The 144,179-nt window shown below is 38.7% G+C and overlaps 6 protein-coding genes and 5 long non-coding RNA genes across 28 annotated transcripts in view; 3 read left to right on the forward strand and 8 right to left on the reverse strand.

Moving 5' to 3' along the window:
• Positions 1–22,665: 22,665 nt before the first annotated feature.
• On the forward strand, positions 22,666–48,294 carry camk1da (calcium/calmodulin-dependent protein kinase 1Da). The gene is made up of 10 exons (XM_084407556.1): positions 22,666–22,797; positions 27,489–27,563; positions 35,630–35,768; positions 35,848–35,974; positions 41,727–41,802; positions 44,135–44,247; positions 44,636–44,714; positions 45,651–45,738; positions 45,943–46,201; positions 46,981–48,294. Exons 1-10 carry the CDS (start codon positions 22,715–22,717, stop codon positions 47,112–47,114), a joined length of 1,173 nt encoding a protein of 390 aa, XP_084263682.1. The 5' UTR covers positions 22,666–22,714; the 3' UTR covers positions 47,115–48,294.
• Positions 48,295–55,920: 7,626 nt separating this feature from the next.
• On the reverse strand, positions 55,921–63,193 carry ccdc3a (coiled-coil domain containing 3a). The gene is made up of 3 exons (XM_084407557.1): positions 62,692–63,193; positions 61,745–61,919; positions 55,921–56,325 (listed from the first exon to the last, which is right to left on the reverse strand). The coding sequence occupies exons 1-3, from the start codon at positions 63,057–63,059 to the stop codon at positions 56,038–56,040; spliced, it is 831 nt and encodes a 276-aa protein (XP_084263683.1). The 5' UTR covers positions 63,060–63,193; the 3' UTR covers positions 55,921–56,037.
• A 1,582-nt stretch (positions 63,194–64,775) lies between these two features.
• On the forward strand, positions 64,776–72,069 carry optn (optineurin). 2 transcript variants are annotated; one of them, XM_084407554.1, is made up of 14 exons: positions 64,776–65,044; positions 65,853–66,013; positions 66,303–66,496; positions 66,572–66,718; positions 66,801–66,865; positions 67,844–67,954; positions 68,044–68,122; positions 68,297–68,412; positions 68,866–69,015; positions 69,116–69,200; positions 69,524–69,679; positions 70,780–70,922; positions 70,999–71,087; positions 71,178–72,069. In XM_084407554.1, exons 2-14 carry the CDS (start codon positions 65,881–65,883, stop codon positions 71,282–71,284), a joined length of 1,575 nt encoding a protein of 524 aa, XP_084263680.1. In that variant the 5' UTR covers positions 64,776–65,044; positions 65,853–65,880; the 3' UTR covers positions 71,285–72,069. The 2 variants fall into 2 exon arrangements, with proteins under 2 accessions (XP_084263680.1, XP_084263681.1); XM_084407555.1 differs by having other exon boundaries at positions 64,912–65,044; positions 65,863–66,013.
• A 2,422-nt stretch (positions 72,070–74,491) lies between these two features.
• Positions 74,492–76,439, forward strand: LOC311289486 (optineurin-like). 2 transcript variants are annotated; one of them, XM_084407558.1, is made up of 4 exons: positions 74,492–74,587; positions 74,690–74,778; positions 75,105–75,260; positions 76,312–76,439. In XM_084407558.1, the coding sequence occupies exons 1-4, from the start codon at positions 74,536–74,538 to the stop codon at positions 76,405–76,407; spliced, it is 393 nt and encodes a 130-aa protein (XP_084263684.1). In that variant the 5' UTR covers positions 74,492–74,535; the 3' UTR covers positions 76,408–76,439. The 2 variants fall into 2 exon arrangements, with proteins under 2 accessions (XP_084263684.1, XP_084263685.1); XM_084407559.1 differs by lacking the exon at positions 76,312–76,439 and adding an exon at positions 75,359–75,555.
• Positions 76,440–78,958: 2,519 nt separating this feature from the next.
• On the reverse strand, positions 78,959–79,599 carry LOC311289488. The gene is made up of 2 exons (XR_014627126.1): positions 79,534–79,599; positions 78,959–79,426 (listed from the first exon to the last, which is right to left on the reverse strand). It is a non-coding gene; the product is annotated as an uncharacterized lncRNA (long non-coding RNA).
• Positions 79,600–83,890: 4,291 nt separating this feature from the next.
• Positions 83,891–84,558, reverse strand: LOC311289528. The gene is made up of 2 exons (XR_014627138.1): positions 84,496–84,558; positions 83,891–84,370 (listed from the first exon to the last, which is right to left on the reverse strand). It is a non-coding gene; the product is annotated as an uncharacterized lncRNA (long non-coding RNA).
• A 6,362-nt stretch (positions 84,559–90,920) lies between these two features.
• LOC311290112 lies at positions 90,921–91,692 on the reverse strand. 2 transcript variants are annotated; one of them, XR_014627326.1, is made up of 2 exons: positions 91,561–91,692; positions 90,921–91,438 (listed from the first exon to the last, which is right to left on the reverse strand). It is a non-coding gene; the product is annotated as an uncharacterized lncRNA (long non-coding RNA). The 2 variants fall into 2 exon arrangements; XR_014627327.1 differs by having other exon boundaries at positions 90,921–91,442.
• Positions 91,693–113,466: 21,774 nt separating this feature from the next.
• Positions 113,467–123,234, reverse strand: LOC311290109 (uncharacterized protein). Its single transcript, XM_084408412.1, has 8 exons — positions 123,171–123,234; positions 122,673–123,049; positions 122,356–122,391; positions 119,432–119,495; positions 117,539–117,915; positions 117,158–117,257; positions 114,439–114,496; positions 113,467–114,317 (listed from the first exon to the last, which is right to left on the reverse strand). The coding sequence occupies exons 4-6, from the start codon at positions 119,463–119,465 to the stop codon at positions 117,246–117,248; spliced, it is 423 nt and encodes a 140-aa protein (XP_084264538.1). The 5' UTR covers positions 119,466–119,495; positions 122,356–122,391; positions 122,673–123,049; positions 123,171–123,234; the 3' UTR covers positions 113,467–114,317; positions 114,439–114,496; positions 117,158–117,245.
• Positions 123,235–128,637: 5,403 nt separating this feature from the next.
• On the reverse strand, positions 128,638–129,889 carry LOC311290111. The gene is made up of 2 exons (XR_014627325.1): positions 129,606–129,889; positions 128,638–129,495 (listed from the first exon to the last, which is right to left on the reverse strand). It is a non-coding gene; the product is annotated as an uncharacterized lncRNA (long non-coding RNA).
• A 2,318-nt stretch (positions 129,890–132,207) lies between these two features.
• Positions 132,208–134,888, reverse strand: LOC311290110. 6 transcript variants are annotated; one of them, XR_014627319.1, is made up of 7 exons: positions 134,666–134,888; positions 134,387–134,544; positions 134,167–134,311; positions 133,850–133,885; positions 133,493–133,522; positions 132,903–132,960; positions 132,208–132,781 (listed from the first exon to the last, which is right to left on the reverse strand). It is a non-coding gene; the product is annotated as an uncharacterized lncRNA (long non-coding RNA). The 6 variants fall into 6 exon arrangements; XR_014627320.1 differs by having other exon boundaries at positions 132,903–133,041; positions 133,230–133,522; XR_014627323.1 differs by adding an exon at positions 133,230–133,328 and having other exon boundaries at positions 132,903–133,041; positions 134,167–134,544.
• A 5,667-nt stretch (positions 134,889–140,555) lies between these two features.
• The window catches only part of wnk1b (WNK lysine deficient protein kinase 1b), a 79,361-nt gene continuing 75,737 nt past the window's right edge, over positions 140,556–144,179 (reverse strand). For all 10 annotated transcript variants that reach the window (XM_084408297.1, XM_084408302.1, XM_084408299.1 and 7 more), the window contains one exon: positions 140,556–144,179. This exon is cut by the window's right edge and continues 384 nt beyond it. The gene's annotated coding sequence lies outside the window, so the exon portion shown is untranslated.

Genomic DNA, 144,179 nt, shown 5'->3' on the forward strand with positions numbered 1-144,179 from the left:
AAAAATATTAAGTACACTCTTAAGTTTCTCCTTGGTATGTCTTTTTACAAAGGGCTCTTTGTGACATTTACTAACATTTGTGTTGGCCTCTGCAAGTATTTCAGTTGTGTGAATAATAAATGCCGTTTAATAGGTAAAAAAATTATAATTATGGCTTGGAACATTTCTTTTAGCCGTTGCTTTGAATTTTTTTTTTTTTTTTTGAAACAATTTCAGAACAGAAAAACTTTGAAAAGTTTGAATTTTGAATATCTTTTTATAGTGTGGGTGTTTACTGCAAAAAATATTCTTTTTCTTTGTGCAAACATCCTTTAAATAAGATACATTTACTGATTTTAAGATACTTTTTGCAAAACGGAAAAAAAAAATCAACTCAATTTCTTCTGTAAATTCTGTAACGAGTTTTCAGCAGCCATTACTCCAGTCTTCAAAAATCCTTCTAATATGCTTATTTGCTGCTCAAAAAACATTTATTGTTATTATTAACAATACTGTTATTGTTATTTCTTCCAAAAACAAAAAAAAATTCTGACCCCAAACCTTTAAACAGTTGTGTACATCTACAGTAGTCAACATTTGAAGTGGATCAAAACCTTTCATCAAAGGTTTAAAGATGAACTTTTTTGATCCATTTCAAATGTTGACTACTGTAGATTCAAGGATGTTGAGATACTTATCCTGAAAAAACAAGAAAAAAACACAGAGAAGTAATAATTAGTTTGCTGTGGCGAGAGGTTTTGTATTGCGATAGAGAGTGTCTTCATGTGTTAGCGAGTGTTCAGTGATGTGGGAAGCTTGAGATCCTGAGTCAGCTGTCCGAGGTGTAATCTTTAGCTTTTACGCCGTCTGCGTTCAGACACAGGTGAAAGTTACGCTTACTCTGACAGAAAATATCACAAATCGCTTAAAGGTGAAGTGTGTAATTTTTTCATTCGTAATTACGTTCCCCAATCCTAGTTTCCAGAGAGATGTGCCATAAATAAAAGTGCAGATATTGCACTTTTAACCTTTAACAGCCCATTTGGGAAAATTCAAACTGTTCAGAAAAAGTGTGTTGAATCAATGAATGAGGCATTTATATAGCGCTTTCATATGTACTACTGTACACCCAAAGCGCTTTACAATCATATCAGGGAATCTGATATGAAACCACCAGTGGTGTGGTTGTTGAGTTCGAGTCTGAAGGAGTTGACAGCTTTGCAAGAAATCCTTTTAGAAATGACTATTGGTCTTTTTTCTTTATGTAAATATTCTTTAAACATGATACATTTACTGATTTGAAGATACTATTTGAAAAACGGATTTGAAAAATCGACTAATTTTATAGGGCAAATCTGATTTTTTTTTTAAAAGGTTTTTTATTTAGGTATGATTTGTTTTTAATGTGTTGGTTTCGTGATGATAGATTTCTCTGAAAACACTTTATGTAAGTACTGTACACTAGCCTACCATTTAAAAGTTTGGGGTCGGTAGGGTTGCAAAGGGGCGGAAAATTTCCGGTAAATTTCCGGAAAGTTTCTGGTAAATTTCCATGGGAAGTTAAGTTGGGGAATTTTGGAAATATTCATTACCACGGCAACCGCTTGAAAGTAACTGTACACATAAAAGACGGATAGATACATTATTTAAGGTTATTTCTATTCGTTAGAATATTGATATATGAACTTGTTGTCAAGTAAGCCCCGTTGCGAGCATGTGCGTCTCTCTAAACTTTCAGTGTGCTGCACTGCTCTATTTGACTTCTGCGCCTTCCCCCCAAAAAATATCGCGTTAATTTTGAAAACGTAATTCCTTTTGTGGATCCTCTTGGTCATTCTTCATGTTTCTTTGACAAATATCAGTGTCTCAGTCTCACGCAAGCTGCACGTGAGTTAACCACGCCTACTTATTTACATGTTGCGGTATACACGGAATAAAAAAATCTGTTACGGTTGACATTTTCTTCTGCGGTAACGATATATACCATCATACCGCCCAGCCCTACTTATGTGGTAAATAAAGTTATGCTAGCTTATTTAGCATCTAACTTATCAGCTTGCTATCTACTAGATGAATACATTTGTATGTGATATTTGCAATTTAAACATTTAAAAAATATATTTCCCCATAATATCATCAAAACTTACTTCACTTTGTTTAGTCCACAGGCTCAAATGTGTGCCTTCAATAGTCTTGTGCTTTGGGCTTCTGTACATGTGATGGGGGCATGCAAAGTGCCAGTAGGGGGGTGTGGTCTCAATAGCCATGCAGTAAGCAGTGTGCTATGTGCATGTGATTGAGGAATGGCATGGATATTCAAGTGTATTTGAATGGCATCTGTTTGTTTTAGTCAAGATTATGCTAAAATATACTTTCCTCAACTGTATTTAAGTTCCCTATGAAGAGCCAACCCTCAACTTTGAAAATTCCCAGTTTATTCCCGTTTATTCCCATAAATTCCTGTTAATTCCCTTAAATTCCCATTAATTCCCATGGAAAGTTTCCATCTTTGAAAATTCCCAGAATTTTGCAACCCTAGGGGTCGGTAATATTTTTAAATGTTTTTTAAAGAAATCTCTTACGCTCACCAAACAAAAGTACATTAAAACCAGTAATATTGTGAAATATTGTAAAATTTAAAATAGCAATACATTTTTTTTTTTAAATAATATATTGTAAAATGTGGAGATTTACCATTAATAGAAGTATAGATATTACACTCTTAACCTTAAAAGGCCCATTCACACCAAGGACGATAACTATAACGAAGAAGATATAGTTCTAAATATAAAAGAATAGCAGAGTCCACACCACAACTATAACAATAACGCCACAGTTGATGAACGATAAAAACACTGACAGCCAATCAGAATCCGTCCTGCTTTAAAGAGCTTGAGCATTTAAAGCTGCAGACGACAAAACTGCAGCACGCGCTTATAATAAACAGAACGATATCGTCCGCTGGTGTGAACGCTATATTGTTATTATCCTTATAGTCAACGGTTCATGGTGCGAACAGGCCTTTAACCTTTAACCCATTTTGGTAATCAAACTGTTTAGAAAAGTGAGTTGAGTTCAAGTCTGAAGAAGTTGCCAGCTTTTCAAGAAATCACTTTAAAAGTCTCTTCTCTCTTAACTGAGCCCCTGTGGCACAATCTGTTTTTGAGAACAAAAGCACGCAGTTTCGCAAGTTTCCTCTGATGCAAACATCTTGTGATTGCTCTAATAGATCCCCCCATGTGTGCCGCTCACACAACCATCTGCTGCGCCGTCGACGTGCGCGACAAAGCCACCGCCAGGTATTAAAGGGTTAGTTCCCCCAAAAATTCTGTCAGTAATTACTCACTCTCATGTTGTTCCAACCCTGTAAGACTTTCAGAACACAAATTTAGAAATTTTTGTTGAAATCTGAGAGCTGACTCACTCCTCCATAGGCTTTTATGTTATCGATATCTGCCATCCCAGAAAAGTTAGTAAAGACATCGTTAAAATAGTCCAAGTGACTACTGAAAGTGACTTTCAAAAACATTACAAAATATTACCGACCCCAAACTTTTAAATGGTAGTGTACAGTATGTACTTACATAAAGTGTTTTCAGAGAAATCTATCATCACGAAACCAACACATTAAAAACCTAAATAAAAAACTTGGACTATTTTAACAATGTCTTTACTAACTTTTTTGGGATGTCAGATATCGATTACATAGAAGCCTATGAAGGAGTGAGTCAGCTCTCAGAGTTCATCAAAAATATCTTAATTTGTGTTCTGAAGATGAACGAAAGTCTTACGGGGTCGGAACAACATGAGGGTGAGTAATTACTGACAGAATTTTCATTTTTGGGGTGAACTATCCCTTTAACACAGAGAAACTACATGATAGGTTCTTGTAAGATCCCCATGAAAGTCCAATACATGTTGACAGGTTGGTTTGCAGGGAGTTACACAGTAACTGAATTTGTTGTTTGGCTTTGGGGTCATGTGCCGGATTAATCTGCCCTGATCAAAGCAAACGGCTTCACAGTGGAGGAAACCCGTCTGGAGATTATCCTCTCCCTTCCATCTCTCCTCAAGCTCTGCTGTCTTTGGCTCACTCGCTCACTCGCTCTTCTGTTCATCCGAGTGTACGGTCTGGTTCCTGCCATCGCTTTCAGCCAAGGGGACGACCGTCTGTACTCGTGTCACCAATGTTTATCAGCAAAGCTTGTTCACTTAACAAGAGCGGGCAGAATCTGAATGAGATTATGCCCAAATCCCATCTGTTGCTGACAACATGTGCACCACAACACGCCACCCACAAACAGTCTTATGTGTTTTTACAGACTTCAACTTGTCTTTGTTGCATTTGATGTACTTCCGTTGTATTATAATGCAACTGTGCTACAAATACTCATTATCAGCCACTTTAATGATCTGGGTTGTGCAATTTTTCAACATATAAAGAAGCTTCTGTCATCATTGACTGCATGTACACCGATAATGTGATTATTTCCAATAACATGCGTTACATGACACGCACAAACCTTTTCACTCCTGTTTACATGCAATTTTCATTATTCTGATTATTCTCTAAGAAGTGTGGTTATTTATACCGCCATTATAACGTAGGCTACCCCAAAGCACAGCACAAACGATGAACTCACACACAGACAGTATGAAATGGTCTGGCCTCGGTCATTTTTCTGTGACGCGCCTAAAATTACTGCATTATATCAATGTCCCGCAACGTTAAATGTCAACGTGAACTCAGTTTCATCAGCAAACCAAAACTGCACATTCCCACTTTGCAATTGATGCGATTAAAGTGTTCACATGCCTGTTTATTGCAATTAAAATCAGCATACACCACGTTTACTACAATTATAGTTGCTGTGATTTTATGAGCTCAATTTGATCAAAGTATTGCATTTAAATGAGGTATAGTTTAATCACATTATTGCCTGAATCTCATTATAATCGCATTATGAGGGTGCACCATCCTTTTGTTTGTTCTTCTGTGGAACACAAAAGAAGATATTTGAAGAATATTTTTTAAAGTCAATGGGGTCCAAAACAGCATTGGGCCCCATTGACTTCCATTGTATGAAACGGAAAAACAAAATGGAAAATCTCTTCTTTTTTGTTCCACGGAAGAAAAAACATCATACAGGTTTGGAATGACATGAGAGTGAGTAAATAATGGCAATGTAATGTTAATGTTCAGTATATGACAACTGGACTCTACCTGCTGAAGTAAGCATGCAACATGTTAAATGAAACCGCAAGAATATTTCTGCCCACTAAAATACAGACTATAACTGGCATTTAGAGGTTTAGTACCTTAAATGACCTTCTTATGAAAAACCCCACACTACTATTTGGGACATCCCCACACTAACATTTTGTGCCCACAAGGAAAGCAAAACCTGCCCACACACACAGCGCATCACACCGCTAATTTCAAGTAGGATTAGACTCACTAACACTCCTTTCAAGTCCATTAGGGAGGAAAGCATTTGCCTAGCAATGCTTTTATTGACACTTTGCAGCCCCTTTAAACATATGTGAGTCATTATTATACCCTGCTTGTTGTGTAGCAGGTATAATATGGCTGTGATTAGTGGGTTTGTATTACATCTCAGCTTGGGTTTTACTTGAAGTCTTCATAAAGACCTGTATTTCAGCATGGCTCACTAATCGTGGATTGAGAGTCCAATTAATAGCCGTTGTGGCCATTGGTGAAATTGTGAAGTAATGCGGTAGATTGATATATGCATTCAGAGTGTGGTTTCCAACAATGTACTGAACTTGTGAAGATGCATTCACATGCACGTTGTTTCAACTAGTGCAGTTAGTGTCTTAATACAGGGACGAAAGTGTAAAGCTGTAATTGCAGGCTAAATGAATGTCACTGTGTACCTTCACCAACCAAAAATAAAACGACATGTTAAATCGGTTTCCTCTTCAGGGACTATTTGTCCCCATCTGGTTCAACTTTAATAAGACAGCATGGGCAAGTCTGTCTCTTTAGACTGCCATTCTTCTTATTTATATTGTATATTATTATCAGTTTTATAGTTATGCAAATTAGCCTATCTTGTGTTTTGACTACTATACTACTCATTTCTGCACTGTGCACAATGCAAATCTCTTTGTGTGTATGAAAATCCACTACATTTTACTAAACACGCACGCTGCATGAGATAATGTATCCCACAATGCAGTGCACTCAACATTTCTAGGGATGCAAGATACATCGGCCACCATATCGGTATTGGCCGATATATGTTCATTTTTAATGTATTTGTTATCGGGCCGATGATAAAATTTGACTGATATATTAAAGGAACACGCCGACTTTTTGGGACTTTAACTTATTCACCGTATCCCCCAGAGTTAGATAAGTCCATACATTCCCTTCTCATCTCCATGCGTGCCGTAACTCTGTCTGACGCACCCACCGCTAGCCTAGCTTAGCACAAAGACTGGAGGTAAACGGCTCCAGCTAGCATACTGCTCCCAATAAGTGACAAAATAACTCCAACATTTTCCTATTTACATGTTGTGATTTGTATAGTCACAGCGTGTACGAATAACAAGGTTACACGAGACACAGCCATCTTCTAACCGTATACATACTGGGAACTATATTCTCAGAAGGCGAAGCACTGCTACTTGGGCGGAGCCGTATTAATACACTTCAGATGCGCACTGTTCGCCATGATGGTTTGGAATTGCTTGAAAAATGATTGAAATCACTTCAAGAAAGAAAAAACATGCATCGCAAGTCTGTCATATAGGCTACATAAAATTATAATTAGAACATTCTGTTTGTGTGCTTGGGACTTGCATTTTAATAGTGAGATTTTTGCTTTTGTAATCAGGCTCTAAAAAATTATATAAAAATGTTGATTTATCTGCCAATATATTGGTTATAGGATTTCAAATATAAAGAATTATCCATTATTGGTATCGGCAAAATTTTCATATCGGTGCATCCCTAAACATTTCCTTTTATTCCCCACTGTTTCTTCTTCTTCTTTGAATTGCCATAAGTGTTTTTTGTTTTTTTTTTACATAAAATTAATAAAAATGCTAAATAAATCACATTTATTTTCAAGATGATAACTGGACTGAATTAAGCATGCAAAGTGAGGTCATGTGATGTCATGTGAAATGTTTGCACAGTGCACACTATATCACATACTATTTTCAATAAAATAGTTGGTAGTATTCAGTAAGCAGCATGACATTTTAAACAGAGCCACAGACATATTTAATGTCCAGTTACTTGACCTGTCTGTCCTCTAATGTAATTTGTTCTACTGATTATTCAGTGCTTTCAAATTAATATTTTAATCAATAGATTTCCAAATGAAAGAATTTTTGTGTAAAAGTACAGTTCGCCAAATTATACAGTAACATTCACTACTTGATTTATTAAAGTGTGAATGGTGAGTTTTTGTTTTATTTGCATCTGTTTGGCCTTGCATGGTGCGCATAAGTGTGTATAGCGCATAGCAGTTATTGTTGCTTCCACGCTTGTGAATGAGTTCTTGTACCGTGCGGCTCCTCCTCCCATTTCGAGGTGTCTCTTTCAGAAAACTTGATGCCAAAAATAGAGAATGAAGATTATTTTCCTGCATTAGCTTTTAGTGTTCAATTACTGTCATTATCTACAATCTTCCACTTGTCACTACTTCGTGTTCTAACACGCTCACAGGACTCGGACACAAGCGCTGCCCAGTATTTTAGGATCAACCTCCGTTTATAAATAAATAGTGACCAGGTTTTCTGCCCAGTCGGGAATACGGATCTTCGTTTAGCCTAGCGGCTCAGGGCTTTGGCATTCACTGTGAGTCCTGCTGACAAATAGTGCTGCAATTTAAGACTATTACGCTAGCCACATTAATCTGTATCAACGACACGTCAACCTTAAGTTCTTTCACGAGAGTCAAGTTGTTTCCTCGATCGCTATCTCTGCTAAGCCAGGACTGGTCTACAATGCGATTAGAGCTATGGGATAAAGTCATCATTTGGACCTGCTTTGTGAGGGAACAGACCGTCTGCGTAGAGGATAGTGGTGAAGCTTAGGTTGAAGTGTATTGGAAAGGGCACTGGAAGTAAACGGCTAAATAAAAAAAAGACTGTTCATTATCTGCTTGGCCTTTAACTAACTAAGCCCTGCACTGATCCTGAATGCATCCTTACAAGAGTAGAAAAGGGGGATTAGAGTATAGTTTCAACTTCACGGACCGGTTATTGCATACAAAACGCTAACAGGAAAATGCTAGCAAGCTCTATTTAGATTGTCCCTGTTTTCACCTGTACAGGTTTTTAATCAGTCGGCCAGGAAACCAAATGATGTTTAAAAGGTGCGAACTTGATTTTATTAACAAGTGCTAATCATTCAATGCTAAAAGTTAAACATGATTACATGATTGTGAATTGTCCGATAAATGAATAATGGTTCAATATTTATTTCACACTGTATATTTTGTAATGCCTAAAATCACTTTTTTTACATTTATTTAGACAAAATAGTATCGAAAACAAAAATCCAGTAGCCGACTATTTTGATGAAATGATTTGAAAATAAAACGTTGAAAAAACAGCTGTTTTACATGCTAAAAAAGTTAAGTGGACATGAAACAGAAGTTGCGATAGTCTTTTCCTCCCTATTATCACTTATATCCAAGTGAAACAGCTTCTCAAACAAGTTATTTTGATTAAAAAAAAAAAGAAAAAGAAGATGATTAATCATTTATAATAAAAAATAAGATTTGTCAATTTTGATTTCATGGTGACTTCGTGTGTTCCCAGGATTCTCAGCTGCCCTCCCTCTTTATTGTTCTGTCATATCTGATTCTAGTTCTCCCTGCTCTTTTATAAGACTCAAGCCAGTTGCAGGAACCCCACTGTGAGCGTGACCTGATCCACGTGGAAACCCAGAGAACAAGGCAGAACATTTGACAGGCCAGCAACGTTGCAGCAGAGTCATCTCTAGCAAAGCAGCCTGCCATTACAAAGCCACTTCAGTTAACATTATACAAAAAGCAAATATAGACTATAGTTTTGAATTGAATAATGCTTTCACTACTTTAAGTGGCATTAGTGGCCGCTTAGTGGTGACAAACATGAAGCCAAAATTGGTCAGTGTTTCTAGTAATGCATCTGAACACTTGGTGATTATTGTCAAAAGAAAAGATTTTAGCAAGGTATGCCACAAAGCCATTTAGGAACATTTGAAACTTCATTGATTTATGCAAAATGCGTAGTGCTCGAAGCCGAGTGGCTAAGTGGCTGTTGTGTGGGCTTAAGTGCCAGGCATGGTTTTGTGGTCACCAGTTGCCATAGTTCTCATTTTCTTCACCGTGTTTGTCGTCCACCAAACCCTCCCGCAAGGATACGCTGCCGGAGTTCAGCAGCGTTTTGCAACATTTTGTAAACGTTCTCTTGTATAACAAGCATGCTAGCTTTAGTCAGAACACGAGCTGACCTGCTGAGCGAGAGGGATGTCAGCATGACCCCAGATATCTGAAAGCTCAGTCATTACCCCAGTGCTAAATGCCAGCTGGTCGACACATCATGGCACTTAACCACTGTAGCTCCTGGCATAAACTACCCGAGACTGCAAACAGTTCTATTCATAATCATAATCTGGACAGATTTCTTTACTTGTCCTCAGAATCTAAAATATATTATAATATATATTATAGTCTAATAGCTAGGCTAATCAAATAACTGCGACCTGGTTTGATGTTGTGTTATCTAATGCTATGACAGCCATACATTTTGAAATGTGGCTTAAGTCTCCAAATACTTTTTGAAGCTGCTAGATATGAATTTCCTCAGTATTCCAGAAAGAAAACACTCTTAATTTCTAACTGGAGGGCCATGTTCACAGAACCGATGAAGAATAGTCTAATAATTGTAATGGACGGTTAATAATTAACGATAGAGGGAGTTATAAAGTTCTTTAGTTAATGAGTATCTCCAACAAATGTCAGCTAAAGATTCATTTTTAACTGATTTTATATGTGAAAGTTTGTTTTCTGATAAATGTTCTAATGACACCCAGCCCATCTCTAGAGTTTGCCTCAGTCCTTTCTTTTTCATTAAGCTTCTCTTTCCACTTCACCTCTTTCTCCCTACAACACTCTCTCTCTCTCTCTCTCCTTCTCTCTCTCCCTCTCTCCCTCTCTGGCCATGTTTCATGAGAGACCTACTTTGAAGAAGTTCCATTACAGGTTGTCCCCTCAGAAGGGATCTAAATAAAGTGATTTTTAATGCAAGTGTCTTGTATGTGCGTGCCCCATTTGTGCAGCCGGCCCAGCAGTGGGTTGTTGTCCTTGAGTTGTGCTGGTCTTGGACTGCAGTGAGGTCAAATATAAAGCACTCTCTCACCACTCTCGTACACTCCCTCTCTCGCAGTGTTACCAATTCTGTCTGTATAATAGTAATACTTGTATATAGGCAGTTGTTTGAATCCGTAAATCCTAAGTTTGAACAATATAAAGAGTTATTAATGAACGATAGAGAGAATATGTGCATTGGCGTTTTAACTGCTATGCTCAAAACGCCGACAACATCAAGGTTGATTCATCCCCACAATATCCCAGCATGCTCTCTTTATGATTTCTCTGGGGTACCTTAGGCTGGTCCGCTCTCTCGCTCATAAAAGGGTGTACGTGCGCCGGGACAGGCTATTACGCTGACTGATTTCCTTCTTTGTCTCTATTGTTCACGTTCATCAGATAACGCTTCTATCTCTCTGCGCCATGAAATATGAGACATGAAGAGGATAACCCGAGATGCATGACTCTTTCACTCATACATGCATAAGCTCTGTTTCAAAACCCAGTGAGCTGCCTACTCAGACGACATATTAAGGCATCATAGGCTTGAAAACTGAACCAAAAGACAGGCAGCAACGCTATGCTTCCTTCTAAAGGCCAATTCACACTGCGCCGACAGACACCCACTAACGGCAACAGGCACTTTGTCAGGTTTTATCGGATCAGCGTGTTACCTGTTGGTGTCGGTCTGTGCTTGTTTTCGCCAATTGAACAGGTCGTGGAATGTCTACAAATGTCTACTGTCTTTTTGGCTTGCCATTTTCTTTGACCATGCCTATATAGACAGCTCACTAGGTTTTAAGAACACAGTTATACTTTTGCAGAAGTGCAGAGCAACCGATCTCCATCTCAGCCTCTGAATGGGGGTCTTTTCCTGTTAGTGGCTGTTACTGTACTAGTTTAGCCCCCTTCCCGTAACACGATCTGTAATTGAGGTATTTGCATAATGGCCTGTGGTTGTTGTACAAGAGTGCTCATCATGTCTGTTTAATTGAAAGCTCTTTGTTGTAGTTTATGGAACAGAACGTTCAAGCGCAGTCCCTCCTTTAACGCGCAAACTCTCATGTGGAATCATTTCTGTAAATCAAGAGTGTGTCAGTGGACCAATCAGTACATGTGTGTGTTTACATGATCAGTTGAAATTTACTGCGCAGTTGTTAGCTTAAAAGGCTGTTTCTACCTGACTTGACCTTAAAAATTAATGTGAGTTTACAGCTATCATATTGTTTTTGATCTTAAAACAGTTTAGATTTTATGTAACCACATAAAGCACCAAATTTGCTTGTCACAAATGGTAAAATAAATTTTTTCTTTTCTTATTTTTAAGGTTATGTTTGCCTCATAAATTGCCTCTGTTCTTTGCAAAGGATCTTCCATTAATGGAAGCAGGTTCCTTTAATAAAGAGGAAACGTAAGCCAGCCAAAGTTCACTTACTCGGAGCCTGCGCCTTCAATGGCCCTGGATATGTGTGATTATTTAAATGAGTTTGTAATTCACTGACAAAGCCCTGATAATACTGACTAGTATAATCCCATGCGTGCTCTGCAGATGCTTTATTGCTCCTGTTAACACATGTCTGGGCTTTCTTGTTGCATGTGTACATGTGGCAGTCAGAGGGGAAGGAAAAATGGATAATATTTGTATGTCTCAGCCTAAAAGAATGAAAATACTGTCATAATTTACTCACATTCATGTTGTTCCAAACCTGTAGGATTTTCTTTTATCCGTGGAACACAAAAGGAGACGTTTTGAAGAAAGTTCATGCTGCTCTTTTCCATAGAACAAAAGCATACGTTTACCAGTGTATTACCAAAAATATTTTAATACTTTGTACTCAGAATTTAAGACATTATTCACTGAAAATGTAATTCAAATTCACGACGCACCGCATACACGGCAACTACTGCTGTTCGGTGTGAGTGATTGCAAATTTGGTACAATGCAAACTCACATTAAATGGCTTCGCAAGACTTATGGTCCTTTATGGTGCTCTTCCCCCTTGACAACATCTGGCCACTATTATATTAACTGTATGGAAGGATACAATATGGAGAGAAAAAGCAGTTCTTCAAAATGTAATAATGCGAGGGTGAGTAAACACTTTTTATTCTTGGACTGTCCCGTTAAACAAGTCATATAGTACTGAATCTGAGTGAGTTTGTGTTGCATTCTCACTGGTTTTCTGCACTATGAGACGAGAGCATTGGGTCCAGCTTGAGAGGCCTGTATGTGTGTGTGTGTGTGTGTGTGTGTGTGTGTGTGTGTGCGTGCGTGTGTGTGTGTGTGTTTCCTGATGTGCATCACCTCCTCCCCTGTATTTCCTGGTTATGTATCAGATCAGTATTATCAGATCAGTGGAAACAATAGAACAGAACAGGATAATGTGTGTGTGTGTGTGTGTGTGTCTCTAGTTTTATGTGCTTAAGGGATTGTCTGCTCCCTTGACACAGACAAAGCAAATTTATCTGAAGGAATCAGGTAAGAGGTTGCGATAGCTGTATCCTCTCTAGTTTGTTAGCAGCAGAAACAGGAGGCTAGATGGTACGCGTCTCCTGCTCAAAGCAGTAGAAACGCTCAGATCCGACTCTGCCTGTGATGTGATTTGATCACATATCTTAATAGAGTTACCATGGAGCTTCATCTGTGTTCCCCCACAGTGCCCTTGCATGCATTGTCTGTCTCTGTCTTGCTGTTTGCAGGTGCAGCTACAGAGAGAATATGCAGGCTTCCTGTGGTTAGCACTGTGTGCACTGTTACTCCATTCACACTGCAAAAAACACACAAATAAACGTGCACGCACACACAATCCGCCAAATTAATGTGGCTCAATGAAAAATCGCATCTGTAATTTAGAGTGAGAGGTTTCCATAACCTTCCATAGATGTTTGATAATAGAGGCTTTTAGGAAGGGGGTGAGATCTCAGCTGTGTTATTCTATGAGAAAAGTGTGTGTTTTGAGGGCACAGGGTGCTGGGCTTCTTCAGATAAGCGTATTAGTGTTGCTTCATCCAATGTGGTGACCAAAAACTGACCCTTTTTATTCATCACACATGTTTGTGGCCATTCACACGGGTAACATTCTGTCATCTTTCACATCTTTCAAAGAAAATGAAAAGAAATTGTGCGTGGGCTTTAAATCTTGGGATTAAGTAAACTTAAAAGACAAGCATGGTTTTAAAAGTCGCAGCTAATGCTGAAGTGTTGTGGATGGTTGCCGTGTTTTTGCTATAGGGTTGCCAAGGTGTCGTGAGTGGTTTGGGTGGTTGCTAGGGTGTTCATATGCTAGTTTTGTTTTTTTATATAATATTCAGGTCTCTAGCTCTAGGTCAATGTAAGTCAGTTTGGATTTTATTGTCTGCCAGGCAAAATTTTTGCTTTTTAAACATTTGGAGACCCCAGTTTGAAAACCCCTTCTTTGGCGTATCATGCAAACATAATGGTATAGGGTATGAATATGATAGCAAAGCAATGTAATTCCATGGTAAATTACAAGGTACTGTGGTGTTACCCTGATAACATCAGTTTACCATGACAGTTCTACTCTGGAAAGAATCCCTGTACTTTTACACAGTTTGGCTTTTTCTAGTCGTTTTATAGGCTACCATTTCAGCAGAATTGGGTGTACATAGGGTTGCAAAGGGGCGGAAAATTTCTGGTAAATTTCCATGGGAAGTTAAGCTGGGGAATTTTGGAAATATTCATTACCACGGCAACCGCTTGCGCGTCCACTCTTAAACTAACTGTACACATAAGAGACGGATAGATACATTATTTAAGGTTATTTCTATTCGTTAGAATATTGATATATGAACTTGTTGTCAAGTAAGCCCCTTGCGAGCATGTGCGTCTCTTTAAACTTTCAGTGTGCTGCACTGCTCTAGTTGACTTCTGCACCTTCCCCCCCGAAAATATCACGTTAATTTTGAAAACGTAATTCCTTTTGCGGATCCTCTTGGTCTTTCTTCATGTTTCTTTGGCAAATATCAGTGTCTCAGTCTCTGGCAAGCTGCACGTGAGTTAACCACGCCTACTTATTTACATGTTGCGGTATACACGGAATAAAAAAATCGGTTACGGTTGACATTTTATACGGTACGGTACGGTTTTATAACGATATATACCGTCATACCGCCCAGCCCTACTTATGTGGTAAATAAAGTTATGCTAGCTCATTTAGCATCTAACTTATCAGCTTGCTATCTACTAGATGAATACATTTGTATGTGATATTTGCAATTTAAACATTTAATAAATATATTTCCCCATAATATCATCAAAACTTACTTCACTTTGTTTAGTCCACAGGCTCAAATGTGTGCCTTCAATAGTCTTGTGCTTTGGGCTTCTGTACATGTGATGGAGGCATGCAAAGTGCCAGTAGGGGGTGTGGTCTCAATAGCCATGCAGTAAGCAGTGTGCTATGTGCATGTGATTGAGGAATGGATATTCAAGTGTATTTGAATGGCATCTATTTTAGTCAAGATTATGCTAAAATATACTTTCCTCAACTATATTTAAGTTCCCTATGAAGAGCCAACCCTCAACTTTGAAAATTCCCAGTTTATTCCCGTTTATTCCCATAAATTCCTGTTAATTTCCTTTAATTCCCATTAATTCCCATGGAAAGTTTCCATCTTTGAAAATTCCCAGAATTTTGCAACCCTAGGTGTACACAATATCTTCACTTTTCCATAGTTCTACTGGTGCTGCATATAGTGAGAAGCCCTAAAATTAACGCCATGCAACTTATTATTTTAAATGACTATGTTCACACTGTCAGTCCAAATCCGATTATTTGTGTGTATGATTGGAATCTGATCTAAAATTGTAGACGTCCACATTGTGTATAAAGTAGTATTAGCCGCCGGGTTGGAATACTACATCTTCTGAAACATAGGATGCTGGCATGAGCGGCTTTATTCCGTGTTGTCGTCTCCGCCGATTTCGAAACATGTCTCCATTATATTGTAATTTTCTCTTCATGTGGCACTTTGCAACAACACAACCTTGTTTCTGCAGCAGCTTTCGGCATGTTTCCTATAACACTCGAAACGGATTTGTAAAAATCGCATTGCATGTGATTTTTTGCCATTCACACTTGTTAAATCTGATCGGATTTCAATCGGATATGCACAAAAATCGGATTTGGACTGACAGTCTGAATGTGTGTAGCCTTAGAGAACGAGCAAGTAGGCAGTAGGAAAGAGAAAAGTAGGATTTTGCAGTGATGAAATGGAGGGAGCGCACAGTCAGAATGAGAAGATAATAAGACGTGTAATTACCCATGGTCCTTTGGGCTTGCCCTGGATAATATCTCAGAAAGAGTACGAGCAATGCCAGAGTGAGTGTTCTTTTACTGTGCTATTTTGTGCAGATCTAGCTCCGTTCCTCATCCCCCATGAGCGCTTAGTGTCCTCATGTCTTCCTGGCCCTCACAGATCTGTCTGTTTCACGACACGTCTGTCTCTTCTAGACTTGCTGTCAATAGGTTGATCATCACTTCATAACCACGCTAACGCTGAATTGATGCTCCAAAGCCACTGTGCTTAAGAGAATATGACACCTTGGCTTTAGTAATTACCCATGATCCTCTTGCCTTACAAAAAAAAAACGTTCAATTAACACAGGTGGGCATTGAGTGCGAATGTGTTTGATCAGATTTCAGTGATTTTAGAACAATCCTCCAAATATTCATCTTGCCGTGTGTGTGTTAGTGCAGCTCTATGACTATGACTCAGGGCTTTTTACTGAAATTACAGGCTTCTGCAGCCCACTGGTCGTCAAATGAGTCACGACCTTAGGGAGACGTAGACACATAAACACACACACATCTCTGATCACACCTCGTCAATCGCACCCACACACTTGTATTTGTGCCAACGGCCATAGATGAGTGTCAGCATGAATCACACGCCATTATAAACTTTTTCACTGTTAGTGTGTCACACAACAATAGAACTTATTTGAAGCATGGGGCTGATGGATACACTGTAAAAAATTTGTAACACTCCCAAATCAAAAATTTCAATTGACCGATAACATCTAAATTTTTCAATTGGCCCAAGTTAAATTCTGTAAATTCTAAAATTAAATGTACAGATTTTCACTTGGGCCAATTAAAAAATTTAGATGTTATCGGTCAATTGAAATTTTTGATTTGGGAGTGTTACAAATTTTTTACAGTGTATGCATGCATTGCACACACAAAAACTCATTTCTGATACCCAGGGCCAGATTTACTGAACAGGGCAAATTAGCGCAAACTGACTTGACTAGCGCAAACCTTAGTAAATCACCACGCATGATTCTCCTCTTTCGTCTGAAAGGGAAAGGTCAGGCAAAAATAACCCTGTCCTGTTCTTTTTTTCAGAGTTTATTTATTTATATATTACTTAATCTATCTGTCAATAAGATTACTCCAGCAAAAGTCATTCTTATGGGTTAGATCGAGCAGAAGTAAATCCTTACCACTTACCAAATCCTTACCACTTTTTTTCATTTCAGTTAGTATGCTGCCTGAGAAGACAGGCAGCTAGGTAGTAGACACAGCAAGGCAGCGCACTAGGTTTTGGATCAGAGCTCCAGTCTCATATTTCAATGCACTCACTGTGATTAAATCAAGAAATGATATGCCATAGTTTCTCAGGGAGCATGAAATACAGTATGCAGAAAGGCTTTCCCGTTAAACACTGAATGGCTCTTTATCTTTAGCTATGAACAGATGGATGTCAAATCCCCTGCCATTACTAAAGGAAGGGCGATACATTATTTCGGACAGTTAGATCAATAAAGCATCTCACCGCTACAGCTGCAAGGTTTCCTAGCAACAACCGTGAAGGGTACTTTGATCTGATCCGAACATTCCAAATGTTTGGGAAATATTTTCAAAACATTCCAAAAACATGTTTTCGGTGGATATCAGAACATCTAATTAATGTCCACTATGCATTCACAAATGTCTAAATTTGACGGATCAGTGGTTGGATTGCCCTACATACACCGAAGCTGTTGATGCTTTCAACTTCAATTTCTTTTTGCGGTGCTGAGTATTGATCGCTGCAGGCAAAGAAACCAATTGCAACGATTAATTGTCGGTGGTTAATAAATAATGGGTTCTGTGTTAGCTTCAGGGTTTGGTTGATACATCGTTGGGGTAGACAACTTAAATGGTTTCAAGCTAAGACATAGCGTCTGTACCCTCAAAACTCAGCATACTCCTGCAGATTATGTTGTTTTAAATCATATCTTCCCTGGATTTATTTGTTTTATTCAGCATCTAGCCTGGGAATTCAGCACCACACAGTACATGTAATAGCTTTTACTACATATTCAGACCCTGACTGTGACGGCTGCTGTGGCAAGAAACCCTATTAAAATCATGATGGGTGTGCATATGTGTCTTTGAGATGATCTAATCTTCTAGTGCGAGTATGTGTGCTTGTGCATTGACTCTAAATCTTCACAGCTCCTGCGTCAGCATAACCTTCTGCGCAGAAGGACTTTGATTAAACTATATATTTTATATTTACTACCTGTCATGCGATCACATGATCTCAACCGCAGCTACATCTCATCGTCTATGTAGGAAGTACATGCACTCCTGGGGGGAATCCAACATTCACTAATCCACATGATCCTCTGTCTGAACCCTAATTAGGAAAATTAACCTGGTCACCTGATACTTTCTAGTAACATATATTTTTAGTACTTTTATTCTAATATTACCTTCTTCAAAATTCATCCAAATTAGATTAATAGCATTTAAAATGCTATTATTGGTGCTCATTAATATATTGTAGCCTATATTAATTGACTGTCCGGTTTCCTCCTGCTCCTGTCTACTTAACCAGAAAAACTTCCAGTAAATTGTTTCTGTCAGGTTCAGCTGCTGATCTGTTAATCTGAGTGGGGGTCAAATAGAAAAGAAGAAGTAGTTTGGCGCTGTGCTGAGATTATCTCAGCAAGTGCACCTAATCTAGCAGGGATGTAACTTTTATTTTTAACATGAGAAGCAGAGCATTATCTTTCTGTCTGTGTGTGCGCGAGACTTTGAAAACACGTCCAAACCAGGCTTATAGTTTGACGCACACCCACACATACACTCGCTCGGGGTGAGAGATACGCATACTGTAGTCACATTTGTGAGTATTTTCAGGGCGATGTGTTGCTGTTGGTTCTATGGTGCCAGTGTATCGAACAGGCAATAAAACATTTAAAGGATGCTGAGCACAAACAACCTCTCCTTAATGCAAAGTTGTGTGTTTGCACCTGTGTTTTAATAGGAAATCGGACAGCTCTAAACAAGAGATTGAGACTCAGGCAATCAATTGCACTGGATTTTTGCTCTTGCTTTAATTTCCTTTGGCAGAGGGAGAGTTTCGTCAACATCAAAAGGAATACCGATCCGTTGCGGGAAAAAACGCTTACAAATACTTAAAGCAGAAAATAATTGAAACGAGCCATTGTGTCTCCAATGGTGATTTGCAAAGCGGTTTTGCATTTGCAAAATAATGCAGTCCTTAGAGAATGAGGACTGTTTTTATACCCTCTGATTCTCATTTTTAAGGCTTTTTATGCTCACTTGAGTAGTTGCTAGTTGATTACATCATCAGTCTCGCTTTAGACTGCTGTAACAAAGCGAATTTGGAGTGAATTGTCAGACAAAGGGAAGTGTCCAAGATGCATGCATGAATAACCAAATTCATGATGAACTGCAACATTTATTGACATCAGGTTAATGGGTGACAGGGAAAGTGCTGAAATGGAAATGTTTCAGAAAGGAGGACGTCACCAGAGAGCTACGCACATTATTCACCTAAATCTTGAATCCAGATTTAACTGCATGTAGCAATTATACTACTGGAAATGGCACTTGTTAGCACATTTGGGGAAGCATTTTTGATCAAAGATTTCAATTTTGAATAAATGTTGAAAATAGATGTTAAATAAATGTTTATTGTTGAATTATTTCTTCTTATATGTAGTTTGGTTTATTTAGGGGCTCAATTAAAGTTTAAGTTCGCCTATTTTCTAACCTGCTTTGTATTGTTACAATGTCAGTAGTATATGTCTCAGTGTGTTACTTGGACAGAGAAATTCCTGTTTATTGGTAAGCAAAAGTCCACCCGATGACACAAAACGCAACATTCTTTGATAAACAGTTCAAAAGAACAGCATTTATTTGAAATAGAAATTAATTTCTCCCTCAAAAATCTTACTGACACCAAACTTTTGGATGTAGAGTAGATTTGGAGGACCACCACGTTGTCTGAGGAGATAATAATTTCAGTGAAAGCCAATACAGATGGTTCCCTTTTTCCATTATACGCCTCTCGTCTGAGCTTTTGGTATTTAAACATGATTTCATAATTTTTTTCAGATGCATTGTGTGATTAACGTTCATTGAGGCCATGTTAATCGTAACTCAATCCTGTCCTCTTTAAACCAGCTCTCATTGTCTGCCTATTTCTCTCTCCAGTTTAGACAGTAATAAGTGGATGCTATGTGTATAATTTGTGAAGCGTTCCCTAGAGGAGAACGCAGCGGCACACAAGCCCCTCCAGTGAGGATGTGTGTGTTTGTGTGCACATGAGTCATTGACTGACAATCACCGCTGCTCTGTTCCCTCCCGTATGAGCTCTTGTCGATGCATATTGACATATAGTTTTCTCAGCAGTGGTCTAGCTCACTCACACACACACACATAAATAGCATTAGGAAACTCCAATGCATTATTTTCACGCAAATCACAGAGGTAGTGGAGCCTTGCTGACAAAATTCCAGTCATTCGGAAAGGGGGAAAAGACTCGTGGGCCGCTGCCCTCGCTTTAGAAGCACAAATTGAAGCACATTTACAAACACGATCTCTCCCTCGAACTCATTTTTCTTCTTGCTTGTTTGCCCTTACATAGACGTTACATCACAAGCGCAGCTGGGGCTCCGATCTGCAGCTGCTCTTGTGGATACAGAAATGATATGCCCGGTGTTTTATATTATGTGTGTGTGTTTGCTTGTGGTCTTGCCGGTTTAGCTGGATCTAGTTTGATTACGATTCCACGAGTCTGTCGCAACGTGCCTGCCATGCGCGCACACACTAAAAAACACACGCTTGATTACATCTGACAGGTAGAGGCTCTCACATATCATATAAATCTACCACGCGTCACTCTCTCACCTGTGGCCTGAAATGAATGTCATTTATTGAGTGCATGTGTGTGTGGATGTGTGGGTGAGTGTGTGTTGGCGGCTTCATTCACATTTTCTCTTCAGTGTTCATTCATCATGATTTTGTCTCCTGCTACGTGCCGTGCTCCCTGTCGTCGCACCCCTCCCTTCCTCCCGGGCTTCCTGTCTTCATCTCTCTTTCCATTTTCATTAAAGATGAGATGTGTCATTTTCATGACCGTTTCATTAATGTTGCTTTGCATAGGCACTGCATCACTATTACTATTGCGTTAGGGGTTTGAGTACACTTATAATTGGTGGTTGATGCCAATATTTAGAGAACAAGGTGGGTGATAGACATTATAATGCAGTTGACTTCCATAGTGTCCGTTACACTCACACCCCAAACCTCACTCCCATCCGGGTCACGGCACCAAATGTAACCGGTCCTATTCGACACACTCCGAGCGGGATTCGAAACGGTATCTCCGGTATGGAAGGCTGGCACGTATTTTATCCAATATTTAATCTAAATTCACTTAACTTGATGCTAGTAATAACAAAATATTGACCACTATTGGCAAGAATCAAACTAGGCCTGACCAGAACCATATGTAGAGACAAGAATATCATAAAGACTTAAAGCTTTTTAACTGCCTAGCAACCACCTGGCACAGCCTACCAACACCCTAGCAACCACCCAGAACACCTTTGCATTGTGTTGCCAAATGTTCACCCATTTATTTCATTAACAGTATAATTACAGCATGTTGTCCTTATAATTTTTTGTCTCTGTTAATTGCTCTCTTTTGCCTTGTTCTACCTCTGGCAGTACAGAGGTGTCTGTTGCTGGGGAGCTTAGAGGAATTCATTTTGGCTCCGGTGTTGCATGCTTGTTACCAATCCAGCCTGTATTCATCTTATGATTCATGTTCATGTTGCATTTAACAGAGCTGAGAAAATATGATAGACTTAATCAGGGAAAAATTAAGTCTGCAGGGTGTGTGTATGTTGTGGATGGTGGTGGCAGAAACTAGGCTATTTCTATACACATTTCTGTATATTTTAATCCTGTCTGTGAATATTCTTTCTTCAAACACACACAAGCAAGGAAACGTTAAGAAAGTGAATCTCACAAAACAGAAAAAAATATATAATATTTTGTTTTGCTGTGATATATATATATATATATATTTAGGATGACTAGAATCAATCAATCAGTCAGTCAGTCAGTCAGTCAGTCAGTCAGTCAGTCTGTCTGTCTGTCAGTCATGTAATTTTGATTTTGGGATGAAATATGACCCGGACATGTGAGGGATTAACCCAAGAACCACAAAGATAGAAGATATGACAAACAGAAAGATGGGCTTTACCCACACAGAAAAAGCAAAAAAGTGTTTTGCGTGTGTGACTTGGTAACAGGAAGCATCTGTGGCCATGTGTCCAGTCAGGTGTAATGCAGCGGCATAGCAACATGTGCGATTGCCTAAGCAAATATTCCCTAATTCTTTGCACAGCATTTTTAAAAGCTTTTACTGTGGAGGCAGATGGCAAATGAGATGGAGATTTTCTCAGGGACCTCATCAGCAAATGGGTATTCTAAAAACTCAGGCCACCCCTCTACACACCGAACACACACACACACACACACACACACAAATAGAAAGCATTTATTTTAAATTGTATTAATATTTCACAATATTACTGTCTGTACTGTATTTTTGATCACTGTATTTTTGTGAGCAGAAGAGACTCCTTTCAAAAATATATATAATTGCAAACTTTTGACCGCCAGTGAATGCATGAACATGTACACAAATGCACACTCGTACACATTAAATATTAAATATGTTAGACTTAAAGCAACAAACACAGTTTCACTATGAAAACATGGAGGTCCAGAAGTCGCAGACCAGAATATTATATATATATATAGGTTTTATTTATTTATTTGTTTACATTTTTATAAAATTACTGTGATGCTCTGATGTATAATATAGCTTGACATTTACATGATTTTCAAAGAATGCCACAGTATTACCATTGTACATGTCCAAAAACCATAACAACTCTGATGTTAAATTTTTATGATGTTAAAATGTTCTACTACTGTAGAAAACAAGTAACACCGTCTATATTTCCCAGCTCTGCAATCATAAATAAAGCCGTCTCTCTCTTTTAAAGGGGTGCGTTCTCAGAGGTGGTCCTGGCGGAGGAGAGGTCCACGGGAAAGATGTTCGCTGTGAAGTGCATCCCTAAAAAAGCGCTTAAGGGGAAGGAGAACAGCATCGAGAATGAGATTGCCGTTCTACGCAAGTAAGTTCCATTTCCCGCACCACACCTGTACCCATGGCAACAGCATCACCTCTCTCTTCCACACTCATTCCCTGTTTGCCAGTTGATAGGAGCTTGTTTGCCTGAGGTTTGACCTCCAGTTACCGTGGTAACTCCGGTGCCCTCGTCCAATTACAGCAGGGAAGCTCCCGCAGATGTTCTCTCTCTCCGCGTGAAACGGCGGGCGTGCGGACTGTGTCCGAGTGTAGACAGATTCTTTGAATGTGCTTGGAATGGAAATATGATCCCCTTTAGTTTTAAAATATACAGTAGTAAATTAATCCAGATATCATTCATGGAACACATCTAATTTATAATGTAAAAATTGCAACAAATTTTATGTAAAGTTGTGGCAGTTCAATCAAACACTACCATTCAAATGTTTGGGCTCAGTAAGATTTTATTTATTAGAAGTTTTTTTTAAGTTTTTTTATCAAGGGTGCTTTAAATTGATTAAAAAGATTTTTATTTTAAATAAATGCTGTTCTTTTGAACGTTCTTGAATGTTGTTTTCAACATTGGTAATAATGTGCATCAGATCAGCATATTAGAATGATTTCTGAAGGATCATGTGACACTGAAGACTGAAGTAATGATGCTGAAAATACAGCTTTGCTTTGAGTGTTAGGTGTCCTTACGATCAATCCTCGCATTATTTCTCAATTGTATCACTCACAAAGGTTTGTCTGTGTGAATGTGCACACTCTGTCTGAAAGAAAGCACAGCAAGACATGTTGTTTCGCAGGTATTTCCTCACTCTCGGTGCTAATGGAAGCAGGTGTGTTTGGTGTGTCTGACATATGGATGTGTGACGGGTGTTTCCCTCGAGACTCATCAGAAAAGGCCGCCTCTGATTCTGACATGGGCTTCTGTTGTAGCAGCGATCGTACCCTGGAGATTGGACACACAGCTTTGTCCTTCACGTCTCTGTCTCCCTCATCTCATATCATAGCTACTAAATGATTGACAGCTTGTCTGCCATCTCATGGGTGATGCCACAGGCCTGTAATTAGATCGAGCGAGCACACTCACGCACTAGCGAACGAGAGCACGTTTATTGTCTGTTTGTCTGCCTGCATGTGTATGACAGAACGATATAGAGAAAGAGCAGAAGATATTTCCTTCGCATCTACAAATGAGATAATGAGATGCCCTCACAGGTTATATTTTAATCTTCACGATCCCCGCAGAGAATCGCAAACGTACACTCTCAGCATGCAGCCTGCCTGCCTAATGCAATGTTTAAATACTTAAGTCAATTCAATTCATCCTGACATGGGACTTGCTAACCCAGAGGGAAAATTGTATTGCTCAAAGCCTACTCTTTCATAGCTTGCGAGACATAATTGAGTTTGCAAAGTTTCCAGTGATAAATGTTTTGGTCCCCACTGAAAGCGAACTGTCAATCAAGCAATATTTAAAGTCTGATATACAGTTATGTGGACCAATGAGAGTACACTTTAGCATACTTTTAATAAGATATGTTTTGAAAATAATATACTTTAAAAGAATATACTTAAGTGCATGTATTATAGAATGTATTATAGTTTAAATTTAGATAAATTGCAATTAACTGAACTTTGGAGTGCTTTTGATCCACTGAAGTAGTTTAGTCAACTCAAATATCCAAGTTGTCACACCTCACATTTCAAGGTGACTAAACTTAAAATTTTAAGGCAGCATGAACACTTATTTTTTTAAGCTGAAACACAAATTTTTTTTTTTTACAGTAAAAAATCTGAGAAGCATAAGATCTCCATTTGCTCTCCAGTGAATCTCAATGCTGTCTTGGAGTAGCAATTGTGATATTAAAGACATCTCTTCTGTGCTTTTTCTTTAATAAGAGACATCAGATAATGTGAATCGGCTATTACTTAAAAGCACCTGGTAGCATGTGATCCAAAGATTTGCATAAAAGAGAGCGAGACTCAGCTTTCAGAGGTAAATATCTAGTTATTCTACCTTTTTTATTGTTCAATTATTTCTTTTTATCAGCACGCCGTAGCGTTTTTTTTGTGAAATAATGGAATAGAGAGTGTTTTTTGTTCCTGCTTTCACCCTATTCCTTAGTGCTTTTTCTTCTTGAATCAAAAGAGAAGATGGTTTCAGAGGCAGCGAATGAGTCGTGCTACAGCTTCTGCCCACTCACTGCTGAAGAAGAGAGAGAGAGAGAAACAGACAGAGGGAAGAAGCGAATGCATGAAAGAGGGATATTAAACCAGTGAATGGCTTTGTAATCCTCTGCCAGACGAGTTTTCCATAATCAGTTTTGAAAAATCAATATGTCAAAGGGCGAATCGAAAGCCGAGGCATGTCGTTCGTTGTTTATTCATTTGTTTCCAGAGCTAACGTTTTAATATGCTGCATCAGAGGTGACTCCCAGTTCATTGAATCGTGAATCAATACGGAACCAGCATCTCAATGAATCACTCTCGTTCAGATTGAGATTTGTCCATACCTCAGGAACTCTTTAATGTATTAAACTAAACTACATGGTGAGGAGCATTTCTGACAAAAACAAACGCCTGAGGTGTTATACTGCAGTCTTTTATTCTCTTTCATCTGAACTGAAAACTTTTCCTGATTTATCTGGGCTCAGATAGCGGTGAGCGGCAGTGAAAGGGCCGTTTCTGAGACGATTGCCCCTTACCTATGAGGATCAACCTTTTCTGAACATATGGATGAACAAAGAGAGTTAATTATAGGAAACTAGGGTGGGGGGGGGTAAATGTTTTATCTGCACTTGCCGATGTCCATTATCTGCGTGTGTGTGCGCGTGTGCATCTTGTTATTGTCCGCTCACTTGCGTCATTGCCCGTCCTGTTATCATGTGCCAGTTGGCCAACTCGCTGATCAGAATTCACTTAAAATGCAACGCTAATGTGTATACACACCACCGCCGTGACTGCGTTACCATGACGAGAGGAGAAAGAGATGTTAACTGCAGGGATGGAGAGAGGAAGGAGAGGAGAAGAAAAGCAAAACAAATTAAAGCTGCAAGCAGCATTTATCGGGGTTCAAGCATTTAAGGCCTTTAAGCACAAAAGCATCAAAAGTTATTAAGTTTTATTTAGCAAGCATGTAACCACTGACATAATAGATTGAAAAGACCGTTTACAGCCAATACAGGCAATGTACCATATAGTTTTAAAGCTTTTTAACAGTTATAGCGCCCCTTTTCTAAATGACCCCGAACTTTTTTTCGATAACAATTGATCTCGAGAGTCCAGAGAAGTGTCCTAGACTGGTCTGATTCCGATCGGGCGAAAAACCAGGGACTAGTTCGCAAAAGTAGGTTTTGGACAAAATGCGACATAGCAGAACATTTTTCCTGCCTAAATCGAAATTGGAGATACCCATTTTGTCGGTCTAAGAGTTATGAGCGATTTAGTACTTTTGGTTGCTGTAGCGCCACCTATGGGCCAATCGGGGTCATACTCTGATAGGTTGTCCCCAAATTGAGGCCTACCATCTGGCCAGGTTTCAAGTCTCTAGGCCTTACGGTTTGGCCAGCACGATGCGTTTTACAAATCCTTACAATTACAATAGGGTTTCAGCATTTCATGCTTGAACCCCTAAAAATATTGCTAGTTGATATGACAGAGATGAAAAGCCGCTTTTAAAGCAGGCACCATTAGAGGACAACAATTACTCTAGCTGTGCATCTAAATGCTTCATGAACTTTAGAAGCCATTTCATCTTTTGTTTTGGCATATGAAAATAAACTGTACATACAATCAAATCAAAACTAACTTTAGCTGGAAAATAACTTTATTAAAGAACCGCTATAAAGCCAAAACAATCTTACGTTAAATTATACATTTATCTCTGTAAAGCTGCTTTGAGACAATCTACATTGTTAAAAGCGCTATATAAATGAAAATGACTTGACTTGACTTGACAATATTTAAATCAAATGAAAATATATGATTTACCTTAAACTGAAATGCATGTAAAATATGCGTGTACTGAATGTTAATTTCAGTGAGAAAAGGATACACACTAGTGTGCGCAACATCATGGCATAAAACATTGCGGTGTTTATTGTACATTTTATGGGCTTATGGAAATGCGCGCCACTGAAGTATGCATATGCTTATGAGCAGATCCGGAATGTTCCACTCTCTTAAATTCACTTCCTTAACAAACCCCTGAAGCAAAGCAAGCCAGATTGCAGTCACTCACACACACACACACGCACGCATGCACGCACGCACGCACGCGCGCACACACACACACACACACACACACACACACACACACACACACACACACACAAATGATCCCTAAATGCATGTTTTTAAAATTGCAATTTAAAAAAAAAAAAAATCAAATTGTCTCTCTTGCAGATGAGCCTACCTTCATTTTATATATATATATAAAAATGAAGGCAGGCTCAGCTGCCATATATATATAGTCACAATGGTAATACTTTATAAAACTGTCATGATAAAGCATGAAATATAAACATAAAAAAGAGATAAAGTTTTAGAATTTTTAGATTTTAATGTTGTATTTTAGATGTAAAGATAGATCATTATTTTGAGAATTATCAGTGGAATTTCTGTCTCACATATAAACACAACATTCTATTGTATTACTTAGTAATGGTTTAATCATGTTAAATTGTCAAATTGTGCATTTCAATGAGCTTCATGTGTTTTGTTTTGCAGAATCAAGCATGAGAACATAGTGGCACTGGAAGACATCTATGAAAGCTCCAATCACCTTTACCTTATCATGCAGCTGTGAGTATGTTCAACGCATACACAATTACCCACAATGCATTTTGCTCATGTCTTTCTGTTCATTCCATGCACATTTTAACAAGCAAATACCCAATTATCCGCTTTTATGTATGTATATGGGGGTGGGGGGTGACGTTGGTTCAGCTTTGCATTCATAGTGGAAAGCAACCAATTCGGTTGCACGCATTTGTAAACGCTTTCTAATGCGTGCTCGCTCTGCGCTTTCACTTTCGCTCGGTTCAGCTGGGAGGAGAGGGAGGTATGGGGGGGCACAGTAACTCGTTTGGGGGGGGGGCATGGTCTGCGAATGCCCCCCTTGGCGTCGACCCTGGGTTGGTAAGATTTTTAATGTTGTGGTGCTTAATATTTTTGTGAAAACCATAATAGATTTTTTTCAGGATTCTTTGATAAAAAGAATGTGTGGGTATCTTGTCAGAGACTCTTTTGAACTAAATTAGTTCAGTGTAACAATGAAAAGCTTCCTACGCCTGTTGTGATATCACCATGGCATGAACATCTTGCAAGAATAGTTCACTCAAAAATGAAAAATCTGTCATTATTCACTGATAATCTTCAACTCCGCTGTAGATCACAAATCAAATATGTGGTTCATGATTTTCAGTCATTTCAGAATTGAGGATTGAGTGAACCATGACTTTGACATATTTCCACCCACATTATCATCTCCTAATCAGTATTCAGCAAGCGAGTGGGGGCGTCGTTAACTCATTTCACATGCGCAGAGGTTAGCTATTATAACAGAGGTCATTTACATATTGAAGTCTTAAAAGTACAGTAGCAAAAACAGCCTGTTTGATTCCAAGGGTCAGAGAGTGATCATGTAAAACTAAATTACAAATCTAGAAACCTTGACAGACATTTATTATAAGATAAATAAAAGTGCAAGAATATAAGTAGAAGACATTCAAAACACTTTTAATGCTCAAATGCTCATCTTTATGTAATCTGTACGCCCCGATTTTGCCGAGTTAGATGCGTTCCTGGGTCAACATACTGTGGAACAACATTCCTGTCCAAAAATGTTGTCCTAAACATGTCACTACCCCTGATACCTAACCCTACCCATAAGTGATCCCTAAAATCAGAAGGAAATGATAGGTATGTAGAAGCAACTAACCCTGTTTGTAAGCCTAAACTTGACATAAACTCTAAACTTGTCCTTCAAATCTGATTGGTTGACTGAATGTTGATCCAGGAACATGTTGCACTTGGTGAAATCGTGTTCTGCATGTAATCCTCATCCATTTCTGCACTTTAAAATGGTGTATTTTTAGTTTTTACTCTTTGATTAAACAGCAGGAGACAGTTTGACCTCTTACACAAGAATTAAAGTGACTTCTGTACTGTCCTTCACTTCAGCTCACTTCAGTTTAAAGTTATGGCTCATGAATGCACAAAAATGAATCTGTATAGCGATAAGAAAAAAAAAAATGTCATGGCGTTGTGGGCCACGACCCAGCTCATGGTGAAGTGGACGATGAAGAATGTAGATCTGGCGAGAGAGAAGGAGAGAGGGTGGCAGTCTGGTGAGTTGGCTGAGGACTGTGGATGCTGACGTAGATGCGTTGCGTAACGCTGATGATGGGTAGCAGAATGTCCAAATCGTTCCAGCTCTGCAATCACACGCATCTTAATGCAAAGGGAGTGTGTTGCTTGTCTTGCATGCATTTAAAAAGAAAACCAGATCTCTCTCACAGGTTTACACCTGGTGTTTTTTATCAGTCTCTTTTGTCCACTTTCAACCACTTCTGTCCTGATTTCTTCGAGGGGAGGGTCTATGGTTGGGTAAATGTATGGGCTTTTTCAGATCTTTCATCTAATGGACAAAATAAGCTCACGCAATTTACAAATAAACACGCCCGGAGACAACGGAAAAGCAAATGGAGAGCATCAGCTTTGCGTTTCATCTACCTCTGGAAGTAGTTGAAAGTGGACAAGCTCAAAATGTTTTAGACCCTGTTTACTCCTGTATTTAGCGTCGCCCACTTGTGGTCTGATCGACCAAAACGCATTTTTGCCTCAGTTTTGAGGATTGACAACAGCATTTACTAACAGTCTCGAAATCTCTCCTTCAAAAATAACTTATAGTAGTTCCTCTGTATGAACGTGCAACGGGAGTCAAGCCTGTATTCTCTTACCAGTGACCAAAGTAATATCAAAGATGGCAAACTGTGATCATATCACTTTTGATACAACAAGAGTCCAATTGAGCTGCCAAATCAGCCAAATCTTCATTAACCGAGAGTGGAGCATTTGATGTGTGTGTGTCGAACACAAAACTGACGGCAGCAGGTCTGGTAGAGAACAGTGACTGGATCTAAAACCTTCAGATGACACACAGCTCATATCTCCATCTGTTATGCTAAACCCGCAACACACGGTAGACACGCGTTTGTGCAGCGCAGAGCGGCTCTCACTCTGTATGAGTGACAGACAACTAGTTGTGAGTCCTGAAAACTTACAGTTGTGAGTTCGTTTATACAATGCAGTAATCGCTCCTGTAAATAACTGAACTGTGTGTGAACGTTACGTAATTAAGGACTCAAATACAGAACTGAGAACTGTGTGATTGTGGCCTATGTTTAGTGGTGAAATGGCTTTCACAACCAATTTTGCAATTACAATGTGACACACTCTACCATTCAAGTTTGAGGTCATTAAGAAAGAAATTAACACTTTTATGCAGCAAGATGCTTTAAATTGATCAAAAGTGACTTATAAAAGTAATAATGTTACAAAAGTTTTCTATTTCAAATAACATTTTGAGCATTGTTTTCAACATTGCTAATATGAAATATTTCTTGAGCAAATCAGCATATTAGTCAAGTCAAGTTACATTTATTTATATAGTGCTTTTTACAATACAGATTGTTTCAAAGCAGCTTTACAGAGATAACAGGAAAATAATGCAACAAAGTTCCAGAAGAAAATAACGTCACAGTCCAGCTTAAGTAAGTTCAGTGATGTTTCATTTTTGTTGTAAAAAAGTTATTAATTTAGTTCATTTGTATAAATATAGCCACTCTGGAGTAAACCGTGATGTCATCGTCCAGCTCAGTTCAGTTCTCATATAATGGTGTCAATGCAGGCAGATCAATAGTATTGTTGAATATTAAATTAAATGTTAAATTTAATGTCCCCAACTAAACAAGCCAAAAGGCGAAAAAGGCGACAGTGGCAAGGAACCAAAACTCCATCAGGTGACAGAATGGAGAAAAAAAACCTCGGGAGAAACCAGACTCAGTCGGGGGGGTCAGTCCTCCTCTGGCCAACGAACCAACAGTGTATGATTATGATTCAGGCAGCATTATAAGTCAGAAGTCTGATTAGAATGATTTATAATGATTTCTAGAAGGATTTAGCTTTGCCATCACAGGAATAAATTACATTTATTAATCAAAAATAATTGCAATATTAGAGGAATATTCTGGGCTGAATACAAGTGAAGCTCAATCAACAGTATGTGTTGATTACCACAATAATATATTCCAATTTTCATTTAAAAAAAAAATAGTAGAATTTTATAAATAGCACTTATATTAATTCTTGTGTAATATTTGAGCTGTAAAATAATAATAATAATAATAATAATTCGTTACATTTATATAGCGCTTTTTCTGAGACCTCAAAGCGCTTTACATATGGAAGGGGGGAATCTCCTCAACCACCACCAATGTGCAGCATCCACTTGGATGATGCGACGGCAGCCATATTGCGCCAGAACGCCCACCACACACCAGCTGTGTGTAAATAAAATTATTTAAATCATGATTTAATGTTTTAAGATGTTACGTTGTAATGGCAAAAGTAAAAAAGTATATAACTTTACACTGGAAAAGTTAATAAGCAATTAACATTAGGGTGGTCCTTATCAAGTCTTATCAAGCAAAATGTTAGTGTCTTAACCTCTTAAACTGTTCCTTTTAACTTCAAAATTAGAAATATGCAAAAATGTTGACAAAAAAATTATATTTAGAGATAGCTCAATCATGTGGAAGATTGCCTATGTTAAGCTGTGCGGAGTTATTGTGATATGCAAGTAATATTAAAAGTTGCTGCAAATGAACTACATTTTATTGAAATCAGATCAACACTGACATGACAACAATCTAAAAAAAAGCACAACATTTTCAACAATCCCTCATTAAAATTGGCATGCCGTATTTTCTTATATAAAGGAACAATTTAAAGGGTTAAGAGCATGACAATTGGAGACTTTTAAAAATAAGGACCACCCTAATTAACATGTTAACTCTGTTAACATGGATATTGGTTACATCTTGTGACTTTACAATTGAAAAAGTGACAATTTAAACGTTTATAGATTCACTTTCAGTGCCTCACTGTAAAACAGATTTTTTTTTATAAAGAAAAATAGGGAGTCCAAATTATTGTTTGTGGTAAACAACATTAAGCCACATGTGCTGTCAACTGAGCTTTTATTGAACCCGAAATAATCTTTAACAGAGATGTCATTTATGATGTTGCTTCCCTATGGATTATGTATCCGAAAACTGTTTGAATGATTGCGTCTATATTTAGATGCGCATGTGTAGATAAGAAACGAGAGTGCATGATCTACTTCATCGGTTGGGAATTGACTTGATCGTGTAAAGTGGTCTCAATGACAGGTGGCTGGAGGCGAGAGGTTGCTGACATCAGTCGAAAAGGAATTTCGCTTTAGGGATAGAGGACGTTTATTACATTTTGATGAGAGATTACGAAGCATAAACAGGGTCAATACTGATTTCATTTCAACTTTGAATGCTGATGATGTGGAGAGGAGAGGGAAGTTAGGAGGATTAGAGGAAACAGACATTTATTTTCCGTCCTCATTTCACCCCCTGGAAACCGCATTAGAATTTGAATTCCACAGTTTTAATTTGATAGTTGGCCGGGAGCCTGCCCCTCTTTTCCCTGTTAATAGGTTGCGCCAATTGTGTGTGTGTGTGTGTGTGTGGTAGAGAGAAACATGAAGAACGTTTTGGCATATGGTGTTGAGATGAATATTTAAACAGTACCAATCTGCTTTTTGTATGATCTCACAGATGCAGTTTAGAAACTCTTTCCATAATTTACTCCACAATTTGCATGTAAGTGTGTGTGCAAGTGTGATTAAAGATCAGATATGGACTGTTTTCTTCATGCATGTTGGACCCTCAGGCTCTACTACACCGTATGGCACACTTTAACGGCAGTGGAAAGAGAGAAAGGAGGACTAGACGATGGCAGAGAGAAAGGGACAGACTAAGGGCATCTGCACACTGCGTCAGAGAGTGTTGTAAATCCATTGATTACAATGGAGATGGTGCATCACAAGAACGTAGAGCAGGAGTGTTCAGTTAGTCCAAAAGGTCTCTACAGTTTCCTTCCCTGCAAAGATCCATATCATCATAACTTGGTCAAGGAGTCAATGAGGCTTGGCGGAGTGTGAACCAACTAAGAAGATGCGCTTCCCCTTTTAAAACACATTCAAATAAATTCTCTTAGAATAGTTTGAAGTTACCGCACAACCTACACATCCCAGCATAAACACTCCCGATAAATGATTTGTTACTAAAGCGTCTACATTCACAAACCAATGTTAATTTGAACAGATAAGCAAGCATACTGTACACGAGATTTGGCATGGCAGAAAGCATGCAAAAGTGCGCTCCCTTTATAATCACTAAAAAGCTGTCACTCATCTTATTTCATTGCAATCTCACAAAGTTACGTTATAATCAATGAAGCTGACTGCACAATTAATCTCTTATTTACATAATGTCTACACTTTGTTTGTGTTATGTGAGGATTTGCCTTGCCCAGCCTTACACACACTCGGAAATGACATGTGCATTGGAGGTATTCCATGTGTATTGTAAGTTTCCAGGTTTGGCTTCTTATAAAAAGTGTTCCTTTGGCTCAATTTACCCCAGGGTAGGGGTAAGTTGATCCGAGTCAGTGGGTAAGTTGCACCATCTGGGTGTAAACTGATAGCCTGGTAATACCAAACTCTGTTACTTCGCTTTGCTTCGTAGACAGAGTCTGGAAGGGCGTATTTGAAAAGCGTTTTCTTTCTCGCTTGTCTGAAGTTTAAAATCATTGGTTCCCGTAAGCCAATCACATAACGTTTGGTTATGGCGTGTGTTATGCGCTGGCTCAGCCGCATCAAACTTCCACTGTAAACACATGTATGATGCGAAAACAAAACCATCGAGCGAAATACAGGAGTGAACATGGCTGTGAACGACTTTTGCAGATTATGTGAAGTAAATCTACGCATCCACGGTACAATCAGCGTCTACATCACGGCTCTCAGCCCGCCCTCTGTTCGTTGATTGGCCGGCTGTTTTCAGGCCGGAGGAAAACGGGGAGATAGGTCGCTATCTCAGACTGAGTACAGAAGCGAACTGAAATTGAGCGGAAGTACGAAGTCTGGCGTAGTCAGGCTAGTAAATTGACCATCTAACTGAATGATCTGAATCAAACGCATGTGAAATTTTAAAGATAATTTACCTCTTATAAAAACGAATTTAATAATCAAATTTCCTTTTACAAATAGTAATTTATTTTCTTAAAGCTAACATAAAACCAAACAAATTAAGTTGAAATTTCAATATCTTTAATTGCGTGCATTTCTGAAACAATATGTTGAACACCATATGTATCCGTCCCAAAACAGACTAAACAGTGTTTGTTGAGTAAAATTAGATAAAAACTGAATTAGAATGAATGAATAAATGACACTGAAAGGTTCTTGGCTTGGTAGTTTTTCTGCAACGTTGAACATGTAAGGCCATTCTGGACATGATTAAGCATCTTCTGGTTCTCATCAGAGAAGGATTTGGTGTACTTTTGCATTGTTCCTATCAAATAAACTAAAACGAAACTTTTTTAAATGATAAGCTAAACCAGTTGCGTAATATTGCATTGAAATTATACCAGTTTATACTTTAGAGATTTAACTTAACTACCGTGCCTTATGGTGGGGTAAGTTAAACACTGGCTCAATTTACCCCTCAGCATTTGGCTCACTTTGCCCCATAGCTGCCATTTTGGACAAAACTAGTATAGCTTACCAATTCAGGCTCATATTTAGCTACACGATTTGCATGGTTTTATACACTGCTAAATCACCAATATGGATCATAAATATTTTTAGACCTGGACAAATTTGCTCTGATGTAACAGCCATTACATCTGTTATGCTCAAATTTTACTTGGACGAGCCAAAAACAGTTTTTAAAGTAAATGGGTGCCTTCCACTCCTTACATGTATTTCTCCTTTTCACAGTTTGGCAGAAATGATGGTCACATGACAATAACAGTGTATGGCTGCCAAGATAAAGGGGGTGGGTCAACTTACCCACTGGCTGGCTCATCTTACCCCACTCTCCGCCTATATCATTTTTTATATCATTGTTTTTTTGTTAGTGGCACGGTGCCTCAGAAGACTATCAGTTCCAAGACAGTTTTAAAGCCAGCCACCAAAGACTATAAACTAAAGGGAGTCGACCTCCTGCTAAGCGCTCGAAGGGTGGAAATAAAGAGGTGGAAAAAGTGCATGCATTGTAATGTATCTCCTTCCAGAAGGGGGCGCTATAGTCTTAATAGTTTGAAAACAACCCCTGCTCAAACTACACCAAGTCCAGCCTAAAACTTTCAAAAGCCATCAGTGTGCTCAAACCGGATCTGCACTAATGCACGTCTACAGTAATGTCTCATGCTTTGAGGTTAAATTTGCCTAATTATATGTAGCAGATTTTGAATTTACATAAGAATGACTGGCTAATGCAGGCATATAAGATCAAGAGGCCAAACGTCATTGAGTTCTTCGCCGAGGCTTCTCTGTGTGACGTCTTGGTCTTTGAACTTACAGGAATGAGATAAAGTCATTTTCCTCTGAACTCAGATCAGTTCTTCAGTTCACTCTTATCAGAGTCGACATGCAGCACCCCCTACAGTCCTGCAGTTGTACTGTACTCTACTAATATATATATATATATATATATATATATATATGGTATTTTTGTTTCTTTCTCTCATTCTCTCTCTCTTTCCAGTGTGTCTGGAGGCGAGTTGTTCGACCGGATCGTGGAGAAAGGTTTCTACACTGAGAAAGACGCCAGTACGCTCATCAGACAAGTACTAGATGCTGTAAACTACCTCCATAGTATGGGCATCGTACACAGAGATCTCAAGGTGAAAGAATCACACCTACATTCACAGATATTGCTCTGGTTTGAAGTGTTTGATTTTAATGTGTCCGTTTCGTCTTCAGCCTGAAAATCTGCTCTATTTCAACCCTCAAGACGGCTCAAAGATCATGATCAGTGATTTCGGCCTGTCTAAGATGGAGGGGACGGGTGATGTCATGTCCACAGCATGTGGAACGCCGGGATACGTGGGTAAGAGTTTAATTATGAAAGAGAGATGGAGATGGTTATGATTTTGCGTCGCTGTGGGTTATGTATTTTAAAAAAGCATGAATGATTTTGTCGGTTGTAGATGTGCATGTGCATACAGATGTGTGTATATAGATTTTAGCAATTGTGATTTTAACACAAGTGACTGCTTGTGTTGGTTCATTTGTGTGCAGCCTGTATCTGGCACTTGAAGCTTACTCTTATCTCAGACTGACAGAAGTGCCCCAGAGTCGCCTGCTTTCCCCCTGCGATTAGAGCGACCGCAGCACTTTGAGCCAACATGGCCGCACGTGAAATAAACACACACAGCGTCTTTGAACATTAGAAAATACTGAATTAGAAAATAAACGAATGCCGCTGTTAAAAATAACGTTTGTTAATTGAAATAGGAGCTAAAATAAAATAAAAAAATAGATTTAGACATTAGACATTAAACTTAGACATTAGAAATGTTGCCTTGGCAACTAACTGAAATAAAATAAGTTTAAATTGAAGTACTAAAAATAAATTAAAGCTTAATGGAAAACAAATGACAGAAAAAAAGGCTAATTTAAAATATTAATACATGCTATAGTTAGTATATACATAGTAAAATAACACTGAGCGGTACCATGGCACAGTGGTAGTATACCACAGGACTGAATGATCCATATACCATGGTATTCACAACATGGTACTCCAAGGTACTTAGAGGATACCATGTTATTACCATGGTTAATGATGTCCAAAAAAACATCAGATGGAAAATAAATATCTGTAACACTTTACAAGAAGGATTTTTTTTACATTAGTTAAAGCATTGATATAATTATCTAACTAACAACTGTTTTTACTACAACTATTTATTAATCAGGTTAAATTATACAGTTTATAAATATAAATTGTTTCATTGTTAATAGAATTCATGTTTGTTCTCATCCATTTAGTAATGTTGAAAAATTAAATAAATGGTGTAGAAATAAACATGAACCAAGCTGTAAAACATTAATAAAAGCTGTTAAAGAATTGGGTATGACTTTATTTTACAGTGTCCTTGTTACACGTTACATGCAGTTACTGTAGTAATAACTATAAATGCATATTTGCATAATTAAATTAAACGCAGTGCATAATTGTTTGGGTAAGTTACTCTAAAAGAGTAATTCATTACACTTCCAATAGTGTAACTAGATTACTGTACTAATTACTCTCTCTAAGTATTGCATTACTCATTAATAATTAATTTCTAAAGCCCATATCAACCCTGACCAGTTGAACAATACAAGGATAGACGTGAAACTGCTCTTTTAATTCTTTCGAATAAATAATGTCAAATTGCATAAATTATTCTTGAACTGACCAAAATATTTAAAGGGAGACTCTTGCATTAAAGATTTAATATATTTTAAGATATTCTATCATTAGAATTAGTATTTAATCAGAAGTAACTAATTAAATTATAGAAGAATTAAGAGTAATCCCTTACTTTACTTTAATTTAAAAGTAATTAAATTACAGTAATCAATTACTTAGTAATGCATTAAACCCAACACTGAATTACATGCAACTAACTCTAAACCAAACCCCAACCCTAAGTACATGTTGGTTATTAATTTTACTCAGTACTTAAATGCACTGTAAAGTTTACAAAGACACCTTAAAATAAAGTGTAACCAACAGTTGTTCATGCAATAACTAATGTAAACGAATTGAACCTTATTGTAAAGAGTTACCCAATAAACAAACCATGCATTATTTAACTTATCAGTGTAGTAGCTCTAACATTAAAATGAATAAGAACATGCAAGAGTCATCATGTGGTCTATAACTAGACCAGAGTAAAGTCACCAGAGTTAACCTGCAGGGGTTTCATGGTGTTGAGTTTCCTACATGCCTCTTCATGCATGCATGTTTAAGACAGTCTTTACGTGCAAGTTTCCATGATAACCGTGTTTAAACGGCGCTGTGGTGGCTATAAAACCCCGCTTCAACCAGTTGCATCCTGGGCTGGGGTCATCCTGGGCTGGGGTCATCCTGGGCTGGGACGCTGCTGTGTGTGAGGTTTCTCTTCAATGGAAACACTAGACTCCAGCCTGAATGAGAGCAGCTCGCAGGCATGCATTCTGTGTGTGTCTCTGGCATGCCCTCTTTTTGTCTTTAAATGGTAACAGTCTCACACCAAGCTCTCCAAATCAAATTTAAGGATCAACCGCCGTCATCATTTTCTATCCTTTAGCTCCTCATCTTTCTCTGTATTTTTGTTTTGTCCCTCTCTCTCTCTCAACTCTTTAGTAGACACTTCAAATGTGATGATGGGATTATACTGATCATAGCCTCAAAATAGCCCGTCTTGGAAAACATCCATTCCTGCAGTCCTGAGACAGGAATGAACGGTTTCGTTTCCATAGGGAGATGAATTCAAGCAGGTTTTGTTTGCAGATACTCAATTAAACTGCAAAAGAAGCCCGTATGACCTAATGCAGTATGGATGTGTTTGTGTTGTGTAGAGTGTAGCCACGATATTTTAGAATTGTAGTACCTGAGCTGTTCAAAATAGTCAACTTTTACTATTACAAACTACTTTTTCCGACAAGTAGTGGTTCAATTACTGTTGTTCCTCATAGTTTTGCACAGCCTTGCAACCGAGTGAGCATCACTGACAAGTGGTCAGATTTGTTTTAATAAATCATTTGTTTAGATGACTTATTTCAATGAACCCTTTCCAAAAAAACAAAAACAAAGAAAGATTTGTTGATTCATTAGTTACTGATTCAAAGTCTCTGTACCTCATTTTAGATGTGCTTTTTTGCAGCAAAATTAATACTTATTTAAATATTTATGTTTAGCACTGTTTTTGTTTCTTAAAAGACAGGGTAGGCAGGATTTTTCTAAAAAAACTTTTTCCCAAATTTGTTTAAACTGTCTTTATATACCAATACATAATTAAAATGTAAGTACTCTGAAAAAGAGAGTATAAAAATCGAGTGTCTGTAGTCCTCTCAGGGCTGCAATAAACACAGCTACTTATTCCATTCACTCCCACCCCCTCCCTTCTGGGCTCCTTCCAAAGCCACGCCCCCAAAACACATGAACGCGCGATGCCGACCGCTCAGCTTGGAGGACGCGTTTGCCAGCGCCGAGCGGAGAGGAGCGCAGTGCATGTAGTGACATCATGTCAGAATCACATGTAATAAAATACCTAACCTAACTTTACCTAATACAACCTAACTTTATCATTATGAATATAAACAACTAACATGGCTGTTAGTACTCACTATCAAGCTAGCATATCGATACTGGTAAAGTTTCAAATATATTGAGTTTGATACGGTAACGAGCTTTTAACATAAGGCAAAACTAAAAATTGATACACGGTTTCCCATTACCATCAGTTACACTGTGATGAAGGTGAATTTCGTGTAAGATTCATAACATATACGGTGTTTTGCATGTAAGAGCTTCCACGATGAAAGCACTGTTGGCTCTGATGAGGACTAACGTTTCACTCCGGTGACAAGTAGCCTACCTTTCTACCTTACTAGTTCCTTTTTCCGCCTTGTTTGCCTTCGTTGACTGTATATGCAGGTACTGGGAATTTTGACTGCTCTTTCTCTGCCATAATTGTGATTCTTCCTAGCTTCCGCGGCTCTTCGCCTCCTCGAGTCAAATGGGTGCGCGCATGTGGGCAGCTCCTGTAGCGGCAGGGGTGGTAGCCATGGTAGCGAGGGAGAGTGACAGTCGCCCAGCCAATCATTTCATTCGTTCCGAATGGAAATAAGTAGCTGTGTTTATTGCAGCCCTGAGAGGACTACAGACACTCGATTTTTATACTCTCTTTTTCAGAGTACTTACATTTTAATTATGTATTGGTATATAAAGAAAGTTTAAACAAATGTGGAAAAATTTTTTTTTCGAAAAAACCTGCCTTTAACACATATTATTTTATCATTGTGTGTTTGAGATTTTTGTAGTGATCCTAGTCGAGATCCTTTCAATGGCATTAGATATATAGCTCAGTGTTCATGTATTTTACTCTAAAGTTGCTAAAATTATTTAAACTAAACTAAACTAAATTATTTTTGCCAAGAATATTAAGTCTGCTTCATGTAAGAACTGCATTTTTAAAAAGTATATAAAAAGGCTATTATGATATATACTGAATTTTTTTTTATTTTGAATCAGATTTTTGATTCAGTGAAACATGTTGAACTGATTCACTGATTTGAATCAAACCTGACAACAAAATCAAACCATTGAATCCAACTATTCTCTAACAGAAGTTGCTACTGAAGTTTATATCGTAACACTGCCATACTTGAGTCGAGTTACTGACCAAATAAAAAGTAAAGTAAAATTCACAGTGTTGCTCAACTGTATAATGCCAGCAAAATAACTGTAAATATATTGTGATGATTTAATACATAACACAACCCTAACTGAGATCCTTGTACTTCGTTTTTTTTTTTTTTTAAATGATATAATCTGACAATTATCTAAAAGATAAATAGCTTCAATGTAGCTCCTTTTCCGAAGAGTAGCTTCACTTTAGATGAAGTACTTCATGAATTATGCATGGCTTGTAACCCGGCAAGCTAAAAAAGTATCTTCCTCAACGCTGCTACCTGTGTGTTTTTTGGAGATGTTGTTTAAAGGTCATAGAGTTTCTATCATTTCTAATGGAAATGTGCCTTTTTCATTTCAAGAGCTTTTCAGAAAGCGGCTTTCATAAGTAACAGACTAGTCCAGCCCTGAACCATAGAACCAAAGCTTTTGTGTCGAGAGTGAAAGCCTGTTTCCTGAAGGGAGGAAGAAAATGTCTAGAGGCAGAATAATAGATTAAATTTAGAAGGACTCAGGAGGCTCAACCTCCCGTGGAGAGTAACAGGATTATGACAATGCGAGTGTGTGTTGCTCAGTCTCAAAAAGTAGTTTGTCCTGATGGTAAATTGAGTGCCCTTCATGATTTCTATGATTGTCTGCTGTCTAACACATGCATGCACATACGGTCTACTATACCTGCATGTTCTCTTATAAAGAGCTGTAAACATCTTTATTTTCTGCTATTTAATCTTAAATAGAAAAACAAAAACATGTTAAAGGGGACCTGTTATGTAAAATTCACTTTTTGCAAATCATTTTACTGCTTCACAAACGAGGGTCAGTTCAACACTGGGTTTGCACAAAAGTTGTTTCTGAAGGATTTTTGGATCAACATGACGGTGCATGCTAGTTGACGAGTTGAATCAACTTAACTCCTCAACAACTACATAAATGTATCCACTAACCATTCAGAAAGGTCCTGTTGCATTATAAAAGTCTTCTCAGGGTTTAAATGTGTAATGCTAAACACCGCTACTGAAAATTTCTGACATTTTGGCATGTATCCGAAGCACGAGCTGTAAAGGCTCCGCCCTCTTCTGGAAACGGGGCGGGGAGCAGCAGCTCATTTGCATTTAAAGAGACACACACAAAAATTGCACACTTTTGCTCACACCCAAATAGGGGCAAATTTGACAAGCTATAATATATGATCTGTGGGGTATTTTGAGCTGAAACTTCACAGACACATTCGGGGGACACCAGAGACTCATATTACATCTTGTGAAAATGGCCATAATAGGTCCCCTTTAAAGTTGCTAAACACCTAAGCTTGAATTCTCAGGAGAGATTTTATATAGTTGCAAGACTAACTAATAAGACAGGAATGGTGTGATTTGTTCGTCTCAATCGGATCTGTTTCATTCTCTCTTCTCAGCACCAGAAGTTCTCGCTCAGAAGCCGTACAGTAAAGCCGTGGACTGCTGGTCTATCGGAGTCATTGCCTACATCCTGTGAGTACCCACAATGCTACACTCGTCCTTTCATTTATAAGCTGAGGAGTCATTCAGCTATGGTTTGAATGAGACTTTCATGCAAAAACAAGATCGGAAGAAACAGTAAGTGACCCATCTCTCCTGATCAGCTGCAGATGTTGTGCCCCACTTTACTCAGACCCCTTATATGGTGCAGTTTGAGCGAGTCTGAGTCATTAAAACAGGAAAAAGAGAGTTTGTGTCTCACAAATATTTAAGCTGTTGATTGATGGAAGATTTTCATTTTCTCAGCAGATGTTTTATGGAAATTCTATCTTACCAATAAATACTGTGGTGGTACAGTGTTACAGTGATGTATGAGATGCAAATGCCATGGCACTGATATATTATGAAGGATTCACATACTCATAAACAATGGTATTTGCATATAGGGCAGGGTGACAATTAATTATTATTAATTTTATTTTATTTTATTTTTTTATGATGATGATGGTTGATGTTTGAGATTTATATATGTGACGGTATCAAATTTTCATATAACGTTATATTATCCAGGTGTTTAATTAAGTTACCAAAAAGTGTTGTCCTCCTAACAGGTTTAATAACTTTTTTCTGATGATTAACACCATAGTGAATACAAAAATACAGATGGTTGTTTGAGCAAAATCATTGTGAATATATCATGACTATTCAATAGGCTATTATTTGAGAAATCCCTACACTAAAAGTCTCTTAATTGCACCGTTTTTCTCTCTCAGTCTGTTTTCTTGCGGGAATGTTCATAAGGATACTGAGAATGTGTCATAAAAGCTGTACATTTCACGAGCTGTGGCCACCTGCTCTTCTGTGCGTGTGTATTATCATTTCACTGGGTCTGAGTGGAGACAAACCAACATAAAACAAGCTTCGCATCACCTTCTCATATCTTAGTCTGCTGCAGATCTCCATGTACATCTGAGTCATTTCTCTTTTGTTTTGGTCTTTCGATCCCGGCTGCTTTGGGTCGACTCCTGCGCCAACACAAACACTCACACTGTCTGTCAACAAACTGCTGAAGCTGTCGTTCAGACTGCACTTCCCATCACTCCCACTCACAGCTGTCCTGATCAAAAGAATTCACACGGGTAACACTTTATTTCGATGGTCCGCTTTAGACATTCTACTAACTATGAGACACTTTGCAATTTAAAAACATTTTTGTGAGCGCAAGCTATGTTTCTCGTGGGAGCGCAAAACATTTTGCTAAGGAACGCTAAGTTTCTCAGGGGAACGCAAAGGTTTTGCTAGCGGACGCAAGTTTCTCAGGGGAACGCAATAAACATTTGCGAGAGAAGGCAAAAGCACTGACTTATTATTTTTCCTACCACCACCATGTCCCTTTAGGGGCTCCATACAGTCTACTGACATTCTACTTTGCAAGTACATGTCTACTTATATAAATTATACAATAAAAAATGACAAAAATCACATTATAAAAATACTAAAATGGAAGCTGAAATTATACAAATTAAATCAATGAATTGATACAATAAAACAATATAAACACTACTAAATAAAGGCCTGTGCCCAGCTCCTCCTCCGCTAGAGCTTGAGTCAGATCTCATGGATGGTTGGCCTCCTCTCAGGTGTGATTATTGCAGTGACAACCGGCCGAAACCATAGCTAATTCTCTTAGCGTCTGATTAGCTAAGAGAGAAAAACACAAAGCTAATGGGGTCGAAATCAGGCAGAAAATTACCTTCCTTTTCTCCCCCACTGCCTCTGTTCCCCATGAGGAAAGGTATTTTAATGGCTTTGATGATGGGAGGGAAAAAAAAACCCATTCCAAGAGATTTGATTTACATTGCACAGGTTTAATCAGCTGTCTTTCTTTTCTGATTTCCAGAGGCCCATGGGGTTTATTTACGCTTATTTGTTGAGCGTTATGTTCACTGTTAAATCGAGGTGTCCGCTGATGTGTTTTCAGTGGATTACAGTGATAATGTAAAGGTATTGTTCACCCAAAAGTTTCCTCAGGGCTAGGGCTATTAATCGCCAATATGACAAAATAAGCACTAGAAAAGTAGTCCTTTTGCACTGTTTTGTCATATGGACCATTTTTATGAAGCTGTGTTTATGAAATGTAAGTAGTACGGTTGTGGGTTTGATTCCTAAGAAATATATACTGATTAAATTAGTAGTTCTCAACCAGGGGGCCTCAAAATGACAAAGCAAAAATACAGCTTCAGATATTGTTGTGGACAATGGGGGAAGGGGGACTTGAAGTCAAAAAGGTTGAGATCCACTGGATTAAATGTGTATGTTGAATATCCTGCAAGTGGAAATGATAAACTCATGCGTTTTCTTACAGACTGTGTGGTTACCCTCCCTTTTATGACGAGAATGACTCCAAACTCTTTGAGCAGATCCTGAAAGCGGACTATGAGTTTGATGCACCGTACTGGGATGATATTTCTGATTCAGGTATATTCACTCTCACACGTGTAGAAGAGAACTACATCATGCTTATGCTCTGGTTTATAAGGGTTTAATCTATAACACACTCAGTAACCCCACATGCTGCCAGTAAGAGTGGAGAAATGTTTTACAGGAAACTGGAATTCGGTAATTGCTACAGGCTCTAGCTATGTGAAATTCTTCCAAGCTATGAATCAGGGAACAATGAATGAATCCAAATGGTGTTGTCAGAGCTTCCACTGATAAACTCAAAGTCTCAGTTTTATCTCACCAACAGGATGAATGTTGCACACTGTAGACAATTTCTGATGCCTTGAAATGTCTATATAGTTCAATCGTTCTATGTATGCATGTATGTTTTGTGTGTGTTTTAATGTTTATGTTTAATGTACAGCAAAAGACTTCATCAGTTGTTTGATGGAAAAGGACCCCTCAAAGCGATACACATGTGATCAGGCCCTTCGACATCCCTGGTGAGTCTAGTGATGTCCTGATCTATAAATAATCTATAATAATAATAATATCTTACCATTAAAACTCCTTTTTATAATGAAGCAATACTATTAAATATAATAATTTAGAGTGAAACTATCAATAATTTAGTAATAATTTTTTAATTAATAATTTCAGTTAATAATTTAAGTAAATTATTCAAATAAAGCAATAACATTAAAATAAATGTATTTGTTAATAATAGTAATAATATCTTACATTATCATTAAAACTCCTTTTTATAATAAAGCAATAATTTTAAATACTATTTTTATTATAATTGATAGTAATAATAACCAGTTCATAAAATAGTACATTAACCAAATGTAGGTGAAATAGTCACATGATGCGAAAAAGGAAGCATTTAATAAAGTTAATTTTGTACCAGTAACAGTAGAACTCAGATCATTGTTCTTTGTGATTTGTTTTGTTGGACTGTCATTCGGGTCCTCTAAGACACTTGAACTGGACCAGACCAATTAAACTGTAACCTCATAAACAGCATTTAGAGACTGAGTTTTATTTCACTTTATTAGTGCAAAGTTTCATTGGTATTAAGTGGAGACGCTATCTGCGTCAGCTGGGGATTGCATGTGTGTTCTGAGTATCAGGCTGAATTCTGTCTCTCTATTATCATGCACCAAGATCTCTCTCAAGGGCAGGAGGAAAGCAACTGAATAAACGCTAGCCAATTAAAACACTGCGCCTAATCTCACATTATGTATTCCGAAGCGCTAATCGGCAATTAGCACATCCTCTACAGGCACCGTTAACAAGCCTTTACCGAACACAGGATTTTGAAAATGGAAGGATTGAAAACCATAGGGAATATACACACTTTGTAGTAAATCAAAGTGCTTCTCGAGAGGAGAGATGAGAGGAGACCAGAGTTTTGACTTTGTCAATTTGCTTTCCAGGATCGCAGGAGACACCGCGCTCTGCAAGAACATCCATGAGTCCGTCAGTCGACAAATGCGCAAAAACTTTGCAAAAAGCAAATGGAGAGTGAGTACAAATGACCTTGTAAATAAGACCAGAAACACACTTTATGCAAGTATAGTCTGTGAACACATATTGAAGATTTCAGCTTGTGTAGCTAGAAGTATTTGGTATTTGGAGTGCTGTACGGTTTGGGCCCATGAGTCAGTCTGTGAGAATTGTCTGTTTCACTTCTCATTGTCCATGACTTCTCGTCTCTCCACATAACAGCAAGCCTTCAACGCCACGGCCGTGGTTCGCCACATGAGGAGACTGCAGTTGGGCAGTAGTATGGGGAGCAGCATGGACCAATCGAGCTCCGCCAACCAGAACCGCACACTGAACGCGAGCCAGACTCCAACTCTACCGCCCAACACTACACCAAACTCCACTCCGGCACTTACCCAAAACCACAAACCTGCTGCCAACCCAAATGCCGTTCTTATTAACGATTTGGCCACAGGAAACACCTCTATACCACGCAAAGACTGTAAGTATCAATTGTTTTTTTTACATATACATAGTAAGTGCCGTCAAATCAATTATTCACACCTAACATAAAAGTTTGTAAATATATGTGTGTGTGTATATATACATACATACATGCATGCATACACACACACACACATACATACATATATATATAGATATAGATATACACACAAACTTTTATGTTAGATGCTGTGGGATTACACATTTTTGTAAATTTTATGTGTGTGTATATATGAAGAGTTCAGATGCAAAAGCCTCTAAGTGCCATCTGAAATTTTCTTCTAGAATGATAATTTTTATAAAGCTTGTATATTTAAGTTAAGTAATTTCACTTAAATGACAATTAATAGGTCATTTGCATTGCCATTTAAGTGAAATTATTGACCTTAAATATACGAGCTTGATAAAAATGATCATTCTAGAAGAAAATTTCAGATGGCACTTAGAGGCTTTTGCATCTGAACTCTTCATATATATATATATATATATATATATATATGTATACTGCATATTAATACACAGACACATATATGCCATTGCTCTCGATTAATCGATTTGACAGCACTAGTATTTACCTTTTTGCTCTTCAACAATGTCTGTCAAAAAAAATAAAAATAAAAATACATGTTTAAGGCATTTCAGACATACATAAGAATTAAGATATAGAATAGCATCTAGAAAAATATTGAACTAGCTACATTTGCCTAGCCCTAGTTTCTATATTAAATGTATCAGTTTCCATGCATGCACTTCTAAGCAGTGAATTTGCATTTGTAGGTACGGCCCCTCCCCACACTTCCTGTTCTCTGGCATCAGCTGCTGCTTCCTCCTCTTCCTCGGGGGCGGAGCCCTGCAGGCCCCTCCCTCCCTCCGTTGCGTCGGTGAGCACAGTGCTAACTGGGACCAAGTGACGCCAGGTTCTGCGGGGAGAGAGCTGGGAGGCCACTGCCCTGTGAGTCCTGCCCCTCAGCCCGCTCCCCGCCCTGCCGTCCTGTAAGGCAGAGGACTGACCCATCGCCATAGCATCACTGCGCGCCTAATGCACTCCTGCCATTTAACCTCCAGGCCACTAGAGGGTGCAATGCATGCAGCGGCAGGAGACAGAGATTTCCAGCAGATGGCTTCCATTTTGAGAAGTGAATTCGTGCGGCTGGACAGAACTGTGGTGTCTTTGCTATGAATGTGCTACGAACCTCGCCAGCCATGTTACCTTTGGGGAAAAAAACGAACGAACGAGTCAAAAAGAGCGCAGAGGTTCAGGTGCGAAAGTGTGTGCATGATCGTGTCCGCCCTTATAAGAGGACGGCGCCAATGTCAAACGATTCTTCTTACTATATCGTAACATGTCTAGCTCTTCCCTCTTTTCCCTTTTTACTTTCTCTATCTACTCACGATTTCTCGTATTCCTTCTTAGCTACCATTCTGATCTTTCGTGGGTTTTTCACTGATGTGTCATGCTGACCTGCAGAAGTGCTTTTAATATCACGTTAAGACTGTTTTGCGACATTTTCTGAGTCAAGACTTCTGTTTGCACATACGAGAGAACATTTACTGGCGCTTTACAGTGTTTTTACAAACGCGAAGCTGGGAGATTATCGATTTGAGACCTCACAGTTGGGTTTTAGCATCACGAAGTTCAAGATACCTGATAAAACAAGCAAGATGTTTGATTGTTATCTTACTAAACTGGACTTTTTTTTTTGTTTTAAACGCAGAGAAAAAGCAGCTTGTTCCTGTTTCTATCTGCTTTCAATACACACGGACAGTAAGTGTTAGGTACTGAATATAGTATAACTGTTACTCAAACACACACAAATCTCCCGAAAAGCCATGGCAGCGTCTTTCTACGCCCAGTGTACGAGTTCTCAGGGAATTCCGCCACTGCACTGGGCATCATAGTGATGGGATCTATCCTAAACGCCTCCATGGTTTGAGCTTTTCTCATCCAGCCAGAATAATGTCAAAAATGTAGTTTAGGATGATAGACAGCTGTTTAACTCGCGCATACGATTGTATGACAATTTCACCATGCGGTAAAACTGACATGTTATGCTACATTTATGCTGTATCAGAATTAGCCTACCACAATTTAAAAAAAAAAATCAAATTACTAATAGAGTGCAACAGCCGGGTACCGGAAGTAGAAATGCCATTGATTTTTTCCATAGGGGAATAGATTTTTAATTGTAACTTACTAAAGCCTTTAAATACCTAATGTGAGCTACAAGGTTGTTAACGCTATATGCTTTTGTTGAAGCCTTCAGTCTTTATTATATCTCTACTTCCTTTTTAAATAATCATGTTTAACAGCGGAATTCCTGGTGAGAAACTACATTACCCATGATCCTTTATATCAATCATTTTATATTTATCTGGTGTTTTTACTTTGATTGTCATTTGCAATGCTTCATGGGATTTGTAGTTCTTTCTCTGAGACAGCCTTGTACTTTTTTTTTCCCTCAGTACTCTTTTTTTGCTTATTTTTGTACGTTTGTTATGTTGTGATTGACCTTGTAACTGGTTGGTTTGGCTCATGGCGTATAACTATTAAATTAAGACTTTTTAAAAAATCCCTATGAAAAGAATTAGAAAGAGTGCATGCACTGTTGCACTCTATTACACATTGGAAACAAGTTAAAGGTGAGGCCGATTTTTCTTTTGTGCAACAAATGATAGACGGGGAGTGTTTTGGAAACTCGTTTGAAACTGGTCACTATTTTTGCACTGTTTTGTAATGGAAGTGGTGTAGGAACTTCACTTTTAAAGGCAGTTTTGTTTAGATACTGCGAATATTTCTAGTTAATATGTCATTTTATCAAAGACAGTGTATCATGGTGTGCTTTCTTTGCTCTTCCTGAATTCGCAAGAGGTGAATTAAGGTGGCTATGAAGTGTTTTGCCTTCCTCATCAACAAAGTCAAGCATATATCCATTTGGCGTAATGACAGGTTCATTTTTTTTTTAATCATTTTTGGATGGGTAATTCTGAGACAGTATTAACGCAGCATTACTTTAATGGAACGGAAGCCAACAAGGACTTTCCAGTGCGATTCAAAGTGGCTGAATTTCTATTATTGGTTTAAGGGCTAAGTTAAGGTTTTTACACTTCCTTATTGATGGGTGACGGGGTCTTCTGTCCTCTGCTATTATGTCCTGTCGGGTTTTTAAAGTGACTGATGTCTTCTTTGCCCTTTATGGTTTGCTGATATCACAGGAGGGAACCAAGATTTAGGAGTGTGTGACATTTTCCAAAGTGCCATTGAATATCTTCATGCATTTGACATTAGTTTGGTCCTGAATGTTTGTTTCAGTGTGGGCGGCGCCTCACCATGAGGGCTTTGAGCTAATGGGTTTATTTTTCAGTCAGGTCATGCATGCACCATTTTGTCTTCATTTTCACACCCGAGAGGAGCTTGTAATCTCATAACAGAGAAGCTTTCCACAAAATAACTGGGGCAAAGTTACTGTGCGGTTTTGTATGTCACAAAAACTATTTTCTTTGAGGTGAACCATAATGCACATTTCTGTTAAAACATTACGGTTGTTTAAATGAATGTTAAGCTCTTTTGATAGCATCTGTGGCATAATGTCGATTACCACAGGAAATAATTTCAATTTGTCCCGTAGTTTCTAATAGTAAAAGTCTATGGAAAGGCATCACAGACGGATGAAGAGCCAAAATGTGAAGCTCATATTTTTGTTAAAGCATTTCTATTCATTTTTCTGTGTTATTTGGGATTTTAGCTGTGGGACGACCGTCCTGGACTTCTAGTTTGGTGTTGCTTACATATTTACTGTGAGTCGTGTCATGTAAACAGTATCTTTTTGGTATCCCGTGCATTTTGTATGATTTAGGGGTTGAAATTGGATGTAACTTTGTTCAAACAAGGTTAGTAAGCAATTTTGTTTGGCTAGTCTTAAAAATGATATTGCTGTTCTCTAAAAACATTTATTTTGGTGCAATTTCTTGCGCTTGTAGACTTTTATTGTGTCGCTACATTACTGTAAATGTCATTTTTGCTTGTTTCTATAAACTGAGGGACAATTAGAAATGATTTTCTGTGGTAAAAGGGCTTAACATTTTTGGCCTAGGTGTTCATGTACTCTGTGTTTGTGAGTGTCACCTTCTTCTGTGTGTATTTATGGGTGTAAAATGCAGGAAATGTGTCCGATATGCTGGTTTTGAATTTTTTAAACCCTCACTAGGATATGCAGAAAAAGTATAAACCAAAACGTTGGGATGTTTTGAATGAAGATAAATATATACAGTTACTGCCACTCCTCCAAGCCAAACATAAATGTATTTAAATATAGTATAACAATTAGGTATATGAATTCATTTTAACATTAAATTCAGTAAATGCATGCACGCACATGTGCCATGGCTCTCACACAAACACACACACACACACATCCTGATCAGTCAGTGAGTGCAATGAAGGACAGAGAGGAAGTCAAAAACGATCTGTATTCGCGATGTTTCAGATAAATTAGATTATAGCATCACTGTCGTCTGTCTGTGTCCAGAGCAAATCACTCTGTGTGTCCGAAGGCTTTGTAAATAGACTGTGATTGTGACGTGTCTATCATGTTGTCCCTGAGATGTTAGTGTGTGTCTCTCATCTCGTTCTCTAAACACTGCCTTTCTCTGCAGTTGTCGGCCACACACTGACTGTAATACACAGATGTATATTCACAAACTCGTGTCTCTTGCTGTATGTTGTTCCGGTAAAATCACGTTTCTATTGTACAAACTTCAGTCTGTGCACTTCACACGATCAACATGGTAAATATTTAACGAGGATCAGTTGTGATGCAATCTTTTCCCAACATTCTATTTTCTTTTTTCTTCTTGTTTTTTTTTTTTTTACCAACTCAGGCGTCACTTTTGCCTCTTACGATGAAAAAGCTGTGACTGACAAGTGTCTGTGCTACCCAGTGACTGTGCAGTTTTAAACTTGTCCCTTGAATGTCGACTTATTTGCAAACTAAGAGAGAAAATACATTGCAACTGCATCGAATGATTTAATAAACAATTGCAAGCATGTTAAATGCGCTTTCCGATTCAACCGATTGTTTGCGTATTTTCAAAAGTCCTCACCATGTAACTATATGTATGAAGAAATATGTCTGTATCTATATGAATATATATTTAAAAAATTGCAACTCTGGCAATGCAGGCCTTGTGATCTCTGCATCTCTGACACAACCTGTCCGAAATAAAAGTTGCCCAGTGAAATGTGAATTATATACTCATATGCATGTGACAATGATGATCATATTTTGGGAGTGGCATACGAATACTAACTTTACTGTGACGTGATCTTCTGTTGATATGGGGCTTGTATATCCAATGCCTTTGACAATCATCTGCACATATCAGAGTTTATATTCCATGCTGTAAAGCAATGGGGAATGAATGATTGTTTTTTTTTTCCTTTCTTTTTCCTTTCTTTCCTTTTTCCTTAAATAAATCCTGAATGATCATGATATGTCTTTTATGGCTCAATAAGATTCAAGGATCTCTGTGACCCGCATGTTTGCATTCAGCTTTTGAACACTGTGTTTTCTGCCATTAGTTTGGTTTGGATCGCTTTCATTAGCGGTCAGTCAGGCTGGACGTGTCTCCCACCAGCACATCTTCGGGCGCTGCCTCCTGCTACTGACTCAAAACAGACTGGCAAGAGACCATGTGAACATCATCCAGCCATGCATGACCGCTTACGACCCCAGGCATCTGTGCATGTGTCTGGCCAACATGTTAGACATTAGCTGTGTCGAGGAGCCCACATTGAAAATTAAGCTTGCCAAGCGACTCAATATTCAGAAAGTAGGCAGATATTGATAGATAGATAAATAGATAGATCCAGGAGCACTGGCACATTTACTGCAGTATTCAATAAAAACAACTGGATAAAACAGATCAAATAAACACAAACTTAAACTTAACTATGTCTTACAGAATATATTCAGTAACAGCTCTGAACGATTCACTGACTGAGCGAATCTGATTCAAACAGGAAGGTGTGAATCGTTTTGACTAATGAATAATTTTGGATTTGAAAGAACCGGTTCATATTAGTTTCAGAATCGGACATTTTGGTGTTCACGTTCTTTGCAGAAGCACTGGCACGCGCTATCGCCACCTCACGAGTTTTCTGACGATTGTTTACTGACTGTTGGTAACGGCGACTAGATTTTAAATAAATGTCGCGGTTGATTATCTTAATAATTAGGCTATATATTAGCTATTTCTATTCTTTAGTAAAAATAAATAATAATCTGAAAAAAATCTGTTAAAAAACAACAACTAGCGTGTAGTTACGACACGTACCAGCAGGGGCTAACCAGTTAAATTCTGACCCCTGACCCCTTTACTACTTAATGGGCAGTTAGCTTTTGCATTTCTATCTATCTCATGTGATGGACAAGATATTGAGTTGAGGTTTTTCCTTAATTTTCTTTTATGCATTTATAAATTCCAATCCAAGTCCAATCAATCAATCATCTGTCTAAGCTGATGTGGAAACTGATCAACTGTCTTCTCCAAATTGTAGACTACTTCTGCAGACCTGACAGTGCAGAAACCAACTTTCATTTTACAGACCAACATCCCAGACATCTTAAAATAGATGCTGAGATTTCCCCGGAGGAAAGCACACATTGTTTTCCCCCTCACACCGCTGCAGGGAGCAGCAGAGTTTCCCTGTCATTATCCTCTTAGAATAAATGACTTTTAACTGCATCGCCCCGAGATGTGACCAAACAAACTTAACGGTGGGAAATTATGAGTCATGCTAATGCTATAGTTTGGAAAGCCACAAAAATGTTCATCTTTTAGTTTGAAACAAGGGCATTCCAGCAGATGCTGGGGGTACAAATGGGATAACTTTCCCAGAATAGTGGCACACATAACAGAGAAATAAGTATTTTATGTGCACTGACTCACACACACACACACACACGCAAGTCTACAAAAGAGATCTCACAGATCCAGCAGGTCATTCAAAATAAAAACCTGAGCCATTAGATGGCATCTCTGGCTCTTTGTCTGAGGTTTGACACAAACAATCAATTATTTACCCCAGCAATGAGTTCACACACACACACCTATCTAGTCATGCAAAACTGTCCAAACCAACTAGCCTGCAGTGCAATTGATCTCAAACAGCTCACATGAAAAGTATAACAAAATTGTTCAACCGAAAAGGACTGAACATTATGCAAACTGTGATCAGTCAGATGAAAAACACCTCAACACACACACACACAACATGTTATGAAGTCATCTTCACTCACCAATGAAGTTCACTTGAAATGAAGAGATGTCCAACAGTCTTTATTTTGAGCAAATTTTTTCAGATCTGCCAGTCTATGAAGGAATTAATTTTCAATTGAAAGCATGACTAGGGTGTGTAAACGAAATCACCCGGTGGCCATCTTGGCAACACCCCCAACGTTCGTTATTATGAAGTACAGCTGCTACCTGCTATCCATCTGAAATGTCCAACACTATTGGCCAAGCATGTATCAATTCAGAAATCAAATCTGACAGCAGTATAAAACTTTTTTTTTTTTTTTGCATTTACAATTTGGCTCAAAAACAGTTACTGATATGTTGCACACGCATGGCGTTCTCCACTTCCCATGCTGAGAAAAGTTACTTCTTGTAAAACACAATTTCTGTCTTCTTTAAGGATTGCAAATGCAGAGATGCTATCAGCCATTATCAAGTGACCAAAGCCTTAACCCTGTCTTTAGTTAGTCTATTTCTCTGGTTCTTAACTTCAGTCAGAACATCATCAGCTCCTGCTATCAACCTCTGGCCTCTTAGTTCCTGCTATTTGATCACATCTGCAGCTCAAAGACTTTGATAACAGACTCAGACTGTGTTGAAAGTGGAAAAATGTCAATCTGGTATGTTTTGTATTGGGATCAGCTGGGGTTAATGTTTATCTGAGGACTGTGTTTGCTTGGGTTGGAGTGAGATTGAACCGTCTTAGATCTATACGTTCACCACTGTGTGCATGCTGATATGCTGTTGTGGTCGTTTTTTGTGTAGCAGCAGTTGAAAGACTCCTGCAAAGTTCAATATTAGTTCACAATGAGTCATTTTTGTGGATTTAGAGAGCCTACAACTATCTGGGTTCAAGAACTGGTGAAATCAAAGCTACCGTCTACTTAAATGTGTGTTCAAAAGAGAGGATGTACACTCTCTAATGCTGCCACATGTGATAGGAGTCAGCTGGGTTTCTGTCATATCGAATAAGAGAAATGTTTTTAACATTTCTTTCTACTGCATGATGCATGCAGAGTTTCATTACTGGAAGAATTGGGGGTGTAAAGATGAAAATGTTCCTGTGTGTGTGTGTGTGTTTGGTCCTGGTAAACCCTACATTATGGGGACAAAATGCTGAAAGTTTCTCAGAATTGAACTCAGACACATGTTAAACACATTCTCTCTCCCCTTCCCCACTCTCTATCTCAATCTGCTCAGCAGACGAAAGGAGACAGCGAGTGAGGATTTGCCGTCACTGGATCGTCTGCTTGATAACTGAACCTGTGATGCATTACTATCAGCCTCAGAAAGGAAGAATCAGATGTAATTCAATGCAATCACAGTATCTGATTGTGCGCGTGTTCTCACACTTACCTCTGATGTAACTCTGTGAAGTGTGTGTGTGTGTGTGTGTGTAGAGTGATGTAGCTATTCAGGACCTCTATATTTCCTCTTTTAGCTTTTTTTCTTTATTGGGACATCAGCTAGTTTGAAAATGAGAGTCTGATTTAAATTTTGAGTTGATTAATTCTTTTGATTTTGATCTTCACTTTAAGACAAACATTTTATTAAAAGTTTATTTGAATTATTGAAAATGCATCAAAATTACCAATGTTTCTTTAAGAGGGCAAATTAGCTCCACCCCCCTCTAAACACTTTTGCTTTTCTTACATACATACATTTATATTTATATATAATACTCATAAGTATATTCATTCATCCATCTGCACAATCCAATATCAGCTGTCTCAGACTTCACAGAAGTGTGAGCTAATTGCATTTGTGCTAACACTTGAGTTTTACAATTACAACTAAAGACAACCTAAAAATACTTTGAAGAAAGACAGACCAATCACAATCCAGTATGCAAATATTATGATGACAACACTGCTGTCTGTTACATCTTAAACGCTGAATATTGTAACAATTTTCAAACTTTCATCTTAAATTTCTCACAAACTATAGCGTTTACATTTGGAAGCATAAGGGGCAGTTCACACCGAACGCAAATTTATATTTTTAACGCATTTATATTATTTGGTTTAATTCAAAATAAAAGTCACATATTTTTTAATATGACAGAATTAACCCAACTACATTAGGTTACACTAACAAGTAATTTTTTTAATAGTTGTATCAGAAATAAAAGTATTAAAAGTATTCACTTTTAACACTATCATCTTAAAGTTTAAGCTTACTCTTTTAGTGTCAACATTAAAATTATGTACAAAACATTTTAAGCATTTGGAGCTTAACTGCTGTGGAGAGAACAAAAAATTCAAATATAATGTATTTGAAGACCGCCCTGCAGTCCGTGTGAGGCGAGGCAATGCACTGCAAAAAGCAGTATATTTGTCTTGTTTTCCAGTACAATTTTAATGTCAATCACTTTAATTTTGATACATTTATCAGAAAACAAGACTAATTGTTTCATGTCATCTTGCTTCTCAAGTAAATGTCTCTGTTTACGATGTTAAGATATTTGTCCTGGAAAACAAGACAAAATTCAGAATAAGAAAACCACTTTTTGTGTGTGTGTGTGTGTGTGTGATGAGCTCACAGTCCATGTGTGTATCTGTGGCGTGGAGGGTTGTGTTGGGGTGGAATTGCATTGAGGTGAAGTCCTGCACGTCTCTCCGCCGTCTTCACGAGCTCTTGGAGCTCCTGGCGTTCCCGCTCTGCGCGGCGGGACACCTTCCGGGCTTTCCTCAGAGAATGCCTCAGTTTCCCCACTCGTTCTTTTAACTGTTTATTCTTCCTCTCCAGCTCGGCCACGCGCTCCTGGAGCTGTCCAACCCGCTCCTCCTCCTCAAACAACACCTTCTGTACGGAGGAACACAGCAGCTGAAAGAGAAAGAGAAAGAGAGAGAAAGAGGTCACTCTGGTACGTTATAATCAGAGGTCTGTGCACGCATTGATAACCTGACCGAGTGGAATGAAGGTCAATATACAACATGACATCATTTCCAGCCTCCGTCAGCCTTATTATTTCCTGTTGAGCGCTGCCTTTCTTCTCTGGGCCCCTACAGATGCCAGCGTGTGTGTGTGTGTGTGTGATGGAGGCAGTTCAAAAGTGACATGCTGTCATGCCCACGGTAGACACAAGTCGAGGCATGCTGAGTGTGTGTGTGTGCATGTGGAGTGTGTGTGATTGCTGTGTGTATTTGAGCGATGGGAGGACGCATGTTCTCCCTGAACAGCGGAAAGGTCCAAATCCCTATTGTAAAGGGCCAAAGCTATCCTGGACAGAAGAGCGTTCAGAGAAATAAGGAGTGATGAGAATAACTGTTGTTGTGTCCTACTGTCCAAACAAAACACACACTGCTGTAACAACAACAGCCCTCTCCAAACTCCATGAGACCCAGAGCCAGAGACTGACAAGTGGACACCAACACACCTAAAACAACACACATGCTGAAATAAACATCGCCGCTCATTAACAAGGCCTTATGTTTCTCCTTTTGCTTGTGAAACTATGTAAACAGCTATCTAGCAATGCGATTTAATATACAGTTTTTCTCAGTCGCTTTGGTGCATTTCTCACATCACTCTTTACATTTGCACAACAGTTAGTTCAACCTCCACAACATTTAGTCATTTGTGCACATCATAGTAGCAGTTTCTCATTCCTTCCAACAAATTGCAAATGCTTTTGGACATGCATCAATTGCTTTCATACAACTCTCTGCTGTTTTATAACATTATCATTTGCTTATGTCATGTCAGTCAAAATTAACTATACTTGTGAATGCTGAATAGTCATTCCATATAAAACTAATAGTCCTTATTTCATTGCTTGAGTCATTACATACAAAAATGTTGAACTAGTTGTCAAAATCTGTCAAGCAAATTTGACAAATTTTTTTAAATCTTTTTTTTTTCCTGAAAATGTCTCCTAAATTGAACAATTTCTCTCAGGTGAATCTCAGCTTTCACTGATGATGAACGTCTGGATGTGCATGAATGATTACAGTACTATGTATGTTGTATGTTCAGTTCCAATATGTACTGCAGTATTGTGTACAGTTGTGCACAGCTCTACCCAAAGGGAGTTTATGTTTGTTGTAAATAAGGGTGTATTTTTTCTTTTGCACAATGCTGTGAAAAAATTAGAATTGCAAAGAGCATTGTAAAAATGTGAAACATACATATTCAGTGTCTTGTACTCAGTTACCTCACTAAATACAGTAATGTGTAACTTTACTGTATTTTTCAAATGGCTGTGCAAATAGTATGTAGTGCTGTCTTGAGCATTTTCAGGTAGTGTCACCAAGATCTGACTTTTTTGCATTGGAAAACATTTACAGAGTAAACTGTCATAATGAAAACATGACAAAGCCATTTGACTATCTTGTTCATAAACAATGGTGTCAGGACTTTTCATTTTGATGACACTGACACTTTCATTGACATGAATACTTGCTTTTGAGGAATGAGCTATCCATTTTGAGCAAGTGACACGCTTTTGCAGGTAATCAACTAGGTTTTGCAGTTTGTACTAATTGTTTTGAGAACTGCATTAACTGTTGTGCAAATGTAAATAGTGATGTGAGAAATGCACCAAAGCGACTGAGAAAAACTGTAATACGATTTCTTCTTAACGTGGGTGATGTGTATTTACAACCACAAGAGCCAAACATGGCCTGCTTTGCTTTCAGACCCAAACTACACCCAGATGTGGTGGTCAGTGAGTCGTCTTTAACAATAGAGTGTGTTTTTAGAAATGAAAATAAGACAAGAAAGCAGAAAAGATAATGAGAGAAAGAATGAGGAAATGGAGAGAGTTTGGGCACACATTTGGGTTTAGATAGACAGATAGATTGACAGATAGACAGTGAGATAGATAGATAGATAGATAGATAGATAGATAGATAGATAGATAGATAGATAGATAGATAGATAGATAGATAGATAGATAGACTATTAAATGATCTGCCTTCAATTTCCAACAAAATGAAAAGTGTTTTATATGGGACACAAGGAGAGCAGACAAACATGAAGCCACACTAACACACACACACACACACACACACACACACACACACACACACACACACACACTGTAAACCCTACATCAGCACAACATGAGACCTCCGGTTAAACGTTCTTTCAGTCAAAAGCTTCTCGTTATGAAAGCATGGATGAAGTTCAGAATCCATGCATGATTTTTGATTAAATACATTACACATTCAGACATTGTCCTGCAGTGGCAGTGGTGTTTTTCTGCATTTGTCTGAATCAGATTACAGTTTAATAAGTATAATGGGTGTTTAAGATGGATGGTACAGGAAGCAGAGGGTGACATAACACACACCGTTCTGGCTACAGTCACAAGAGCACAGAATCCCTCAGGCAGCCTCAATCCTTTTCCCACAGGAAAGCTCCTGTTTTAAACAGCTCTTATTATCTCTCTGATAATCAGCCCCACCTGTTCCTGCAGCACACACACACACACACACACACACACACACCATCATTATCTTTATCTTCTCTCTCTGCTGCGTCTGTCTCTGTGATTAGTGAAGTGTCACTGTATCTCTTCTATGATCTGTAACACTTGAGTAAATGTAACATTTTTAAAAATGTTGAGGGTTCAGAAAAAATGCAGTTAATAAAAATGAAACAGTTTGAACCCATATATTCCTTCATTGCACATAGACTGTCACATCTGTTTAGCACAGTGGACATCTGTTAGAGGAACCCTACACCTCCTCAGGTCACTGCCTCATATGTAGACAAGCATGGACACTTCAGCGACTGCGTTCACACACTGTCTGCATGACGTACTGTAATCTTCAGACTCAGCGGATGTCCGTGAACACCGACGGTGTGCATCCCGAGTTTTGAGTCCATGCGGACAGTGCATGTACAAAAGCACATGTGCGAGTGATTTGAACATTTGAAAACAAAAGTCAATGACACTTTAGTTTACAATCTCCTTATTACACGTTACATGTAGTTACGGTAGTAATAACTATAAATTATGCATAATTACAAGCAACTAACACTAAACCACACCCTAACCCTATAGTAAGTACATGTAGTTAATTATTATTACTCAGTACTTAAATGTATAATTACACTAGGCGCATTTCCATTACAGATTTGCGCAAAACTTTGGCGATTTTTTCTAAATGTCGACAAAAAACGATTGCGAAATGACGGCGTTTCCATTAACCGATGTTATGCGACTAAAACTTCATTTTTTTCCTCAGGTTTATGTATATCCAAGCCACTGCACTAGCCATTATTATTAATCGAAGGAGATGCATGTGTGTTTTCCAAGCATTAATGGTAAGGAACGACCCTTATTATACTTGTGAGCGTAAACCTGTTTGAGGTTTAGAATCCATTATTCCTGTAATTCTTTTGTCTTATATGAATTTAATAAAGAACTCCGTCTCGTATTCTGTCTTATTACTACGTCAGGTGACCTGTAAATGCGCAAAAACTGTTTCCATTGCAGTTTTGCGAAATATTTCTTTTTCGAATTGCCTGAAAAAGCACCTCACGCGAGCGTAAAAACTTTTTTGCGATAAATGTTTTTTGCCAAATCCATTGGCCGTATTTTCAATTCGCAATTTCAATTTGCGCAATTTGAAGGGTAATGGAAACGCGGCTACTGTAACACAGACACCTGAAAATAAAGTGTAACCCAAAAGTCCCACTTCCATGGTCCAGTTCTTTCCACGCTCATGGCCAAGGAGCACAAATCATTTTTCATTTTAATGTATATGTTTTGTCTGGAAGGAAAGGGAGATTCTCACTGGTTTACTCTGTATTTTCTCTGTTGGTATATTACACTCAATAAACCTGAAACTGTCCACCCTGAGCTGATGACTGTTTTTGGTTAGATGAAGTGGATACTTATCTGTACATCAGGATTCTCAATGTGTTTGTCTGAAGATAAGCCCCTCTCTCTAGACAGCAGACCACCGTCCGAATAATGAGCGCCCCTGTGTTTGAGTGTACAGCAGGCTAATCTCATCAAGGCAAATATAATTTCCACCAGTTGATACTGTGTGTGTGTGTGTGTGTGTTACATCCTCTCAAGCCCTGCCATAACCTCTGAGGACCCCTGACATTCCTCCCGTTCTGCATCGAACCGTCCACAGCAAACACATTTATTTTTTCTTTTAAAACCCACCGCCGTTTCCCCAAGAGGATGTTCACATGTCCATCTGACGTCTCCCTCACTCTTTCTTTTTATTTTCTATCTCAGATTTATTTTCAGTGGCAGATGTGTGTGTGTTTAGGTGGGATAGGTTGTCCAAGTGTGTGTGTGTGTGTAAGGTAGGTAGGGCAGCTCTAGCTGGGAGGTCTTTAATCCGGCCTCTATCGAGCCGAATGAACTCTAGAATTATCTCAGCCTCCTACCGTGATGAACAGTCACAGTCGTCAATACAAAGACCACCAAAGAAAGGGACTAGTGTGTGCTGTATGAACCAGAAGCTCCATTTACCCATGAGAACCTGAACATGTTACTTTCATATTATTCTCACTTCCTCACTTCCACACGGTTTTGGCTACAGCCAATCAGATGCCTTGAGTCATTATTGCAGCAGTTGTTATGTATAGTAATTTGCCAAGTAAGACATGTTCTGTTTTTGTTAGGTCATTTTGTTGATCCTGGAACAACATTCCAGTCCGAAAATTTTATCCTAACAATATCCCAACCCTTAAACCTAACCCTACCCATAAATTATCCCTGAAATCAGAGGGAAATGATAGGTGAATAACACTGATGTAGAAGCACCTAACCCTGTTTGTAATCCTAAACTTGACATAAATTCTAAACTTGTCCCTCAAATCTGATTGGCTGATTGGAGTGTTGTTCCAGGATCAACAAAGATGCTGATCTACAAACATATTGTACTTGGTGAAATCACGTTCACTGTTAGTGCAGTACTACAGGAATGGAAATTGGCTGCTGTTTTACTGTTAAAGCCCAGGTAAAAATAATAGTTGTGCATGCAGACACTCCTGTCTTTAAAAAAGGCCTTTTACGAGCTTCTTGAATTTACAACAGAGTCGTTTCAAAACAGAACGCACTCTGAACGTCTGCCTGTAACGATGCAAAGCTCACATACTGATGTTCACCTTTAGCAGATTCATGCCTTTAAATTCTCTTGACAAGATATACAGTTTTCTGCGTGCCAATGTTAAATCTACATCGTTCAGGATGTGCTCATTTATCTCTGCAACTCTAGTGCATATTGAGCACATCTGTGTCTGTGTGTGTGTGTGTTTATTGGTGCCGTACCCTGCTGTCTTCCTGGCTCTCCCAATCACTATTAAAGTTGTGCACCGTCTGTCCAGCAGAGCAGTTTGAGAACTGGAAGAGGCTGGAAAACAGTCGTCTGTTATCCAGTGTGTCAGGGAATATGGCGTCCTGGAAGTTAACTCCATGAGGGAGGATGTTGTAGTTTTCATCCATTCTGTATAAAACACACACAGATGTTTGTTTGCATATACTGTACTTCTGAGGATGACTTATTGGCTTGTTTGCCGTTAAAAGTATTTTATATAAATTTTATTATAATATCAAAAAATGTATACAAATACTAAAACGAACTAAAAAAAACCCTGTTCTTTTATTTTTTTTAAATAACATGCAATATTTGCGTCTTCAATTTGTTTTTAAGATAAAAGAGGCACCCCAATCTCGATATTAATTTTATTAACTTAAATATTACAAATAAAACTTAATTTTAACAGTTCATTTCAAGTCGAAATAAAATAACTTGCAGTTCAGCATGCGAGTAGAATGATTCAATAACCGCCTCTTAAAGGGATAGTTCATCCAAAGATTAATATTCTGTTATTAATTACTCACCCTCATGTCGTTCCATACATATCATAAGACTTTCGTTTATATGCGGAACACAGATCTTTTTGATGAAATCTGAGAGCTTTCGGTCTCATTGACAGCAACGCAACTACCACTTTGACGCTTCAAAAAGTTCATAAAGAGATCGTAAAACTAACCCATATGATTTGAATAGTGTAGTCAAAATTTTCCTTAAAGACACGACCGCTTTATATGATGAACATATTGAATTTAGGCGTAACTACGCGTAAAAAGTCACGTGTTTTTGAGCTTCCCGGCGTTTCATTGAGAACCGTACACCATGAAAATTATTCTTTCCCCCAACTTATGTTCAGAATAAAAACTGGTGGGAACTTGTTTCCACATAGAAGTGAACCCACCTAAGGAAGAATATGTAGGAGTTGTTTTCCATCACCGTGTGTGACTGACAGCTGAAGTACCCGAGTCCCGTGAGGTTGAGGCGCGAGCCCGCGGGCACCTCCAGCATGCTTCCCCACGCCTGGTCGCATAGCAACTCCACCTCCGCCGCGTACAGTAGCGCGTCCTCCGCGCGCTCGTGCTTCTGGTACGGCAGGTAGTTGTACAAACTGGACGCGTACGGCTCCTCGTGGATGGCCAACACCTTTGCGTACACGATGATCTCGGCGAGTTCAGCCCGACAACCCTCGCTCAGGGGTCGCCACTCGCTGGGTAGCTGGCATGCAAACGCGAACCCGAAACCCAGCGTCAGCAGAAGCGCAAGGTGCATGCTTCCCGTGCCAGTAAATATACCCACGCGTAAAAATGGCTCGTTCACGGGTTCAGTGGATAGGCAATGCAGTGAAGTCACCCATGCAACGGCCCGGGGTCAGTTCACATAGTCCCGACCTGTTCAGACTGCTTTGAAGGTTCACAAGTAAGAGTTCCCACGTCCTGCTCCTCCTCGATCCATCATCACCCCTAAAGTTTGTCTCAGGCCAATCGGACGCGCTGGAGTTTAACCAGCCAATAGACGCGCTGCATCCTGCGTCCACCAGCCTCACTCACTGCTACTGTGCTACATTCCTGGACAGAGGATTTGGACTCAATTTTTGTCTTTATACATTATACAGACATAGATAGATGACTGCCCATGATAATTCACTTTAATCACCAAAACTGCTCTGAAGAAAAATGTATTGGGCCATTGACTTTTCAGTCTTGAAAAGGTTTATTTTATTACATAACATGAGCTTGTCTCTATTGTGTTGCCCTTTTAAAAGTATTTGAAACCTATCCCGTATACCACTTCTATGATAATAATAAACTTGATTTTCTATAGCGCCCTTTAAAAGTTACGTACATCAAAGTGCTTTACAAAAAAATAAAATGAAAATAAAACATAAATACAATAATATAAAAGAAGTGCATTCATAAAAGTGAAGTACATTCAGATACAAAAATACAAATTTTTTACCAAAACAATTCAAGAAGTAAATAGTAGGCTATAGAATAAGATAGTTAGAAAGTAATCAAATAAAAGATACGCTTAAAAGTAGTAGCATGTAAATATCACAATGTATATTTACATGATGTTATTTTTTACTCATTTTGTTTTCCAGGTGACCAGAGTTTGCAACAAAAAAAAAAGTAGCAATTACTCATATAAATAATGTTTAAATAACATTATCAGTTTATATCATGTTGATGATATCAGTGTTACAAAACTATTATTTTGAAAGATTAAAAGTACAAAAGGTAAACTTGAATTCAATGTTTGGCTGTATCTTTTTTTTCTGGGCAATAACGATGGAGATGTCAGCTCCAGTCTCCCCCTAATTATTAGGTTACCAGACTATATTACTTAAGCCAAATTCACACTGGAAAGGTGGCACAGAAGCGCTTCTGAAGTGGCAATTGCGTCTTCACACAGACTATTTAATGCTGCTCAGAGGTGGCATAAATGCATTCACGCAACAATTTTAACTGCATATTGTTATACTAGGGGCAGAGGTGTGTCAGAGCAGGCATCATTTAGTCCGGCTTTTATGCTGCTTTGCGTCTTCTTTCACATATTGTTTTTAGCAGGAACAGAGCAGCCTTAACTCAGCTGTATAAAGACGCCTTTAGTTTTAAACGCATCTCTGTCTCAGTGGCTCCATCTAGTGCATCCACAAAGTCCTTACATTACATGGAACTCAACTTTTAATTATAATAATAATTATGATAATGTAGGCAGCCAATTATCACCGCTGTTGTATGTGCATTATGCATGCATTTGTGGAAGGTTTTGAGACTGTTTTTACTCCATACTGTTGTTATTGCTATATTTAAGAGTTTTATGCCAAACCCATAAATAACATGCAGTATATGGAAGGAAAGAGCAAGGTTGTATCTTCCCCTACGACATTTCTTGTCATCATGTAAATAGGAAAGTATGACCCTTATACTAGAATGAGTACGGGCGTCGAAAAGCCCCTGCGTTTGCCCCAGTTCGGAGTGCGTCACTGCGTCATGTGGGATGACCGTCCTCAGGGCAGGGCAGGCGCAGGGAAATCCCAGACCGCGTCCTGACATCACCGTCAGCTGGTTCAGTGCTGTGAATGCAGAGTAGAGTCTTATGACAGTGGATAGACATTGACCTGTATAACGCTTACTTGTATAGACCAGTCCTTTTGGATCACAGATCCGCGCGCTCATCGCTCTTCACTGACGTCTGCAACAGGAAACGAGCATTCTCAAAACAAGTTGGAGCACACAAGAGGAGAACGCTTTGTGAGTATCGCATTGCTCTTAAATATATCGAGTTATTTAACGCTTGGCATTCTAAAAAGTTGTGTTACTATGTTGCGCATTTATGAAACACATTAGAATGGAGATTAACGAGTGTTAGTTCATTTCTACTGCAAATGTCTTCGTTAACTTTCGCTTTCTTGTGGCATCACGATTGGGTGTCTGTCTTGTGAAACGTCTCGGGTGAGAAGTCTGACCAAACCAATGAGGAAACCAAAGTAACAATGTTTACCACTCATACATCTTGTGTGTTTTTCACAAGTTAATACAATGAGATGTTAAAGGACTAACGTTAGTTCTCCCAGAAATGACTGTCATCATCCTCTACTCACACTCTTGTCATTTAAATCTCGCATGAAGTCGCTTGAAGCCATACGATAGATTTGTGCAGGGTACAGGACGAAATTGAAACCATTACTCACCGACAATCCTCCAAACCAGTGAAACCTTATGTCAACTCGAGAACCTTATCAGTTGGATTCGACATCGAATTGTTCAGGATTATGTGATTTGGATTAACTGTTAAGTTTCGAATTTCCACTTGTATTTTCAGCATACACTTATGTGTGTTTATATAAACTCTCTTTTAAATAAACTTGTTTTAAAATATAAAATATAGTTTAGTGCGTATAGGCCTTTTTACTCATTACATTTTATTTATATTTTCTTTTTATAGTATTGCTAAAGCATATATTCGCCTAGAATTTTAAGTTTCACTTTTCATTCTGTGCTGATGATTGCCTATTTGAGTGTAAGCCATTGAGTCATGCTGTGGTATTTCTTAACACAGCACACTGTAGCTCAACAGACACGAAAACATGGCGTCTGGTTCATCGATGATGAACGGGGACATCAGTCACCCTCGCGGGTCCGGCCCGGGGAATGTGGGCAGTTTAGAGGAGACCCTCCAGCAAATGAACACCCTGATCAAAGAGAACAGAGAACTGAAGGGTGAGATATTAAAACCAACCCTCTTCCTGGAGCTGGAGGCACACCAACAGTACACATGTTGAATGTCTTCCTTATCTGACCTATTTATTTCTGGTTTTGGAGTCTTGCTAATGAGTTGAATCAGGTGTGTTTGATTAGGAAGAGTTTGAAAATGTGTACCATTGATGTGCCTTCAGGAACAGGGTTGGGAAACACTGATTTAAACAGCAGCGTCTCAGTCGTCATAATCTCAGTACATAAACACACTCCATCACGCACAACAATCCAACGTCATTATGTGTATCAACAGAGGCCCTGAAACAGACCAACTTGTCCATGAAGGAGAGATTTGAGGGTCTGTCGGCATGGAAGGAGATGCAAAAGGAGGAGAGAGACTTCCTGGAGAAACGATTAGAAGAGGCCAAAACCAAACTGAACACTATGGATGCAGAGAACGAGATGTTGAAAAAACGAGTGGAAGAGCTGGAAAAAAGTGGAGCTGAGGTGAGCGAAGCTAGAATCACACAACCCAGAAGTATAATCACTTATAAATAGACTAAAGTTAAATATCTGCCGTAGTGTTTACACACTGAACTGGAGGCACTGAGGGCTCAGATTGGTCGTCTTCAGGCTGAGAAGAATGATCTGGTAGCATTGAACTCTGAACTCCAGCTCAAAACGGGACAAGGTTCACCTAGCGACTCCTTCATTGAGATTAGAATAGCTGTAAGTATGCACATACACACACAAACACAATGAAGGGACAACATGTTGCTCAATTTGCCACTCTTTGTACTTTCTTGCACAGGACGATGATTTAAAAGTGACCAGAGATTTGCCCAGTACTCAAAAGGACCTATCTGCTTTCTGCATGTAAGCACTGCGATTAAAAGGCTTACTGTGATTTCCATTTAAATGCTCCTGATTCACCAAATTGTTTATTTTCTTATTTAGCTATAGTTTGTTTGCTAGAAAGAGAGCTACATCTGACAACGCCTCTTTTGGGGACATTCGGTTAAACTGGAAATTTGATTAATAAATAAAACAAATACTTAAGGGTGTGTTCACACTTGTATGTTCACTTGGTTAATTTGGTCCGGACCCCCAAAAAAAACATTTAGTCCTGGTCTGCTTTGCATTCACATTAGCATTTTAACACTGAACCTAAAGATACCGAACATAAAGGCATAGGGATATGTTCACAACCCGATTGGTTGGCTTTTATTATGTATATTTCGTGACACAACTTGCTGTGTGCTGGCCTAAATGCGCTCGTTGTGTGTGCGTAGCCTACGTATGGTATTTTGACCAGCTGAGAACTCGTAAAGAGCTTATAAAATGTGTAAAGGAGTCAAAACAGCGGCAGGAATCGCTCTATCACACACACAAACAAAGATCTGCTGTGAGGAGATGCGGTTCTGACGCCTGTACTGAACTGAGATGCGCAACGTTGCGACTATGACTAGAAAAATCTGTCCTTTTTAGGGTCGCATCTTGTGACATATATCCTGTTTTAGGTTCGTTTACATGTCTTTGGTCCGTGTAGCGATCATATTTCAGTTGAACCGCACCGGAGTTCGTTTGGAAGCTGACCGAGACCTATATTTTCAGGAGTCTCGGTCCACTTGTTTAATGCGCACCATGGTTCAGATGGGAGCGTTTACACTTATTCAAATGAACCGCACTAACAGGGCAATCGCACAAGGGTTTGTTTTAATCCAACCAAACATGCCAGGTGTGAACACACACTCTAAGGTGGCTCATGGTTAGTCTGGAGTAATTACTTAACACAATAGAAGCCTATAGTAGGTCCTCATTTCGATAACCAAGCACATATATGTGCGTACACAGGCAAAAGGGCGAGTCGGAGGAACAGACGGTCAGGCAGCTCCTTCACTCCCTCAGAGCAGAGACTGATGAGAAGGAGAGACTGCAGATAACGCTTCAGGAGGCACGTGCCAGGTCGGCCATCTTTTCACACACCTTCTCAGAAACACAACTTAAGGTGTTTCAGCTTCTTTTATTGTATGCGCATATGTGTGTATTTGCAGAATTGCAGAGTTGGAGAACAGACTGGAACACACTGACAGCAGCGCACAGACGTCTCTCCCCTGTACAACTGAAATCAATGTAGGAGAGTCAGGCTTTTAAAGCAATCCATTTTGTAAAATCCACGTGGCTTTGAGGACAGTCTTGTCTGTGAATTTGAAACTAAAAGAAAATTGTTTAGAGTGTGGTAACAACTTTGAGTTTACATTTAATTTGAAGAAAGCAACCAATTTTGTGTATGTTTGTTTCTGTCAGGCAAGCGCTGAGGTGAAGAATCTGGAGGAGCAGTTGTTGAAGCTCTGTAATGAACTGAAACAAGCTCAGATCAAACTAGATGATGCTGAGAACATGAAAAGAAATCTGCAGGACAGGTCAGAAAGCCAGTCCACAACAGCCTTATATGCATTTTTTTTTTTTTTTTAAACAAATATATATATATTTTTTTCTATTATACACTACCTGTTAAAAGTTTGGAAACATAAAAAAAAAAGTCTCTAATGCTCACATAGGGTGAATTTAATTTGATCAAAAATACAGTAAAAACAGTAATATTTTTAAATAATTATTTTATTATAATTCATTATTTAAAATAATTGTTTTCTATTTTAATATATTAATTTATTTTTTTTATTCCTGTGATGCAAAGCTGAATTTTCAGCATCATTACTCCAGTCTTCAGTGTCACTTGATTTTACTCAAGAAACATTTAATATTATTACTTTCAAAGTTGAAAACAGTTGTTGTCTTTTTTTTTTTTTTTCTTGTAACTTAAATCTGAAGCTTTACAAGATCTACAGCTCTCCAATCTCCTGCTCTGTCTGCAGGTGTAAAGATTTGGAGCAGGATCTGGGCACCTTAAGGGCTCAGCTGGGAGACAAACAGAAGGCCCTGGCTGAGAACGACAGTCTGAAGGTTCAGATGGAAAGTCTCCAGGCTGCTATTAAACTGGAACAGAAGAAAACTCAGGATGAGAAGTGAGCGCAGCTCGTTACCTCCGTCTGATGCCCACAGAAATGCACTGTCGATTTAAATGTTTTCATAATAATCACGTCTCCTTTTATCTTTCTTGGCCAGAAACAACCTAAACCAGCTGAAAGATGCCTACACCAAGCTGTTTGAAGACTACAATGAGCTCCAAGAGGAAAAGAAGAAGAAAGAGGTACAAAATGATGAAATCATCATTTTGGATTAAGTATTAAACTCACTCTTTAAGGGAGACTTTAGCATGGGGTAACACCAGCTCCCATTTACTTTAGGAAAATGTAAATCTTCAGCCTCATTTATTTTTTGCATTTGGCTAGATGCTATTATTTAGGTTTAACTGTTAACTACAAATATTCTCATTTTTGGTAGGAAGCATATTTGCTTGCAGCAAAGTATTTTTTTATTTAAATACAATAAGCTTTAAAGCCGTTCATTTTGTATTCTGAGGGTTTTGTTGATTCATGTTGCTTACCTTATTGCGCATGTGTGTGTGATCAGGGTAGTGTATCACGGGAAGAGTACGATGACCTCCAGACCAGGTTTGCTACGGCTGAAAAGGCGCTGGCAGACAAACAGCTGAAGATTGATGAGATGAAGATGGAAATCTTCCAGAAGGAAAAGGAGCTAGATACTATCTCTGTTTTCCAGGCTCAGGTACAAACCATTGTAATATCACATCACCATACCTGTCAACCCTCCCGTTTTTCCCGGGATTCTCCCGTATTTTACATTGCTATCCCGCTATCATCCCGTTTAAATATTTTCCCGTATTTCTCCCGTATTTTTAATCTTTCTATAATTTTTTTTTTTTTTTAAATCCCAATGGGCGCAAACCAGTTAAGCGAAAATCCCGCCCTGCAGCTAATTTCATTGGTTAAGGTTACAATGACGGGTAGGTTTAGGGATCAGTGTTTGGTGTAGGCAATCAGTACTGTGATTCACATGACCAATAAAATCTTTAGAATCGGCTGCAGGGCGGGATTTCCACTGAAGTAGTTAGGGGGAAAAAATCGCGCGAAGAAGAACAGCAGCATCCGAGGATGGACGAACATGAGAGAGATGGCATTAACACACGCAATTATGTCAAAATGTCCGTTTTGTCGAGTATCCTCATAAGAGCAGTCTGAGCAGTCTTAAATTAGTTTAAAAAAAAGTCGTAAATGAAAGCAAAGAGTTGTGAGAGAATGAGACGCGAGTGAGATCCGTCAGCGGCTGTTTTTAAAGAGACAGTAGCCAATAAAGCTTTCTGTCAGTAAAGTTAATCAAAGAACAAAGGTAACAGAGAAAAGCACTCACTGCTCTTGACTAAAGATCTTTTTTTACTTTAATAAGGATTAATCTATGTACAATTTAAATTGTATGCAGTGCAAACTGTTTGATAACTTCAATTTCTGTATATTTTTCCTACCTGTTAGACAAATATTTAAAATATACTGTTTTATGTTTTTCTACCTTAATTTGGAGATTAATTGTGAAATTATTACATTATAAAATGTTAAAAAGTAAGTTTTTTTTAATGGCAATTAATCGTGATTAATTAATGCAGTTAATTGTTGCAATTGATAAAAATAAATAAAGAAACATGATATAAATTAAAAAAAACAAAATAAATAAAGAACCCCCCCCCCCCCGTTCAGATTTCCCGTATTTTGGTATCCAAATGTTGACAGGTATGCATCACGTCCTCTCACTTTTTTTTTAAGCTCTTCGCGATCTGTATAATTTATTATGTGTTTTTTTGTGTACACATACAGGCAGAGATATATTCCTCAGACTTCTATGCTGAACGAGCTGCTCGGGAGAAGATTCACGAGGAGAAAGAGCGTTTGGCCACTCAGCTGGAGTATGTGAAGAAACAGAACAGCCAACTTCAGGAGGAGATGGAATCACTTGGCAGGTACGTCATAAACTTAACCTACCCACTCACATGTGACCTCTGTGCCAACTTAAACTGAATTGTTTTCATGCTTCAGGCATTCCATGACCGAGATGCAAAGGAGACATGTGCCACGTGGGGCCAATCCACAAGGCCCCACATCTCCACACAACATGCAAGGAGGAGGTAGAAGTAGTCCCTTACCTTACCCTTACCTTTCTTGCAACTGTAACAGCGAGAGGACAATTTACATAGACCTCTTTCTTTCTTTCTCAGGTGATTGGCAGCAGCAGAATATTCCAGACCATGCTTGTCCCAAATGTGGGGAAGTCCTACCTGACCTGGACTCCCTGCAGATCCACATCATGGATTGCATCATCTGAGCCTGTTGCCTAATAACCAGATCCCCCCCTATATGTGAATGAGTGGTTTGATAGCTTTACCTTCAAGCATCCTGAAACATAATGCTTTAATAACACAGGTCTATAAACCCTGCATCCTAAATATACTGTACATTATCAGTGTGGATGTTTTCAGATCAATTGATGTTACTGGTCGAGGGTGAGAATGAGCATTTAATCTTGAATGGTTGGATATGGTCTAAATATGCCCTGTATAACAGAAACATTAATTAAAGCTGCTTTGACAATTTAGTAGTAGTATATTCCTGTATGTTGCAGGTGGGCAATTAGTGTGGCATATATTACACAATTATACAGACAGATACATTTTTTTTCTTCATTTTATTTGTTGGATCTGTTTAAATGTTAAAGCACTTTATCATGGTAAGTAAGTTAGTAAGATTTGGGGTTGTTTTGAATATAACTGTCTGTCTGTCTGTCTGTTAGTTAAGACCTACCTAAATCTAATAAATAGTTTTCTGAAGTTCATAAAGATATTGTCTTCGTCACATTCGCTTTAGATGTTATTTTGTGTAAGTAACGTTAGCCCTGCAGACGATGCATAATCTCAGCCTTGAAATGCATATTAAAGGACTAGTTCATCCAAAAATGATAATTCTGCCGTCATTTACTCACCTTCATGTACAAATCCTTAAGGTTACTTTCCGTGGAAGACAAAAGGACATTTTTGAATATGTAATGGAGACTCTTCTTGTCGATATAATGAAAGTGAACGAGTAACGTTAGCCTACTGAGGGCTGTCACGCAAACAATAATAATAAAATACAAAACAAAATCACAAAAGTATCATAAAACTGATCTAATACAACTCGTCCGTTATATTAATATAGTTATTTATTCATATGATAGCTTTATGTGACGAACAAACTGCAATTTAAGTCGTTATATTGTAATCACTGATGAGCTTCACCTCTTGATAGCTTTTTACCGCAGCCGTCCGAATCGTGAGTGAATCATTCAAAAAGATTCGACTCCAAAGATTCATTCATGACATCGACCCGACTCTCATGAACGCGCGCCATGAAGCTCTATGACTTCATAAAAAATTGACAGTATTATATAGTAATATTTTTTGTATGGTTTTTTTTTTTTTTTTTTTTGAGCAGACAATCGCCCTCATTCACGAATAGGTCATTTTTAAGTCTTTTTTTCTTCTTTTCTTTTTTTTCTCTGAGCATTCAACAGATAGACCTACCTAGTTAGTAGTTTTAGCTCATTATTTAGGGATGCATTTAGGTATAGGCCTACACTACCCGTTCTGTAACATAAAAACAATAGTGCGAAATGTTTACAAGTAGGCTATAAAATGTGTGATTTGCACTAATGTGGGAATTTAGCACTTGCTGCAAGTGGGAAACAAATATGTGAGCAGGAAGAGAAGCAACACAAACACTTGAGAATGAGAGGTGATTCTGAATCAACTTATCCCTACTGAAGTCTCAAGTATTAGTTGCCTCTGCTTCTCAATTCACACTGAATCTAGTTTTATTTGATATATGGCTATGTCTTTATTAATATTGTATTGTGAATGTTAGTTTTTTTTTTTTTTTTGTAATAGATTAAAAGCATTTTAGTAAAAAGTAAATGAATATAGCCTATGCAATCAGTCAATGCAGAACACACACACATGAGCATAAAAACTGTTAAACTTTGTTATCAGTCTCAAAGTAGCTTTACAAACTGCTGATTTAGAACAGGTTTATTTCGCATCATAACTGTAAAACACGGTGCCTTTGTTCAGATAACAAGTAATGGTGAAAGACCCATATTGCACCTCTCTGCCACACGTGCCCAAGGGATCATCAAAATTCATGTCTTTGTCCCACACCTCCATCTTCAGGGTTTCACCAAATTTGCAGTTTGGGAAGTTGAACTCTGCAGTCCATGTAGGATTTCTGTTATCACTGATATATTCTGTCTGCCCCCCAAAAGTAGAGCCACACCAGACCTTGACGTATGGATCGGGTTTGTTTAAAAAAGCGTCACCGCCGAGGTCTTCGGCATGTAAGTCAAACAGCCGAACAGCAGCACTGGCAGAGTCCAGCTGAGACACCAGCATCAGCACAGCCAGAGACACCAGCCGAAGATCATAAAAGACCGCCATATCTGTCCGAAAGAACAGATGTTCAATTATAGAGAAGGTTTAATACACACAAATATCGAAATGCGGAAATAATGTCTAAAGGTGTAATGTAGTGGTAAATATGCCTTACCTTGCTTGTATCAGGTGTTGCGTGCTTGTTTTCTGATCCTAACCCCCTTTATAATGCAATGACCATTGGAAAATTCTTTGAATTGGTGATCAACAACAGGTGGTTAAAATCCCATGCGTATCTGTTATCAGCTTTGCTGATACAACTTTTTAGGTCTATGTAACAAGTTGGCAAATTTAAATTAGTCAATTCAGCAAGAGGATATAGCCTAACAACTATTTGAATCATTCACTGTCCTGAGCCAGCTACAAAAGCAGGGTTTTCATGAGCAGAAAACAATTTGAGTTTTTTCTACCTCAAATGTAATACTCTCTAAAACTGAGAAAAATGTAAGACTGTCATAAAACTGAATCATCTCTTCATGCAAACCCTAGTGCTCTGGTTTACTAGTTGTAATGTCATCTGTAGAGCCGAGACATCTGTCTTCCTGTTTTATATCATTTAAGGTGTTTATTTATTATAAGATTGTAGCAAGGTATAGGCAAAGGCAAATAAGAGCAACTGCTTGTAAATTATTATTATTTTCCCAGCTGCTGAAACTGATGTGCTTTCTGTGTAAATTAATATTTGTATTTCATATATTTTTAGTTTTTTTATTTAATTTAATTTACTTTGTCTTTTTCTTTGGCATTTGTCTTTTTCTGTTGCTGAGCTGTGGACGTTTTCTAAAGCACATGGCAAATTGATATGAAACTGGTCCAAATCAAAGTCCAACATCACAGATGCTCACCTAGGCTGCCATTATTTAATCAAATATACAGTAAAAACAGTAATATTCTAAAATAATATTGATTATTTAAAATAATTTTCTATTTTAATATATTTAAAAATTGTATTTATTCCTGTGATGCAAAGCTGAATTTTCAGCATAATTACTCCAGTCTTCAGTGTCACTTTCAAAGCTGAAAACAGTTGTTGGAGCAGGATCTGGGCACCTTAAGGGCTCAGCTGGGAGACAAACAGAAGGCCCTGGCTGAGAACGACAGTCTGAAGGTTCAGATGGAAAGTCTCCAGGCTGCTATTAAACTGGAACAGAAGAAAACTCAGGATGAGAAGTGAGCGCAGCTCGTTACCTCCGTCTGATGCCCACAGAAATGCACTGTCGATTTAAATGTTTTCATAATAATCACGTCTCCTTTTATCTTTCTTGGCCAGAAAAACAACCTAAACCAGCTGAAAGATGCCTACACCAAGCTGTTTGAAGACTACAATGAGCTCCAAGAGGAAAAGAAGAAGAAAGAGGTACAAAATGATGAAATCATAATTTTGGATTAAGTATTAAACTCACTCTTAAAGGGAGACTTTTGCATGGGGTAACACCAGCTCCCATTTACTTTAGGAAAATGTAAATCTTCAGCCTCACATTTATTTTTTGCATTTGGCTAGATGCTATTATTTAGGTTTAACTGTTAACTACAAATATTCTCATTTTTGGTAGGAAGCATATTTGCTTGCAGCAAAGTATTTTGTTTATTTAAATACAATAAGCTTTAAAGCCGTTAATTTTGTATTTTGAGGGTTTTGATGATTCATGTTGCTTACCTCACTGCGCATGTGTGTGTGATCAGGGTAGTGTATCACGGGAAGAGTACGATGACCTCCAGACCAGGTTTGCTACGGCTGAAAAGGCGCTGGCAGACAAACAGCTGAAGATTGATGAGATGAAGGTGGAAATCTTCCAGAAGGAAAAGGAGCTAGATACTATCTCTGTTTTCCAGGCTCAGGTACAAACCATTGTAATATCACATCACGTCCTCTCACTTTTTTTTAAGCTCTTTGCGATCTGTATAATTTATTATGTGTTTTTTTTTTTTGTGTGTAGGGGGAGACCGGGGACAGTTGCAACATGGGGATGGTTGCAACATGTCAATTTTCTCCAATCAGAAACAAGCTAGAGTGATGACACTCATACTGTACATGCACAGTTAGACCCTCCCCCCACTAAGAAGACAGTAGACATATTCAACATTTGCTGCTGCATTTATTGAACAAAACTAGTTTTGGAGGTATGAAAGTAAAAATTTTCATGAGATATATTTTTTGTCATACTGTCCAGAAATTTGGTATGAATTAATCAAAACTTACTTAGTTTGAATTATTGTTTTGTTGACTTCTAAGTGACATGGTTAGCATGTGTCAAAGTCAGTGTGTCTAGCAGGCACATGATGTTCTGTCATGGCTGATAGGGTTTGGGACAGTTGCAACAAGTTATAAATTGCATGTTTAATAAAGGTTTGTTGCATTGCAAATTGTTCAATTCTTCCTGTCTGACACTGAAATATGGAGAGATTGAATAGCATTTGTAACACCTGCACACTGAATCTATGTATGCCTATGTTCTACACATAAACAAAAAAATAACTCAATAACTGTTATTTGAAAAATATGACTAAATAAATAAATTATAGGCTACAATAATATTATTGAAATAAATAATACTATAATATAATAGTAGGCCTAAAACACTTAATATTTTCAGAATTATATGCTCATTGAGACAAAAAGCTCAAATTAATTAGAGAAATTTAAGGTATTTTTAACGTGTTGCAACCGTCCCTGGGTCGGGGTCAGTTGCAACGTCTGACTTCTTCCATTCAAATAAATACTGTGAACGATATGTCATATATAATCATCTTTAAATGGTATGGGTAATTAGAAGACAGATGCAAGTTTAATATATACAAATTTGGTTGGTCTAGTCCAAATAGTCTCTGAGTAACTGAGAGAAATGCAAAAAGTGTTGCAACTGTCCCCGGTCTCCCCCTACACATACAGGCAGAGATATATTCCTCAGACTTCTATGCAGAACAGCTGCTCGGGAGAAGATTCACGAGGAGAAAGAGCGTTTGGCCACTCAGCTGGAGTATGTGAAGAAACAGAACAGCCAACTTCAGGAGGAGATGGAATCAGAGAGGCGGTATTAACATTAAGTGACATGGCATCTGACGCACAGAAGCCAATGGCACATGTCACTATGCGTATTGGCACATCCGGTCTTCATTGGCATGTGCCAGTGGATAGTGGCATGTGTCACTGACATTATTGGCATGTGCCAGTGGTGGATAGTGGCATGTGTCACTGACATCGCGACACACAGACACTGACACCTGACTGACACCGAGTCGCGGAACATGTCACCGTGTTGCGACACCTCCAGTAGTGACTGACAGATTAATCGAACACCTATAGCCTACTGACGTAATTGTGGCACAAAATCCTAAATAAATAGCCTAATTTTGTGATATTTAAAATATCAATTAAACGAATTAAAGTGCATTAATATTTTTTCAAACATGTTATTTGTGTCACGTCTGTACTTGATTGGTATGTGCCACTGAATGTTTTGTAATACCAGTGCTACTTTATGTTGTTTATCTCGCAAAGTCACAAACTGCCCATTCTAGAAAAGACACGAAATAAATCTATCATGGGTCACCACGAATAACGTACGGTATTAACAGTCGCGCCCGTTACTGTAAACCTTTATTTTTGCGTGATGCTGCACAGACGCACGCCAGTAGGTGTCAGTATAAGTGAGTGTAAAGGCCAATTTATACTTCTGCGTCGGGGTAGGGTTGCACCAGCCGTTCGTAAGTTCTTTCTTAAATTGGATCGTAAAGTCCACACTAGAGGCTTAGTAACTACTAGCTAGTTTGTAACTAACTCTGTACTTTATTCCGTTGCACCATTTGTACGTAAAGCCTGTTTTATGCTTCTGCGTCGAACTGCCGCCGTAGCTACGTCGTAGGCTGTGTGTAGCGCGCGTACCCTACGGCGTACCCTGACGTGCACCTCTCCAAAAATGTAACAACGCGTCAATTCTACGCGGACACAAGCGCTGTGATTGGTCTGCCAGAACCCCTCCCTCGGGGTTTCACACGCTCCCTAGGTACGCGTCAACGCGGACAACGACACAGAAGTATAAATTAAAACCATTAAACCTTAAAGGCCTCATTATACTTCTGCGTCGGACCTACGCCGGAGCCTATACGCCGTAGGCAACGTGTTGGTTTTAATTTACACTTCTGTGTCGTTGTCCGCGTTGACGCGTACCTAGGGAGCGTGTGAAACCCAGAGGAAGGGGTTCTGGCAGACCAATCACAGCGCTTGTGTCCGCGTAGAATTGACGCGTTGTTACATTTTTGGAGAGGTGCACGTAAGGGTACGCCGTAGGGTACGCGCGCTACACACAGCCTATGACGTAGCTACGGCGGCAGTTCGACGCAGAAGCATAAAACAGGCTTAAGGCAGAACGTTGCTAGTAGGTCGTAAGCTCTCCGTAAAGTAAAGGCCAATTTATACTTCTGCGTCGGGTGCGCGTAGTAGGTACGGCGTAGCATACGCATAGACGCGTATCATACGTCGTACCCTTCGCCGTACCCTGACGCGCACCTCCTCAAAAATGTAACTACGCGTCGCGGCGACGCGGACCGCAAGATGGTCGGCTTGGTAGCATCGCATTTCCTCCTACACATTTCCGGCGTGTTCTTCTGCACCGCCCGTCATTTTTAAATTCGGTTCAACCGTCAACAGGTTCACAGGTTGCACGTACCATTTCCTCCGACGCCTTCTCTCGTTTCTGCCTTTTAGTTTTAGTGATTTCACTAAAACTGTTTTTCCACCTCGATAAGCTCCAACTCCAACATGATCCACTCTCTTTCAGACGCTAGTAGCCTAAACTCAAAACAGCCGCGAGGAATCTAAACACAGTGGAAAATTAAAACCCGCCCCCGCCTAGCGTCTCGGTGGTGTAACTGTAGAGCAACACAAACATAACGCAGAAGTATAAATGCTCACGACGGAGTCACCTACGTGCGTAGCCTACGACGTACACTACGGCGTACACTCGACGCAGAAGTATAAATTGGCTTTTGACACTGGCCAGCGCAAGATTCTCATCTGTGGCTAGTAATTTTTTTCATCATTTTTCTCTCTCTCTTTAGGAGCATTCAACAGATAGACCTACCTAGTTAGTAGTTTTAGCTCATTATTTAGGGATGCATTTAGGTATAGCCTAGGCCTACACTACCCGTTCTGTAACATAAAACACTATTATGCGAAATGTTTACAAGTAGGCTATAAAATGTGTGATTTGCACTAATGGGGGGATTTATCACTTGCTGCAAGTGGGAAACAAATATGTGAGCAGGAAGAGAAGCAAGGTTGATATGACACAAGCACTTGAGAATGAGAGGTGATTCTGAATCAACTTATCCCTACTGAAGTCTCAAGTATTAGTTGCCTCTGCTTCTCAGTTCACACTGAATCTAGTTTTATTTGATATAGGCTATGTCTTTATTAATATTGTATTGTGAATGTTAGTTTTTATTTTTGTAAATAGATTAAAAGCGTTTTAGTAAAAAGTAAATGAATATAGCCTATGCAATCAGTAAATGCAGAACACACACACACACGAGCAAAAAAACTGTTAAACTTTATTGTTGTCTCAAAGTAGCTTCACAAACTGCTGATTTAGAACAGGTTTATTTCGCATCATAACTGTAAAACATGGTGCCTTTTTTCAGATAACAATGATCCCTGACAGACCCATTTTGTACCAGTTTGCTACACGTGCCCAAATGATCATCATATTTCAGGTCTTTGTCCCACACCTCCACCCTCAGGTTTTCATTTGCTCTGCAATTTGGGAAGTAGAATTCTGTATTCCAAATAGGATTAGCAGTATTCTTGATATATGATGTCTGCCCCCCAAAAGAAGAGCCACACCAGACCTTGATGTATGGATCAGGTTTGTTTCCAGCAGCGTCACCAGTAAGGTCTCTGGCATGTAAGCCAAACACCCGAACAGCAGCACTGGCAGAGTCCAGCTGAGACGCCAGCATCAGCACAGCCAGAGACACCAGCCGAAGATCATAAAAGACCGCCATATCTGTCCGAAAGAACAGATGTTCAATTATAGAGAAGGTTTAATACACACAAATATCGAAATGCGGAAATAATGTCTAAAGGTGTAATGTAGTGGTAAATATGCCTTACCTTGCTTGTATCAGGTGTTGTGTGCTTGTTTTCTGATCCTAACCCCCTTTATAATGCAATGACCATTGGAAAATTCTTTGATTTGGTGATCAACGACAGGTGGTTAAAATCCCATGCGTATCTGTTATCAGCTTTGCTGATACAACTTTTTAGGTCTATGTAACAAGTTGGCAAATTTAAATGAGTCAATTCAGCAAGAGGATATAACAACTATTTGAATCATTCACTGTCCTGAGCCAGCTACAAAAGCAGGGTTTTCATGAGCAGAAAACAATTTGAGTTTTTTCTACCTCAAATGTAATACTCTCTAAAACTGAGAAAAATGTAAGACTGTCATAAAACTGAATCATCTCTTCATGCAAACCCTAGTGCTCTGGTTTACTAATTGTAATGTCATCTGTAGAGCCGAGACATCTGTCTTCCTGTTTTATATCATTTAAGGTGTTTATTTATTATAAGATTGTAACAATTGTAGGTAGTAGGCAAAGGCAAATAAGAGCAACTGCTGGTAAAAAAAAAAAAATTCCCCAGCTGCTGAAACTGATGTGCTTTTATACATGAAGATTTGTATTTCATATATTTTTTGTTTTTTTAATTTAATTTACTTTGTCTTTTTCTGTTGCTGGGCTGTGGACATTTTCTAAAGCACAAATTGATATGAAACTGGTCCAAATCAAAGTCCAACATCACAGATGCAGAAGAAAGTCTTGCTCAAGGACAGGACACAGAGTACATGTGCAGAAGCAGAGTTAGTACATTCTCTTAAAGCATTTATAGCTCTTATCCTGTTTGATAAGCATAGTTGACAAGTTAGATTACAGTAAGTGCAGGTCCTGTATGTTAATAATACTTGACACAAGACAGTAGGGAGTCTTTGCCCTCTTGTGGTGCACTTTGTCAATAACTATAATTGATCATCTAATTGGAATTAGAGCACCAAGCAGTGTGTAGCATGACCTCAGTTTTGAGATGAATATTATAATTTCAAACATGACAACTCTCAGAATAGAATGAAACAATTTATTGATAAGAATGGATTGTACATGCTTTGTGTTGGCGGACCAGATCTGCAGTGCTGCTGCTGCCGCTGGCATGAGTGAAGGCTACAGCCGAAACATGCACGTAAATACAGGGAATAGGATACAAGCTGCTACAAGGAAAGTAGGGAAAAGCCCTTCGCTGATTTAGACAGGTGGTTCTGGGGAAGGTGAGGGCCCGAGAAAATTCCCACGGCGCACTGCACTGAGTTGAGCCGGTTCAAGATGGAAATAAATAGGTTACGTAGATAGAACTAAAAGATCAATTGGCCAAAGCAGCCAGCTTTAAAAGAACCAATCAGTTGCTCAGAAGAGTTTCATGATAGGCTGTGTATTTATCTTAAGTTGTACATTATTGTCCTGAATTGAAATACTCAATATGTTGATGCATGTTCTTAAGTAATTCACAGAAAAAAAAATGGATGCATTGCATAACAGTCCTAACCACTTGCTGTCTTCCAACAAAGTTCTTTCTTTTGTAATTGTTTTGTTTTAGATTCTTCCATTTGAATAATGTAGGCCAACACTTCATTTTGGTAGTTTTTTTAATGATTATTTTAATTATTCTGAACACAAATTAGGCATGTAAATCCAACTTTGATATTATTCTTTTTTTTAGTAAAGCCCAATATGTCAGCGCCCGAATTCACTCACTTCATAGTGCACTTAGTTGCCATGTGCTATTAGTGAATGAGTGAGTGATTTCAGACAAAGCATTAGTCTCTAAAGGTGACATGCAATTTCTGCATCTTTAGCGCCACCAAACTGAATATTTAAAGACAAAAATCTGGTCCTTTCCAAACTCTTGTCATTGGTTTTGCTGTACATTTGGACCCTGCTGAATGAAAATGAAAGGTTGCAGTGCAGAGTTCTCATGCATCAAATGTTTGTTCAGCATATTAGACTGGTTTCTGAAGGATCATGTGACACTGAAGACTGGAGTAATGATCTTCTTCACCCACCTTTTACCTCTCTGCACTGTGATTCTCACTCGTAAGTTTTATTTCCTATCTAAGGCTAAATTGTGGACACTAGTATGTATTGTGAGTGCAGGTAGCCTACTTTTTATTTAAGGACAAGGGACAAGGGATCATCCTCATTCATACAGTCTTTGTCCCACACTTCCACGCGTAGTCTATCGCCCGGATTTACAGCTTGATAAATAGAGATCTTCCTTCCACGTAGAATTAGAGTGACCTGATAAAATGTTTTGTTTAATCTTCATCGCCATTGCACACCACCCTGATGTATGGATCGGGATCTCCAATACCATCCCCACCAGCGAGATTTCTGCCTCGTAAATCAAACACCCGAACAGCAACACTGGCAAAGTCCAGCTGAGACGCCAGCATCAGCACCAGCCGAAGATCATAAAAGACTGGCAGAAAGTATACAGGTTCAATTATAGAGATGTATGACACAAACATTGAAATGTAAGAATAATATCTGTCTTAAAAGTGGCAAGAATCTAAAGTGTGATTCAGTGTTAAAATGCCTTACCTTGCTTTTATTAGATTCAGTATGCTTCCTGATGGGACACTGCCAGCAATTTTGGGCCCTATGAAAGAATATTAGGTTGGACCCCCTACTGCACCCATTTCATTAATAAAATCTATTTTTGGGGCGCCCAAAAGTGCGTGGGCCCTTAGAATCGTCCTAACTTTCACCCCCTCACAACATTTATAAAACTATACAATCATAAAAGTCTTCCAAAAGGTCATCAACAGGTGGTTAAATCCATGCATATCAGTATTGTGTTTCTGTGTTGGCACATTCATATTTGGCAAGTTGGCAAGTATGCATAAAATTGCATCCTAAGAAAGCATAGAAGCAATGCATTAAAATAATTTTAGTAATTCTATCCTGAGGGGCAACAAAAGCAGAAAACAGTGACATATCAGAGTGTCCATTATAAAGAAAATAAATATTTTAAAAATCTAGTGCAAATGTATCTTTTGTATTCATGTTGATCTCAGATAAAAAAATTAAAAAAATATCAAAGGATAGGCATAATTCTTTTTCTTAATTTTATTTGTTGGATCTGTTTAACTGTTAAAGCACTTCATCATGGTTAGTAAGATTTGGCGTTATTTTGATTATGACTGCTGCTGTCTGTCTGTTAATCCCGACATAAACTAATAAATAATACTCTGAAGTTCATAAAGATATACATGTGCTCTAGAGGTAATTTTGGGTAAGTAGCCCTTCAGTAAATGCATATTAAAGGACTAACGTTAGTTCATCCAAAAATGATAATTCTGCCGTCATTTACTCACCTTCATTTGCAAATCCTTATGGTTACTTTCCGTGGAAGACAAAAGGACATTTTTGAAGTATTTAATGGTCACTTTCTTGTCAGTGTAGCCTAATGAAAGCGAATGAGTAAGTTAGTGAGGCTCTCACGCTAAAAAAATAACCTGATCTGATATGACTCGTCCGCTATATTCATATAGTTATTTAGTCATATGATAGCTTTATGTGACGAACAAACCGCACTTAAAGTCGTTATAATCACTGATGAGGTTCACCTCTTGATAGCTTTTAACCGCTGCCGTCCGAATCGTGAGTGAGTCAATCAAAAAGATTCATCTCGAGCGATTCATTCATGACATCGCCCCGACTCTCATGTAGCCTACGCGCCAAGGAGCGCTATGAAATAACGATTTAATTTTTGTCTCATATATAAATACAGTATGGCTTCAGAATACTTTAAATATAGTAGGCTATTAGCCTATATAGTAATACTGACACATTTTATGGTGTTTTTTTGGAGCAATCACCCTCATTCACCTTAAAGGGATAGTTCACTCAACAATATTTATAATTTACTCACCCTCATGTTTTTCCAAATCTGTATGAGTTTCTTTCCTCTGTTGAACACAAAAGAAGATATTTGAAAGAAAGAATGTTGGTGACCACTGACCAGACAGTTGACGACAGGAAAACAAGTAGGCTACTATGGAAGTCTATGGGTGTCGTCAACTGTCTGGTAACCAACATTCTTTCAAATATCTTCTTTTGTGTTCAACAGTAGAAAGTAACTCATACATGTTTGGGACTTGAAGGTGAGTAAGTAACTATCCCTTTAATAGTCCAAAGTTTTAGGTCATCTGCTTTTTTATGTTATCTAGTTTTCAAGTTTTCTATAGCCTAATCTTTTCGAATCTAGTTTTATTTGATATATGGCTTTATTAGTATTATATTGTGAATGCACTTTGTTAGTTTTATTTGAGTAAATAGATTAAAAGCATTTTAGTAAAAAGTAAATGAATATAGCCTGTTCAATCAGTCAATGCAGAACACACACACACACACACACGAGCAATAAAAACTGTTAAACTTTATTGTTATCAGTCTCAAAGTAGCTTTACAAACTGCTGATTTAGAACAGGTTTATTTCGCTACATAATTGTAAAACACGGTGCCTTTGTTCAGATAACAATTTACCCTGAAAGACCCATTTCGCACCGCTTTGCTACACGTGCCCAAACGATTGTCACGACTTAGGTCTCTGTCCCACACCTCCACCCTCAGGTTTTGATTTGCTCTGCAATTTGGGAAGTTGAATTGTACAGACCATGTAGGATTAGCAGTGTTCTTGATAAATTCTGTCTGCCCCCCAAAAGTAGAGCCACACCAGACCTTGGCGTATGGATCAGGTTTGTTTCCTAAAGCATCACCGCTGAGGTCTCTGGCATGTAAGCCAAACACCCGAACAGCAGCACTGGCAGAGTCCAGCTGAGACGCCAGCATCAGCACAGCCAGAGACACCAGCCGAAGATCATAAAAGACCGCCATATCTGTCCGAAAGAATACAGGTTTAATTATAGAGATGTATGACACAAATATTGAAATGTAAAAATAATATCTCTGTCTTCAAAGTGTTAAGAAGCTGAAGTGTGATTCAGTGTTAAAGATGCCTTACCTTGCTTGTATTAGATTCAGTATGTATGTTTCCTGATCCTCACAACCTTTTATAAAACTATACAGTCATAAAAGTCTTCCAAAGGTCATCAACAGGTGGTTCAATAACCTGCGTATCTGTGTTGTTTCCGCATTGACCTAGTGACATTTGTCAAGATGCCAAGAGTGTAAATTTTTTATTCCAAGTCAAGTCAAGTCACATTTATTTATAGCGCTTTTTACAATACAGATTGTTTCAAAGCAGCTTTACAGAGATAACAAAAATAATGCAAAAAAGTTTGTTTCCAGAAGAAAATAGCATCACAGTCCAGCTTAAGTAAGTTCAGTGATGTTTCATTTTTGTTTTAAAAACGTTATTAATTTAGTTCATTTATATATATAGCCACTAGTCAAGATCGAAGTCATGCCGGCATAATCCAAGTAAGCATAGAAGCAGTGCATTAAAATAATGTAGTTCGCAGTCCTACAAAGGCACAAAACACTGAACCAATGATGTACAAGAGTGTCCATTATAAAGAAAATCAATAATTCTTAGAAATTAACTATTTGATGCTGGTTTATTTTTTAAAAAAAATTTTAAGAAAAGTTTACATCTAATGACCCTAAAAAGTAGCCTATGTGCTGCAACCATATAAAAAATCCCAAAACAAACCAAACTGTATTTTCAAAAATGCTTTAAACACACACACACACACACACACACACACACACACACACACACACACACACACACACACACACACACACACACACACACACACACACACACACACTTTTGTGGTCAACAGAAGAAATAAACTCATATTTGTTTGGTACTTGAGGGTGAGTAAGTAATAAAAAAAATCATTTTTGGGTGAACTATCCCTTTAATTGTCCACATTTTTAAGTCATCTGCTGTTTTTCTAAGGATCAAGTGACAGACAGAGACTTTCTTCTCCTTTTGGTGGCTAATCATTTAGGAATGCATTTAAGTATACACTTCCCATTCACTCAAAACAAATATTTTTGCCTCTTGTTCAATTTAATTAATAAAAATAAGCTAAAGCAACCAGATTTTTTTTAAACATTTTGTTACAACTTAATTAAATTGTGTTCAATAAACCTAATATATTTAAAACTTTTTACTTTTTTTCTAATTGAGTTTTACTTAATTACTTTGACAACTAACCGGGGACTGGATCTATAGTTCTTCAGTAAATGGAAAGATGTTGTTAGTTAATTTTATTGTTTAATGTTCAGTTATGTTAGAAAGTTAGAGGACTTTCTGTAATCTTTTTGATTTTTGTGGTTACCATTATCCAGAAGAGTGGTCACTGTGTTTAGTCTGCGGGCACTCAGTATACATTATGTATACATCAAATCTCACACTTAAACCTACATTATTAAAATGTATTGTAACTGTAAAAACATAAGATTGGAAGTAACTGTATAAAGTCAAGTTAGCTAAAATTATATTGATGGCAATTTTATTGACAGGGCAAAAATTAAGTGCAGGTAATCACAATTACAAAACAATTCATTGAAAAAAAAAAAATGTTGGAAACATGTAATTCAATTTTGTGGAAGAGTTTTCCTCAATTTAATTAGGTTGGGTCAACAGCTTGTTTTTTTGAGTGTATGCTTCCTGATCCTCACAACCTTTATAAAACTATACAATCACAAAAGTCTTCCAAAGATCATCAACAGGGTTCAGTAACCTGCGTATCTGTGTTGTTTCCGCATTGACCTAGTTACATTTGTCAAGATGCCAAGAGTGTAAAAATTGTATCCCAAGTAAGCATAGAAGCAGTGCATTAAAATAATAGTTCTCAGTCCTAGAAAGTTACAAAGGCAGAAAACGCTGAGCCAATGATGTACAAGAGTGTCCATTATAAAGAAAATCAATAATCTTTTAAAATATGTTGTTTAAACATGTTGCATTCTTAGAAATTAACCATTTGATTAGGTTAGGTTAGGTTAGGTTAGGTTAGGTTACTTTATTGGTACCCGTAGGTAAACTAGTTTTACAGTCTAAGAGGCAGGGCATCCTTAAAACATTGTTGACCACAACATAACATGCAACACTCAAAACATTAAAACATATAAAAACAAGTAGTAAAAGTAAAAAAAAAAAGAAAAAAAGTTTACATCTAATGACCCTAAAAAAGACATGTGGTGCAACCATACAGTAAAACAAACAAACAAACAAACCGTATTTTCAAAAATGGTTTAAATATATCACCCTCATTCACCTTAAAGGGATAGTTCACCCAAATATTTTTATAATTTACTCACCCTCATGTTGTTCCAATTCTGTATGAGTTTCTTTCTTCTGTTGAACACACAAAAAAGATATTTTAAAAGATGTTGGTAACCAGACAGTTGACGACAGGAAAACAAGTACTATGGAAGTCTATGGGTGTCGTCAACTGTCTGGTAGCCAACATCCTTTCAAATGTCTTCTTTTGTGTTCAGCAGTAGAAAGTAACTCATACATGTTTGGGACTTGAAGGTGAGTAAGTAATACATTTATTTTTTATTTTTGGGTGAACTATCCCTTTAATAGTCCACATTTTTAAGTCATCTGCTGTTTTTATCTTAAGGATCAAGTGACAGACAGAGACCTTCTTCTAGTTGGCTCATCATTTAGGGATGAATTTAAGTATACACTTCCTGATCCTCACAATCTTTATAAAACTATACAATCACAAAAATCTTCCAAAGATCATCAACAGGGTTCAATAACATGCGTATCTGTATCTGTGTTGTTTCCGCATTGACCTAGTTGCATTTGTCAAGATGCCAAGAATGTAAATTTTTTATCCCAAGTAAGCATAGAAGCAGTGCATTAAAATAATAGTTCTCAGTCCTGGTTTCATTTTTTATACTTTAGACAATTTTTATGAAAAGTTAATGAGTTAAATCTATTGACCCTAAAAAAGTAATGTTTTTTTCAAAGACATGTTTGGTACTTGAGGGTGAGTAAGTAATAAAAATAAAAAGAAACTTGTTTTATATAATCCATACAAAATTTTTTTACTGTATGGTTGCACCACATTACTTTTTTAGGGTCATTAGATGTAAACTTTTCTTTAAAAAATCTATGAAAAAAAAAAAAAAGAAGATTCCAGCATCTAATAGTTAATTGTGAAGAATGCAACACGTTTAAACTACATATTTCAAAGATTATTGATTTTCATTATAATGGACACTCTTGTACATCATTGGCTCAGTGTTTTCTGCCTTTGTAACTTTGTAGGACTGAACTATTATTTTAATGCACTGCTTCTATGCTTACTTGGGATACAATTTTTACACTCTTGGCATCTTTACAAATGTCACTAGGTCAATGCGGAAACAACACAGATACACATCTTATAGAACCACCTGTTGATGACCTTTGGAAGACTTTTATGACTGTATAGTTTTATAAAGGTTGTGAGGATCAGGAAACATACATACTGAATCTAATACAAGCAAGGTAAGGCATCTTTAACGCTGAATCACACTTCAGCTTCTTGACACTTTTAAGACAGAGATATTATTTTTACATTTCAATGTTTGTGTCAGACATCTCTATAATTAAACCTGTATTCTTTCTGACAGATATGGCGGTCTTTTATGATCTTCGGCTGGTGTCTCTGGCTGTGCTGATGCTGGCGTCTCAGCTGGACTCTGCCAGTGCTGCTGTTCGGGTGTTTGGCTTATATGCCAGAGGCCTCACTGGTGATGCTGCTGGAAACCCTCCCGATCCATACCTCAAGGTCTGGTGTGGCTCTTCTTTTGGGGGGCAGACATCTTTTATCAAGAACACTGCTAATCCTATTTGGAATACAGAATTCTACTTCCCAAATTGCAGAGCAAATCAAAACCTGAAGGTGGAGGTGTGGGACAAAGACCTGAAATATGATGATCATTTGGGCACGTGTAACAAACTGGTACGAAATGGGTATGTCAGGGATTATTGTCATCTGAAAAAAGGAACCATGTTTTACAGTTATGATGCGAAATAAACCTGTTCTAAATCAGCAGTTTGTAAAGCTACTTTGAGACTGATAACAATAAAGTTGAACCGTTTCTATTGCTCGTGTGTGTGTGTGTGTGTGTGTTCTGCATTGACTGATTTAATAGCCTATATTCATTTGACTAAAATGCTTTTAATCTATTTACAAAAAAAAAAACTAAAAAAAAAACTAACAAAGGGCATTCACAATATTATACTAATAAAGCCATATATCAAATAAAACTAGATTCAGTGTGAATTGAGAAGCAGAGGCAACTAATACTTGAGACTTCAGTAGGGATAAGTTGATTCAGAATCACCTCTCATTCTCAAATGTTTGTGTCATATCAACCTTGATTCTCTTCCTGCTCAGAGATTTGTTTCCCAAATACAGCAAGTGACAAATTCCCCCATTAGTGCAAATCACACATTTTATACTTGTAAAGATTAGCATTTTGCACATGTATTTCTGCTTTAGAACGGGTAGTGTATACTTAAATGAATCCCTAAATGATGAGCCAACTAGAAGGTCTCTGTCTGTTGCTTGATCCTTAAGAGTAAACAGCAGATGACTTAAAAATGTGGACAATTAAAGAGAGAGTTCACCCAAAAATTAAGTTTTTTTATTACTTACTCACCCTCAAGTAGCAAACATGAGTTTCTTTCTTCTGTTGAACACAAAAGAAGATATTTGAAAGAATGTTGGTTACCAGACAACCATATAGGCACCCATAGACTTCCATAGTACTTGTTTTCCTGTCGTCAACTGTCTGGTTACCAACATCTTTTCAAATATCTTCTTTTGTGTTCAACAGAAGAAAGGAACTCATACAGATTTGGAACAACATGATGAGAAAATGATAAATATTTTTGGGTGAACTATCTCTTTTTCAGAAGTTTCAGAAGGGCATTCTGACATTCGTTCACACATTTTAAGTGCAGCAAGGATCCTGGGCCTTGATACTCAGGAAGAAGCTCCAGCCCCAACACAAGGTGTATGGATGGGTATTTCCGTGCACAGCCTACTGTGTCTATTCACACTTCACACCCTCACACTTTCCTCGTTCAGAACCTTGGGGGAATGAGAGAAGGCGAGCTAGGGGTTACCGATTCCATGATCAAGGCACCAGACCGTTTTACCAGGCTCCCCAAACTGACCAGTCTCACACTCCAGTCAGGGGAGGATCACTTAAGAGACGTACTACCAGAGGTTTCAAACCCCAGGGAAGCCAGGCATAGCAGTCCCAGAGTTGCTGGAGAATGCTCCCAATTATGCCTGGACAGTTGGGAGAAGGCAACATCAGATCCTTGGGTTCTAGATACAATCAATACAGGATACAGGAAAATACAGGTTCTGATGACATTCTTCTTGCACATAGGTCTACAGCCTACTTCTAGAATATATATTTTTTTGTAGGCTAAGTTATACATATGCCATCATCATCAATGTCATAATATGTCTTTGTTTTGCATTTTGTGATGTTTCCACAGTATATTCATCATCATGTAAAATCTGTCTTAGATTCGATGAGAGAGCTGAATTTACTGTAAATAAACTGGATCAATAGATTCATTGAAATGATTCATGAGCGATGAATGATTCATTCACAACAAATGTTTTGTTTGTTTTATTGCCTGTTTAGAGCTTGGCAATTCCAGGAATCATTAAAATTTCCACAGAAAAAAAAAAATCATCAAAGGAGCAAGAGATCTTTTATTGTAAATGGATTAACAATTATGTACATTTGATGTATACTACACTTTCTATAGCATACAATGTAGAGTAAAATACTAATGTTTACAAGTATGAAAAGTGTTATGTGGCGTGATGTGCAGGTTATGGGGAATTTATCGCTTGCAACAATCTGTGAGAAGAGAAGCAGTGTGTGACCCTGGACCACAAAACCAGTCACATGGGTCACAATTTTGAAATTGAGATTTATACATCACATGAAAGCTGAATAAATAAGGTTTGTTAGATTAGGACAATATTTGGCCGGGATACAACTATTTATACATCTGGAATCTGAGGGTGCAAAAAAATCTAAACATTAAGAAAATCGCCTTTAAAGTTCTCCTTTTTTTTTTTGACGATTGTGCTGCATTCACTTACAAAAATAAATGTTTTATATATTTACGGTAGGAAATTTACAAAATATCTTCATGGAACATGATCTTTACTTAATATCCTAATGATTTTTGGCATAAAAGAGAAATCGATAATTTTGACCCATACAATGTATTGTTGGCTATTGCCACAAATATACCTGTGCGACTCGTGACTGGTTTTGTGGTCCAGGGTCACATATGGTAAAACCATTTAATGAAGTGCAAAAATTAAAACTAGATTCAGTGTGAACTGAGAAGCAGAGACAACCTTGATTTATGACTTTCATTTGTGTTTTTATGTTGTTGTTATAAAAGCATTTCACTAAAGAAGAAAAGTATGTTAGCTGTAGATTTTAATGAACATATTAATGCAAAACATACACATTATATTGCATATAGCTAAACTTTATTTATTTATTGTTTCAAAGCTGTCTAGAAAAGGTTTATTGTTTCAACTCGTACTTGTAAAACAGAGTTCCGCTGTCCAGATAACAAGTAACGGAGAAAGTCCCATTTTTCACGTGTGTGGTACATGTGCCCAAGTGATCATCAAAATTCAGGTCTTTGTCCCACACCTCCAGGTGCAGGTTTTCATATAGATTGCAGTTTGGGAAGTTGAACTGTGCAGACCATGTAGGTCTATTGTTATCCTTGTGAAATTCTGTCTGCCCCCCAAAAGCAGAGCCACACCAGACCTTGACATATGGATCGGGAAAGTTTCCAAAAGGATCACCGGTGAGGTCTCTGGCATGTATGCCAAACACCCGAACAGCAGCACTGGCAGAGTCCAGCTGAGACACCAGCATCAGCACAGCCAGAGACACCAGCCGAAGATCATAAAAGACCGCCATATCTGTCTGAAAGAATACAAGTTCAGTTATAGAGATGTATGACAAAACATTGAAATGTAAAAATAATATGTGTCTTAAAAGTGTCAAGAAGCTGAAGTGTGATTCAGTGTTAAAGATGCCTTACCTTGCTTGTATTAGATTCAGTATGTATAATTCCTGATCCTCACAACCTTTATAAAACTGTCCAATCAAAAAAAAAATTCCAAAGATCATCAACAGGTGGTTCAATAACCTGCGTATCTGTGTTGTTTTCACATTGACCTAGTTACATTTCTTTAGATGCCAAACGTGTAAAAATTGTATTCCAAGTAAGCATAGAAGCAGTGCAAGCCAATGATGTACAAGAGTGTCCATTATAAAGAAAATCAATAATCTTTGAAATATCTTATTGATAAAATATTTTAAATGTGCTGCATTCTTAGAAATTAACTATTTAATGCTGGTTTAATTTTTTTTTTTTTTGACATTTTTTAAGAAAAGTTTAAAAAACGTATTTTCAAAAATGCTTATATATATATATTTGGTTGGACCACATTTAATTTGGCAGACAAAAGCCTTTTAAATATGCCTTTTTAAATATTTTGTATATGTACATGGCCATGGGTGTTTGTAACAATTAAAAGTACATAGCAAAAGGATATGGAACTGCAATTGCCTCAATTCATTGATTGCGGGTCCGACTCAGAATCCAATGTTTTACCAATATGAAGAGGAGGGTCTTATCTCAAGGAAAAGAAATACTGCATGTACACATCTGGAAGGACGAGGCACAGAGTGCATGTGCACACATGGGGCCCTATTTTAACGATCTGAAACGCAAGTGTCAAAGCGCAAAGCGCAAGTAACTTTGTGGGCGGGTCTTGGCGCTGTTGCTATTTTCCCGGCGGGATAAATGACTCTTGCGCCTGGCGCAAATCTAAAAGGGGTTGGTCTGAAGTAGCTTCATTATTCATAGGTGTGGTTTGGGCGTAACGTGAAATAAACCAATCAGAGCGACATCTCACATTCCCTTTAAGAGCAGGCGCGCTTGTTCTAAAGCGAATTCCTATTATAACGGCGGATTTGCCAGACGCGCGTCAGGAGCGGTTCACAGCCGAGGAGACCGACGTTCCCGTCAGGGACGTTGGGGATGGAGAAACACACCCAAATTAACTTCGGTTAAACAGGCGTATGATAATTTGGGTAAATGTGTAAGCTAGATGTATGCTTTTATAATAAACTATCTATCTATCTATCTATCTATCTATCTATCTATCTATCTATCTATCTATCTATCTATCTTTCGTAATAATGTATGATTTGCAAAAATGATAACTGCTGCGTCTGTGTGTAGATGAGAGAATCAAAGTGTATGCGCATTGTGCACACGCTACATTGATTAAGGCCAAGCATGCACCCTTAAAATAGCATATTAATAACATGCGCAACGCGCCACTGACTTTAAACTGTTTTTTTTTCGGTTAGTGGCGCAATTGTTTTCTAAACCTGTAAAATAGCATGAGGGAACGTTTGCGCCGGAACCGCCCCGGGGAGCGCAAGTGTATTTCTTAGTTAACCGACGTGCTTCTGTGGAGGGAAAAGTCCGCTTTGCGCGGGTGCAAAATAGGAATGATACATGCGTCCGTGTACAAAGTCAATTGCGCTGGGTGCAAGATAGGGCCCATGGTGTCATTCACACCTTTATCATATATATGCAAATAACCCATCCTAAAATGGTAGGGTGCAGTGTTGTATAAAGTATTAATACACTAACCATACTCTTTGTACATCAGATGCAGATTTGCTAGTATAAACAAATAATTATTGGACATTCATGACATATTGAAGGTGGGCACAAATAACACTCTGAAATGGATCACTGATAATACAGATTGCAGTATTTAGCTCATGAGAGACATAATAAAGTAACTGAAATTAAATGCACTTATGTATCAAAACTACGTCATCAGCTCTATTGCTCTAAACTGCATGATAACTAATCCAGGATCCAGTATGAATTGATAAAGAGAAGCAAACTTGATTTATTTAAATGACTTTTATTAAGTTTACAAATAAGGTAACAAATGCTGTTTTATTGGAGCGCAAAGCGCAGTTTTATATGAAGCTTGAACATCCTATACTTAGTGCAAAACAGACAGTTAAACATTGCAGATGATTCCCTACTTGTTTTTGTTTGGTTTTCATTTTAAGGAATTTTTTTATTTTTTTCATTTTGTACAATGTTAAATATCATACGGAGAAAAAAAAAAACCACTTAATGAAAGTCGCCAGAAGAAAATCCAGAGACTCAAAAGACAGCAAAACAAGCGGATCAGATTGCAGTAAAAAACAAAATAACTTAATGACAGGTCAGTAGCATTAAGTAAACATTGTTCTGTTGTATTTCTTTCCACAGGAGAGCGACTAGAAAGGAGGGTTTCATTCAATAAGATCCTTTTTGAGTGAGTTTGTGTGCATTTTTTCTGTGTAACTGAAGTATCATGCAAAAAAAAAAAAAAAATTTTTATAATCACAATGTGTATCGATACTGAATGGCTCATTCGCACATCAGCATGCTACAAACACAATTTCTTTCAAAGTAAAGTGAAGGATAAAGAAAAAAAGAGGTTTTTGTATTTTTCAAGGTGCTGTTATCATTTACATCAGAGGTCAGAGGTGAATCTCATTTAAATGTTGAAGGTCCTGCACTGCAGTTACATTAGCGCCCTCTACAGTCGAACGGGACGACCTGTTTCTTACAGCGAGAGCAAATTAACACTTGTATCTGGGACAGGGACATGGCACTCAGAAGGTAGTATTACAGATTTCATTAGTCTGAACACTGAGCGGGTGGGACCTCTTTGTTAAAGACCTTTTGATGTGTTCACAGTTTGAACGAACCGAACGACGTAAAGTGGGTAAAAAACGAGCCGTCTACGGGTAAAGCATTGTGTTCTGAAGGAACTGAGCCAGTGGAGGGCGATACTGACTGTTCTTCTTTGAGCACATAGACATGGTGGAAGCCATTTGAATGGTAGTTGAGGCCTAAGGGCAGTGATGGCCTTGACTAGGTTTTTGATACGTGGACTGTGTGAGTGCATCAAGTTAACCACACACCTTGATCCATATGTTGAGCCATCAAATAAAAGCAATTAAAAAGAGTTTGTGCATTCTCATCGATGCCCCACAGTGATTATTATTTAACCAGTTCTTAAGAAACTTCATAACAAATGGTCTGAACCAATCATTCACATTTCCACAGAAAAAGAGCAAGAACAAGAGACCATTTCCATTTTCAAAGAACAAGAGACCTTTTATTGTAAATGGCTTATCAATTATGCACATTTGATGTATACTACACTTTCTATAGCATAAAATGTAGAGTAAAATACTCATGTTTACAAGTATGAAAAGTGTTATGTGGCGTGATGTGATGTGCAGGTTATGGGGAATGTACTGCTTGCTCCAATCTGTGAGAAAAGAAGCAGGGCTATATGGTAAAACCATTTAATGAAGTGCAACAATTAAAACTAGATTCATTGTGAACTGAGAAGCAGAGACAACCTTGATTTATGACTTTCATTTGTATTTTTATGTTGTTGTTAGTAAAAGCATTTAACTAAAGAAGAAAAGTATGTTAGCTGTATATTTTAATGAACATATAAATGCAAAACATACACGTTATATTGCATATTGCTAAAATGTCAGGCTAGTTACAGTTTGTTTCAAAGCTGTTTGGAAAAGGTTTATTGTATCAACTCGTACATGTAAAACAGACTTCCGCTGTTCAGATTACAAGAAACTGTGAAAGTCCCATATTCCACCTGTCTGGTACACGTGCCCAAGTGATCATCAAAATTCAGGTCTTTGTCCCACACCTCCAGGTAGAGGTATTCATATGGATTGCAGTTTGGGAAGTTGAACTGTGCAGACCATGTAGGTCTATTGTTATCCTTGTGAAATTCTGTCTGCCCCCCAAAAGCAGATCCACACCAGACCTTGACATATGGATCGGGAAAGTTTCCAAAAGGATCACCGGTGAGGTCTCTGGCATGTAAGCCAAACACCCGAACAGCACCAGCAAAGTCCAGCTGAGACACCAGCATCAGCACAGCCAGAGACACCAGCCGAAGATCATAAAAGACCGCCATATCTGTCTGAAAGAATACAGGTTCAATTATAGAGATGTCTGACACAAATATTGAAATGTAAAAATAATGTGTCTTAAAAGTGTCAAGAAGCTGAAGTGTGATTCAGTGTTAATGCCTTACCTTGCTTGTATTAGATTCAGTATGTATGGTTCCTGATCCCCACAACCTTTATAAAACTGTCCAATCATAAAAGTCTTCCAAAGGTCATCAGCAGGGTTCAAATCCCATGCGTATCTGTGTTGTTTCCGCATTGACCTAGTTGCATTTGTCAAGATGCCAAGAGTGTAAAATTTTTTATCCCAAGTAAGCATAGAAGCAGTGCATTAAAATAATGTTTTAATGTTTTAAAATAACTTTTAAACATTTCTAAGGAAAAGTTTAAAAAACGTATTTTCAAAAATGCTTATATATATATATACACACATACATACATACACACACAGTGGGGAGAACAAGTATTTGATACACTGGCGATTTTGCAGGTTTTCCCACTTACAAAGCATGTAGAAGTCTGTCATTTTTATCATAGGTGTACTCTTCAACTGCGAGTGACAGAATCTAAACAAAAATCCAGAAAATCACATTGTATGATTTTTAAGTAATTCATTTGCATTTTATTGCATGACATAAGTATTTGATCACCTACCAACCAGTAAGAATTCCGGCTCTCACAGACCTGTTAGTTTTTCTTTAAGAAGCCCTCCTGTTCTCCACTCATTACCTGTATTAACTGCACCTGTTTGAACTCGTTACCTGTATAAAAGACACCTGTCCACACACTCAATCAAACCGACTCCAAACTCTCCACAATGGCCAAGTCAAGAGAGCTGTGTTAGGACATCAGGGATAAAATTGTAGACCTGCACAGGCTGGGATGGGCTACAGGACAATAGGCAAGCAGCTTGGTGAGAAGGCAACAACTGTTGGCGCAATTATTAGAAAATGGAAGAAGTTCAAGATGACGGTCAATCTCCCTCGGTCTGGGGCACCATGCAAGATCTCACCTCGTGGGGCATCAATGATCATGAGGAAGGTGAGGGATCAGCCCAAAACTACACGGCAGGACCTAGTCAATGACTTGAAGAGAGCTGAGACCACAGTCTCAAAGAAAACCATTAGTAACACACTACGCCGTCATGGATTAAAATCCTGCAGCGCACGCAAGGTCCCCCTGCTCAAGCCAGCGCATGTCCAGGCCCGTCTGAAGTTTGCTAATGACCATCTGAATGATCCAGAGGAGGAATGGGAGAAGATCATGTGGTCTGATGAGACAAAAATAGAGCTTTTTGGTCTAAACTCCACTCGCAGTGTTTGGAGGAAGAAGAAGGATGAGTACAACCCCAAGAACACCATCCCAACCATGAAGCATGGAGGTGGAAACACCATTCTATGGGGATGCTTTTCTGCAAAGGGGACAGGACGACTGCACCGCGAGATCTTTGCCAACAACCTCCTTCCCTCAGTAAGAGCATTGAAGATGGGTCGTGGCTGGGTCTTCCAGCATGACAACGACCCGAAGCACACAGCCAGGGCAACTAAGGAGTGGCTCCGTAAGAAGCATCTGAAGGTCCTGGAGGGGCCTAGCCAGTCTCCAGACCTGGACCCAATAGAAAATCTTTGGAGGGAGCTGAAAGTCCGTATTGCCCAGCGACAGCCCCGAAACCTGAAGGATCTGGAGAAGGTCTGTATGGAGGAGTGGGCCAAAATCCTTGCTGCAGTGTGTGCAAACCTGGTCAAGAACTACAGGAAACGTATGATCTCTGTAATTGCAAACAAAGGTTTCTGTACCAAATATTAAGTTCTGCTTTTCTGATGTATCAAATACTTATGTCATGCAATAAAATGCTAATTAATTTCTTAAAAATCATACAATGTGATTTTCGTTTTAGATTCCATCACTCACAGTTGAAGAGTACCTATGATAAAAATTACAGACTTCTACATGCTTTGTAAGTAGGAAAACCTGCAAAATCGGCAGTGTATCAAATACTTGTTCTCAGCACTGTATATATATATATATATATATATATATACTCTCCGAAACGGTAGGAAATTAAATTAGATTTAATAGAGGATTTTAACTGTGACAAGATGATTGACAGGGCAGTTTACGTGACAGGATGCACGCGACAGATCCATCCGATAAAGATGACGAAGTAGTATGTCCCAAAGCTTGCCTACTTTTTTGCTACACATTCAAAAGTAAATACCTTTTCTTCACAAAAAGAGTACATACTTTTATGGCGTAGTGTAACTTGTGGCGTAGTGTAACTTAATGGGGACGCAGCATATGGCTTTACACGATGACGATCGCTCTGATTGGTTTTAGGTCTATCCAATTGCGCCCAGAGGCATTTGAGCGACGTCCGTTGGTGATGCCCCTTTGGAAATGAGTTATTAATGAAGCTTTGCCAGACCATAGCCCAGTTACTACTGAGAATGGTCTGGTTTTAACCAGGTTTTAACCAGGCTACTTTTAAATATGAATAAGCAGTGAAGAAGTTTTGTATATTTGCATGGCCATGGGTGTTTGTAACAATTAAAAAGTACATAGCAAAAGGATATGGAACTGCAATTGCCTCAATTCATTGATTGCTGGTCCGACTCAGAATCCAATGTTTTACCAATATGAAGAAGAGGGTCTTATCTCAAGGAAAAGAAATGTACTGCATGTACACATCTGGAAGGACGAGGCACAGAGTGCATGTGCACACATGGTGACATTCACACCTTTATCATATAGATGCAATTAACACTCAATATGTCCTGAAATGGTAGGGTGCAGTGTTGTGTAAAGTATTAATACACTATTTTATCCCCCAAAAAAACTCACCATTCTCTTTGTACATCAGATGCAGATTTAAAATTCAAAATAATTATTGGACATTCATGACATATTAAAGGTGGGCACAAATAACACTCTGAAATGGATCACTGATAATACAGATTGCAGTATTTAGCTCATGAACTGAAATTAAATGCACTTCTGTATCAAAAGTACGTCATCAGCTCTATTGCTCCAAACTGCATGATAACTAATCCAGGATCCAGTATGAATTGATAAGCAGAAGCAAACTTGATTTATTTAAATTACTTTTATTAAGTTTACAAAAAAGGTAACTAATGCTGTTTTATTGGAGCGCAAAGCGCAGTTTTATATGAAGCTTGAACATCCTATATTTAGTGCAAAACAGACAGTTAAACATTGCAGATGATTCCCTACTTGTTTTTGTTTGGTTTTCATTTTAAGGAATTTTATTTTTTACATTTTGTACAATGTTAAATATCATACGGAGAAAGAAAAAAAAACACTTAATGAAAGTCGCCAGAAGAAAATCTAGAGACTCAAAAGACAGCAAAACAAGCGGATCAGATTGCAGTAAAAAAACTAAATAACTTAATGACAGGTCAGTAGCATTAAGTAAACATTGTTCTGTTGTATTTCTTTCCACAGGAGAGCGACTAGAAAGGAGGGTTTTATTCAATAAGATCCTTTTTGAGTGAGTTTGTGTGCATTTTTTCTGTGTAACTGAAGTATCATGCAAAAAATTGTTTATAATCACAATTAAAATAATTGTTATAATCACAATGTGTATCGATACTGAATGGCTCATTGGCACATCAGCATGCTACAAACACAATTTCTTTCAAAGTAAAGTGAAGGATAAAGAAAAAAAGAGGTTTTTGTATTTTTCAAGGTGCTGTTATCATTTACATCAGAGGTCAGAGGTGAATCTCATTTAAATGTTGATGGTCCTGCACTGCAGTTACATTAGCGCCCTCTACAGTCGAACAGGACGACCTGTTTCTTACAGCGAGAGAAAATTAACACTTGTATCTGGGACAGGGACATGGCACTCAGAAGATAGTATTACAGATTTCATTAGTCTGAACACTGAGCGGGTGGGACCTCTTTGTTAAAGACCTTTTGATGTGTTCACAGTTTGAACGAACCGAACGACGTAAAGTGGGTAAAAAACGAGCCGTCTACAGGTAGAGCGTTGTGTTCTGTAGGAACTGAGCCAGTAGAGGGCGATACTGCACACCTTGATCCACGTTGAGCCATCAAATTAAAACAACTAAAAGGAGTTTGTGCATTCTCATCGATGCCCCACAGTGATTATTATTTAACCAGTTCTTAAGAAACTTCATAACAAATGGTCCTTCGAGCCGGAGCTGAATAATTGCTGTGGATCAAGATGGCACATGCATCATGATCAACTGATCACTGACCAGTTGATGTTCGTCCAAAGTGGCTAATTCGCCCACCCGCATAGATGAGTCAATATGAGGTGGAACTACCATCAGCAGCAAATCGGCAACTTGTTCCTGATGAGACAATTGCTTAAAGATCAATGCAGAGAGCCAAAGAGAAAGGATCTTTCTCTCATTTCTCAACATTAACTAACTGGAGCATAGTGGATGAAGACCCCCCTATAGAACAGACACCCGTTCAATAAGAGTTAACCACAGATTACCTCACAGTATTCTCAGTCTATGGCAGATTCCTTTCATCGGATGCAAGAGGATAATAAAAGACTGCGACGGACTGTATCAGAGCTACAAAGACAGCTGTACCAAGATGGGGTGTTGCCAACACCAAATTCAGCGGAAACATTATCTTTTGAATGTACTTCACAACCTAGGGAGGTATCAGAAGAGAATTCTCCTTTACCAGTATATCAGCCAGCAGCAGTCGAAGAAGAATGGCCGCTGCCACCCCCTCCGATAATAGTTGATGAAAAAGAGTTGCGTCCTTCTAAAGAAACAGAGCTTGATATGATGGAAGATCTCAGAGACCGCATTTGCAGACTTGAAATGCAGAGGTTACCAGTTCCATCTACTCCAAGTTATCAGGATCCAGACTCTGATTATTGTAATTTACCTTACATGGGACCAAGTTGTCGACCAGTAAGAAGAGATGCTAGGCCTCCACCAGTGCCTCCACGCAGATACTACAGTTTTTCTAATAACCAAGCTGGTGTACAAGAGATGACATATCGGGGACCCAAGCCATCCATCCCTGATTTTACATCTGATGACCCAAGAGACTTTGCTAGACTCAGGATTTCGTTGGAGAATATCCTTCCACAAGATGCCACAGAGCAATTTAAGTCCCAGATTTTACTGGATCATTTGAAGTTTGAAGAGGCACTTTTGATAGCTGATTCTTATTGTAATTCCTATCACCCTTGCTCATGTAACCGGTGGCTCGCGACACCAGTTGTAAAATCACTTTTCTCTGCGTTGTGAAGACAGACACGGGACAACAGGCGGCGGTTTCACTGACTTTTATCTGATGTAAAACAAATAAAAGCAGCCTCTTAGTGAGATTCGCCCTCTTTAAATCTCTTCCATGCATTAACAATACCAAGAGGGAATACAGAGAAAACATACCTGATGTAAAACAAATAAAAGCAGCCTCTTAGTGAGATTCGCCCTCTTTAAATCTATAAAACAAATGTGATGTACACTTGTCACATGTGCTCTCGTTTCACATTTAGACTCAGATGCAAAAATATATCTCAATCGGGGTGAAATGACAAAAATAACCACACAGATAGGTAAAATAACATAATACACATAATTTGCAGCGAAGATATAGACATAAAAGCAACAATTAAAATAAAGATTAATAAGGATTAGCAGGAGCCAAAAATAACCCACCTCTTCCATGCATTAACAATACCAAGAGGAAGAGGAGGGGACAAAACAGGAAATTATGTAGGCTCATGATGACATCACAGCAATTAAAGGGGAAACGTACTCAACTCACTTAGGCAACCACATCAGGTGCATGTAAACGAACAATTTTGTGAGAATTATAACAATCAATACATATGTTTTAAAACACTTTCTGTACCTGTTACACTCACCCCCCAGAATTCACACAAAATTCTCAGAGTATAACAAATAAAACACTGGTCACTTGGATTACATGGTCCACACTTTAAAAACAGTGAAGACACCACATAGAAAGTTACCCAACCAAAAGGGATACAAATATGGAGAAAGTTGGCCAAACTTCTACACATTTTGTAGGCATACACAAAGTGCCCATTACACTTTGAAAAAAACTCAGACCAGGTACATAAACAGGATTAATATACACAAAATAGAGAAGATTACATTTTGGTTGAGGTATTACCAGAGACCGTGTAATACAATACACAAACCTATACATGAATAACAGGAGATACAGACTCCACACCAAGTAAGGTTTCGAGTTGAACCATTGACTCAATCAGCCTACGAACAGGTCTAAGTACTCTACCAAACCTGGTAGTGTAACGATCGTCAGAGTTATGGTCAACCAAAGGATCACGTGAACTGTCAGGAACAGGAACAGTAGAAAAGGCACTAGCTACAGTGTCAAGGTCAACAGAAAACTCATTTTGTGCTTCAGAAAGAGTTTGAGAAGAATGGGTTGAGACCCAAGAAGCAGTACGATCATCATCACAAACAGCAATGTGAGAAATGACAGACATGGACTCAGCATGTGACAAATCATCAGTGACAGGTAAGGTTGACTCAACCACATCACATACAGATTGAGAAGGTGTGGAACAAGGACCACCACTAGCACTTTCACCAACAGAAAAATCAGTTGAAGGCAAAGGAAGAAAGTTAACTGGCAACAATAGATTCCGATGTACCACTTTCTCATGACCAGATTTGTCACGGATCTTGTAAATGTGCAGTGAAGGTTTGGAGGCAACAACAGAATACATGGTGGGTTCCCATTTATCGGCAAGCTTCCGTTTACCTCTACAGCCTTTGTTGGCAATAAGAACATGATCACCAACTGACAGAGGCAATCCTTTGACTCTCTTATTGTACTGATCAGACTGATGTTTTTGTTCTGCAGTAGAGTTCTTTTGGGCCAGCGCCATAGCAGACTTTAGATCACTGACAAGAGATTGAACATAGTCATTGTAATCACAGATTGACTCATCACGAAGCACGCTTTGAAACATAAGGTCAACAGGTAATCTCGGCACCCTCCCGAACATCAGGTAAAAAGGGGCAAACCCAGTTGTTTCATGGGCAGTGCAGTTATACATGAATGTCATTGTTTGTACCAACTGTGGCCACTTTTGCTTGGATCTGGGTGGAAGCGATCTCAGCATGTTACCTAACGTTCTGTTGAACCTTTCAGTCCCACCATTCCCCATTGGGTGGTACGGTGAGGTCCGTGACTTGTCAACGCCGGCAATATCAAGAAGCTCTGCTATCAGCTCGCTCTCAAAATTTGCACCCTGGTCTGAATGGATACGCTGGGGAAATCCATAGATACAGAAGAAGCCATCCCACAGTTTCTTGGCAACACTTTTAGCACATTGATTCCGGCAAGGAAAAGCGTGAGCTAACTTGGTGAAGTGATCTGTAATTACCAAGACATCCACAGATTTATTTTGCCTATCTTCAGCAGACCAGAAATCAATACAGACAAGCTCCAATGGGGCAGTGGTCTTAATGCTCTCCAAGGGCGCTCTTGCTGCTGGCTCTGGAGTTTTACTCAGGACACAACGGGCACAAGTCTTGACGTAATCACGCACATCACGTTCCATCCCAGGCCAATAGAACCTCTGGCGGGCTAAAGACAGGGTACGTGGCTGACCTTGGTGACCGGCCAGATCATGAACACCAGAGAGTGCTTGCTGTTTCATAGAGGCAGGCAGGACGAATTGAAACTTTTTATGCTTAGAGAGTGGATCTTTGACAGCTCTATACAGGATGCCATGAAGCAAACAGAGTTTTTCCCACTGCCTCAAAATCCTCAAAACTAGCAAATCCTCATTCGCACGCTCACGCCTGGTAGGTCTGCGCTTCCTGCTGACATAGAAAGCCACCCTCGAAATAACTGCATCTTTGTGCTGCTGACACTGCAGTTCAGACAATGGAAAGGCATGGATTACATCTTGACAGTCGGGAATCAAAGAAGTCAAATGATCACCCACGAATGTTGCTCTGGATGCAGCTCCTGAATCCCAATCATCACAGACAGACAAGATAGACGACACATCCTCAGAAGTCATGGAAGAGTTTATCTCAGAGCTTAGATTGAGGCCATTTCCAAGTGTCTGTGGCTGGCACGTGAGATGGAATGTTTTCTGAACAGAATCATCTTCCACACTCTGAACATACTTCAAAAGTTCAGAGTAAGGCTCGGACAGAAGTCGCTGACTCACTGGATAGACGAACGGGTCACGACTGAGTGCATCCGCCACGACATTCAACCTTCCAGGAACGTACTTGATCTTAAAGTTGTACGGGGCAAGTTTTGAAACCCAGCGCTGCTCACATGCGTCCAGTTTAGGTTTTGTCAAGATGTAGGTAAGGGGATTATTATCCGTCCACACGGTAAACTCATGACCTTTAAGCCAGTGACTGAACTTATCGCACACTGCCCACTTGAGGGCCAAGAATTCTAGTCTGTGTGCAGGGTAATTGGCTTGGCTGCGGCTCAAAGACTTGCTGGCGAAGGCTATGGGACGTGCTTTGTCCTCACCACTGGGAACTTGAGAAAGTACTGCACCTAGGCCGTCCAACGATGCATCAGTGCAGAGAATAAATGGATGCTCAAAGTCAGGGTGTGCCAGGACCACGCTCTCGACAAGGGCTCTCTTTAACTCCTCGAAGGCGACATCACAATCAGGAGTCCAGTCCTGGGGAGACAACTCCCGATAAGTGCCAGATCGATTACGGCTACTTGTGCCTTTCGCCAAACGTTTTTGACCGGCCGTCAAATTGAACAATGGCTTTGCGACACGTGTACAGCCAGGGATGAAGCTCTGGTAATATAAAACCATGCCCAGAAATGATCTTAGTTTCTTTGGCGAAGGTGTGACATTATCTTCCTTCATCAGGTCATTCTTTTGAAAGGCTGAAATGACTGCTACCTTGTCTTCATCCACGGAAACTCCAGATCCGCTGATCACATGGCCCAGAAATTTGATGGAGCGCCTGAGAAAGTGACACTTTTTCGGAGCCAACTTCAAATTACTAGCTCTCAACCGTGAAAACACTACTTCCAAGCGTTTCAAAGCCTCCTCTTCAGAGCGGGCGAAAACCAGCAAATCATCTAGATAGCAAAGGAGGCTAGAAAAATTTAGATCTCCAAACACACTGAGCATCATGCGCATAAAGGATGCTGGGCTGTTGCGTTAAGTTGAGACTGGCTGAAATGCTTTCACCAATTTTCTGTGCCAAATCAGAAATAATACTCCCCAAAGACTCAGGGGTAACTGCACGATCAGTGTTAGGGCGTGCAAAAGGGGTAGAACAAGCAGCGGGGCTCACAGAGGTACCAATTGCTGAATCAGATGGAAGTACATTGTCAATTTCTGCATTAAAGAATGTCCTCCCTCTCCCAAAACATCGAGGTGAAACTCCAGACATATTGTCAGGACGATTAAGAACAGCCCCACTACCCCTGCCTACTGGGAACATGGCACTAGGCTGTTGCACAGGGCTATAATTATCCTGACTAACAGTGTCCTCAAACATGACTCAGTTTGAATAGAGAAAAAAATAAAAATAAATCAATGTAATAACAGTTTCAGAAAATGAGGAAGAAATAAGAACAAAACACTGAAATCACTTAATATGCAGATAAGTGTAGTTTGCAGAAATACTCATTTAGACTCTCAAAACAGTTCAGTGTGACGTTTCACGGAGGAAAACAAAGTATGTGACGATCACAAACACTCAGTCATCGAGTGTGCAGCAGCGCAAAAAAAAAGTTCAATACAGCTTTGCACGGAGAAGAGGAGAAAGAGAAAAAAAAAGATCCAGTTTTGATCACAAAAATACTGTCATTGAGGAGCGTGCAGCAGCAAAAAAAGAAACGTTTTTTTTTCTTTTTTTTCTAACACATCAAAGCCCATACGGCGATCGTCATTAATAAAAATCTAAACAGTTTTTCATCACACCTCGTAAAAGGCAACCGTTCAACCTTTACCGTCTGTGATATGAGCAACAGAAGATAGAACACTGATGACGAGATCGGACGAGATGAAATGAGCTGCGGCCTCCGCGATCAGCGAAACACTCTCACATCCAGCGATCTTTCACGGCACACCGTCGTCTGTTGAAGCAGCAGCTCCGGCGATCGGTAATCAGACGATCATGCGAAATCCGAAGGGTTATGGCACCACGTGTAACCGGTGGCTCGCGACACCAGTTGTAAAATCACTTTTCTCTGCGTTGTGAAGACAGACACGGGACAACAGGCGGCGGTTTCACTGACTTTTATCTGATGTAAAACAAATAAAAGCAGCCTCTTAGTGAGATTCGCCCTCTTTAAATCTCTTCCATGCATTAACAATACCAAGAGGGAATACAGAGAAAACCTGATGTAAAACAAATAAAAGCAGCCTCTTAGTGAGATTCGCCCTCTTTAAATCTATAAAACAAATGTGATGTACACTTGTCACATGTGCTCTCGTTTCACATTTAGACTCAGATGCAAAAATATATCTCAATCGGGGTGAAATGACAAAAATAACCACACAGATAGGTAAAATAACATAATACACATAATTTGCAGCGAAGATATAGACATAAAAGCAACAATTAAAATAAAGATTAATAAGGATTAGCAGGAGCCAAAAATAACCCACCTCTTCCATGCATTAACAATACCAAGAGGAAGAGGAGGGGACAAAACAGGAAATTATGTAGGCTCATGATGACATCACAGCAATTAAAGGGGAAACGTACTCAACTCACTTAGGCAACCACATCAGGTGCATGTAAACGAACAATTTTGTGAGAATTATAACAATCAATACATATGTTTTAAAACACTTTCTGTACCTGTTACACTCAGATACACTGGCTTCACTTATTCAACATTATGGTCAGCCCCATCAGCTTGCTCTGCGTCAAATTGCTGGATTAATGGATGGACCTGTTGTCCAGAATGGGGATTCTACTGGATTCCACAAATTCACATTGAGAGTACGAGCATTGGTTGGGATGTTAGAACAACTGGGTGATGAAGGCCATGTCGAACTTTATTGTGGGTCACATGTAGCTAGGTTAGCAAACAAGCTACCATATGACTTTCAAGCTAACTTTAGACGATATCTCTACCCGTTGAAGAGAGGAGTACCATCCCTTCTAGATTTTGCAGATTGGCTCGAATATGAATTACAGATACAAGAGGAAGTGTTCGAGTGTTCACATGAGCCATGGAAAGGAGGTGCCAAGCAAAGTGAGCGTCAGAGTTTTAAGATGAAGAGTAAGTCAACGACTGTGCTTCTTGGTTCTGCCTACAACACTTCTGAGCAGAAATCAATGCCACGACCACAGGGGAAGTTGAAAACGTATTGCTCCTACTGTTGCAATAATATGCATTTCTTGGATCAATGTGCCAACTTCATTAAGCTTACTATGGAGCAGAAGAGAGATTGGATAAAGTCCAATAACCGCTGTTGGAAATGCGGATTTTGACATCAAGTTGCCCAGTGTCGTCTGAGAATTACCTGTGACATCTGCAAAGGTAAACATGTTCAAGCATTGCATGAAGTAAATGTTAAGCCTGCAGAGAGCTTAACTACAGCAACTTGTGGTCTAGTAAGCTCTACTTCAACTGACATTCTTTACCTTGATCGGAGAGCTGGATGTAGTCAAGTTTTGTTGAAAATCAGTAAAGTGCTCTTACGTAATGGTAATCACACGCTGGAAACCTATGCTATATTGGATGACGGTTCAGAGAGGACGATTCTCCTTCAAGAAGCAGCAGAGAAGTTAAAGCTACTAAGTGATCCAGAAAGCATCACACTGAGAACCGTGAGACAGGATCTGCGAGTGTTGCAGGGCTCTTCGGTGACTATCTGTCTGTCTTCCATTAACCAGCCAAATAAAATCAAGAAAGCATTTACTGCAACTCAGTTAGGTTTGGCTGAACATACTTCCCCAATAACCAGACTTCAGCGTCAGTATAACCATCTTAGGAAATTGCCCTTACCTCATTTTACCAATGTCAGACCACTCATACTGATTGGGTCAGATAATCCACACTTGATAACTCCTGTCCAGCCAGTGAGACTAGGACCACCTGGAGGTCCTGCGGCAGTCAAGGCGAAACTTGGATGGACGCTACAGGGTCCAGTCAAAGGTCTTCTACATACTGGTAAGGCAACTTCTTGTTTTTTCACTTCAAATGTTTTTCCATCATCTGAAATCTACCATCAAGTAGAAAAGTTGTGGCAACTGGATGTATTGCCATACAGAAGTGAAAAACTTGTTACCAGATCTAAGCAAGATCAAGAGGCCATGGACCACCTGCAAGCTAGAACAGTCAGAGTAGACGTGGATGGAGTTCTGAGATATGCTACTCCTTTACTATGTGTAAAGAACATGCCCACTCTGTCAGCACCCCCTGAAGCAGTTCTGGCTAACCTTCGTAATACGAAGAAGCATCTCATCAAAGATTCAGATCGTGCTGCTGCTTATAATGCAGAGATTGCCAAACTTGAGCATGCAGGATATGCAACTAAAGTTACCAGAGTAAAGGAATGCCCCAAAGAATCCTGGTTTATCCCTCATCATATGGTAACACATAATGGAAAGAACAGAATTGTGTTTAATTGTTCATTTTCATATCAGGGACACGATTTGAATGAGCTACTCTTACCAGGACCAAACCTAAGTTCATCCCTTTTGGGTATTCTGCTGCGTTTTAGAGAGCATTCTTTCGATATAAGTAGCGATATTAAAGGGATGTTTCACCAGGTGAGACTGTTACCAGCAGATAAGCCAATCTTGAGATTCTTGTGGCGTGATCTTCTGAGGGAAACCCAACCCAGTGTATATGAGTGGCAAGTACTTCCCTTTGGCACAACTTGTTCACCATGTTGTGCTACTTATACACTGCAGCAGCATGTCATTGAACAAGGTCAGTCAGAAGCTGTATGCAAAGCTGTCCAGCAGCACTTCTATGTTGACAATTGGTTACAGAGCTTTCCTTCAATTGAGATAGCCCGAGCTCTTGTGGATAAAATGAGGAAGCTACTTGCTGAAGGAGGTTTTGAGCTAAGACAGTGGGCTAGTAATGCTGCAGGTATCATTCATCATCTGCCGAAGGAAGTATTATCTCAGAGTGGTGAACATTGGCTTAATCAGAGTGATATGGATCCTCAAGAACCAGCTTTAGGGCTTCGGTGGCTGTGTCAATCAGATACTTTGATGTACAAGTCTTACACACCAAAATCATCCCCCATCACTATAATAATTCGTTACATTTATATAGCGCTTTTTCTGAGACCTCAAAGCGCTTTACATATGGAAGGGGGGAATCTCCTCAACCACCACCAATGTGCAGCATCCACTTGGATGATGCGACGGCAGCCATATTGCGCCAGAACGCCCACCACACACCAGCTTACTTACTATGAGAAATATTTACAGAATGATCGCCAGTTTATATGACCCTCTTGAATACATCACTCCTTTTTCTACAAGGGCAAAAATATTCGTGCAGCAGTTGTGGAACAAAAAGCGAGAATGGGATGACCCTCTACTCCCTGGTGACCTCTTAGAGGCTTGGAAGATATGGGAAAGTGAGCTCCAACACTTGAATGAGATCCGACTTCCCCAGTGTTACCTGAGTGCCGAGATGGACCAAACTGATTGTGTGCAAGAAATTCACATATTTTGTGACGCTTCAGAACGTGCCTATGGATGTGTGGGATACTTGCGGAGAGAAGATCCACTAAAACTGGTAGAGGTAGCATTCTAAACCGCACGCTCACGAGTTGCACCAAAAAAGCAGCTATCAATGCCAAGATTGGAATTATGTGCAACACTGACAGGAGCCCAACTTGCCCACCTGTTAAAGAAAGAGCTTACTAGCAAGATATCGGGAATTCATTTATGGACAGACTCTACAACTGTGTTGACTTGGATTCAGTCTGATTCATGTCATTTCAAGGTATTTGTTGGAACCCGAATTGCAGAAATTCAAGAATTGACTGACTCTCAAGATTGGCATTATGTAGATTCATTGAATAATCCAGCAGATGATGTTACAAGAGGACGGACCCTACAGGATCTTAAAAGGTCCCCCTTTCCTGCATTTGTCGCCAGAATACTGGCCAAGAAATCCTTCAGCTTTAATAAATGATGACAACGAAGAACTGCGCAAACCAATCACTTGTCTGCAGTCTCATGCTATTCAATTCCAGAACCTTCACAAGCTGACAGCTTCAAGGATCTAGTTTATGCTACCGCAAAATCCCTTCATGGGGCGGCCTCCATAGAGAATCGAAGTCCTTCTGCTGAGGAGTATCAACAGGCGGAATTAATGATTTTAAGATCTGCACAAGGAGACAGTTTCCCTGAAGAGATTCAAAGTCTTAGCAATGGAAAATCTCTATCATCAGTTTGATACCGTAAGGCAAGTAATTCGAGTGGGAGGCAGACTGCACAAATGCAATCAGTTGGAATCAGAGACAGTTCATCCAATAGTTTTGGATTCAAAACATCCAGTTGCCAAGCTTCTTATTCAACAATATGACAGCAACTTAAAACATCCTGGTGCAGAACGTTTATTTGCAGAGTTGAGGAGGAAATACTGGATTCTCAGAGGAAGAGAGGCTGTGAGAAAAGAACAACGTAGCTGTGCAGAGTGTCAAAAATGGAGAGCTCAACCAATATCTCCACGAATGGCAGATTTACCTCCAGCACATTTACGTTTACATCAACCACCCTTCTTCTCTACAGGGATGGATTGTTTTGGGCCACTTATTGTCAAATTGGGCAGAAGAAACGAGAAAAGATGGGGAATCCTGTTTAAGTGTCTAACCACAAGAGCTGTACATATTGAAGTTCTAACCAGCCTTGATATTGATTCTTTCCTGATGTCTTTAAGACGTTTTATCTCCCAAAGGGGAAAGCCTGCCGAATTGTTCCCTGATCAAGGAACAAATTTTAAAGGGGGAGAATGAGAACTTAAAGATGCATTTAATGCCCTGCACCCAGACCTGAAAGCCAAATTAGCTGAGTATCAGATACATTTTTTCTTTAATCCACCTCATGCACCACACTTTGGAGGCTCTTAGGAGAGGGAGATTCGGTTCATTAAAACTGCTCTAAATGTTACCTTGAATTCACAGACTGTAACGCACAAAGTTTTGACCACCGTCCTTGTTGTTGTGATTGAGGGGATTCTAAATTCTAAACCTTTGGGTTATGTGTCCACTGACGTGGCCGATCCTGATCCTGTCACCCCAAACCTTCTTCTGATGGGGCGGCGAGACCCTTCACTTCCGCAGGTCATGTATCATGAGTGTGAACTACTCAGCCGACAAAGATGGAGGTCCTGTCAAATCCTTGCTGATAGGTTTTGGTCACAGTACATAAGAAATTACCTACCCAGTTTACAAACCAGGGCAAAATGGCAAACTGACACTGATGCACTCCAGTTAAATGCCGTTGTCCTAGTGGTGGACCACCAGTTGCCTAGAGCACTTTGGCCTGTAGGTCATATAATTAAGTTGATTCATGGTAAAGATGGAAGAATACACACGGCAGAAGTGAGAGTGAAAGACAGAACATATCTTCGACCAGTTAGTCGGCTGATATGCCTCCCTGCTGTCCCTAACAGTAATGCTTAGTTTAACGTTATTGTAAATTTGTGGGACAAATTTGTGGGTGGCTGTAGTTAATAGTATTTAGAATAAACCAAAGCATTTACAAGAGTGATTTGACCGACTGCTACAAAGAAAGAGAGAGAGAGAGAGATCCCCCAAAAGAAGCTACTGATCTGCCATAAAACTGAAGGCTGTTGCCAATGAGTACAGTGACGTGAGAACTTATATGGGCAGTGTGAGTTAAAAAGAAGAGGTTTGATGAGAAATCAGCGAGTATTACTCTTCAACAGTGCTGCTTTGGCAGAGAGTTGCACTCTTGTGTCGGTGAGGGTTGCTAACTGTCTTTTCTCCCCTTTCTGGTCCTTTTCTCGCTCGTGAAGTTACACTTGCTGTCACATCTGTTGCTAAATGAGTTAAACGCGCCTGTCCACGCTCAACCGGAGAGCGTTTGAACAGCAGATGACTTAAAAATGTGGACAATTAAAGAGATAGTTCACCCAAAAATTACGTTTTTTTTATTACTTACCCTCAAATGTATGAGTTTCTTTCCTCTGTTGAACACAAAAGAAGATATTTGAAAGGATGTTGGTTACCAGACAGTTGACGACACCCATAGACTTCCATAGTACTTGTTTTCCTGTCGTCAACTGTCTGGTTACCAACATTCTTTCAAATGTCTTCTTTTGTGTTCAACAGAGGAAAGAAACTCATACAGATTTGGAACAACATGAGGGTGAGAAAATGATAAATATTTTGGGGTGAACTATCCCTTTTTCAGAAGTTTCAGAAGGGCATTCTGACATTCGTTCACACATTTTAAGTGCAGCAAGGATCCTGGGCCTTGATACTCAGGAAGAAGCTCCAGCCCCAACACAAGGTGTATGGACGGGTATTTCCGTGCACAGCCGACTGTGTCTATTCCTGTGGCTGAGGATTATTCCCAGATGCTGAGGAAAGCCTGGAATAATCCAAAAGCTGCACCGCAGCTTAATTAAGTTTGTTTGTTAAGTTAGATTAACCTCCTGAGAGTAGTATGGGGAACATGTGTGGAGTGAGATATCGCAGCCCTTACCACTTTGGGACCTGATAAGGTTACTGAGAACCCTTGTTGTCCTGGTAAGGAGAGCCAAAAGACCGATCGGTTAATGAGCCAAGAGTATAACAAAGCTACCCGGGAAGCCCGATCAGGAAATGCTTTAGCAATAGTCTTGGCTGCTTTAAGCAAAGTTGTTAATAAAGAAGAGCGTGATGTGATAAATTTGATTGACACAGCACTCATCACACACTCATCACATGTTTTCAGCAATTTTAGCCAGACGACAAACGTGGTTAGCTCAGACATCTTTGCCTGATGCTATTAGGAAGGACCTGACTAATATGCCAGTGGTTCCAGGTCGGATATTCAAACTGATTCACAGTCTTCCCTGGAAACTGCTGATCAGGCAAGACGCAGAAGAGAATCAGTTCAGCAAACATTTGGTGGACGAACCAAATAAGGCCATCGAGCTGCTCATTCCTTTCAGCCCCCACACTTTCCTCGTTCAGAACCTTGGGGGAATGAGAGAAGGCGAGCTAGGGGTTACCGATTCCATGATCAAGGCACCAGACCGTTTTACCAGGCTCCCCAAACTGACCAGTCTCACACTCCAGTCAGGGGAGGATCACTTAAGAGACGTACTACCAGAGGTTTCAAACCCCAGGGAAGCAACTGGACAGTTGGGAGAAGGCAACATCAGATCCTTGGGTTCTAGATACATTCTTCTTAAATCAGGGATGGGCAACTTCGGTCCTGGAGGGCCAATGTCCTACAGAGTTTAGCTCCAACCCTAATCAAACTCACCTGAACAAGCTAATCAAGGTCCTCAGGATTACTAGAAAGTTACTTGCAGGTGATTTTTTCAGGGTTGGAGCTAAACTTTGTAGGACAGTGGCCCTCCAGGAACGAAGTTGCCCATCCCTGTCTAAAATTCTTCTTGCACATAGGTCTACAGCCTACTTCTAGAATATATATATATTTTGTAGGCCAAGTTATACATATGACATCATCATTAGTGTCATAATATGTCTTTGTTTTGCATTTCGTGATGTTTCCACATTATATTTGTCATCATGTAAAATCTGTTTTAGATTTGATGAGAGAACTGAAATCACTGTAAATGAAGTGGATCAATAGATTAATTAAAATTATTCATTCACAATAAATGTTTTGTTTGTTTTTTTGTTTTATTGCCTGTTTAGAGCTTGGCAATTCCAGGAATCATTAAAATTTCCACAGAAAAAAAAAAAAAAATCATCAAAGGAGCAAGAGATCTTTTATTGTAAATGGCTTAACAATTATGTACATTTGATGTATACTACACTTCCTGTAGCATAAAATGTAGAGTAAAATACTCATGTTTACAAGTATGAAAAGTGTTATGTGGTGTGCAGTTTATGGGGAATGTATTGCTTGCAACAATCTGTGAGAAGAGAAGCAGGATATGGTGCACTATATTTAATGAAGTGCAAAAATGAAAACTAGATTCAGAGTTAACTGAGAAGCAGAGACAACCTTGATTTGTGACTTTCATTTGTATTTTTATGTTCTTGTTAATAAAAGCATTTCACTAAAGAAGAAAAGTATGTTAGCTGTAGATTTTAATGAACATATTAATGCGAAACATACACGTTATATTGCATATTGCTAAACTTTATTCCTATTAGGCTAGTTACAGTGTTTCAAAGCTGTTTGGAAAAGGTTTATTGTTTCAACTCGTACTTGTAAAACAGACTTCCACTGTTCAGATGACAAATAAAGGAGAAAGTCCCATTTTTCACCTGTCTGCCACACGTGCCCAAGTGATCATCAAAATTCAGGTCTTTGTCCCACACCTCCAGCTTCAGGTATTCATCTAGATTGCAGTTTGGGAAGTTGAACTGTGCAGACCATGTAGGTTTATTGTTATCCTTGTGAAATTCTGTCTGCCCCCCAAAAGAAGATCCACACCAGACCTTTACGTATGGATCGGGAAAGTTTCCAAAAGGATCACCGGTGAGGTCTTTGGCATGTAAGCCAAACACCCGAACAGCAGCACCGGCAGAGTCCATCTGAGACGCCAGCATCAGCACAGCCAGAGACACCAGCCGAAGATCATAAAAGACCGCCATATCTGTCAGAAAGAACACAGGTTCAGTTATAGAGATGTCTGATACACATATTGAAAAGTAAAAACAATGTGTCTTAAAAGTGTTAAGAAGCTGAAGTGTGATTCAGTGTTAAAGATGCCTTACCTTGCTTGTATTAGATTCAGTCTGTATAATTCCTGAACCCCACAACCTTTATATAAAACTGTCCAAGCAAAAAAAAAATTCCAAAGATCATCAACAGGTGGTTCAATAACCTGCGTATCTGTTGTTTTCACATTGACCTAGTTACATTAGTAAAGATGCCAAGAGTGTAAAAATTGTATCCCAAGTAAGCATAGAAGCAGTGCATTAAGATAATAGTTCAGTCCTACAAAGTTACAAAGGCAGAAAACACTGAGCCAATGATGTACAAGAGTATATATATATATATATAGAGAGAGATGATATGGAACTGCAATTGCCTCAATTCATTGATTGCGGGTCCGACTCAGAATCCAATGTTTTACCAATATGAAGAGGAGGGTCTTATCTCAAGGAAAAGAAATGTACTGCATGTACACATCTGGAAGGACGAGGCACAGAGTGCATGTGCACACATGGTGTCATTCACACCTTTATCATATATATGCAAATAACACTCAATATGTCCTGAAATGGTAGGGTGCAGTGTTGTATAAAGTATCAATACACTATTTCAGGGGTCACCAAACTTTTTTCTCTGGGGGCCACATTATCGTTCCTGACTGTGATGGGGGGGCCGGGGCCGGGTCAGCTATATAACATAGAAATGTATGACCCAGACCAAAATGACCACCAGCAGGCCTCATTGTGTAGTAGAGATTACTAGCCTAGCACAGCCATCCCCACTACTATATCCACACTACTATATCAACACTTGATTCCTGGCACATATTTGTTTATCTTTACTAGTGATTTGCAAAAGTTGTAATCGAGTCTTCACACTTTGTTTGAATTAAAGTTATTCTTCACAAATAATCGTTGGTCCACTGTTCTTTGAAAACTCTGCACTTTCTTTTAGGGGTGGAAGGGTACACAGAAGTCACGGTTCGGTTCATACCTCGGTTCAGACATCACGGTTCGGTTCAATGGAGGGAAAAGCAAAACAAAAATGCAGAAGGCTTGTGCATGTCTCAGGCTGGACCACCAAAAGAAAAATAAATGTCTTAAGCCTTGTATTTAAAAAAAAAGAAAAAAGTTTTATTAATAAAGTAAAGGCATAGAACCAGTTTAGTGCACTGACAATAGTTTTATATAATTAGTTTATTAATTCAATTAATAAAAAGACCTTGATTGATATGTTTGGTAATTGTACCTGAATGAATTGAAAATCAATCTGCTACATTTCAGATTAATATATTTGTTTTCCTTAAAAATTGTATTAACAGTAACTTAAACACTTTGCACTTGCAGTTTGAATGATGTCCTGCATAAACTAAATGACGGAGTATGTTTTTATGTTTCCACTGTTCGATCGCGGCCGCGCCTCACACACTCACTCACTCACACACACACACACACACACACACACACACACACACACACACACACTCACTCACTCACTCACAAACACACACTCACACACACACGCGCAGATTAGGTGTCCCTAAAGAACCCGCGTATCTAACAGTAGTTCCGCATTACATTAATTAAATTGCACGCGAGTTTTATTTATTTTTATACCGTGTATTCTCCGTGTAAATGTATGCACCAAACCGTGACGCCCGTACCATGACGTACCGTCCATGACGACTTTTGGGGATTGCCTCATAGGGCCAGTTCAAGTAGTGGGGGGCAGAGGGGCTGGGGGGCCAGTCAAAGGGGGGTGGCGGGCCTGAGTCGGCCCGCGGGCCTTAGTTTGGTGACCCATGCACTATTTTATCCCCCAAAAAAACAAAAAAAAACCCTCACCATTCTCTTTGTACATCAGATGCAGATTTGCTAGAATGAACAAATAATTATTGGACATTCATGACATATTAAAGGTGGGCACAAATAACACTCTGAAATGGATCACTGATAATACAGATTGCAGTATTTAGTAGCTCATGAGAGATATAATAAAGTAACTGAAATTAAATGCACTCATGTATCAAAAGTCATCAGCTCTATTGCTCTAAACTGCATGATAACTAAATCCAGGATCCAGTATGAATTGATAAGGAGAAGCAAACTTGATTTATTTAAATGACTTTTATTAAGTTTACAAATAAGGTAACAAATGCTGTTTTATTGGAGCGCAAAGCGCAGTTTTATATGAAGCTTGAACATCCTATACTTAGTGCAAAACAGACAGTTAAACATTGCAGATGATTCCCTACTTGTTTTTGTTTAGTTTTCATTTTAAGGATTTTTTAAAAACATTTTGTACAATGTTAGTATTTAGAATAATCCAAAGCATTTACAAGAGTGATTTGACCGGCTGCTACAAAGAGAGAGAGAGAGAGAGAGAGAGAGAGAGAGAGAGAGAGATCCCCTTAAAGAAGCTACTGATCTGCCATAAAACCGAAGGCCGTTGCCATGAGTACAGTGACGTGAGAACTTATAAGGGCAGTGTGAGTTAAAAAGAAGAGGTTTGATGAGAAATCAGCGAGTATTACTCTTCAACAGTGCTGCTTTGGCAGAGAGTTGCGCTCTTGTGTCGGTGAGGGTTGCTAACTGTCTTTTTTCACCTTTCTGGTCCTTTTCTCGCTCGTGAAGTTACACTTGCTGTCACATCTGTTGCTTAATGAGTAAAATGTGCCTGTCTACGCTCACCGGAGAGGGTTTGACACTGGATGGTGTCAAAACCAATTAAGCAGCGCTGCAAAAACATCTAAGCTATTGGAGGTTCTGAAATACTTACAACATACTGTCCCATGCCTACTAACTTCCCTCATCCTGCGTTTCTATCTGAGCCGATGCCTCACCTTCACAAGAACCGCTCATGCCGTTTAAGAATCCGTCTGTAAAATAAAGACACCGTGGTTATGCTAGGAAGGGTGCACTGATGATAGGCACACTTACGCTTTGCATACTTAGGCCGATCAAAGTCTCTAAAAAACTCAATCCTCAAGTACTTTCACAGCCTTTGAATGTGATATAATGGCTGGATCATGTATTTGTTCACTTTATATAAGAAGCTTTTTGCAACTCTGCCTAAAGGCTAGGACTGTGCCATCAAATGGGTTCAGACGTATGGCCAATTCAAAACGACACCTCGTTTACGCAATATATTAATATTCACCCTCTGTGAAGTCCAAAGACCCCGAGAGAAAGCCCCACATTCCACCTGTCTGCCACACGTGCTCAAGTGATCATCAAAAATGAGGTCTTTGTCCCACACCCCCAGCTTCAGGTTTTCATATGGATTGCAGTTTGGGAAGTTGAACTGTGCAGACCATGTAGGATTATTGTTATCATTGTGAAATTCTGTCTGCCCCCCAAAAGCAGAGTCACACCAGACCTTGAGGAATGGTTCGGGAAAGTTTCCAAAAGCCTCATCGGTGAGGTCTCTGGCATGTAAGCCAAACACCCGAACAGCAGCACTGGCAAAGTCCAGCTGAGACGCCAGCATCAGCACAGCCAGAGACACCAGCCGAAGATCATAAAAGACCGCCATATCTGTCTGAAAGAACACAGGTTCAGTTATAGAGATGTATGACACAAATATTGAAAAGTAAAAACAATGTGTCTTAAAAGTGTCAAGAAGCTGAAGTGTGATTCAGTGTTAAAGATGCCTTACCTTGCTTGTATTAGATTCAGTATGTATAATTCCTGATCCCCACAACCTTTATAAAACTGTCCAATAAAAAAAAAAAAATTCCAAAGATCATCAACAGGTGGTTCAATAACCTGCGTATCTGTGTTGTTTTCACATTGACCTAGTTACATTAGTAAAGATGCCAAGAGTGTAAAAATTGTATCCCAAGTAAGCATAGAAGCAGTGCATTAAAATAATAGTTCTCAGTCCTACAACAAAGGCAGAAAACACTGATCCAATGATATACAAGAGTTAGAAAGAAAATCAATCATCTTTTGAAATATCTTATCGATAAAATATTTTAAATGTGCTGCATTCTTAGAAATTAACTATTTAATGCTAGTTTAATTTTTTCTTTTTACTTTTAGACATTTTTTAAGAAAAAATTAAAAACAGTATATATATATTGTCACGGAACGCACAACAGCGCCTCCTCCTGGTTTCACTAGGTCCCTCTCTCCTGCATACTAGGACTGCATTTCCCTCATCACCTCATTATGATTTCATCAGTTTCACCTGTGCACCCTCAGCTCCCCTTTATCTGGACTGTTCTGTTCTGTTCTGATTTGTGAAGTCTTGTTTTACCAAACCTCTGTCTCCGTTTGTATCTCTTGCTACTCAGTGTTTAGACATGATCTCGAGTATTTGAACTTGGACTCTGAACTCGTTTGTGAACCTTTGCTGCCTGCCTCTGACTACTGCTTGTTTGACTACGATTCTGGATTGCCCTTGTCATCTTTTGAGTTTATCTTCTGTATTAAATATCTGCAAATGGATCTGACCGTCTCTGCCTCTCCGTCACATATATATATATATATATATATATATATTTATATTTGGTTGGACCACATTTAATTTGGCAGACAAAAGCCTTTTAAATATGAATAAGCAGTGAAGAAGTTGTGTATATTTACATGGCCATGGGTGTTTGTAACAATTAAAAGTACATGGCAAAAGGATATGGAAACTGCAATTGCCTCAATTCATTGATTGCTGGTCCGACTCAGAATCCAATGTTTTACCAATATGAAGAGGAGAGTCTTATCTCAAGGAAAAGAAATGTATTGCATGTACACATCTGGAAGGACGAGGCACAGAGTGCATGTGCACACATGGTGTCATTCACACCTTTATCATATATATGCAAATAACACTCAATATGTCCTGAAATGGTAGGGTGCAGTGTTGTATAAAGTATCAATACACTATTTTATCCCCCCCCAAAAAAACTCACCATTCTCTTTGTACATCAGATGCAGATTTGCTAGTATGAACAAATAATTATTGGACATTCATGGTTTGACACTGGATGGTGTCAAAACCAATTAAGCAGCGCTGCAAAAACATCTAAGCTATTGGAGGTTCTGAAATACTTACAACATACTGTCCCATGCCTACTAACTTCCCTCATCCTGCGTTTCTATCTGAGCCGATGCCTCACCTTCACAAGAACCGCTCATGCCGTTTAAGAATCCGTCTGTAAAATAAAGACACCGTGGTTATGCTAGGAAGGGTGCACTGATGATAGGCACACTTACAAGAATATATATTTTTTGGAGGCTAAGTTATACATATGCCATCATCATCAGTGTCATAATACATGTATGTCTTTGTTTTGCATTTCGTGATGTTTCCACTCCACCTTATATTCATCATCATGTAAAATCTGTCTTAGATTCGATGAGACTGAGAGCTGAATTTACTGTAAATAAACTGGATCAATAGATTCATTGAAATGATTCATGAGTGATGAATGATTCGTTCACAACATATGTTTTGTTTGTTTGTTTTATTGCCAACTGAGAGCTTGGCAGTTCCAGGGATCATTCACATTTCCGTATTCCACAGAAAAAAAAACATCCAAGGAGCAAGAGACCTTTTATTGTAATGGCTTATCAATTATGAACATTTGATGTATACTACACTTCCTGTAGCATAAAATGTAGAGTAAAATACTCATGTTTACAAGTATGAAAAGTGTTATGTGGCGTGCCGTGATGTGATGTGATGTGCAGTTTATGGGGAATGTATTGCTTGCACCAGAAGAGAAGCAGGGCTATATGTGACCCTGGACCACAAAACCAGTCTCATGGGTCACAATTTTGAAATTGAGAGTTACACATCATATGAAAGCTGAATAAATAAGCTTTCCAGTGATGTATGGTTTGTTAGATTAGGACAATATTTGGCCGGGATACAACTATTTGAACATCTGGAATCTGAGGGAGCAAAAAAATCGAAACATTAAGAAAATCGCCTTTAAAGTTGTAAAAATTTTTGACGATTGTGCTGCATTCACTCACAAATTTTTTTTTTTTATATATTTACAGTAGGAAATTTACAAAATATCTTCATGGAACATGATCTTTACTTAATATCCTAATGATTTTTGGCATAAAAGAAAAATCGATCATTTTGACCCACACAATGTATTTTTGGCCGTGCGACTTATGACTGGTTTTGTGGTCCAGGGTCACATGGTAAAACCATTTAATGAAGTGTAAAAGAGATAATGAACATATTAATGCAAAACATACACATTATATTGCATATTGCTAAATTTTATTCCTATCAGGCTTGTTACAGTGTTTCAAAGCTGTTTAGAAAAGATTTATGGTTTCAACTCGTACTTGAAATGCAGACTTCCTTTGTACAGATCACAATACATGGAGAAAGTCCCATATTTCAACGGTCCCTCACACGTGCCGAAGTGTTCATCCAAACCTACGTCACTGTCCCACAACGCCAGTTTTATTTTGTGATATTGATTGCAGTTTGGGAAGTTGAACTCTACAGACCATGTAGGATTATTGTTATCCTCGCGATAACCTGTCTGCCCAAAAGAGCCACCACACCAGATCTTGAGGTATGGATCGATAAACTTTTCAACATAGTCACCGCCAAGGCCTATGGCATATAAGTCAAACACCCGAACAGCAGCACTGGCAGAGTCCAGCTGAGACGCCAGCATCAGCACAGCCAGAGACACCAGCCGAAGATCATAAAAGACCGCCATATCTGTCAGAAAGAATACAGGTTCAATTATAGAGATGTCTGACACAAACATTGAAAAGTAAAAACGATGTGTCTTAAAAGTGTCGAGAAGCTGAAGTGTGATTCAGTGCTAAAGATGCCTTACCTTGCTTGTATTAGATTCAGTGTGTATAATTCCTGATCCCCACAACCTTTATAAAACTGTCCAATCAAAAAAAAAATTCCAAAGATCATCAACAGGTGGTTCAGTAACCTGCGTGTCTGTGTTGTTTTCACATTGACCTAGTTACATTTGTTAAGATGCCAAGAGTGTAAAAATTGTATCCCAAGTAAGCATAGAAGCAGTGCATTAAGATAATAGTTCTCAGTCCTACAAAGTTACAAAGGCAGAAAACACTGAGCCAATGATGTACCAGAGTATATATATATATATATAGAGAGAGAGAGAGATGATATGGAACTGCAATTGCCTCAATTCATTGATTGCTGGTCCAATGTTTTACCAATATGAAGAAGAGGGTCTTATCTCAAGGAAAATAAATACTGCATGTACACATCTGGAAGGACGAGGCACAGAGTGCATGTGCACACATGGTGTCATTCACACCTTTATCATATATATGCAAATAACACTCAATATGTCCTGAAATGGTAGGGTGTAGTGTTGTATAAAGTATCAATACACTATTTTATCCAAAAAAAACCCTCACCATTCTCTTTGTACATCAGATGCAGATTTGCTAGAATGAACAAATAATTATTGGATATTCATGACATATTCAAGGTGGGCACAAATAACACTCTGAAATGGATCACAGATAATACAGATTGCAGTATTTAGTAGCTCATGAGAGATATAATAAAGTAACTGAAATTAAATGCACTCATGTATCAAAAGTATGTCATCAGCTTTATTGCTCTAAACTGCATGATAACTAATCCAGGATCCAGTTTGAATTGATAAGCAGAAGCAAACTTGATTTATTTAAATGACTTTTATTAAGTTTACAAATAAGGTAACAAATGCTGTTTTATTGGAGCGCAAAGCGCAGTTTTATATGAAGCTTGAACATCCTATACTTAGTGCAAAACAGACAGTTAAACATTGCAGATGATTCCCTACTTGTTTTGGTTTGGTTTTCATTTTAAGGAATTTTTAAAAACATTTTGTACAATGTTAGTATTTAGAATAAACCAAAGCATTTACAAGAATGATTTGACCGGCTGCTACAAAGAGAGAGAGAGAGAGAGAGAGAGAGAGATCCCCCAAAAGAAGCTACTGATCTGCCATAAAACCGATGCCTCACCTTCACAAGAGCTGCTCATGCCGTTTAAGAATCCGTCTGTAAAATAAAGACACCGTGGTTATGCTAGGAAGGGTGCACTGATGATAGGCACACTTACGCTTTGCATACTTAGGCCGATCAAAGTTTCTAAAAAACTCAATCCTCAAGTACTTTCACAGCCTTTGAATGTGATATAATGGCTGGATCATGTATTTGTACACTTTATATAAGAAGCTTTTTGCAACTCTGCCTAAAGGCTAGGACTGTGCCATCAAATGGGTTCAGACGTATAGCCAATTCAAAACGACACCTCGTTTCCGCAATATATTAATATTCACCCTCTGTGAAGTCCAAAGACCCAGAGAGAAAGCCCCATATTCCACCTGTCTGGTACACGTGCTCAAGTGATCATCAAAAATTCGGTCTTTGTCCCACACCCCCAGCTTCAGGTTGTCATATTGATTGCAGTTTGGGAAGTTGAACTTTGCAGACCATGTAGGTTTATTGTTATCATTGTGAAATTCTGTCTGCCCCCCAAAAGCAGAGCCACACCAGACCTTGAGGTATGGTTCGGGAAAGTTTCCAAAAGCGTCATCGGTGAGGTCTCTGGCATGTAAGCCAAACACCCGAACAGCAGCACTGGCAGAGTCCAGCTGAGACGCCAGCATCAGCACAGCCAGAGACACCAGCCGAAGATCATAAAAGACCGCCATATCTGTCCGAAAGAATACAGGTTCAGTTATAGAGATGTATGACACAAATATTGAAATGTAAAAACAATGTGCCTTAAAAGTGTCAAGAAGCTGAAGTGTGATTCAGTGTTAAAGATGCCTTACCTTGCTTGTATTAGATTCAGTATGTATAATTCCTGATCCCCACAACCTTTATAAAACTGTCCAATCAAAACAAAAAAAAATTCCAAAGATCATCAACAGGTGGTTCAATAACCTGCGTATCTGTGTTGTTTTCACATTGACCTAGTTACATTTGTTAAGATGCCAAGAGTGTACAAATTGTATCCCAAGTAAACATAGAAGCAGTGCATTAAGATAATAGTTCTCAGTCCTACAAAGTTACAAAGGCAGAAAACACTGATCCAATGATATACAAGAGTTATAAAGAAAATCAATAATCTTTTGAAATATCTTATCGATAAAATATTTTAAATGTGCTGCATTCTTAGAAATTAACTATTTAATGCTAGTTTAATTTTTTCTTTTTACTTTTAGACATTTTTTAAGAAAAATTTAAAAACAGTATATATATATATTGTCACGGAACGCACGACAGCGCCTCCTCCTGGTTTCACTAGGTCCCTCTCTCCTGCATACTAGGACTGCATTTCCCTCATCACCTCATTATGATTTCATCAGTTTCACCTGTGCACCCTCAGCTCCCCTTTATCTGGACTGTTCTGTTCTGTTCTCATTTGTGAAGTCTTGTTTTACCAAACCTCTGTCTCCGTTTGTATCTCTTGCTACTCAGTGTTTAGACTTGATCTCGAGTATTTGACCTTGAACTCTGAACTCGTTTGTGAACCTTTGCTGCCTGCCTCTGACTACTGCTTGTTTGACTACGATTCTGGATTGCCCTTGTCATCTTTTGAGTTTATCTTCTGTATTAAATATCTGCAAATGGATCCGACCGTCTCTGCCTTTCCGTCACATATATATATATATATATTTGGTTGGACCACATTTAATTTGGCAGACAAAAGCCTTTTAAATATGAATAAGCAGTGAAGAAGTTTTGTATATTTACATGGCCATGGGTGTTTGTAACAATTAAAAAGTACATGGCAAAAGGATGTGAAACTGCAATTGCCTCAATTCATTGATTGCTGGTCCGACTCAGAATCCAATGTTTGACCAATATGAAGAAGAGCGTCTTATCTCAAGGAAAAGAAATACTGCATGTACACATCTGGAAGGACGAGGCACAGAGTGCATGTGCACACATGGTGTCATTCACATCTTTATCATATATATGCAAATAACACTCAATATGTCCTGAAATGGTAGGGTGTAGTGTTGTATAAAGTATCAATACACTATTTTATCCAAAAAAAACCTCAACATTCTCTTTGTACATCAGATGCAGATTTGCTAGAATGAACAAATAATTATTGGACATTCAAGACATATTAAAGGTGGGCACAAATAACACTCTGAAATGGATCACAGATAATACAGATTGCAGTATTTAGTAGCTCATGAGAGACATAATAAAGTAACTGAAATGAGATGCACTTCTGTATCAAAAGTATGTCATCAGCTCTATTGCTCTAAACTGCATGATAACTAATCCAGGATCCAGTATGAATTGATAAGGAGAAGCAAACTTGATTTATTTAAATGACTTTTATTAAGTTTACAAATAAGGTAACAAATGCTGTTTTATTGGAGCGCAAAGCGCAGTTTTATATGAAGCTTGAACATCCTATACTTAGTGCAAAACAGACAGTTAAACATTGCAGATGATTCCCTACTTGTTTTTGTTTGGTTTTCATTTTAAGGAATTTTTAAAAACATTTTGTACAATGTTAAATATCATACGGAGAAAAAAAAAAACACTTAATGAAAGTCGCCAGAAGAAAATCCAGAGACTCAAAAGACAGCAAAACAAGCGGATCAGATTGCAGTAAAAAACAAAATAACTTAATGACAGGTCAGTAGCATTAAGTAAACATTGTTCTGTTGTATTTCTTTCCACAGGAGAGCGACTACAAAGGAGGGTTTCATTCAATAAGATCCTTTTTGAGTGAGTTTGTGTGCATTTTTTCTGTGTAACTGAAGTATCATGCAAAAATAAAATAAAAAATTGTTATAATCACAATGTGTATCGATACTGAATGGCTCATTCGCACATCAGCATGCTACAAACACAATTTCTTTCAAAGTAAAGTGAAGGATAAAGAAAAAAAGAGGTTTTTGTATTTTTCAAGGTGCTGTTATCATTTACATCAGAGGTCAGAGGTGAATCTCATTTAAATGTTGAAGGTCCTGCACTGCAGTTACATTAGCGCCCTCTACAGTCGAACAGGACGACCTGTTTCTTACAGCGAGAGCAAATTAACACTTGTATCTGGGACAGGGACATGGCACTCAGAAGGTAGTATTACAGATTTCATTAGTCTGAACACTGAGCGGGTGGGACCTCTTTGTTAAAGACCTTTTGATGTGTTCACAGTTTGAACGAACCGAACGACGTAAAGTGGGTAAAAAACGAGCCGTCTACAGGTAAAGCGTTGTGTACAAAGCAAAAGGTAAAACAATCGTATTTTAAATACAGAGAGCCAGTTGAGAGTCTACACTGTACAGTTGACCTAAAGTGACGTTCCTGCAGGAACACATGTGCCACACGTTTCACAGAAAGCACACTAAGCAGAATGTAACCAGCTGTAATCTAAGTCCTTTCAGTAGTTCAGGTGATGAGAGCATCTCCGCTATGCTTTGTACCCTAAATAAAATGCTCTTGTTTCTGGTGAATCAGGACTGTTCTCTTTTCATCTGCACAGTCGAATGTGCAAAACGTGAAACTAAAAAGTAATCTGACGTTGCAGGTCTAATGCAGTTAATAGTATTTAGAATAAACCAAAGCATTTACAAGAGTGATTTGACCGACTGCTACAAAGAGAGAGAGAGAGAGAGAGAGAGAGAGAGAGATCCCCTTAAAGAAGCTACTGATCTGCCATAAAACCGAAGGCCGTTGCCATGAGTACAGTGACGTGAGAACTTATATGGGCAGTGTGAGTTAAAAAGAAGAGGTTTGATGAGAAATCAGCGAGTATTACTCTTTATTTTACTCAAATAAAACTAACAAAGTGCATTCACAATATAATACTAATAAAGCCATATATCAAATAAAACTAGATTCAGTGTGAATTGAGAAGCAGAGGCAACTAATACTTGAGACCTCAGTAGGGATAAGTTGATTCAGAATCACCTCTCATTCTCAAATGTTGGTGTCATATCAATTTCTCTTCCTGCTCAGAGATCTGTTTCCCACTTGCAGCAAGTGATAAATTCCCACATTTTATACTTATAAAAATTAGCATTTTGCACACGTATTTCTGCTTTAGAATGGGTATTGTATACTTAAATGCATCCCTAAATGATTAGCCAACTAAGGTCTCTGTCTATTGCTTGATCCTTAAGAGTAAACAGCAGATGACTTAAAAATGAGGACAATTAAAGAGAGAGTTCACCCAAAAATTAAGTTTTTTTTTATTACTTACCCTCAAATGTATGAGTTTCTTTCCTCTGTTGAACACAAAAGAAGATATTTGAAAGAATGTTGGTTACCAGACAGTTGACGACACCCATAGACTTCCATAGTACTTGTTTTCCTGTCGTCAACTGTCTGGTTACCAACATCTTTTAAAATATCTTCTTTTGTGTTCAACAGAGGAAAGAAACTCATACAGATTTGGAACAACATGAGGGTGAGAAAATGATAAATATTTTGGGGTGAACTATCTCTTTTTCAGAAGTTTCAGAAGGGCATTCTGACATTCGTTCACACATTTTTAGTGCAGCAAGGATCCTGGGCCTTGATACTCAGGAAGAAGCTCCAGCCCCAACACAAGGTGTATGGACGGGTATTTCCGTGCACAGCCTACTGTGTCTATTCCTGTGGCTGAGGATTATTCCCAGATGCTGAGGAAAGCCTGGAATAATCCAAAAGCTGCACCGCAGCTTAATTAAGTTTGTTTGTTAAGTTAGATTAACCTCCTGAGAGTAGTATGGGGAACATGTCATCAGTGGAGTGAGATATCACAGCCCTTACCACTTTGGGACCTGATAAGGTTACTGAGAACCCTTGTTGTCCTGGTAAGGAGAGCCAAAAGACTGATCGGTTAATGAGCCAAGAGTATAACAAAGCTACCCGGGAAGCCGGATCAGGAAATGGTTTAGCAATAGTCTTGGCTGCTTTAAGCAAAGTTGTTAATAAAGAAGAGCGTGATGTGATAAATTTGATTGACACAGCACTCATCACACACTCATCACATGTTTTCAGCAATTTTAGCCAGACGACAAACGTGGTTAGCTCAGACATCTTTGCCTGATGCTATTAGGAAGGACTGGACTAATATGCCAGTGGTTCCAGGTCGGATATTTCAAACTGATTCACAGTCTTCCCTGGAAACTGCTGATCAGGCAAGACGCAGAAGAGAATCAGTTCAGCAAACATTTGGTGGACGAACCAAATAAGGCCATCGAGCTGCTCATTCCTTTCAGCCCCCACACTTTCCTCGTTCAGAACCTTGGGGGAATGAGAGAAGGCGAGCTAGGGGTTACCGATTCCATGATCAAGGCACCAGACCGTTTTACCAGGCTCCCCAAACTGACCAGTCTCACACTCCAGTCAGGGGAGGATCACTTAAGAGACGTACTACCAGAGGTTTCAAACCCCAGGGAAGCAACTGGACAGTTGGGAGAAGGCAACATCAGATCCTTGGGTTCTAGATACATTCTTCTTAAATCAGGGATGGGCAACTTCGGTCCTGGAGGGCCACTGTCCTACAGAGTTTAGCTCCAACCCTAATCAAACTCACCTGAACAAGCTAATCGAGGTCCTCAGGATTACTAGAAAGTTACTTGCAGGTGATTTTTTCAGGGTTGGAGCTAAACTTTGTAGGACAGTGGCCCTCCAGGAACGAAGTTGCCCATCCCTGTCTAAAATTCTTCTTGGACATAGGTCTACAGCCTACTTCTAGAATATATATATATTTTGTAGGCCAATTTATACATATGACATCATCATTAGTGTCATAATATGTCTTTGTTTTGCATTTCGTGACGTTTCCACATTATATTCGTCATCATGTAAAATCTGTTTTAGATTTGATGAGAGAACTGAAATCACTGTAAATGAAGTGGATCAATAGATTAATTTAAATCATTCATTCACAACAAATGTTTTGTTTGTTTGTTTGTTTTATTGCCTGTTTAGAGCTTGGCAATTCCAGGGATCATTCAAATTTTGACAGAAAAAAAAAATATCAAAGGAGCAAAATACCTTTTATTGTAAATGGCTTAACAATTATGTACATTTGATGTATACTACACTTTCTGTAACATAAAATGTAGAGTAAAATACTCATGTTTACAAGTATGAAAAGTGTTATGTGGCGTGATGTGATGTGATGTGCAGGTTATGGGGAATGTATTGCTTGCACCACTCTGTGAGAAGAGAAGCAGGGCTATATGGTAAAACCATTTAATGAAGTGCAAAAATTAAAACTAGATTCAGTGTGAACTGAGAAGCAGAGACAACCTTGATTTATGACTTTCATTTGTATTTTTATGTTCTTGTTAATAAAAGCATTTCACTAAAGAAGAAAAGTATGTTAGCTGTAGATTTTAATGAACATATTAATGCGAAACATACACGTTATATTGCATATTGCGAGCCCGATCTCACAGGAAAACGTACAAATTCTACGAGGTGGCTTATTCGTACGAATTAGTATGTTTTTTGCAAAATCGTACATATTTTACGAATTGGCCAATTCGTATGAATTCATACGAATGACCTACCCCTGACCCCGCCCCTAAACCTACCCATCACGTGGGTTTAGACAAATCGTACAAATTCGTACGAGTGAGGTCGTTCGAATTAGTACGAATTAGCCAACTTTTTATCATTCGTACGAATTCGTACGAATTGGTCGTGAGATAGCGTTGATATTGCTAAACTTTATTCCTATTAGGCTAGTTACAGTGTTTCAAAGCTGTCTAGAAAAGGTTTATTGTTTCAACTCGTACATGTAAAACAGACTTCCACTGTTCAGATGACAAATAATGGAGAAAGTCCCATTTTTCACCCGTGAGGTACACGTGCCCAAGTGATCATCAAAATTCAGGTCTTTGTCCCACACCTCCAGCTTCAGGTATTCATGTAGATTGCAGTTTGGGAAGTTGAACTGTGCAGACCATGTAGGTCTATTGTTATCCTTGTGAAATTCTGTCTGCCCCCCAAAAGAAGATCCACACCAGACCTTTACGTATGGATCGGGAAAGTTTCCAAAAGGATCACCGGTGAGGTCTTTGGCATGTAAGCCAAACACCCGAACAGCAGCACTGGCAGAGTCCAGCTGAGACGCCAGCATCAGCACAGCCAGAGACACCAGCCGAAGATCATAAAAGACCGCCATATCTGTCAGAAAGAACACAGGTTCAATTATAGAGATGTATGACACAAATATTGAAAAGTAAAAACAATGTGTCAAGAAGCTGAAGTGTGATTCAGTGTTAAAGATGCCTTACCTTGCTTGTATTAGATTCAGTATGTATAATTCCTGAACCCCACAACCTTTATATAAAACTGTCCAAGCAAAAAAAAAATTCCAAAGATCATCAACAGGTGGTTCAATAACCTGCGTATCTGTGTTGTTTTCACATTGACCTAGTTACATTAGTAAAGATGCCAAGAGTGTAAAAATTGTATCCCAAGTAAGCATAGAAGCAGTGCATTAAAATAATAGTTCAGTCCTACAAAGTTACAAAGGCAGAAAACACTGAGCCAATGATGTACAAGAGTTATAAAGAAAATCAATAATCTTTTGAAATATCTTATATATATTTGGTTGGACCACATTTAATTTGGCAGACAAAAGCCACTTGCAACAAGTGATAAATTCCCCCATTTTATACTTATAAAGATGAGCATTTTGCACACGTATTTCTGCTTTAGAATGGGTATTGTATACTTAAATGCATCCCTAAATGATGAGCCAACTAAGGTCTCTGTCTATTGCTTGATCCTTAAGAGTAAACAGCAGATGACTTAAAAATGTGGACAATTAAAGGGATAGTTCACCCAAAAATTACGTTTTTTTATTACTTATCCTCAAATGTATGAGTTTCTTTCTTCTGTTGAACACAAAATAAGATATTTGAAAGAATGTTGGGAACCAGACAGTTGACGACACCCATAGACTTCCATAGTACTTGTTTTCCTGTCGTCAACTGTCCGGTTACCAACATTCTTTAAAATATCTTCTTTTGTGTTCAACAGAGGAAAGAAACTCATACAGATTTGGAACAACATGATGAGAAAATGATAAATATTTTGGGGTGAACTATCCCTTTTTCAGAAGTTTCAGAAGGGCATTCTGACATTCGTTCACGCATTTTAAGTGCAGCAAGGATCCTGGGCCTTGATACTCAGGAAGAAGCTCCAGCCCCAACACAAGGTGTATGGACGGGTATTTCCGTGCACAGCCTACTGTGTCTATTCCTGTGGCTGAGGATTATTCCCAGATGCTGAGGAAAGCCTGGAATAATCCAAAAGCTGCACCGCAGTTTAATTAAGTTTGTTTGTTAAGTTAGATTAACCTCCTGAGAGTAGTATGGGGAACATGTCATCAGTGGAGTGAGATATCGCAGCCCTTACCACTTTGGGACCTGATAAGGTTACTGAGAACCCTTGTTGTCCTGGTAAGGAGAGCCAAAAGACCGATCGGTTAATGAGCCGAGAGTATAACAAAGCTACCCGGGAAGCCGGATCAGGAAATGGTTTAGCAATAGTTTTGGCTGCTTTAAGCAAAGTTGTTAATAAAGAAGAGCGTGATGTGATAAATTTGATTGACACAGCACTCATCACACACTCATCACATTTTCAGCAATTTTAGCCAGACGACAAACGTGGTTAGCTCAGACATCTTTGCCTGATGCTATTAGGAAGGACCTGACTAATATGCCAGTGGTTCCAGGTCGGATATTTCAAACTGATTCACAGTCTTCCCTGGAAACTGCTGATCAGGCAAGACGCAGAAGAGAATCATTTCAGCAAACATTTGGTGGACCAACCAAATAAGGCCATCGAGCTGCTCATTCCTTTCAGCCCCCACACTTTCCTCGTTCAGAACCTTGGGGGAATGAGAGAAGGCGAGCTAGGGGTTACCGATTCCATGATCAAGGCACCAGACCGTTTTACCAGGCTCCCCAAACTGACCAGTCTCACACTCCAGTCAGGGGAGGATCACTTAAGAGACGTACTACCAGAGGTTTCAAACCCCAGGGAAGCAACTGGACAGTTGGGAGAAGGCAACATCAGATCCTTGGGTTCTAGATACATTCTTCTTAAATCAGGGATGGGCAACTTCGGTCCTGGAGGGCCAATGTCCTACAGAGTTTAGCTCCAACCCTAATCAAACACACCTGAACAGGTGATTTTTTCAAGGTTGGAGCTAAACTTTGTAGGACAGTGGCCCTCCAGGAACGAAGTTGCCCATCCCTGTCTAAAATTCTTCTTGCACATAGGTCTACAGCCTACTTCTAGAATATATATATATTTTGTAGGCCAAGTTATACATATGACATCATCATCAGTGTCATAATATGTCTTTGTTTTGCATTTCGTGATGTTTCCACATTATATTCGTCATCATGTAAAATCTGTTTTAGATTTGATGAGAGAACTGAAATCACTGTAAATGAAGTGGATCAGTAGATTAATTAAAATGATTCATTCACAACAAATGTTTTGTTTGTTTGTTTGTTTTATTGCCTGTTTAGAGCTTGGCAATTCCAGGAATCATTAAAATTTCCACAGAAAAAAAAAAAAAAATCATCAAAGGAGCAAGAGATCTTTTATTGTAAATGGCTTAACAATTATGTACATTTGATGTATACTACACTTCCTGTAGCATAAAATGTAGAGTAAAATACTCATGTTTACAAGTATGAAAAGTGTTATGTGGCGTGATGTGATGTGCAGTTTATGGGGAATGTATTGCTTGCACCACTCTGTGAGAAGAGAAGCAGGGCTATATGGTAAAACCATTTAATGAAGTGCAAAAATTAAAACTAGATTCAGAGTGAACTGAGAAGCAGAGACAACCTTGATTTATGACTTTCATTTGTATTTTTATGTTCTTGTTAATAAAAGCATTTCACTAAAGAAGAAAAGTATGTTAGCTGTAGATTTTAATGAACATATTAATGCGAAACATACACGTTATATTGCATATTGCTAAACTTTATTCCTATTAGGCTAGTTACAGTGTTTCAAAGCTGTCTAGAAAAGGTTTATTGTTTCAACTCGTACATGTAAAACAGACTTCCACTGTTCAGATGACAAAAAAAGGAGAAAGTCCCATTTTTCACCCGTGAGGTACACGTGCCCAAGTGATCATCAAAATTCAGGTCTTTGTCCCACACCTCCAGCTTCAGGTATTCATGTAGATTGCAGTTTGGGAAGTTGAACTGTGCAGACCATGTAGGTCTATTGTTATCCTTGTGAAATTCTGTCTGCCCCCCAAAAGAAGATCCACACCAGACCTTTACGTATGGATCGGGAAAGTTTCCAAAAGGATCACCGGTGAGGTCTTTGGCATGTAAGCCAAACACCCGAACAGCAGCACCGGCAGAGTCCATCTGAGACGCCAGCATCAGCACAGCCAGAGACACCAGCCGAATATCATAAAAGACCGCCATATCTGTCCGAAAGAACACAGGTTTAATTATAGAGATGTATGACACAAATATTGAAAAGTAAAAACAATGTGTCTTAAAAGTGTCGAGAAGCTGAAGTGTGATTCAGTGTTAAAGATGCCTTACCTTGCTTGTATTAGATTCAGTATGTATAATTCCTGATCCTCACAACCTTTATATAAAACTGTCCAAGCAAAAAAAAAATTCCAAAGATCATCAACAGGTGGTTCAATAACCTGCGTGTCTGTGTTGTTTTCACATTGACCTAGTTACATTAGTAAAGATGCCAAGAGTGTAAAAATTGTATCCCAAGTAAGCATAGAAGCAGTGCATTAAGATAATAGTTCAGTCCTACAAAGTTACAAAGGCAGAAAACACTGAGCCAATGATGTACAAGAGTATATATATATATATATAGAGAGAGAGAGAGAGATGATATGGAACTGCAATTGCCTCAATTCATTGATTGCTGGTCCGACTCAGAATCCAATATTTTACCAATATGAAGAGGAGGGTCTTATCTCAAGGAAAAGAAATACTGCATGTACACATCTGGAAGGACGAGGCACAGAGTGCATGTGCACACATGGTGTCATTCACACCTTTATCATATATATGCAAATAACACTCAATATGTCCTGAAATGGTAGGGTGCAGTGTTGTGTAAAGTATCAATACACTATTTTATCCCCCCAAAAAACAAAAAAAAAACTCACCATTCTCTTTGTACATCAGATGCAGATTTGCTAGAATGAACAAATAATTATTGGACATTCATGACATTAAAGGTGGGCACAAATAACACTCTGAAATGGATCACAGATAATACAGATTGCAGTATTTAGTAGCTCATGAGAGATATAATAAAGTAACTGAAATTAAATGCACTTATGTATCAAAAGTCATCAGCTCTATTGCTCTAAACTGCATAACTAATCCAGGATCCAGTATGAATTGATAAGGAGAAGCAAACTTGATTTATTTAAATGACTTTTATTAAGTTTACAAATAAGGTAACAAATGCTGTTTTATTGGAGCGCAAAGCGCAGTTTTATATGAAGCCGATCCCTCACCTTCACAAGAGCTGCTCATGCCGTTTAAGAATCCGTCTGGAAAATAAAGACACCGTGGTTATGCTAGGAAGGGTGCACTGATGATAGGCACACTTACGCTTTGCATACTTAGACCGATCAAAGTCTCTAAAAAACTCAATCCTCAAGTACTTTCACAGCCTTTGAATGTGATATAATGGCTGGATCATGTATTTGTACACTTTATATAAGAAGCTTTTTGCAACTCTGCCTAAAGGCTAGGACTGTGCCATCAAATGGGTTCAGACGTATAGCCAATTCAAAACGACACCTCGTTTCCGCAATATATTAATATTCACCCTCTGTGAAGTCCAAAGACCCAGAGAGAAAGCCCCATATTCCACCTGTCTGCCACACGTGTTCAAGTGATCATCAAAAATTCAGGTCTTTGTCCCACACCTCCAGCTTCAGGTTTTCATATGGATTGCAGTTTGGGAAGTTGAACTGTGCAGACCATGTAGGATTATTGTTATCATTGTGAAATTCTGTCTGCCCCCCAAAAGCAGAGCCACACCAGACCTTGAGGAATGGTTCGGGAAAGTTTCCAAAAGCGTCATCGGTGAGGCCTCTGGCATGTAAGTCAAACACCCGAACAGCAGCACTGGCAGAGTCCAGCTGAGACACCAGCATCAGCACAGCCAGAGACACCAGCCGAAGATCATAAAAGACCACCATATCTGTCAGAAAGAATACAGGTTCAGTTATAGAGATGTCTGACACAAATATTGAAAAGTAAAAACAATGTGTCTTAAAAGTGTTAAGAAGCTGAAGTGTGATTCAGTGTTAAAGATGCCTTACCTTGCTTGTATTAGATTCAGTATGTATAATTCCTGATCCCCACAACCTTTATAAAACTGTCCAAGCAAAAAAAAAATTCCAAAGATCATCAACAGGTGGTTCAATAACCTGCGTATCTGTGTTGTTTTCACATTGACCTAGTTACATTAGTAAAGATGCCAAGAGTGTAAAAATTGTATCCCAAGTAAGCATAGAAGCAGTGCATTAAAATAATAGTTCAGTCCTACAACAAAGGCAGAAAACACTGAGCCAATGATGTACAAGAGTTAGAAAGAAAATCAATCATCTTTTGAAATATCTTATCGATAAAATATTTGAAATGTGCTGCATTCTTAGAAATTAACTATTTAATGCTATAGTTTAATTTTTTCTTTTTACTTTTAGACATTTTTTAAGAAAAATTTAAAAACAGTATATATATATTGTCACGGAACGCACGACAGCGCCTCCTCCTGGTTTCACTAGGTCCCTCTCTCCTGCATACTAGGACTGCATTTCCCTCATCACCTCATTATGATTTCATCAGTTTCACCTGTGCACCCTCAGCTCCCCTTTATCTGGACTGTTCTTTTCTGTTCTCATTTGTGAAAACGAGCGTTGAGGAGAATGAGAGAAACCACTCCGGAGCAAGATGAAATCAGCTATTATATGATCAAGCAGTTAAGTGAGGAATTATTGAGAGTAATGTTAGAGTTCTATAATAAAGTGTGGGAAATGGGGGTGCTACCGCAAAGTTGGAAAGAAGCATTGATACTGCCAATAAAGAAACCAGGGAAGGATCCAAGTAAGCCGGTTAGCTATAGGCCAATAGCCCTTACATCTCATGTAGGGAAAGTGATGGAGAGAATGATAACGGATAGATTAGTATATTTTTTGGAAAAAGAAGGAAAATTAACACCTTTTCAAAGTGGATTTAGGGTAGGAAGAGGAACTATGGATCCGGTTATGTGTTTGGAAGCGGAAATAAAGAAAGCTCTGTCAAATAAAGAATCAGTAATTGCTGTGTTTCTGGATATTGAAAAAGCATATGATATGTTATGGAGGGAGGGTCTGATGATTAAGTTGGAAGAGATGGGGGTAGGGGGAAGAATGTTTAATTGGATTAATGACTTTCTCAAGCAAAGAGTAATAAGGGTAAGAGTAGGAGATGCTATATCATCTTAAGGAATAGTAGAACATGGTACTCCTCAGGGAAGTGTAATAAGTCCAGTACTTTTTATAGTAATGATAAATGATATATTTAGTAAGGTGGATAGGAGTGTTGGTAGATCACTGTTTGCAGATGATGGAGCTTTGTGGTTCAGAGGGAGAAACAATAAGTTCATTATGGGGAAAATGCAGAAGGCTGTAGATGAGGTAGTTAAATGGTCATATAAGTGGGGATTTAAGTTATCTGTGGAGAAGTAACAAGTTATTATATTTTCCAACAAGAAAGTAGATAATGAATGGAAGTTAAGGATATATAACAGGGAAATGGCTCGAGTAACATTAGTTAGATTCTTGGGAATGTGGCTAGATACTAGACTTACATGGAAAGAACATATAGATAAGATAGTGAATAGGTGTAAAAGAGTGTTAAATATAATGAAACGTATGGCAGGACAAGAGTGGGGAGCAGATAGAGGGGCGCTTCAAACAGTATATATAGCAATGATAAGATCTGTACTAGATTATGGAAGTATAGCATATGGGTTGGCGGCAAAATCACAGTTAGAGAAATTGGATAGAATTCAAGCACAGGCATTGAGAATTTGCTGTGGAGCATATCCAACAACACCTATAGCAGCAATGCAAGTAAAGATAAATGAAATGCCGCTTAATATTTGAAGACAACAGTTAATGGCTGTGTATTGGACTAGTCAGAATGAGGTACATCCAACAAGGAAAATATCAGGAATATGTTGGGAACAAGGAATGAAGAAACATAAGAGTTTTGGGTGGGTGGTAGAAGAAGATATTAAGGAGATGGGGATAAACAATTATAGATGTGTACCAAGAGTAATATATCCGCATACTCCTATATGGATTATTTCTCAGCCAGTAGTAGATTTAACATTACTGGAGATAAGACAGAGTGAAGGAAATAATGAGATGGAAGTAATGAGAGCAAATGAGTATTTAAGAATAACGTATGGAGATAATATACAGATTTACACAGATGCTTCCAAAAAAGGAAGGAGAATAGGAGTGGCAGTCAATGTGCCAAAGTTAATGGTGAAGAAAAAAGCTAGAATTAGTGACCAGTTGTCAATATATACAGGTGAGTTGATGGCTATTCTGCTAGGAGTACAAATAATTAAGGAAAGGAAAATAAAAAATGCAGTCATATGTTCAGATTCTTATTCAGCAATAGTTAGTATCGATAATCAAAAATCAGATTGTTTTTGAAATTGAGATTTATACATCATATGAAATCTGAATAAATAAGCTTTCCATTGATGTATGGTTTGTTAGGATAGGGCAATATTTAGCCGGGATACAACTATTTAAACATCTGGAATCTGAGGGTGCAAAAAAATCGAAACATTAAGAAAATCGCCTTTAAAGTTGTAAATTTTTTGACGATTGTGCTGCATTCACTCACAAAAATAAATGTTTTTTATATATTTACAGTAGGAAATTTACAAAATATCTTCATGGAACATGATCTTTACTTAATATCCTAATGATTTTAGGCATAAAAGAAAAATCGATTCATTTTGAACCATACAATGTATTGTTGGCTATTGCCACAAATATACCCGTGCGACTTGTGACTGGTTTTGTGGTCCAGGGTCACATATGGTAAAACCTTTTAATGTAGTGCAAAAATCAAAACTAGATTCAGTTTGAACTGAGAAGCAGAGACAACCTTGATTTATGACTTTCATTTGTATTTTTGTTGTTGTTGTTAGTAAAAGCATTTCACTAAAGAAGAAAAGTATGTTAGCTGTAGATTTTAATGAACATATTAATGCGAAACATACACATATTGCTAAACTTTTTTCCCTATCAGGCTAGTTACAGTGTTTCAAAGCTGTTTGGAAAAAGTTTATTGTATCAACTCGTACATGTAAAACAGACTTCCTTTGTTCAGATGACAAGTAACGGAGAAAGTCCCATATTCCACCTGTCTGGTACACGTGCCCAAGTGATCATCAAAATTCAGGTCTTTGTCCCACACCTCCAGCTTCAGGTATTCATATGGATTGCAGTTTGGGAAGTTGAACTGTGCAGACCATGTAGGATTATTGTTATCCTTGTGAAATTCTGTCTGCCCCCCAAAAGCAGAGCCACACCAGACCTTGAGGTATGGATCGGGAAAGTTTCCAAAAGCGTCACCGGTGAGGCCTCTGGCATGTAAGCCAAAAACCCGAACAGCACCAGCAAAGTCCAGCTGAGACACCAGCATCAGCACAGCCAGAGAAACCAGCCGAAGATCATAAAAGACCGCCATATCTGTCCGAAAGAACACAGGTTCAATTATAGAGATGTCTGACACAAACATTAAAAAGTAAAAACAATGTGTCTTAAAAGCGGCACAAAGCTGAAGTGTGATTCAGTGTTAAAGATGCCTTACCTTGCTTGTATTAGATTCAGTATGTATGCTTCCTGAACCCCACAACCTTTATAAAACTGTCCAATCAAAAAAAAATTCAAAAGATCATCAACAGGTGGTTCAATCCCATGCGTATCTGTGTTGTTTTCACATTGACCTAGTTACATTTGTCAAGATGCCAAGAGTGTAAAAATTGTATTCCAAGTAAGCATAGAAGCAGTGCATTAAAATAATAGTTCAGCTCACAAAGCTACAAAGGCAGAAAACACTGAGCCAATGATGTACAAGAGTTATAAAGAAAATTAATCTTTTGAAATATCTTATCAATAAAATATTTTAAATGTGCTGCATTCTTAGAAATTAACTATTTAATGCTGGTTTATTTTATTTTTTTACTTTGAGACATTTTTAAAGAAAAGTTTAAAAAACAATTTCAAAAATGCTATATATATATATATATATATATATATATATATATATATATATATATATTCATTTTTTGTATGCTATATAAGCATTTTTGAAAATATGGCAATACGGACTTTCTATATAGCTCTCTATAATAGAAGATTTTCTATTGGGTTCAGGTCTGGAGACTGGCTAGGCCACTCCAGGACCTTGAGATGCTTCTTAAGGAGCCACTCCTTAGTTGCCCTGGCTGTGTGCTTCGGGTCGTTGTCATGCTAGAAGACCCAGCCACGACCCATCTTCAATGCTCTAACTGAGGGAAGGAGGTTGTTGGCCAAGATCTCGAGATACATGGCCCCATCCATCCTCCCCTCAATACGGTGCAGTCGTCCTGTCCCCTTTGCAGAAAAGCATCCCCAAAGAATGATGTTTCCACCTCCATACTTCACGGTTGGGATGGTGTTCTTGGGGTTGTACTCATCCTTCTTCTTCCTCCAAACACAGCGAGTGGAGTTTAGACCAAAAAGCTCTATTTTTGTCTCATCAGACCACATGACCTTCTCCCATTCCTCCTCTGGATCATCCAGATGGTCATTGGCAAACTTCAAATGGGCCTGGACATGCGCTGGCTTGAGCAGGGGGACCTTGCATGGGCTGCAGGATTTTAATTCATTACGGCGTAGTGTGTTACTAATGGTTTTCTTTGAGACTGTGGTCCCAGCTCTCTTCAGGTCATTGACCAGGTCCTGCCGTGTAGTTCTGGGCTGATCCCTCACCTTCCTCATGATCATTGATGCCCCACGAGGTGAGATCTTACACGGTGCCGCAGACCGAGGGAGATTGACCGTCATCTTGAACTTCTTCCATTTTCGAATAATTGCGGCAACAGTTGTTGCCTTCTCACCAAGCTGCTTGCCTATTGTCCTGTAGCTCATCCCAGCCTTGTGCAGGTCTACAATTTTATCCCTGATGTCCTTACAGCTCTCTGGTCTTGGCCATTGTGGAGAGGTTGGAGTCGGTTTGATTGAGTGTGTGGACAGGTGTCTTTTATACAGGTAACGAGTTCAAACAGGTGCAGTTAATACAGGTAATGAGTGGAGAACAGGAGGGCTTCTTAAAGAAAAACTAACAGGTCTGTGAGAGCCGGAATTCTTACTGGTTGGTAGGTGATCAAATACTTATGTCATGCAATAAAATGCAAATTAATTATTTAAAAATCATACAATGTGATTTTATGGATTTTTGTTTTAGATTCCGTCTGTCACAGTTGAATATATATATACTGTATATATGTGGTTGGGCCACATTTAATTTGGCAGACAAAAGCCTTTTAAATATGAATAAGCAGTGAAGAAGTTTTGTATATTTACATGGCCATGGTTGTTTGTAACAATTAAAAGTACATAGCAAAAGGATATGGAACTGCAATTGCCTCAATTCATTGATTGCGGGTCCGACTCAGAATCCAATGTTTTACCAATATGAAGAGGAGGGTCTTATCTCAAGGAAAAGAAATGTACTGCATGTACACATCTGGAAGGACGAGGCACAGAGTGCATGTGCACACATGGTGTCATTCACATCTTTATCATATATATGCAAATAACACTCAATATGTCCTGAAATGGTAGGGTGCAGTGTTGTATAAAGTATCAATACACTATTTTATCCAAAAAAAACCTCACCATTCTCTTTGTACATCAGATGCAGATTTGCTAGAATGAACAAATAATTATTGGACATTCATGACATATTAAAGGTGGGCACAAATAACACTCTGAAATGGATCACAGATAATACAGATTGCAGTATTTAGTATCTCATGAGAGATATAATAAAGTAACTGAAAGTAAATGCACTTCTGTATCAAAAGTCATCAGCTTTAATGCTCTAAACTGCATAACTAATCCAGGATCCAGTATGAATTGATAAGCAGAAGCAAACTTGATTTATTTAAATGACTTTTATTAAGTTTACAAATAAGGTAACAAATGCTGTTTTATTGGAGCGCAAAGCGCAGTTTTATATGAAGCTTGAACATCCTATACTTAGTGCAAAACAGACAGTTAAACATTGCAGATGATTCCCTACTTGTTTTTGTTTGGTTTTCATTTTAAGGAATTTTTTTTTTTTAACATTTTGTACAATGTTAAATATCATACGGAGAAAAAAAAAAAAAAACACTTAATGAAAGTCACCAGAAGAAAATCCAGAGACTCAAAAGACAGCAAAACAAGCGGATCAGATTGCAGTAAAAAACAAAATAACTTAATGACAGGTCAGTAGCATTAAGTAAACATTGTTCTGTTGTATTTCTTTCCACAGGAGAGCGACTACAAAGGAGGGTTTCATTCAATAAGATCCTTTTTGAGTGAGTTTGTGTGCATTTTTTCTGTGTAACTGAAGTATCATGCAAAAATAAAATAAAAAATGGTTATAATCACAATGTGTATCGATACTGAATGGCTCATTCGCACATCAGCATGCTACAAACACAATTTCTTTCAAAGTAAAGTGAAGGATAAAGAAAAAAAGAGGTTTTTGTATTTTTCAAGGTGCTGTTATCATTTACATCAGAGGTCAGAGGTGAATCTCATTTAAATGTTGAAGGTCCTGCACTGCAGTTACATTAGCGCCCTCTACAGTCGAACAGGACGACCTGTTTCTTACAGCGAGAGCAAATTAACACTTGTATCTGGGACAGGGACATGGCACTCAGAAGGTAGTATTACAGATTTCATTAGTCTGAACACTGAGCGGGTGGGACCTCTTTGTTAAAGACCTTTTGATGTGTTCACAGTTTGAACGAACCGAACGACATAAAGTGGGTAAAAAACGAGCCGTCTACAGGTAAAGCGTTGTGTACAAAGCAAAAGGTAAAACAATCGTATTTTAAATACAGAGAGCCAGTTGAGAATCTACACTGTACAGTTGACCTAAAGTGACGTTCCTGTGCCACACGTTTCACAGAAAGCACACTAAGCAGAATGTAACCAGCTGTAATCTAAGTCCTTTCAGTAGTTCAGGTGATGAGAGCATCTCCGCTATGCTTTGTACCCTAAATAAAATGCTCTTGTTTCTGGTGAATCAGGACTGTTCTCTTTTCATCTGCACAGTCGAATGTGCAAAACGTGAAACTAAAAAGTAATCTGACGTTGCAGGTCTAATGCAGTTAATAGTATTTAGAATAAACCAAAGCATTTACAAGAGTGATTTGACCGACTGCTACAAAGAGAGAGAGAGATAGAGAGAGAGAGAGAGAGAGAGAGAGAGAGAGAGAGATCCCCTTAAAGAAGCTACTGATCTGCCATAAAACCGAAGGCCGTTGCCATGAGTACAGTGACGTGAGAACTTATATGGGCAGTGTGAGTTAAAAAGAAGAGGTTTGATGAGAAATCAGCGAGTATTACTCTTCAACAGTGCTGCTTTGGCAGAGAATTGCACTCTTGTGTCGGTGAGGGTTGCTAACTGTCTTTTCTCACCTTTCTGGTCCTTTTATCGCTCGTGAAGTTACACTTGCTGTCACATCTGTTGCTTAATGAGTTAAATGTGCCTGTCTACGCTCACCGGAGAGGGTTTGACACTGGATGGTGTCAAAACCAATTAAGCAGCGCTGCAAAAACATCTAAGCTATTGGAGGTTCTGAAATACTTACAACATACTGTCCCATGCCTACTAACTTCCCTCATCCTGCGTTTCTATCTGAGCCGATGCCTCACCTTCACAAGAGCTGCTCATGCCGTTTAAGAATCCGTCTGGAAAATAAAGACACCGTGGTTATGCTAGGAAGGGTGCACTGATGATAGGCACACTTACGCTTTGCATACTTAGGCCGATCAAAGTCTCTAAAAAACTCAATCCTCAAGTACTTTCACAGCCTTTGAATGTGATATAATGGCTGGATCATGTATTTGTACACTTTATATAAGAAGCTTTTTGCAACTCTGCCTAAAGGCTAGGACTGTGCCATCAAATGGGTTCAGACGTATGGCCAATTCAAAACGACACCTCGTTTCCGCAATATATTAATATTCACCCTCTGTGAAGTCCAAAGACCAGCACTCCAATCAAGCGCAATGCTTGAGACTCTCCGCTGCCTTATATAATCAAACCCTGAAGCAAAAAAAATAAATAAAATAAAATAAAAAAAAATAACGCAAGGCACTAGAATCTTCAGAAAGCTCACTGGGCATAGGGAAAAAGGGAAAGATTTGTTTCTTCAAGTACATTAATTGAATCCATTTTACATTCACATTTATCTAATAATATAAAGAAAGTAGAAAGGGGAAAAGGGTTAAAGTGTCTCCAATACAGATGTGAAAAATGAAATAGCTAGCCTTACATCTCATGAATGCTAATATCCAAAACCCTCCAAAATTTCATGTTTTTTTGTCTACTTTTCTTTTTAGCTAATGTTGTCCAACAACATTTATAATAATCACAGTGTTTTAACATCAAAAACTGATGAGTAAATACAGGTCCATACAGAACACGACTTCTTATTTGAATGTCTCGATCAAACTATCGCAAGAGGCCCCTAATGCTGCCATGATTAGAAAAAGCTGTTACATTAGTCATAGATTTAAAGCTTCACGGGCCTCCATGGCAGGACATGTGTGATTTCACGGTCCCGCAACCCCTAGTTTCGTATCCAAACCCCAATCCAACTGATTGTATCCACTATATTACACGTCACCTTGTGGTGTGGCCCAATGAGAAAACCGTAAGAGGATTGTAAGCGTGTGAATGTGCTGCAAAGCATGCTGGGAGCTGTAGGAGCTTGGTAGTACAAACCTTGGGGGGCAGATGAAAGGCCTCTGAACATGTGACAAAAAAATAAGTCCCTAACATTCTGCTACACAAGGCCGGCTTGAAGGGCATAGGGAAAAATACAACAACCAACCAACCAAGCAAATGGAATCAAAACCCTAATAACCCAATTTAAAAACAAAGGATATCTGTACATTGTTTTTTTTGTATTTTTATCTAATGAAGGCCACTTTCCTGTGTTTTAAAATGGGCTTTTTTTCTACCATTGTAATTATTGCATTATTCCATGGCATTGCAGCAGAGGGTTTAGGGCAAGAGGGGAACAAGGACACTAGGTTCGCACACCAACACCCAACCAACCTCTGTTTGGTGATATGCTTGATGTATGAATTTATCAAGAGGACATACAGATAGATGGATTCTGGGATGGGTGGAGGTGGCATTCATTTCATCTTAGGTCAGCAAACCTCTAAACACAAGTCAAGCCCCTTAACAAATGTTTGGGGGCTGGGTGGTGAAGGATGCACACACCTTAATAATAAAAATGGTCACACCTTCTTTGGCCACGTAACATCGTATTCAAAGTGTCCATTGTTTTATTTTCGTCTTCTCTTATCCCTTGGGTCGTTGTGCATCATCCCTGTGGCGTATCCGTGAGCATGCAGGATGATTCTGGCGTCTATCCTTCTCAATCAGCCAAAGGAAACTCTTATGACAGAATCTCTGCAATGCAATCAAATACTTGCTTAAGTCCACTTTCAGTCCGCCCCCTTCGCTTCTGACTGCCCCCACCCCCAA

Source organism: Rutilus rutilus, assembly GCF_951802725.1.
Source record: "Rutilus rutilus genome assembly, chromosome: 4".
NCBI classification, from domain to species: Eukaryota; Metazoa; Chordata; class Actinopteri; order Cypriniformes; family Leuciscidae; genus Rutilus; species Rutilus rutilus.

What these genes read in the sequence shown, in the direction of transcription:
- camk1da (XM_084407556.1), top strand. Translation starts at nt 22,715, where the DNA reads ATGTTCGCTGTGAAGTGCATCCCTAAAAAAGCGCTTAAGGGGAAGGAG. An exon ending in TGGAACGCCGGGATACGTGG is followed by an intron (nt 35,975 to 41,726) that starts GTAAGAGTTTAA and finishes CTCTCTTCTCAG; the next exon opens with CACCAGAAGTTCTCGCTCAG. An exon ending in GGAGTCATTGCCTACATCCT is followed by an intron (nt 41,803 to 44,134) that starts GTGAGTACCCAC and finishes GTTTTCTTACAG; the next exon opens with ACTGTGTGGTTACCCTCCCT.
- ccdc3a (XM_084407557.1), bottom strand. Translation starts at nt 63,059, where the DNA reads ATGCACCTTGCGCTTCTGCTGACGCTGGGTTTCGGGTTCGCGTTTGCA. An exon ending in TCCTACATATTCTTCCTTAG is followed by an intron (nt 61,920 to 62,691) that starts GTGGGTTCACTT and finishes TGTTTTATACAG; the next exon opens with AATGGATGAAAACTACAACA. An exon ending in AGAGCCAGGAAGACAGCAGG is followed by an intron (nt 56,326 to 61,744) that starts GTACGGCACCAA and finishes TTTCTCTTTCAG; the next exon opens with CTGCTGTGTTCCTCCGTACA.
- optn (XM_084407554.1), top strand. Translation starts at nt 65,881, where the DNA reads ATGGCGTCTGGTTCATCGATGATGAACGGGGACATCAGTCACCCTCGC. An exon ending in GACCTATCTGCTTTCTGCAT is followed by an intron (nt 66,866 to 67,843) that starts GTAAGCACTGCG and finishes GTGCGTACACAG; the next exon opens with GCAAAAGGGCGAGTCGGAGG. An exon ending in GAGATGGAATCACTTGGCAG is followed by an intron (nt 70,923 to 70,998) that starts GTACGTCATAAA and finishes TTCATGCTTCAG; the next exon opens with GCATTCCATGACCGAGATGC.
- LOC311289486 (XM_084407558.1), top strand. Translation starts at nt 74,536, where the DNA reads ATGGAAAGTCTCCAGGCTGCTATTAAACTGGAACAGAAGAAAACTCAG. An exon ending in ACAGAAGAAAACTCAGGATG is followed by an intron (nt 74,588 to 74,689) that starts AGAAGTGAGCGC and finishes TCTTTCTTGGCC; the next exon opens with AGAAAAACAACCTAAACCAG. An exon ending in AGGAAAAGAAGAAGAAAGAG is followed by an intron (nt 74,779 to 75,104) that starts GTACAAAATGAT and finishes GTGTGTGATCAG; the next exon opens with GGTAGTGTATCACGGGAAGA.
- LOC311290109 (XM_084408412.1), bottom strand. Translation starts at nt 119,465, where the DNA reads ATGAGGGAAGTTAGTAGGCATGGGACAGTATGTT. An exon ending in TAGGCATGGGACAGTATGTT is followed by an intron (nt 117,916 to 119,431) that starts GTAAGTATTTCA and finishes TCTTTCAGACAG; the next exon opens with ATATGGCGGTCTTTTATGAT.